Source organism: Macaca nemestrina, chromosome 7 (assembly GCF_043159975.1).
Source record: "Macaca nemestrina isolate mMacNem1 chromosome 7, mMacNem.hap1, whole genome shotgun sequence".
Classification (NCBI taxonomy): domain Eukaryota; kingdom Metazoa; phylum Chordata; class Mammalia; order Primates; family Cercopithecidae; genus Macaca; species Macaca nemestrina.
This window is the reverse complement of record NC_092131.1, coordinates 49254022-49397117: the sequence shown is the minus strand read 5'-3', so window position 1 is coordinate 49397117 and position 143096 is coordinate 49254022. Positions and strand designations below refer to the sequence as shown.

The 143096-nt window shown below is 41.1% G+C and overlaps 1 long non-coding RNA gene across 1 annotated transcript; it reads left to right on the top strand.

Annotated features, from left to right (window-relative positions):
* Positions 1-26507: 26507 nt before the first annotated feature.
* On the top strand, positions 26508-84223 carry LOC139364281 (uncharacterized). Its single transcript, XR_011625834.1, has 4 exons — positions 26508-27793; positions 28310-28449; positions 29815-29878; positions 75655-84223. It is a non-coding gene; the product is annotated as an uncharacterized lncRNA (long non-coding RNA).
* The last annotated feature ends 58873 nt before the right edge of the window (positions 84224-143096 follow it).

Here is a 143096-nt window from a genome sequence, read left to right as displayed (position 1 = left end):
CACTCCAGCCTGGGTGACAGAGCGAGACTCCGTCTCAAAAAAAAAAAAAAAGAAAAAAAAGAAACATGAACTTTATTGTGGGTGGCCATGTGCCCCAAGTAAAATCAGGAGTTCTGTTTATCTGGATGAAAGAAAGAATGTATTTTGGGAACAACTCCCGGCATCTCTTAATAATGAGCTTCAATCTTAGGAGGTGAAATTATAAACACATTAAATTTTAAGTAACCACATAAAACTGTATATTATTGAAATCAAACAAGTAGTACAGGTGATAGGAAGCACAGAGAGAGAAGATCCTTAGAAACTATTGGTTGATTAACTGCAGGAATATAGTGAAGGGCAGCATCATAGTTGAGGGGGTGAACCAGATACATGGAGAGTAGTGGGGAGAATTGGAGTCCAGTCCAAGGGCTACAGATGTTTTATATTAGATAGAGGTGGTAAAAATACCAAAAAAAAAAAAAAAAAAAAAAAATTGCACAGTGATTAAGAATAAAATTCAATCTGCTTTTGATCATCAAGAAAAGGTCATAGTAATAGTTTTAAAATCAATATATTTTATTTAAAAAGATTTTTACCACCTTTAAAGAAATCTTTAAAGCCGTGTTACTTAGGTTTCCCCCTGCAAACCTCCTGTGGTTCTGCTGTGTTTAATCGGTGGTTGACCAAGGCTGTAGTTTTCTCTATAAGGCTCTTCTATTCTCTTGCAGGGCACAGAGCATTCAAGGGACTCTTGTGGCCAATGCAGATTTCCCTTAGAGTTGGGAAACTATAGTGCCCCTGTTCTGTAACTGCTGTCTCAAAAACACGTAACATAAAAAAGGGAGGAGTGAAACTTTGGTCCATTTAGAGGCTGAATTTCTTTGTCTTAACTTACTAGTTTAAAAATTATACATAGAGTACACGTACATTAAATAATTAGAAAATAAAGGTAAACTTAAAGAAAAAATAACCTGTAATCTCCAGAGATGGCCTCTGTTAATATTTTGATGTAAGCTCTTCCAGACCTTTTAGTGCCTTTTTATAAATACATTCACTTAAACACTGATTTAAAAAATACTGTCAAATTACTGTCTTATAACCTGCATTTTAAATTTAATCATCGAGTGTGAACTTTTTTGGACCAATAAATCTAATCGTGTCATCATTTCAAATGGCTGCATAATATTTTATTGGGAGGATGTCAAGACCGATTTCTAGTAGCAGGAAAGATGTCTGCAGTACTTCTTTTATCAGGAACTTGGGAGAGCTGCTAACTCACAGGAGCCAAGTGGGAGCAGAAGGCTTGAAAGAAGGTCATCAGAAAAGGTTAGTTGCACAGTTGCCCCAGGCTGAGAGACTGAATCTAATACCTGGACAACTGGTTGTTCCCAAAGGAGGCTGTCTGGAGATGTGGCTGTCAGCATGGATGGGTATCTCTCATAGTCTGTGGCTCCCCCAGGCAGCCCAGGTGAGGGCCTCTTTAAAAGCAGGTGGCTCTGGAGAAATCACCTCAGGCCAGCAGCTGGTGTTCTGTAAACAGCCCTCATCTGCCAGATCCTTGCCTTTTCTCCATTTGGTGTTAGAGACTAAGAGCTCTGTCAAAGTGGGTGTAGTTTTTAAACTTCTTTAGCTGCTACATCATCCCCCAGTAACCTCACCCCTTCACCCCAGCATTGTTCACATTCTGCTACCGATATTTGATTTACATAGAAAGCAATTACTTCATGAGCTGGGTATGTGCAGTGCTTAAGTCTTCCCACTCAGGAGCCTTTAGAAATAAAACTCAGATTAGGTAACAGCTAGGGCAGGATCACTGAGAACATTTTTTAACAGTGACATAATGACTTTCCTCAGTTATTTTCCCATTGTTTGAAAGGAATCATTATCTCTCTGTGAAACCACATTTGACATTGAGGCTTCAGTGAATTTCTGAAAGGCTGGCCCTTCCATCTGAATGGTAAGAGCCCACCTGCCTTCTGATAATGGGCTCTGCACCATCAGGGTGCAGAATGGATGCTGGGTGCTTGCAGGCTGCCCTGATGTTATCCATTAAGGGTACATATCTTACAATGTGAGAACTATATCTGATACAGATTTTGCTCCACAAGAATAAACTTGTTCTTACTTGAGGATAAATGATCACAGGGATCATTGGCTTTTAAGTGTCATAAATTTTTACGTCATTGTGAAAAAAATGGGGGCTGCAGTAAACCACTTAGTATTATATTTCCATTTTCTGGATAATGGATTAGGTGTAATGTTCCAGCAAACATGTGTAGACCTACAGACGTGAGGCTAGAAATAGAAAAGATACAAAACATGTACAACAAAATTTCCCAAGAAAGTCAAGTTAGCTTTCCTCTGATATGACCAAGTATTAAAATATAAGGCGAATGCTTAGGAGAAGCGTTCATGATTGATGGGGCACTAAATTAAAATAAAACCTGATTAAGTTCTTAAGGGACCCTAAAATGGGAATTTGGAAAAGGCAAGGGTAGTCAGAATAGCAGAGATTAGGGCTGGGTAGTAAACAGTAACCTGGGGAAGTAAATAAAGTTAAAAACAAAAGAATTCAACAGGGGAATGCTGAGATGTGAACTTGAGAAAAAAGATAGTAAGAAAGGGACATAACTATGCATATAACCTTTATGTAGTGTGGAAATAAGATATTTTAAAATTCTGACTTGGGTTTTCAACTAGGAAACAGGAGTTTTATTAGGATTCATAAATTCTGAATAAGAAGAAGTGTCAATTTTATGATTTTTTGATAAAGGGGAAATGAAAAGCTGCCTCATGTTTCTAGTGGACAATCTTTTTGAGGTAGGTTTCCTGGAAGCTATTCCTCCTGTATGTGTAGCTCTCTTTCTTTCTTTCTTTCTCTCTCTCTCTCTCTCTCTTTTTTTTTTTTTTTAGGTGAACTAAGGTCAGAACCATTGACCATTGGCCTAGGTGTCCAAAGGTGCTGGTGTTCGAAGAAACTAAATACTCTGAGAAGCAAATGGGAAATAGAGAACCACAAAACACTTTAGGGAAGGTCACACTGGCCAATATTGGCATAGCAAATTGCTTCGTAATGGAGGTATTGCCGAAGAATTCAGTGACCCCAGGTTAAGTTGTGGATCGACTGGCAGGAGTCAAGTGAATAGCTTGTTTTAGGGTTATACATGTGATGTTGTCACTTTATATTTTTCTCAGCCTCCATTTCTCTACCTGTAAAATAATGGCTTTGGAACAGATGATCATGATTTTAGCAAAGACTGAGGAGTGGCTAGAGCTGTGCTGTTGGGGGAGTTGAGTGTTATCATCTAAGATAATAATGGACCAATCATCTAGTTAGAGATAGCTAGAAGTACAAAATCTGCAGGAGTCATGAAGCTTAAGTGGTGGTAGGTCAATGATGGAAGAGGGAACTTCTAGGACATAGTCTTGGACGTAGTCAAATGACCAATGCTTTGACATTTTGCTTTTAAGGCCTTCTTTCTGCCTGGCTTTGTACCTGAGCCTTGTCAGTCTTATAGCGGCCACGTCTGGGAGCAACTGTTAAACACAGATGTATTTGTGAGAAGTTTGCAAGTATCAAAAAAACAGTGGTGACAACTTAAGCAAAATCGGGGAACTTATTATTAGGAGACAGGAGTGGCCTGGGACCTTGGGAACCAACTAGAACCAAAGGCTGGAAGCCTGTTGGAACTTTCCATCTCTAGTCTTGGTTCCTGTCTGTGTCTCTGCCAGCTCTGTTAGGCATAACCTTATTCTAGTCAGCACTATCAGAACATTGTTGAAATGCAGTATCCAGACCTAGTCTTCACATCCTGAGGGGACACATGAAGGCTGTTTAAAGGAGAGCCGTAGGATGACTAAAGACCTAAAAAAGAAAAAAAAAATAAAATTACGTCAGAGAGGAGATGCTGGAGGGCTGGAGATAATTCATTGAGAAAAGTCTGCTATTGGTGCATAAAGTGGTCTTAATTAGATGGTGGATTATTAGTGTAAGAAAATGATGACCAACTGTTCTTTATTTTCACTAAGGATAACCAAGAGGGAAGAGGTATTTGTGCACAGCAAAAGGGAGTCAGGCTAGATGAAAGTAAAGAGGTGATGGCAGTGGTGACTGTGGCATTACGATGGCTTTCAGGAGATAGCTGAGGCCTCTCCTGCAACCACTTGACAGATAGGTGACTTGTGTCTCTCTGGAATGATGTCCACTCTGTCTTCAGGCAGGAGGATGGCCTGGAAGGGCCTGTCAAACCTTCTTAATTTTGGGGGCAGGTATTTGATTGGGTCATAGCAGCTCTTATTTTTTTCTGGTGAAGCAGTGTTTGAAGGGGCTTCTTAGGCTCTTTGGTGTTTTCTCAGGCTTATATTGTACTATATTATACCATTAAGTAACTTTCTGCCTTTCTGGCCACTCATCTCAAGTTTCAGTGTCTAGCTGGCAAAGTACATTCATGTTTTATTTGCAGGTTTGGAACATATTTGTTGCTGGTTATTTAGAAAATTATTAAATATGATGTTCATGTTGTTTTTTGCTTTCAAGATATCCAGTGGCTATTTGAGATAATTATTTTGCTTTAAATTGCATGATTTGTCTTTTCAAATAAAAATAATTAACATATACCCTCCAATTACAAAAGAAAAATAATTAATCCCTTCTCCTCCTCCTTAATTGCCTTAAACTCAACATTTACCTCATTGAGGTACATGTGACTCAAGCATTGAAAGCTGCTCAGCTCATAGTGTGAGGGGGGAGGGAAGAGTAACATTTTGTAATGAAATCCTCAAAAGCAGCTCTAAATGTTGGCTGCCTTACGTCTTAAATGACATTCTTCATATGCTAGAAAAAAGCCAATGAAAAGTTTGATCTAGTATTTAACAAGTAAAAATGACTTCAGATGTTTCCCAGCTAAATATACCATGGCAGAAAAATTATAATGAAAGAGCAGAAGAGTTGCTATGGGTGTTTATTCCCTAGAAAGCCATTAGAATAAAAGTCACCCTCACTTTTTGCTGGCCTCTCTCTGGTGCATTAATGTCACTCTCAAGTCCTTCTCTGAGATGGTGTTTCTGACCAGCCAGAAGTAGTTTTAGTGATGAACAGATTATTTTCTGGAAAAAATGAAGTTGTCACTAAAAATAAGGCCTCTGAATAAAAGAAACTATTTGTATCTGATAATGACACACACATTTTGACACCTATACACTGTTTTGCTTCCAGATAGATGTCTGTTTAAGTCACCCTATAATGCCTTCCCCCACATACTACTGACTTTCCCATTATATTTCCTAATGATGGACATTTCATATCTAAAGTTATTATGGCCCCAATTGTTATACTTGGTATGGTTTTGTTTTATTTTTATGTATTAGGTTTGGGTGAAATTATAAAGAATTTGGGTTCAGAAGTGTGCTAGCCTTCTGCAGTACCTATCACTCAGGTGAGAGGTACCTTTGGAGAGGGTGTGCTGCCTGAAGCCACATGCTGCTGAGTAAGATGACAGTGGACAGGTGAGGCTCAAGGGGCCTGGGCTGCTGGGAAGGGCTTGTGCATCCAGGAGTCAGGTGGATGTGGTGGGAATGGGAAGAGGGAGTAGAGGTGTCTCCTCTGTGAGGGCGGGCAGGCAGTGAAAAGCCAGAAAACGCCCAAAGAGCACAAGTCAGACCTTCTTTTTTGGAGGAACCACTGAGATGATTGTTGGGGACCTGACTGCATCCAGAGCTGTGTCTACCCTATGAACCTTCACTTCGATTGACCCTGAAGTCCTTTAGAAATGTTGGTACTCTCATTAGATGGGCTGTTTCATCCTGATTTCACATTCTCCCCAAGTGCTAGTCTTGAAACCATTAGGTTTCTCCTGTTTGTCTTATGATAATGTTCCTTAACTGGACAATGTTGTTTTAGCCAATAGCCCAAGGCAAAAGCTGAGTGCCAGGCTTTCTGTTTATCCAGCCCTGCAACCCTCGGGTGCAGGCAACGCTCTCCCTCTCCCTTACTATGTTAGTCTGCTTTCAGTTAGATGCCTTCCCAAATCTAAGAGTAAAGGTCTTTGGATAGCAACATCCGTTGTGTGTGAAGCAACTGGATAGGATTATGAATCCTCATGTGGCTCTTCACATTCAGTGAGAGAAAAGCATGCAGGTTCACTTGGACACTTTACAGTTTAGATGGCATTTATTCCCTGAATTGGTTAAAAGTAGGAGACTCTAAGATTAATCTACTCTGTAGAGATTTTTACACCAAATAGAAATGCACCTTTTTTTGGTCTTTCTCTTAACAGAGAAAATGAGAGAGCTGTCACCTGGCCATTGAAAAGAATAACTTTTCATTAAATTTGTCTGGTTATATACGTTGCCCAAGTTCTCCCAAGTCCTACCACTGAACCGTGTCTGCAATGTTCGTGTTCCTTGTCAGCTCTGGGGGCTTTGGGCCTTGAGGATACAGAGTAGAGTAGGAACGGGAGTGGGTGTGTGGGTGAAGATGACTGGAACTTTAATCTCTTCCTGAGGTCTGTTTTAGAATTTGCCAAAGATAGAGGACAAAACTTTAAGAGTGAGAACAGTGGTGGAGAGAAAGAGCGTCTTTTTAAACAGGTGTTGAGATGATGGGGTCAGACGGCTTCAGGAAGGCCAAGGATTTGTTGCTAAAGGTAGGGGCAGTGTCCTCAGGGCCACTTGTGGGTGGATGAGGAGTGAGCCAGCCAGCCCAGGGATAAAAGCAACATGAATTAATGAGGCTTCTGAGAATCCTCGGCAATTGGACTGACCCCTGCTGCCTGGCTCCCCAGGGTGGGTTCTGGGCACAGTGTGGCCTCACATTCTAAGTAGCTGACAGCAGGAGGTCCTGATATGGAGCAGTGGAGGAAGGGTTTGCCAGAAGAGGAACCTGGGAAAGTCTCAATCCCCAGGCTTTGGAATAAGCAGAAGAAAGCCTTGCTGCCCTAAATAGTGACAGCTGGAAATCACGAGGGAGCATTCTGTTTGGGAGTCATGACCTTTCCCGTCACGTTTCTGCATTCTGGCAGGCTGTCTGAGAGATCTGTGCGACAGCCTCACCTTTCAGCACGCCTCAGTCACACCAGGGAGACAGCAGGAGTGAGGAGGAAGGAGGGAGAAGAGAGCTTGCGCCTGCTTCCCAAACAGCTCCTTCTCTCTGGGTCAGGACCAGGTTACAGAGGTCACCAGTCATGTGGTAACATCCTGATGATAAGGTGGAAAGTCTCTCCTCTACTCCCTTGAGTGTGGCATTTGCATGGGCCATTAAAGAAGGGACGTTGATCTCGCCTGGGCCGTCGTCCACACAAGCATCTCAGCTCCCTGCCAACCTCCTCAGCAAAGGCACCCGGGCTTAGAATCTAGACATTCACAGTGGGGAACTCTTGATTTTCAGTTATGCAGGAAACCACTTTATCTTTTTAAAATGATAAATGACTTAGGAGATGCAGACACAGTCGTGTCTTTTCAGGATTGTTTAGGAGATTTGGAGGTAGAAATATGATGGATTGGATTTGAATTCACTTAGCGCTGACTAAGATAAATTGTCACTAAAATCATAAGGCTGCGTATTTTCACAGTCAAGCCCATTTCACTTTTAAAACTAGCTACTCTCTATAGGCTTCTTGTCAGCAACAGGGAAGGAATGGGATAATAATTATCAGATTAGAAGAACACCATTAAAATCACTAAGGTGGTCTGTTTGCCCGGTTGAAATATTTGGTTAGGCGGCTCAGCTTATTGCTTCCTGCAGTTGCAGCAAGAAGGGTGAGGAGATATCCCTGCGGCCACCTTTAGAATGAAACGTATCATTCCTGTCGTAGGAAGCACCATGATGTTCCACAATAAATTGAAAGCAATTGTCTGTTCACATCATTAAAAATGAAAAACATTTCTGATTCATCTTAATAATACCCAGATAAAAACAATGAACTTGCTCTGAGCAAAATTTTCCTGAAGATTATATATTCATAATTACTTATATATATGGGAGATCTTTGAAATAATACACACGAAACTGTAACTTTGAGTGTCTCTGAAGGGAATCTGGATGATTAGGAGAGTGGGCTATTATTATTTAGATTACAAGTAAAAGCTACTCATTAAAATATTACCTGTTAATATTCAAAACGTGCCTTTAAAATATCTTTTGTCTTTATTGAAAAGGGGACACCATGCTGGCTGATTTGCTTTTTCTGTTAAGTATGTGATGGACTCATAGTATACATTCACCTGCCCTGGGTTGTAATAAAGACAGATGCAAATACATAGGCACAGACATTACTGCAAAGTCGTAACAGAAAGCAAAATTCATCACAGTAATGATCCCACCACATCATTGGCTGCAGGCTGATAGTGGTTGTTAATTTAAATGTAAATTTAAGATAAACTGTCTTTTATAATTTATCTTATAAATATAGCATCTGTTTAGAGTAGAACATTTAGAAATGCTGATAAACAGAAGAAAAATCACCCATAATCTAACTACTCTGAGATCATTGTGACTAACCTTTCAAAATATATCCATATATATCTGTATAGGCCCCTTTTCTATGTCAATCTGTTCTATATTTGGCTGTGTCCATGCATGTGCATATGGTATGCTGCCAACTAATTTCCCTCCAAGAGCCAGGCCGATAACATAAACGTGTCAAATCAGCTGGATATAAGGTGAATTGGAGAATGATGAGTGTTATGCTAACCTGGAGAGTTTATACTTTGCCTAAAGATATCTCAAAGTTTCAGTAATATGTGGCCAATTACAACAATGTAGGCAGGATTTAGCTTGTGGGCCACCAGCTGATTTCACAGGAGGTAACCAAGGTTATTATTTTCTTCTGTATCCTTTCAGAGATATTCTATGTGTGAGTGTATGTGTATATTTTAGATGTGCACACTCACACAAATTCATTCTCACCTCACCTTCTGGCCCTTTTTGTTAAGCAAATGATAGCATGTCATTTGCAATTTTACCTCTGAGACTGAGACTGAGTCAAATATTTTGGCTGATAGTTTATTGTACTGTCTGCATTATCACTTGTTACCTCCCTCCTGATCATCTTCTAGGTTCTCCTTGGGTTCAATTCAGAGAATGTAGGGATTCTTTCCCACTACAGTATGTTTGCATTTCCTTTTAGTGAAAAATCTCTTCCTACTTTAAACCTTATGCAATTCCCTACCCTCTTCTCTTTAAACCATTTTCCTTTTACTTTATTTCCCCGACTTGTTAGTATTTTAATCACCTAACAGTTATGATTATCTTCAGATTCCACTAGCATTTTATTATGCGTGCTGCAAGAATCATAATAGATGTTAAGTAACATTAACCCTGAGCATGACCTGTGGGTCATCCTATTAGAGTCAACCACCTTCTCTAAATTGAATGCCATGTCATCTATCATCGTACTTTAGAAAGTCTCTTGCCAACGGTTTTAGCTGTGATGAGCTGCTTTCAATATCAGCCATCTGCTACTAACTCCTATCTAGCAATATAACACATTTAATGAAGAATCTCATTCAACTAATAAGATTATTAGGCAAGTTTCTGTTGACAGTGCACACATTGGCAGCTTTTCTTGAGTGCTTTTTAAAAAAATTGCTTTGGCTGCAGATAAACTCTACGCACTTTTCCCCAAGGTGCGTAGAGTTAACAAAGTATAGTGAAAATAGCAGAGTTTGAATCTTGACTTTACTGATGGATGATCTTGGTAGGCATCTAACTATGAAGCCTTGATTTCCTCATTATAAAACAGGGCTAATGATATCCATTCCTGTCATGTCACAGGGTTATTGGAGTAATGTTACAAAACGAACGCGAAATAACCTTATCAAATGCTATCTGAAAAGATTCTTTTCTACTCCAGGGCTACTCAACAGTCAGCTGAGAAAATAGGAGAGCAGTGGATTTATATTCATGCTATTTAAAACCACAATTCCCCTCCAAACCTCCCTACTCTTCTTCAACCTTTCCCTTAGTACTCTTTATTCAGCACCTGAATTTGATTCTGACTTCTTGGAGGCTCTGATCCAAGGTTCTCTGCTTCCAAAATCTTCACTTTTAGCCTTTCACACATGCCCTGAAGATATTAGGTTCACTTCTTCATCCTGGTGTACATCTCCACCTACGCCCTGCTTCTTTTTTTAAATCTCCTCCCTGAAGTTGCTCCATTACTCCTTGTTTTTGAGACAGGGTCTGACTTTTTCACCCAGGCTGGAGTGCAATGGCATGATCTCAGCTCAATGTAACCTCTGCCTCCCAAGTTTAAGCCATCCTCCCATCTCAGCCTCCCAAGTAGCTGGGACTACAGTGAACATTACCACACCTGGCTAATTTTTGTATTTTTTGTAAAGATGGAGGTTTCACCATGTTGCACAGGAAGGTCTTGAACTCCTGAGCTCAAGCAATTTGCCTGTCTAAGCCTCACAAAGTGCTGGGATTACAGGTTGAGCCCCAGCACCCGGCTGCTGGTCCATCTTTTTAGGGTATATTTTTTCTTCTTGGTTGGCTCCTTCTCTCCTACACGTGTGCCCATGTTTCTTTTTCTAAAATCCTTCCCTTAGTACAGCTATTTCTTGAAGGCTACCACTCATCCCATCTCTCTCCTCCACACCACCAGATATCTGCTCCTTCCATTCCCTTCTCACTCACTTTGCCCTTAGCTTCTTGCAGTCCCATCCCCTCTCCCCATACTACCCTGAAACGGGTAGGTGAATCTGATTCATTGAAGGTCACTTTCTGATAACCAAATCTACTGATGTTTACTCAGCTCTCATCTTTCTTGAATTTCTTACAACTTTTAACACGATTAGTAATACAACATAATTCTGTTTTTATTCCCACCTTCCCAGTCAAGGCTGGTTTCTCTTTTTCTTGCTCCTCCAATTCAGGTGCCTTTCAAGGTTCTGTCCCCAAATCTTGATGACCTCATCAAGTCTCACATCTTTTGTGGATAATCACCAAATACCCAGGTCATATCCCAACTGTAGTCCCAATTTTGAGGCCTGCCTTACCAATAGCTGGCAGGGTACCTCTACATGAAGGTTATAATGAAGCCATTCAAACTTAATATTTCAGTTAACTTACCATCTTCTCCTCAAAGCTGGTCTGTACACTTGATATCCCTATTTCTGTTCAGACAACTTTTCCTGTAAATTGACAATTACTTCTAAATTGTAAAATAAACTGAAACCCAGGTCTCTAGGTTGTCAAAGAACTGGGTGAAAAGCAAATCAGGAAAACTATTAGGGTAATAGCAATCAGAGTGAAATTAACATGAACCACAAGAGAAAGCCAGGTAGGGGAACAGGAAATCAACATAAACATTTTGCTTAGAAAGGAATCAGATGACCAGTACTGTTCAATATGCCAGTGTTTGTATTTCTAGTCTTCCTTCAAGGCTCCCGCCCAGCAGACACAAAGACTGGGCCCTCACTGCAGTTCATTGTTTAAGAACTACTGTATGATAACAATATCTCTTTAGACTATCTAATTCCTTATTCTCAGTTTTTAAATTTACACATTCTCCATTTTTTTTTTGTCTCACTGTGAAATCTTTTAAACATACAGAGAAGTATAGATGAGATAACGAATACTTCATTATCACCGAACACTTAACCATTTGGTCATGTTTGCTTCAGCTATTTATAAAACACTTTATCTTGACATAATTTTAGATTTTGAAAAGTTGCAAAGATAATACACAGTCGGCATATGTCCTTCACCCAGCTTTCTCAAATATTAACACCTTATGTAACCACAGCACAATGATCAAAACGAGGACATTAATGTTGATGCAATACTCTTAACTAACCTGCAGACCTTACTCATGTGTCACTAATTGTCCCACTAATGTCTTTTTTTCTGGGCCAAGATCCTACCTCGCACTTGGGACAGTTCCTCAAGTCTTCTTTTATCTTTTATGATGGAACATTTTTGAAGAGGACTGGCCTGTGATTTTGTGGAATGTCTCTCAATTTGGATTTGTCTAGTATTTTCTCATGTTTAAATTCAAGTTACGCATTTTTAGCAAGGATACCACAGAAGTGATTTTGTGCCTTTTCCAGTATATCATATCAGGAAGTACTCAATGTCAACATGCTCCATTACAAAGTGATGGTCACTTTGATCACTTGGCTAAGGTTTCTCCAACGTAAAGTTACTCTTTTCCTCTTTGTAGGTAGTAAGTATTAATAATTTCTCATTCAGAAAGACTTTGAGACTATGCAAGTATACTGTTTTGCTTTATTCTATAAGCTATAACCCATTGCTATCACTATTTTTTTATTTAAGGTGTTCCAGACTGAGCTTCTTTACAATGACTCATGTGTGCTTTCTAGATGCTCTTTTTTTTTTTTGAGACAGAATCTGTTTGTGTCACCCAGGCTGGAGTGCAGTGGCGCAATCTTGGCTCACTGCAACCTCCTCTGCCTCCCAGATTCAAGCAATTGTCCTGCCTCAGCCTCCTGAGTAGCTGGGATTACAGGTCCACGCCACCACACCTGGCTAATTTTTGTGTTTTTAGTAGAGACGGGGTTTCACCATATTGGCCAGGCTTGTCTTGAACTCCTGACCTTAAGTGATCACCCCACCTCGGCCTCCCAAAGTGCTGGGATTACAGGTGTGAGCCACCGTGCCTGACCTTTCATTTTTTTTTAGTACTTCTTTACTCCCTGCTACCACAGAAGTTCCAGGCTCATCTTGTACCTTCCCTACTCTACCCTGAAATGTTTCTTTCTTTCTGTTTTTTGTTTTGTTTTGTTTTAACAAACAAAACATCACAAAAATCCTCTGTAACCTGTGAATGCTTCTTATTCAAATTATTTTTTGTTTCCCTCAGCGGATGTTTTTACTGTCCTGATGTGGGACCTATCGACCCTATATATATTTCCATCCATGACTTCATACATTGATTACATGTCTATGTATCCATAAATAATACAGTAGGGGTTTTTGCATATTTTATGACTCTAGGTAAATGAAATATTATAAATGCATGTAACTAGACTTTTTAAACAAATTTATGTCAGTATGTGTGGCTCCAAAGCTCATTCATTTTAACTGCTGTATCACATGCCGTTGTAAGATTAAAACAAATGTATTTTTTCATCACTTGATAAACATTTTGACTGCACCCAATTTTTGCCCTTATAAACATGTTCTTGTAAGCTATCTCCTGAACTATTATGTTAGAGTTTCATTGGGTTATATACTTAGAAGTATAATTACTAGACCTTAGGGTATGTACGTATGTCTTCAGTTTCATTAGATCTTGTCTCCAAAATGGTTGTTTTAATTTGTACTCCTACCAGTGATATGTGAGAGTCCCTATGTCTACATAGCTTCATTAACCCTTGGTACTGTCAGTCATTTAAAATTTTTGCCAAAGTGGTAGGAGTGAAATTGTATTTGTTGTTTTTATCTGCATTTCCTTAATTGTTGGTGAAGCTGAGCATCTTTCATCCTTTTTGGCCATTTCTCTTCTGTAAGCTGTTCATAATCTTTTGCCCATTTTTCTGTTGGATTATTGTCCTCTTGTTGATTTGTAGTTTTTCATAAGTTCCAGCTACTGGCACTTTGTTATCTGTGATGCAGGTATTGTCTCTCAGTCAATGGCTTATCTTCTAACATTGCTTGAAATGTCTTTTCATCCTTTTAACTTCAATTCAGTCTTCCAAGTGGGTTTCCTAATAGGACATATGAATAAAGTGGCCTTTTGCATGGCACTCATAAATCAATTTCTTTTAACTAAAGTTGTTCAAGAGAGGTTTGAGACAACTTGATGAGTTTGAAATGAATTTTCTGACTCAAGGGTCAGAAATTCACTCAGCTATATTTAAAAAGAAAGAAAGAAACCAAAAAGCAACTTTGATCCTTTCACACATGAGGTGTAGCCTTCATCTGTTTTTTTTTTTTTTTTTTTGTAATATAATCTGAGGCTGAGAAGGGGCTCTTTGATATCTGTAATATCCAATTTAAAATTCACTGAATTCTAGAAATAAAGACCTAGAAGGAACCACAGGGACCACCTGGTTCAACCCTCTCATTTTACAGGAAATAGAAGCTCAGAGAGATGAAATAAAATATTTAGGGCTGAAACCTAGTTTCTTTTCCTTAAAGATTTCAATTTTTAAAAGGATGGATTTAGCTCTTCATTCCTCCAAGGGAATGGGACTTTCATAATTTGACTCGGATACACATAATCTTCTAGAAGTTTCCCTCTTCTTTTGAGGTGTTCCCCTGCCCCCCATTTACTAACACTTTCGGAGTTGTATATAAATCCTGGTTAAATGCTTTGGACACATAGCAACTTATGTTCCCCTGAACCTACTGGGTACTATAAATCAGCCTGCAAAATGGATGAGGGACTTCCATTTTCTCTTTGTTTTCTTATGTCTCTTTCTTCTTTTCTATTCTTTTCTTTTTTTATTTTTTATTTTATTAAGCTCAATTTCCCTTCTCTAGGGAGAGAATACAATAATATTCTTTCGTAGACCCTGGAAACTTGGTTTAGAAATACATCCCTCCAGATGGTTAGGGGAGAGTCCCTTGAGCCAGACTAAAAGCCCTCAATATTTTTTTTTCCCACTTATTTTTCTTATGCGGGGTCCACATCTAAATAGCCTAAAAGTTTCTTTTGATTAAATTAGTTTTCTTTTCTAAATAAAGTGCTGCACGAGGGGTTTTGTTTCTAGTTAGAGTCCTTTTTTAGCTCTAAAATGTCTGTGAATCTAGGGTAAGATTCATCAGAAGTGTGTTGAGAAAAAGCAGAGCAGGCAACTGACTGTAAAAATCCTTCGGGACTGCTGGTAATGACCGTGTATCTTAACTGCCCAGTGCTGTTAAACCACTCCTGGATTACCCGTAAGCTGCTTTCTGTAGTGCTGGTCAGATTTCTCTGGGACCTAACTTTAAAAAACAGCTCTCCACCACCACCACCACCAACTCAGTATGCTAGAAACCTGACTTAGCTTCTAGAGGACAGTGGTTGTGTCTTAGTCATTTTTGTTCACTCGTGCTGCCTAGTGATAATGATGACAGTGGTGGTGATGGTGATAAAAATAAAAATAAAATAATTATGCTTATTACATGCCTGGCACTGTTCTCAGTATTTCACACATATGAATAACTCATTTAATTCTCACGTCTAGGAGGTAAATTACTATTATTATCTCTATTTTACACGTGCAGGCATAGAGAGGCTAAGTCATTTATCCAGAGTCATACTGTTTACCATCAAGATCCAAACAGAACAGAGATGACACATAAAGTAGTTAAATTGGGAGGTTTATTGACAAAGCAGGCTGGCTACAAATGTGAGTATAGAGGAGGCATTGACGGAGCTAGGAGCAGGCAAGCTGTTACTGCCCCTAGGCCTGAATGGATGAAGGGAGGGAGCCATCAGCAGAACCCAGAAAGACAGAGAACTGTGTGAAGCCAATTGCACATTGCACAGAGCAGTGATTTCTGGGCAGGTGCACTCCCAGTCTATAGCAGTCTTGCAGAGAAGGAGTCAAGGGAATAGACACCCTAACCCCTTTCTCTGCCCTCCTTCTGCACTCCTGACAGGCCCCTTCAGTGGCATACTTTGGCAGACCTTCAAGTGTCCTGAAGACCACTGTTGCCATCCATGCCATCTAGCACCAGGGCAGAGAGAGCAGAGTTCATATGGCACACACCAGAGTAAAGTAGCAGAGCTTTGAACCTGGGCAGTCTAACTCCAGTGTCCGTATTCCTAACCACTGTGCCAAATAATGCCTTCTATATTAAGGAAGCACTACAGTGACTAGCATGTAACTAGAATATATTAGATAACTCATCAAAGAGGCATGACTTGCTCAATAAATGACTGGACAGCTTCACCTTCTGCCAATGCATGTCCTGATGGCAAACAACCACGCTGATTTCATTATTGACTTATTTGTGTGTTGCTAGCTTGATCTAGAAAGGATTAGGAATTATTGGACTTACCTTCTCCTCATTAATCATATTTCTGTTTTCATTTTTCAGATAAGGCAAAAATTGACTGATTTTTCTCCAATTATATATGCTTTTGTCAAGGTGTATTCTCTTGATGGTTATTCCGAAATAATTGGATTACAGCTGCTCTGCAGTTGAAAGTTGCTAGAGGTTAAATTGCTCCCTTTCAGTTTCCAGTTTTGGGGGAGATCACTAAATTAAGCTGAATACTTAACTGATTTTTATAAGCAATTGCCAATTACTTCAGGAATCTCCCATCACTGGTATAAAATGTTTTGATATTGTTTTCAACTAAGTTTCTCTTTCACAGAACGGAAAAATCCCAGGGCACTATGCGGTCATTCTAGAGAAGGAAAGCTAACATAAGGAATTTTTGATTCTGTATGAAACGTAATTGAGGAGGAGAGAAATGGAGGGTGACTTCCATCCTGGGAAAGTGGCCTGAAGGCAGAGTTCATATCAGAGGCTTCATCAAGGAGGTGACCCAAAGGAAATTCACAGTCTTAACCCTCTCCTTAAGGACAGAGGAAAGAAAAGAGAGTAGGAGTAGAACAAGAGTGCTGTTTTTAAAAAATACGTATGCCTTTGATTTTCTCTTTTAAATTTTGGGACATGAAAAATTGCCAACAGGAATAAGAATTCTGATTCAAATATGATCATACAAGTTGCGATTCATTTTGAAGTCCCAAACACAAAAACATAATTGAGAAAGGCAGGTATAACAATCTCTAACTTCTTCAAGTTGTGTGTACTAACAGCATCCACCCGGTAGCTCCAGAAGGAAAAAAAAAACCCAGGACCGAGGGGGCAAAGAGCTCTCTTTTAATAAAGGAACTCACTGCCTGAGAAAAGAACAGCTAAGGTGCTGTATTGGAAGATCTTTCCTCTCAATTACAGAAATACAAAGCACAGTATGGAACTGTGATTGACTCTCTTTTTTGAAATGTGAGCTACATTAAATTGCCAAAGGCTGTGAAGAACAGCTCCAGCGATATGGACCACAAAGCCATTTCAAGGATTGCTCAGGAATCTGAATCTCACTGTTCAGCAAAACGGTCATGAACAATTGAGAATTGGTGTGTTCAGTGGGTGGCACCATGCCAACATGGCCCAGTAAGGGGAATAGAAGCTCTGTGGTGTGGTGGGCTGCTCTACCAGAGGGGTTCTAGTCAGAGATTTCATTTCTTTGTTCCCACTCCTTCCCCTTCCTTTAGGAAGAGGAAGTTGCCAGCTGTTTCACATGCAGGTAAGGCCAAAAAAATTATTCTGAAGCACATTTTTCTTGTTATTTAAAACAATTGCTTTCATGGCTTCCCTTAGTTGCATGTGTGAATGAGTAGCTGTCATGGTCTGGGGAAGAGGGATGGTTGAGATCCTGAAGCCAGTTCTCAACCAGCCTTCCTGGGGTCGGCTTGCTCACTTGGAAGTGACTATACATGTGAACTGATCACTAAGAGGCAAACATCTGGGCTTCAGGTGTTTTGAGGATGGAGTCCAGTGGGAGAGGAAGGGATCACCATACCTTGAAGAGCGACCATAATGGAGTTCTCCTTGGCATTCATGGTAGCAGCTTGAACTGAGATCTTAGCTGCAAAATATTGCTTTCAACCCAACTTTTTGGATAGTTTTCCTGGTGCAGGTGATACTTCCTCTCCCTTTAGTCAGTATCTTCCTAGTTGACTACAGTCAGAATTTCTATTTTTCCACACCTGTGAGAACGATCACAGGAGTCCTCCCTGTCAGACTCATCTGGGAGGGCTTGGCTCCTGGTGGATGTAGCTGAGTAAGGAAAGAAAAAGCCTGAATGGAGAGTGTATTAGCTAGTTTGGCAGAAGGACTCTTTATTGAACTTTAATTTGGGGAGCAGACAGTCCAGCCCTGAAGAGTTGCTAACACGTTAGCCTCTATGTTTCCTATTGGAACTAGAAACATTGCCCAGCTTTTCTGCACTTGGGAAATAAAATTCATCAGAAATACCCCACCAGAACCCCTCAGCTTCAGTCTGTGTCTTGTGATGGGGCTCTGCTGTATTGGACTTATTCTTCAGACACCTGAAGGGCCTAGGCAATTCCAGGATGCAGAGTAGGAAGGATGTTAGAGTCTTGTTGGATAGATTAGAAGTTCTATTATTACTGCCACATGGGCGTTTTAGCCTCATTCTTTAGAAATTACTGGTGTGTTATTTGCACCTCAAACTCTATAGATTGTTCCTTGTTTATAGAGCATATAATTTGCACTTTCACAAAAGGCTCTCTATTTGTAAAATTGTTTGTGAAAAACATAACAATTAGACATTTTTATCCCGTGCCAAGTGATTTGAATGCCTAGGTGCAAAGCCTTGGATTAGTTAATTTTTGTTATTTTAAAAACTAAAACCTATAGGAGAGAAGTGAAGGAATAAAATCCTTTATAATACTGCTGTAATTGACATACTTATTTGAAATTTGACTTAAAAACTGCCAGGCTTTTCTTGGAAAGGTTTCTGCTGGCCTTGAAAGTTTTCAGCTAGCATTTGTGGGGAGCTGGTTGGAGTCACCTGGCGCAGATTCCTGAAACAGACATCACAATGAACATATTCCTAGTTGACCAAGTGGCTTAAGCGCTCCATGATAAGCTGGGGGTGGTGGTGATACCCAGATTGAAACAGTGCTCCACTTTATGATTTGGGGCTAAGCAGCGAAGCAGGATCAGAATAAAGTACAAGGAGAGGCTTATAAATTTTCAGCCCTAATGCTCTTTTCCATGAGATCGTTAGATCAAAGAGAAAGCTGGAGTATTAGGATTTAGGGTCAATGAGACTGGCCTGAATTATGTGATTCCATACTGTGCTGGGGAAAAAGAATCACTAGGTATGCTTTGAACAACTGAGATAAAATAATTTTTTCCATCACTCAGAGGAGAGTGGGCTTGAGCACCACAGCTCTCTCTTTAGTTTCCTTAAATCAGGAGGGCAAGTTGCGATCTCCTTTGATACTATCTCCGGACTTTTAAAGCAGGTCACTCACGCCAAATGTATGTATGTGGCATTGATCTCATGGGAGATTGTAGGAGAAAAAATGAGAAGTCGAGAGTGGCACTGCTTGCCTGTTATCCCAGCCCTTTGGGAGGCCAAGGCAGGCAGATCGCTTGAGCTCAGAAGTTCTAGACCAGCTTAAGGAACACAGTGAAACCCCATCTCTACAAAAAAAAAAAAAAAAATTAGCCAGGCGTTGTGGCGTGTGCCTGTGGTCCCAGCTATTTGGGAGGCTGAGGTGGGAGGATTGCTTGAGCCCAGGAGGTTGAGGGTGCAGTGAGCTGAGATCTCGCCACTGCGCTCCAGCCTGGGTGACAAAGTGAGATCCCGTCTCAAAAAGAAAAAAAAAAAAGAGTGGTGCTGGTGAGAGTGGAGCTGTTCATTCCGTGCACCCGGCATGCCTGACACATGCTAGGTCTCAATTCAGTGAGCATTTACTGCCTTTGCATTTATTGGTCCTTCATGTGTCAGGCAAGGTGCAGATTATTACATGCTGTCCCTGCCCTCAAGACACTTACAACTTTTTGCTTGCTCCTTATAACTTTTTTGGAGACCAGAAGGCACTGGTGTGATCTCAGTGATCTCAGGACTCAATTAAGCGATTAGTTACCTGCCTTGTGCCTAACTCCACGCTAGTACTCTTCCTTATCAGAAATTATTCTAGCCTTCAAGAAACTTGGTTTGAAACAAGAACGGATTAGAAAATAATACCTGAGCAAATATCATGGAATGCTCTAGCAATCAGGCACCCAAAGGCTGCTACTGCATGAAGATTTTGTCCACAAGGAAGGCAATATTGTGCTTTGTGGAAGAAGTCAAAGCTCTTCCATCTTCCCTTCCTCCCTTTGCTCCCCAGGTGCAGAGTTGCTTCACCAGCTTTCTTTGTGTTAGTAATTGGCTCTGAATACTTTCTGGTATTCATTAGTTCATTTATTTCATATCTTCAACGAAATCTGCGTGCCTTCCATGTGTGAGGTATTGTGCTAGGGCCGGAGAAGGAGCAGAAAGGAAGACAATGCTTACTTTCATATAGGAGAGACGGACGTTAAACACATAATTACATACTGAGTTAATTGTATTTGTGTTAAATGGATGAAAGGCAAACTACATATTATAGGACCATATCACAGAGGATTTGCCATGGTTTGGAGAATCAGGGGGAGTTTTTGGAGTGAAGGATGTTTGAGCTAAACTTTGAAGGATGAGTAGGAATTAACTAGGGGAGGAATAAGGGGAAATGCTTAGAAGGAACAGCATGTGCAGAGGCCAGGCAGGCAAGACCGTGAGGGGACTTCATGGATCTTAGTTCTTATTGCATTTACAATGAGAAGACTTCTGAGAATGTGAGGTAGCACAGTGAGATGAGCTTTTTTTTTTTTTTTTTTTTTTTTTTGAGACAGAGTCTGGCTCTGTTGCCTAGGCTGGGGTGCAGTGGTACTATCATGGCTCTCTGCAGCCTCAAACTCCTGGGCTCAAGTGATCCTCCCACCTCAGCCTCCTGATTAGCTGGTACTACAGGCATGTGCCACCATACCTGGCTAATTAAAAAATTGTTTTTATAGAAATGGAGTCTCCTTATGTTGCCCAGGCTGGCCTCAAACCCCTGGATTCAAGCGATTTTCCTGCCTCGGCCCCCCAAAGCACTGGGATTATAGATGTGAGCCACCAAGGCTGGCCCTAATTTGCATTTCGAAGCTATGGTCTGGGCACTGTGTAGAGAGTATGTTGGAGGGAGGAGAGAGTGGAGGCAAGCATGTCAGTGAGGGAGGAGATGAAGGTTTCTTAAACTCCGTGGAGGAGATCAAAAGAAGTAGACGATTCATGACATGCTTAGGAGGCAAAATAGGACTTAAAGATTGATTAGGTCCAGGGATGAGGGAAAAAAAGGAGTCAAGGAAGCCAGGTCTGTGGTGGAGAAGGACCAGGTTTGGTGAATGGTGAGAGGGGAAGAAGGGATAATGAGCTGAGAGCTGGATATGATGATTTTGAGGCACCTTTGACACAAGTGAAGATATTCAGCAGGCACATCTCCATAGGAAACACACTATTGCTTGGCTAACCAATAGTCATTCGCAACATGCTTTTTTCCTTTTCTCAAATCTCGTGGTAGAATAAACCAGAAACACTCTCATTTCCAGTCTCCCTTACAGACCTAGGTGACCACTTGGGCCAATGAAACAAAGGTGAAGCATATTGGTGGGTCTTTGGCTTTTCTGTTAAAAGGAAGATGCAAGTGAGGAATTGCTTCATCATCTCTTCCCATTTCATCCTGTCTTGAATGTGGATGTGATGCCTGGAGCTGCGGCAGCCATATGATTGATCATGAGGTGACAAACATGAGAATCAAAAGCAAATGAGTGAGAACATCAGAGTGGAAATGTAGGAAGTGCCTTGGTCTTTGATGATTTTTCTGAGTCATTGAGTGAACACTGAGACCAATTGCTTCCAGACATGTTGTGACATAAACTGTAAACATCTTTAAGGTTTAAGCCACTCTTAAGTATTCTGTTACTTGCAGTCAAAAGTATTTTTTTGTTGTTGTTTTGTTTAGATGGAGTCTTGCTTTGCTGCCCAGGCTGGAGTGTTGTGGCGTGATTTCTGCCCACTGCAACCTCTGCTTCCTGGGTTCAAGTGATTCTTCTGCCTCAGCCTCCCAAGTAGCTGGGACTACAGGCACCCACCACCACGCCTGGCTAATTTTTGTATTTTTAGTAGAGACGGGGTTTCGCCATGTTGGCCAGGCTGGTCTTGAACTCCTGACCTCAGGTGATCCGCCCGCTTCCGCCTCCCAAAGTGCTGGGACAACAGGCGTGAGCTGTTCCTAGCTGCAGCTCCAGGCATCACATCCACATTCCAGAGTTATCCTGATAACTTTTGCTGTCTATCTTTCTTATTTTACTTTTGCTGCGTCCGGCAAAAGTATTCTTTTTTTTTTTTTGAGATGGAGTCTCGCTTTGTCACCCAGACTGGAGTGCAGTGGCCAGATCTCAGCTCACTGCAAGCTCCACCTCCCGGGTTTACGGCATTCTCCTGCCTCAGCCTCCCAAGTAAAAGTATTCTTTAATAACATTTTTGGGCTGGGTACTTTGGCTCATGCCTGTAATCCTAGCATTTTGGGAGGCCAAGGCGGGTGGATCACCTGAGGTCAGGAGTTCAAGACCAGACTGGCCAACATGGAGAAACCCCATCTGTACTAAAAACACAAAAAATTAGCTGGGTGTGGTGATGGACACCTGTAATCCCAGCTACAGGGGAGCCTGAGCCAGGGGAATCACTTGAACCCAGGAGGCAGAGGTTGCAGTAAGCCGAGATCGTGCCACTGCACTTCAGACTCAGCAACAACAGGAAAACTCCGTCTCAAAAAAAAAAAAAAAAAAAAAAACTCCAAAAAAAAAAACAATTTTATTGAGATGTAATTAACATATCACAAAATTCACTCTCTTAAATTGTTAATTTGTTTTTTAGTGTAGTATTAGAACTGTGTAACCATCACTATTTAATTTCATAATGTTTCTACTACCTCAAAAGAAACCCCATATCCATTAACAATCACTTCCCCATTCTCCCTCCCCCCACCCCCTGGCAAAAAGTAATCTATTTTCTGTCTACAGATGTGTCTATTTTAGACATTTTATATAAATGATATTATATAATATATGGTCCTTTGTGACTGACTTTTTTCATTTAGCATATTTTGAAAATGCATCCATGTTGTATTATGTAATTGGCATTTTATTCTTTTTCTGGCTGAATACTATTTAATTGCATAGACATACCCTTTGTCAGTTGATGCACGTGTGGGTTGTTTTTATTTTTTGCCCATTATAAATAATGCTGCTATGAACATTCATGTACACATTTTTGGGTGAACATATGTTTTCATTTCTCTTAGGTATATGTCTAGGTGTGGAATAGCCAGGTCATACGGCACTTTTTTTTTTTTTTTTTAAAGACAGAGTCTCACTATGTTGCCCAAGCTGGTCTCAAACTCCTGTGGCCTCAAGTGATTCTTCTGCCCTATTCTTGAATAACTGGGATTACAGGCACAAGTTACAGTGTCTGACCCATATAAAAACTTGATGTTTAACATTTTAAGGAACTGCCAAAGTATTTTCCAAAGCAGTGGCACCACCAGCCGTTCCCACCAGCTATGTATAAGGCTTTCAGTTTCTCCATATCCTCAACTCTTGCTGTCTATCTTTCTTATTTTAGTCATCATAGTGGATGTGAAGTGATATTTCATTGTAGTTTTGATTTGCATTTTACTGATGGCTAATGATGTTGAGCATATTTTCATGTGCTTACTGGCTACTATGATTTGAATGTATGTGTCCCTTCAAAATTCATATATTGGAAATTAAACCCTAACATGATGGCATGAAAAGGGCCTTTAGGAGTGATTAAGTCCTGAGGGTAGAGCCCTTGTGAATGGGATTGGTGATCTTATAAAAAGGCTGGAGGAAACTAGCTAGACCCTTTTGCCCTTCTGCCTTCCACCATGTGAGAATGCAGTGTTCATCCCCTCTGGAGGGTACCCCAACAAGAGACAGAGACCAGGCCCTTGGACACTGAACCTGCCAGTGCCTTGATCTTGGACTTTCAGCCTCCACAACTGTGAGAAATAAATTTTTGTTCTTTGTAAATTACCCAATCTCAGGTAATTTGTTATAGCAGCACAAATGGACTAAGACACAGGCCACTTGTATATCTTTCTGGAAAAATATCTATTCTAGTCTTTTGTTCATTTTCAAATTATGTTGTCTTTTTATTGCAAGATTTCTTTATGCATTATGGATACAAGTTCCTTATCAGATATATAATTTGCAAATATTTTCCCATTACATATGTTGCACTTCAACTTTCTTGATGGTGTACTTTGAAGCACAAAAGTTTTTGATTTTAATAAAATCCAATTTATCTTTATTTCTTTTGTTGTTTGTGCTTTTGGTGTTACATTTAAGAAACCATTGTCTAATCCAAAGTCATAATGACTTACTCCTATGCTTTCTTCTAAAAGTTTTAGCTCTTAAATTTGGATCTATGATAAAATTTAAGTTAATTTTTGTATATGGTATGATGAATCCAAATTCTTTCTTTTGCCTGTGGATTTCCAGTTGTTTCAACATCATTTGTGGAAAAGATTATTCTTTCCCCATTTAATTGTGTTGACACCTTTGTAAAAAATCAATTGCCCCGAAATGTAAGGACTTACTTCTGGACTCTTGATTCTATTCCACTGATTTATATATCTAACCATATGCCAGCATCACACTATCTTGATTACTGTACCTTTGCAGTAAGTTTTGGAAATGGGAAGTATAAGTCCTCCGGCTTTGTTTTTCTTTTTCAAAACTATTTTGGCTCTTCTGGGTTACTTGCATTTGTATATGAATTTTGGGATGAGCTTGCCCATTTCTGCAAAACAGGCAGCTGGAATTTCAACAGGGGATATGTAATATCTATAGATATATTTGGAGAATATTGTCATGTGAACAATCTTAACAATATTAAGTCTTCTGATCCCTGTAAATATGGAATGTCTTTGTATTTACATTGATCTTTAATTTCTTTAGACAATGTTTTATAGTTTTCAGAGTATAATTGTTTACCTTTTAAAAAAATTACTATTAATATTTTATTCTTTCTGATGCTATTATAAATGGAATTGTTTTGTTAATTTCATTTTTGGATTAGTTATTGCAAGTGTATAGAAATTCAACTGGTGTTTGTATGCTGATCTTGTACTTGAAACTGTTGAACTTGTTCATTAGCTCTAATGTTTTTGGTGGATTTCTTAGGATTTTCTATATATAAGATCAGGTCATCTGTGAATAGAAACAATTTTACTACTTCCTCTCCAATCTGGAAGCCTTTTGTTTCTTTTTCTTGCCTACTTGCTCTGGCTAGTACCTCCAGTATAATGTTGAATAGAAGTGTCAAGAACGAACGTCCTTGTCTTGTTCCTGATCTTAGGGGAAAGCATGCAGTCTTTTACCACTCAGCAAGATATTAGTTGTGGATTTTTGTAGATGTCCTTTAGCTGGTTGAGGAAGTTCCCTTCTATTCTTAGTTTTCTGACTGGTTTTACCATGAAAGAATGTTGGACTTTTTGAAATGCTCTTTAAATTGTTTGCCAAATTATTCTTACCTGATACTGTCATTATAATACATAGTTATGGCCAACTCTCCAGGTAACTCTAAGCCTGAGATGACAGGGTCAACTCATTATACATCTTTGTATTTTCAGAGCCATGAATGGTGCCTGTCACTTAATAGAAGTACAATAAATGCCTAAAGAGTAAACCAACAAATAAATGCTACCTATCATAAAGGCACTGTTTGATAGGCTTAATGCCAAATAAGTGATGTGGAGTAGATAACAAAGAAGAAACTAGAAGAAGTGAGCCATTGTCCTAGCTTAAATACTCTCAAACTGGCTTGGTTTATGACATGCAGAGGTACAACACTTTCTTTTCCTCCTCTCCACATTAATTTATAAGTATTCAGGATTCAGTGTTTTTTTAGTGGGGGATTGGGTATTTCTGGATTTTGTGAGGTGGGGGCTATCTATTTGGGTTAAGTGGTTCAGAGACCAAGCATAGTCTTCTCTCTGGGTATTGGTAACATGAGGTGCTGGCAGCTGTTAAAAACCAGCAATTCTGGCCAGGCACAGTGGCTCACATGTATAATCCCAGCACTTTGGGAGGCAGAGACAGGCAGATCACTTGAGGTCAGGAGTTCAAGACCAGTCTGGCCAACATGGCGAAATCCTGTCTCTACTAAAAATACAAAAATTAGCCGGGCATGGTAGTGCACGCCTACAATCCCAGCTAAGACAAAGGAAGACAAAGGAAAGGACAGTGAGCCAATCCTCTGGTGCTTCTTGGATCACATGATGTATCATGAGCACAGCCCTGGTGGTCATTTCTCACTATGGAGCCCCAGCAGGTCCAGCTGTCTTCCTCCTGACTCCCTGCATGGGAGAGTTTTTTTTTTCTTTTTTCTTTTTTTTCTTGAGATAGGATCTCACTCTGTCACCCAGGAAAGAAGGCAATGGTGCCATCATGACTTACTGTAGCCTCAACACCCAAGGCTCAAGTAATCCTCCTACCTCAGCCTCCTGAGTAGCTGGGACTATAGGCATGTACCCCCATACCTGGCTAATTTTTCTAAGTTTTTTTTTGCAAAGACACAGTCCCAGGCTGGTCTCAAACTCCTGAGCTCACATGATCCTGCCATCTCAGCCTCCTAAAGTGCTGGAGTTATAGGCTTAAACCACCATGCGCATCCGAGAAATAGTATTTATTCTAGACTCTATGATGTTATTTTCCTTGTTCCTATTGCAGGAATTTTTGTTCTAATTTCTAATCCCTTGAACTTGATTTTCCCCTCAAAGGTACTTACTCTCATGAAGGTGTTGCCTCCATGGCAGCTGACACAATCCCTTTCCAGGGTCTAGGCCTTCTGGTGCAAATTCCCACACCCAAACCAATAGAGGCCAGAGAGGTAAGTAATCAGTGAAGCAGGTGGATGGGGATCAAGGTGAAAAGGAGACGGTTGTTACTTTTTGTTTTCTTTTTACTTGATGTATAGTTTTTTGTTATTTCTTGGAGATGGAATCACTCTGTGTTGCCCAGGCTGGTCTTGAACTCCTGGGCTCAAGCAATCCTCTTGCCTCAGCCTCCCAAAGTAGATGGGATTAGAGCCACAAGCCATCGTGCCCAGATCCAGTGTATTGTCTTTTACAGGGAGAAGTTGTTACTCAGCTTGAGCTAAGAGTTGCCCTAAGGAAAACCGGATTAGCGTTGACAGTTTTGCTTTTAAAATAAAAGGGAGGGTGGAAATGTGGAAGTTCATGTGAACTCTCCTGATTTTGGAACATTGGCAAATAATTCAGAAATTTTTACTGTGCTCTGCAGGGCCACAAAACATGACTTTGGGCTATACATATCCTGAGAATTGCTTGCTTGCAAACTCTGTTTAAGCTTTTAGATACTGAATGCAAGTGTCTGGCAGGCGATTTTGTTACAGTAGGTAGCTAGGTAGACATGAGTGGGGCAGGAGAGGCTCCCTCCTTATCCTACTCCAGAATGTCAGCTGACCATCAGGTGATGGTCAGGCATTGTTAAGCTGTCTTTCTAAAATAATTGGTTACAGCTGGCGCCAGGGACTGTCAGTCTCCCAGTAGATAGAAAAATCCTGGAGCTGGTGATCAACTTCCCGATAAGATCTCAGGAGTTGGATGAGTGGACTCAAGCATGCAGACTAAGAGGCGAAATGGTGGAGGTTAACTGATATGTGACTTTATTGGAACACTGGACTGGTAAGGAAAGAATGCCTCAAGTGAGTATGCATACAACTTCAGTAAACACACTGCGTGTGCGGCCCCTCCCAAGCGCTGACAGGCTACTGCACATGCAGACAGCTCATCCCAAGGGAAAGATCAGGGGAGAAGAGATGCAAACCTCTCGCACCACTCCCCTCACCGCACCGGGAAGCATGCCAACGTATAAAACCCTAAGTCAAAGGTCAAACAGTGCACTTGACTCTCTCAAGTTGCCCGCTTGGCCCTCTTTCAAGTGTGCTTTACATCCTTTCATTCCTGCCCTACACTTTTTAACAAACTTTCACTCCTGCTCTAAAGCTTGCCTTGGTCTCTCATTCTGTCTTATGCCCTTTTTCAAATTCTTCTGAGGAGGCAAGAATTGAGGTTGCTGTAGACCCGAATGAATTCGCTACCGCTAACAATTCCAGTCTTATTGTCTTGTGAAATCCTTCCACTGAAAAGTGAACCGATAATATATTCTGTCTTTGAAGTGGGAGTTGGGAGAGAGGTAAGAAAGGGAAAGGGGGTAAATAATGAGAGAAATAAATCAGCTAATATTTTTAAAATGTTATACTATCTCATGTACAGTGGATTATAAATGACATGCTCACTATTTTCACTGTGGAATGCCCACCACCTCCAAGATGAACAATGTGATTTCCTTCAAGGGAAATTGGAATCTTTATATTCTATGATTTTTTTTCTTCTTGAGATATATTTACAAAGCAAATAATTAAGACACTGATTCAGCCTTTCAATTAGATGGTTCTACCTGAAGCAAGGGAGCTCTCAGCTCCCCTATTATTTATTTCTCCTACGGAATGGTTGACTTGTGCAAGTAGCTATTTTTATGTGGAGAGATTGGAATCCAGGTACCAGACAGAGCCAGAGAAAATCCACAATACATTCAACATCTAAGTGTCTAAATCAGGAATGGTAAATATATGGCATGCCTGCTCCCAACACATGATTCTCCTGGCCCATGACAGACTTACTAATCGATTGCATCACTTTTTCCTACCAGACCCAGAGACAGCTTTGGAATCTTCAGACAATTGATCAGATTGGCTCCTGCGAAGAACCGTTTGTCATCCTTGGTCCAGGAAGTCAACTCAAATCCAAGAAGTCAATTTTCTTAATAACCACAAATGTATGTGACATTATGTGAGTATTTTCCATTTATAAAGTTCATTTAATGCAGAAACTTTATCTTTGGACCTTTTCTTTCTGGAGATCCTATTCTTTTTGAGATAGGGGCAGTACCTGTAAGTGGAGACCTGCTGACCTGCAGGTCAGGAGGCCTGTGTGCCTGACAGTCACCCAGTGTTTCCTGACCTCACTCTTTTTTTTTTTTTTTTGAGACAGAGTCCCTCTCTGTTGCCCAGGCTGGAGTGCAGTGGCGCAATCTTGACTCACTGCAATCTTCGCCTCCTGGGTTCACTCCATTCTCCTGCCTCAGCCTCCCGAGTAGCTGGGACTACAGGCGCCCGCCACAATGCTTGGCTAATATTTTGTATTTTTGGTAGAGATGGGGTTTCACTATGTTAGCCAGGATGGTCTCCATCTCCTGACCTCGTGATCCGCCCTCCTTGGCCTCCCAAAGTGCTGGGATTACAGGTGTGAGCCACCGCGCCCGGTCTCTTTTTCTTTTTCTTTTTTTTTTTTTTTGAGACAGAATTTTGCTCTGTCACCCAGGCTGGAGTGCAGTGGCACAATCTCAGCTCATTGCAACCTCCTCCTCCCAGGTTCAAGAGATTCTTGTGCCTCAGCCTCCCAAGTAGCTGGGACAGGTGCATGCCGCTATGCTTGGCTAATTTTGACCTCACTCTTAATCAACTTTGAAATGAGGAGTCTTCAATGGAAATGCTTAAATGTGTTTGAACAATAACATTTCAGTAAAAGTCATAATGTGTTGTCTTGTCATAATATATATGTTGGGTTGCAAACAATGATAAAACATTATTCACTGTATTCGTCTTTTTAATAATCTGGAAAACTTTGCCTCAACTTGCCTTTTTTTTTTTTTTTTTTTTCCCGGCAACAGTGTCTTGCTCTGTTTTCCAGGATGGAGTACAGTGGCATGATCACAGCTCACTACAGCCTTAACTTCTCAGGCTCAAGCCATCCTCCTACTTTAGCCTCCTGAATAACTTCAACTTGCCTATTCTTGGTCAGGTTTTTCCATTTTCATAGTCTTGTTAAGCACCACTTAAAATCTAAGCAGAATCTAAGGCACTTATTATCTCTTAATTTTTACATTAATTGGATATAGGTTTGGCAACGTGACTCTATTTGCTTATAGGTTACACCCCTTTCCCCTTCAATGCCACTCAGCATCGGTGAGCCCTGCCCTTCTGAGCTGACATGCTTTTTCAATTATACAAACTGGCCTGTTTTTCAGTTTAGCCTTTTCACCTGTCTGAAATCAGGCACTTGTTGATCTGCTCCTCTCAGGTTGTTTCAGCATGGACACTAATTTCAGGGTTCTGTGGGATAAAAAAAAAAATCATTTTGCTTCCCTTTTTTCAGGGCTCTGGCCTATTCTTCAGAAGCCGTTAAGGTGCCTTCCCTGGGGCATCAAGTGTGATTAGAGGTAAGCATCGTTTGTTTTGGGCTTTGCTTCTTTTTAGGTAGTGTTTACAGTGTATCACCACTGACCAGTTATTTAATTACAGAGTGACCAGTAAATCCTGCTGAGTTTTACATGTTTTTACAGGGTCAGGAAAGTCAAGGTCACTGACCAAAGTGAGGTGTTTGACTGTCAGTTTGGTTGTGTCTAATCAATAACCAAAGCAAACAGTTTCTACTCATACAATCAAGTATGATTTGTCAGACATTTATTGAGCATTTACCATTGGATATCATGCTTGGCCCTGGGGATATCAAGTTAATACAAAACGTGACTTTTGCCTTTGAAAGACTTATAGTCTCCCTTGAGATGCAGGACCTATGTGTAGAGTGATGAGAATGTAAGGACGAGTATCTGAATTTGTAGAAGTCTGTATTATCTACAGACTTCTGGTTCAGAGAAGGGTCTGTTTCAAAGATCCTGGGCCATAGGAAAAGGCATCTTGAAAGGAGAAGTTTGAGGGGCTTCTTAAGCCAGTAGGAGGAATAAATCGTGACCTGGTGGAGTGGGTGAAAGTCACTTAGCTGGGAGAGACATTCTGACTTTGAGAGACTGTGAGGGGATATGTTTGCCTGGAGCTCAGGGATCATGGGGTGGGTGTTACAGGAGAGGAGGTTGAAGAAATAGGTCCGGGCTAGACCTCAGATGCCTTTGAATTCTAGTCCGTGGCATTTGGAGCTTCTAATGTATGCGGAGAGTCTCTGATGATAGGTTTAGATGGCATTTAAAAAAGATTAATCTATCAATGTTGTGTAGGAAGAACTGCAGTGGTGGAGAGGTAGAGGCAGGGGAAATGTTTAGGAGACATTTAGCTACAATTTTAGTTGCAAGATTTTTTTATTTTTTTTATCATTTTTTTGAGATGGAGATTTGCTCCGTCACTCAGGCTGGAGTGCAGTGGCGCGATCTCGGCTCACTGAAACCTCTGCCTCCTGTGTTAAAGCAATTCTCCTGCCTCAGCCTCCCAAGTAGCTGGGACTACAGGCGCCTGTCACCAAGCCTGGCTAATTTTTATACATTTTTAGTAGAGACGAGGTTTCGCCATGTTGGCCAGGCTGGTCTTGAACTCCTAACCTCAGGTGATCTAGCCACTTCAGCCTCCCAAAGTGCTGGGATTACAGGGGTGAGCCACCGCACCCAGGTGTTGCAAGATTTTTTTAAGAGGAAAAGAACAAGTTGAATGGCTCTTGCTGGGATGAAGAAAAAGCCAGGCAGCCAAGAATTTCCTACTGTAAAAAGAATTTTCTTTTTGATTTATTATTTGTGAAAAATAAGGAATGATTGGATCTGGACTGTAGCAGATCTGTATATCTACAGATCATCTCTGGATTACAATAGGTTTTAGTATTAAATGAGGGGTGTTCTCATTTTCTGGAAGGTGTTCTAAGACCATTGTGCTTCAGTGACATCTGTGCTGTCTGCACCTCTGTACCCTCAGGCAGGGCAGAGTGCAGTATCTGGTGAACTACTGCTGCTTCAAAAACTACCTTGAATGATTGAAAGCCATCAAAGAGAAAAGTGGATAAACAACAGAGCTACCAGAGGAAAGATGAAGGAAGAGAGTAAGGATGCAATCCAAAGAAACAGAAAGTAGGTCACTAACCTTCTCCCAGCCTCAAGGGAGGCATGCTGGAGAATAAAGATTTAGAAAAGGTCAAAGCCATTGTGTTGCAAGGATGGAATCAGATCAGCTTACCTTAGTTGAAGAGGGTTTATGATAAAGATTCAAGGGAAAATGAAGGAAGATGGAAATCAACCTGAGTATAATCAGTCCTTGATTTTCTGGTTACCTGTTCATTTCTTCAACAACAGTTAGCAAGTTTTTATGATGAGAAAAACTAGGCAACTGAAATGCTTGTGTTGAGGGAGCAGTGTTACAAAGCCGTGAAGGTTTGAAAGAGTAGGGTGTTAGTAAGGTACTCCAAGAGTTTGGGAATTGCTAGAGCAAACAAAAGTTAGAAACTGGCTGCCTACAGATGTGTAGTATTTGGCCAGAACAGTGTTTTGTTTTGTGTTTAAATTTATATATTAGTTGTCAATGCCGTAATTGGATTTTACACAAAAATACCATTTTTGTTTATCAGTTACTATATAAGAAATCATATCAAAACTTAGTGGTTTAAAATTTAACCCTTATTTTATTCCTTATATTATTATCTCTTACAGTTCTGGGAAATGACTGGGCTCAGTTAAGAGACTCTCATTCAGGGTCTGTCATGTGGTTGCAGTGCAAGGATGGCTGGGATTGGGGCCATCTTGAAAACTTCCACCCACATGTGGGTGGTTGACGGGACTGTAGCAGGGGCTGTGAGACAGAACTACATGTAGCCTCCCCTCCTTGTCCCTGGGGCAAGTGTCACAGAGAGATAGGAAGCAAAGTTCTTAGTTTCTTAAAGCTTGGGCCTGGAAACTGTCACTGCATCGCTTCCATTGTTCAAGCAGTGGTAGGGCCTGATTTATGTCCCCCCAAAATTTATGCGTTGAAGCCCTGTATTAGTCTGTTCTCATGCTGCTAATAAAGACATACCTGAGACTGGGTAATTTATAAAGGAAAGAGATTTAATGGACTCATGGTTCTACATGGCTGGGAGGCCTTACACTCATGGTGGAAGGCAAATGAGGAGCAAAGTCATATCTTACATGGCGGCAGGCAAGAGGGTGTGTGCAGGGGAACTGCCCTTTTATAAAATCATCAGATCTCTTGAGACTTATGTGCTGTCACGAGAATGGCACAGGGAAAATTCACCCCCGTGATTCAGTTACCTTCCACCAGGTGCCTCCCGCGACATGTGGGGATTATTACAATTCAAGGTGAGATTTGGGTCAGGACACAACCAAACCATATTAAGCCCTAAGACCCAGTACCTCAGAATTTCATTGTATTTGGAAGTAGGGCCTTTAAAGAGGTAATTAAGTTAAAATGATGCTGTTAGGGTGGGCCTTAATCCAATATCACTGCGCCTTTATAAAGAGAGGAGATTAGGACATAGAGATACCAGACGTGCGCACGGGGCAAATACGTCAGGACATGGTAAGAAGGTGGCTGTCTGCAATCAAAAAGGAGACACCTCTGAAGAAACCAGATCTGCAACACTTTGATCTAGGACTTCCATCCTCCAGAACTGCAGGAATATAGATTTCTGTTGATTAACCCCCACCAGTTTGTGGTATTTTGTAATGGCAGCCCAAGCCGACTAACACACCTGAAGGGTTTTAGGTCCTGGGTAACATGACTCTCTCTCTCCACCCACCCACCATCTATCCATTTCTCTGGTGGTGGTGTGATGGCCAGAGGCAGGGAGTGTGGCCCAGCAGTTCTCTCAATAGTTAGATGGAGGACAGGTGATGAACAGGCATATTGGGAATGGGAGAAGCACAAAGCAGAGAAAAACTTCCAATGTAAAATTGGCAGTATCTGGTGATTAGATATTTGGAGTGGGGGCGGTCCTCAGAGGGAAAGGCCAGTGAATGCCAGATGGAGAATAATGAGGTCCTGTGGAAGGGGAGATTTGGTTGGCAACATTTCAATAGCATCTTTCATTGACAGAAATTTATTATTGACTGAAGTAATACAAGACACATAGGTGGGCCCTAGAAATTAGAGCCCATATTTCACCCTCTTCTAGGCAAGGTGAGCTAAGGCTCTGTTTGGGTGTGAGATTGGCAAAGGCCATTCTCTTCTTTTGCAGGAGAGGGGAACCCAAGGGGAACCCAAGCATACCTATCCCATGGGAGTAGCTCAGTGTCCAGGTGGGCTGGGCTCTGCCCCTACAGATGTGTCCAAGAACAGGGACAAAGAAAAAAATATAGAAGAAAATAGATTAAAAAAAGATTAAAAAGTAGATTAATAATATTAAAAATAATAGAAAAAATAGGTTAAAAAGAATTGACAAAACTTTAGGCGTAAGTGAGCACCTCCTCTGCCTCATTGCTGCTGCTACAAGCTCCCTGCCCCCGGGTCCTCAACATCCCCATTCTCTAGGTGTCCTGGCTGACTTTGTTCTCAGGGGAGCCTGTTAGTAAGGCACCACTGCAAAGCAGCTATGATGGCAACACCATATGTATGGGACAGTATTTGAACAGGGAAAATGGATTAATTTGGGATTTAAATTAATTCCCCATAGGAGCTAAAGTTGACATTTACTTTAGAAATACCAAGAAAAAAAATAAACCAAATGAGTAGAATAGACCAGATTTCAAGAGAATGCTTACCTCCTCAAGGGAAGGAAGTGTTTTCTAGTGCTTCAGAAGGAATCATTTGCATATAAACAATGCCTTGTGGGCTGAGGCCAGTGTGGCTCAAGCTGCCACCTTAGAGCTAATTAGAAGTCATTTTTCTTCTTTAAAGCAGTGTTTCTGCCACTGCACCTCTCCTGCTTTGATGCTGCCTGCACTTGAAGTTAAGAAAATCTAATTTCCTCATTCACAGACATCATTTCAAACTTTCTTAATTTAAGCAGATTTTCTTTCTCAAATACTAGAATACAAATTAGGGAAAAGAAAAAAATAGATTAAAAAGAATTGACAAAACTTTAGGCATAAATGAGTGTCATTTGACTTGTTCTCCCTGCTATTCTACCTCTCTTAATTTCTATTTGCTGCTGAAAAGCCTGAGCTGGGCTCAATCCCCTGGGTCTCCATGAGCGTGTTCCCAGCCAGTCAGAGAGTGATCCTCTTTCCAAAGTGGATCTCTGGCAATCTGTAAATCTTCCGTGTCTTACATGGCAACTGCATAGGGAATTTTTCTTCCCAGAAAATGCACAGAGATGTTTTCTGATTAAAAGGGGAAAAAAGCCTAGATATTTTCACTTAAGATTATAAAATCTTTCACTCATGTTGTGCACATCCACAATGCTGCCACTGTTTTCTTTTCCTGACCCTTAGACTCTCAGTTGGGCACTGCCCCTCTAAGGTTTGAACATGAAGACAATGACTGCTTGAATCACCACTCAGGGCACAAACAGCCCTCAAGCACCCTCTGAGATTTTTTTTTTCCTTCTTCTCATATCTGTTTAAACATTTCAACTCAGCTTGCAATGTGTCTGAAAATGGCTCTGATGTAATTATTTGCAATGATACCTCTCTGCCATAGCCTGTAATTCCCTCTTGATTAAGATGGCGATATTGATTTGGCTGGGATTACATGCAAATAAACCATGACATTGGGAGAAGCGTAGTTTTTCAGTCTGCCAGTGTGTCGGTGATTTCCCTTTAGTAATCGTTTCTCCTGCCCATGTGGTTTGACTACCGCAGTTATATAGATTAGTAACTGTCTACTAGGCTCAGATAGAAACTATAGTCATCAAAAGTTCTCATCTGGAGCCTTTGTTTAGGTTGCGCCTTTCAACCACAGCCATCTCTGCTCTACATTTATCAGAGTGATCGAAGAGGAATGGGCCCTCTCCGTTGGCCAAAAGGTCATGGTAGTACAGAGGGAGACAGGTGGAGGAGAGATTGAGAAAATATTTTAGGGCAATGGAGTGATTTGTTAGTTGGCCACTACATAAGAGTGCGTGACCTTCTCCAGCCATGTATTAAAGACTATAGTCTTTTAAGTAAATAGTGCCAATTCACATTTACTTGGCACAAAATTTTGCAGTTGTGGATCTTTTCAAGGGTAAGGAGAAAATAAAAATACTTTGGGAGGACATAACTATACCTACCACCCAAACAGACTTTGTGCTACCTGGAGTTCCAGTGTAAGAGGGATCAGGAAGGATGAGTGCCACTGAGGACAAATCTAGGAGCAGTGGGTTGGCAGGGATTCCTTGCAACATTAATTTGTAACGTGCGTAATTCAAATAAAACTGATGTCTGAATTAAAAGGGATGCTTTTGCGTGTGCGTGAGTAAATGTTATGAGTTATAGAAGACTAAAGAGACATGACAACTAAAGGCAATACTTAATCCTAGGCTGGATCCTGTTGTGTGGGAGAAAAAAGACATTATTAGGTCAAGCAACCGATTGGAATATGGACAATAGATTAGATTAAATTATTGCATCAGTGTTAAAATTGCTGAAGCTTACAACTGCAGCGTGGTTATGCAGGACACCCTAATTTTAGAAAACACACAGGATGTGCACCACTTACTCTTAAGTGATTCAAAAATTATATGTATGTGATATTTATCTTTATCAGAGAGAGAGAGAAAGACAACAAAAGATAGCAAAAAGTGAACTGTTAATAATAGGTGAATGTGGGTAAAGGGCATATGGGTACTTTTTTCTATTATTCTTGCAATTTTTCAGTATGTTTAAAGTTATTTCAAAATAAGAAGCTAAAAGAGAGGGTGAATGCCTTTCAAGGTCTGACCCAAAGCTTGTCTGACTCAAAACTCTTTTGCCCTGGGGTAAGTAAAAATTCTGACTTTGCTTTTTCGGTGTCAGCGAACAAGTATTCTTGTGCTGCTTCCTTCCCGTTTTCCTCTGTCTGCAGAGAGTTTACTGGGAGAAGATATCAAATATCAGTTGTTGATGAAACAGATGTTGAATTACTCTGGATGCACTGCAAGAGCAGAAGTATTTTGCTAAAATCAAGATTCTGATTGGGTGAAATGGAATATTGTAGAAGCCCTCTTGGCTATTGTCTCTTTCTTTCTTTTCTCCCCTAGACTCCTTCCTAGCAGTTAGAATTGTCTTCATCCAACACTGGTTTTCTTGTTCAGTCACTTGGAATTCCTCCTTTTTATGCTTTGTCCAGCCTTATCCCCAAACTCCTGTTGTTTCTTATACTTTATCCTCAAATAGAACTTGCCTTCATTTCTGCTAATCAGTCAAACTCAAACTTTATACACTTTAACCAACCAAAGCTCTCTGATTACTTTTATTTTCTCCTTTTATATAATGTGGCTATTTCCTGATAGCTTATGAAAATAATACATGTTTATCATGCATGGCTCACTGCAGCCTTAACCTCCCAGGCTCAAGTGATCCTCCCACCTCAGCCTCCCAAGTAGCTGGAACTACAGTCATGTGCCACCGTGCCTGGCTAATTTTTTTGATTTTTTTTTGTAGAGACAGGGTCTCACTTTGTTGCTCAAGCTGGTCTTGAACTCCTGGACTCAAGTAATCCTCCAATCTCAGCCTCCCAAAGTGTTGGGATTACAGACTTAAGCCACTGCCCCCAGCCTAAAAATTGATTTTTAACAGTTACATGATTTTCAGTTACATGGAGGGATTCTTGGCTGATATCCAGCTATATGGCAGCTATCTGTAGGGTTATTTACACCTTCAGGCTAATTGATTGGTACATCTGTTATGATTCGTTGGTCTGTCCGTTTTGATTGGTTGGTATATCCATTCTGACCGATTGGTGTGTTGGTTATAATTATAAATTGGTTGGTGTTTATGTCATATCAGTTGTTAAATACTTTGAATATTACCTGTAATTATACCGTCACAGAGTTAACCTTCAATCTACTAAAATTCTAAACAAAGCAAAAAAAGAACAAAACAAAACCAACATTAAAAACGAAGAAGCTGATAGTTCCTCTGGTTGAATTTCTAAAGCTCCAATAGCAGGTTAAAGATATCGTAATTTTAAAAGCTTTGATGCATATTGCCCTGCAGAAAGATTGGACTCATTTACAGTACACTCCTGCCAGAAGGGCACATGGGTTACACTAAAACCTACAAGCCTGAGGATTATCATTTTAAAAAGATCTTTGCCACTCTGATAGTTGAAAAATGGTTTCTTGCTTTAAGTTGTACTTATACAAATAAAATGCTTATATTTTAATGTGAGCATTTGAATATTTTTTAGAATGTACTTTGCCATTTTTCTCTGCTCACTTTTCTGCTCTACATTTTATCAATGTTTCTAGACTCTGTCTTGACTCTTTTTGTACATGTGACAGCTGTTCCATCACCGATCGCCAGGATTTGTTTGGCTACTTTCCTTGGCAAGGCTGGTGCCACTTTCTTCCTTTACAAACTCAGTTGCGAGCCTCCTAAAGCAGTTCCTTAGTTGAAAAATATTGTTTTTGTATTTGTGGAGTTATGATGTAGAGTATTTATGTTGTTTTCTGTGGGTATGTTGCTGACTTGGCTATAATCTAAGTTTTCCAAGGGCAAGGCCTTCGCCTTTCAATAAAAACAAAACAATTGTTTGGAGCTGACTTGATTATCTATTAATAATAAGCTGTTGCTGTAAATCTCTAAGTACCATCCCCAAACTTAGAGATTTACAACAACTTATTCTTATCTCTCATGTTTTTTTTCTGTGTTAGCTGGGCTGTTCTTGAGGTTTTTCACGAAGTTATAGTCACATTGTGGGAGAGACTAGAGTCATCTGAAGGCTTGACTGTGCTGGATATCCAAGATGACTTCCGGTCTCACATGTCTGAGTCCTCATGTAAGATAGCTGGCACAGCTCAAGCCTGTCTGGATCTCTCTCTCTCTCTCACATGTTCTCTTTGTATGGCTACCTGGGGCTTCCTCATAGCATACAGTCTCAGGATATTTGAACTTACTTGGTAGCTGGCTTTTCTCAGAGCAAGGACTCCAAAGAAAGCATGGTGGAAGCTGTATTCTTCTTATGATCTAGTCTTAGAAATCATGCAGCATCATGTCAGCCACACTTTATTAGTTAAAAGGAAGTCTCAGGGTCTCAAAAGTGAGAGCCCAGATTAAAGAGAGAGGAGCCCAGATTTACATAGAGGTGTAAGTGCCAGGAGGCATTTTTGGAGGGATATCTTTGGAGACAAACTACCACAGGTACCTAACATTGGTTATGTTAGGTCCATATGTAACATTCAATAAATTCTTATTTAATGAACAGCCCAGAAACAGAAGATAAATTGTTTTCTAAAAAAGCCATTTGACCTTTAATTTCCTTTGCTGGTGGCAGGGGGATGGGAGTGCGCCATGAAAAATGAGACTTTGGCATAGCTGCAATCTAATCTTGGAAGAGCAAGCAACCTTGAAGAAATTCACTTATGGGTGCAAATATATCCTACTGACAACTGGATATTTTATTCCAAGATTCTATTATTTTTTGTTATCTAACCAATATTTTTCTGTTTATGTTCATTCTCTGCCTCTGAATAGGGAGAGAGCTGCACTGATGCCAAATCTCCAATCACACATGCTATTGTTAAATGTTAGAAAGTAATTTCAATGCCATTGCATATCCTGGTCTAGCTCACAACATTTCGAAGTTTGGTGTTGGTTACCATGACAGCCCATCTTCTCAGGAGAGACCTAGATCTCAGAGTTTCTTTCTGAATATGAGATGGGGGCAGGGGCCACCATTGTGTCTCTGGCTGACTCAGTCAGGGATGTTTTTGTCAGTCTGCTTTGGGCTAATGTGTAAAATTGATCCATTCATTTCCCACACAGTAACAACTTCTGATAGCATCCAAATAGAAAACACATGTTGCTGTAAGAGTCCATTAATTCAGCTAAAAATTATTGCTCATTTCTTGTATTTAAGATTATACCACATGCTTTCCAGAAGCTTCTATGAGAGAGGAGAGATAAGACATGCATAGATACCAGACAACCTATACTGCATATAAATGATATAGATGTGAAATTCTACAGCAATTCAGAGGAGGAAGAAATTACTCAGACTAGGGTGGCATTTGTTGGCTTCTGAATAGGGTTTTGATAGTCAGATAAATTTGTCCAATTTCAGAGCTAAAAACACTCTTTTTTTTTTTTTTTTTTTTTTGACACGGAGTCTTGCTCTGTGCCCCAGGCTGGAGTGCAGTGGCGCGATCTCGGCTCACCGCAAGCTCCACTCCCCCGGGTTCACGCCATTCTCCTGCCTCAGCCTCCCGAGTAGCTGGGACTACAGGCGCCCGCCACCTCGCCCGGCTAATTTTCTTGTATTTTTAGTAGAGACGGGGTTTCACCGTGTTAGCCAGGATGGTCTCGATCTCCTGACCTCATGATCCGCCTGTCTCGGCCTCCCAAAGTGCTGGGATTACAGGCTTGAGCCACTGCGCCCGGCCAAAACACTCTTAACATAGAGTTCAACACAAGTGGGAAAGGAATGGGGCTGTGATTCTTTGGTAGCATTTTCTAAGCATGCTTAGGTGCATGGGGAGACCAAAGAGAGTTAACCTGCTCCATGCCCTCTAAACAGAAACCAGACAACCAAGGGAGGAACCTCCCTGCAGCCTATGGAAAACTGCCTGGAGTTGGGCCAATGTTTGAAACAGCGGTAGGTGTGGTGGTTTCTCTGCTATAGGTTTGCAGGTCCCCTGATGGGTCAGAAGGCCTGGCAGAGGAGCAATCCCAGCACATTTTGGGGAACAAAGTTTCAAATATTCATTGTGGGGGGTGGTCTTGAATAGCACATGTCAATTTCAGCTCTGGAGCCTGAAAAGGTTCTCAGCAGGGAAGTGGTTAATGTATCACAGCACAGTTTTCAAGTCAGAAGAATCTCACTGCCCAGTCCCCCCATCTAGGGCTGCCTTTTAACTGGGTTTAGGGGATTTGGAAGGGATTTGAGGTAGGTGTGGTTCTGCTGTCTCAGTTTCTAGGAAATAAAACAATCCTTTTTTTGACCTTTAATGTGATTCAGATCAGTGTCTCCTTGGCAGTTTGCTGTGAGGTTATGAGTATAGCAACTCGAGACCTCAGTTTTATGCTTTTTCTCTCTTTCACCAGCAGCCTGAATTCTGAGTGGGAAGCTGGGGTATTCAGAGCTCAACCTTTGACTCTTGTATTGCTCAGGAAGTTCAAATCCCAGCTCAAATCCTGACTCTTCAGATGATTGCTTCTCCTCCCTTATCTGTAAATGATGGAGGGGAATAGGCCTCCTTTAACACTTGGTGAATGACAAAATTGCAGGGGCTTAAGGAAGGACTTATAACTGGTGATTGGATGGTCAGGAGCCACACTTTGGAGCTGTCACCTGATCCCAAATGGTGCACATTGTGCTCTCCGGAGGGAAGTTAACAAACAAGAATCCAACAAATTAGGAAACAAAGGAATGTACAATAAACTCCCTCACAAACCAGGGATTTTAGGAATCCCAGCGGAGTCTTGAATCTGGTTGTGGCAAGTTCTATTTTTCATGTACTCTGTGGTGCCTGGTGCCCCTCTGTTGAAATCCTATCATATATTGAGTGCTCTCTTTTTTCCTCTGCTCTGGTGTTATAACACATTTGACTGTGCAATTTGTAGCTAAGAAAGAACACATTTTAACACAGCATGCAAAATAAAAATCTAGACTAGGTTACCAGGTAGCTTTTCAAATCTGTAAAGACTCAATGTAAGAAAGATAAATTTTTTCACTGTTAGGGAAACAGATTTTGCTTAATCAGTGGATTTAAACAGGGTTAACCACAGCATCGACAGAATGTGAGGTGGACGAACGACCCTAAGTGATAAAGACTGTTCAAACAGAACAATTAATGTTCAGAGAAACTGTAAATAACATAAAGGGCTGCAGTGGTTCTCAGATTTCAATGGACATAAGAGCCTCCATGGGGACTTGCAAAAGAGGTCAACTCCCAGAGATTCTGATTCAGCAAATCCATTTTGAGAGCAAGAAATCAGAATTTTAAATAAGCACCCCAGGTAATTCTGATGCTCTGGCATCCACACATTGATTGAAAAGAGTGGACTAGTGCAAAATAGAGATTCAGAACACAGGTATTCAGAACCATGGTCAGGCTCAATCCCTGAAATACTCCTAACTCCTCCCTGAGTTAAACAATCTATTATTTAGGGGATGTATTTGGCTGTGAGTTACCGAAATTTGAAAAATAGTAGCTTAAACTCATAAGAAGCTTTATTTATTTATTTATTTTTGGAGGTGGATGAATGGGGATTCTTGTGCTGGGCGATCCAGGTGTCATGGGTTGAAAAGTGTCATCTTCCCCCTTGACAAAAAGACATGTCCATGTCCAAATCCCTGAACACAGTGAATGTTACTTTATTTGGAAAAGGTTCTTTGCATATGTAACTAAGTATCTTGAGATCTTCCTGGATTACCTGGGTGGACCCTAAATTCAATGACAAGTGTCCTTAGAAGAGTGAAGGAGAGGAAGAGTAGATAGAATAAGAGGCGGCAATATGACTACGTGGACGGAGATTAGACTGATTTGGCCACAAGCCCAGGGGCAGCCACCAGATGCTGAAAGAGGCGAAAAACACATTCTTTCTTAGTGCACCCAGAGGGATCTCAGTCCTGCCCGATTTCAGATGTCTGGCCTCCAGGACTGTGAGTGAATACATTTCTGTTGTTTCAAGCCACCAAGTTTATAATAATTTGTTGCAGCAGCCTCAGGGAACTAACACCAGAGTTGGTATAGAGGCTCCACCAGGGACCACATTACCTTCTGTATTTCTGCTCAGCCATCCTTAGCATGGGCTCATTGCCTTGTGGTCATGAGATGGCTTTTTTATCTCCTGAATGGTATCTGCATTTCAGGTGGGAAGAAGAGGAAAGACCAAAGGGAAAGGCATGGGCTAGTTTTTTTTGTCTCTTTTTTCACTTTCCTGGAAGCCCAATCCATATTTTTTTATTAATTATCTGGCCAGAACTGGGTCAAACAGCTGCCCTACCTGCAAGAGGCTTGGCAAAGTATTTTTTTTTTTAATGTTGAATAAATTGCCACATCCAACAAAATTGGAGTTTTATTAGTAAAGGGAAGAATAGATGGATGAATATCCTGTTGGCAACCAGAAAACTCTGCCAAGGCAAGTGTGCCCAATATACCCCAGTATCCTGGTACCATGACACCTCTTTGGAACCTGGACAGTGAGAGACTGAGACTGGCTGGTCAGAGCTACCTGATAACACTAAGTGAGGATCTGAGATTCTTTTCTGACCAATCCTTGGTGATTAATCCTTTCATATTGAAGGCAATGTGACTCATTGACTTCATTTTGTACTTAAAACAATTTTTCTTTTGACTCAAAACTGACAAGTTTCTTGCCTGTGACCCACAAGTTTTGCAAACTTGGATCCCTGTGATGATTAATAAAAACAACTCCTTTTAAGAATTCATTTTACAACGCCATGATTTAAAGAATTTATTTTCTTTAAATTAGAAGATAATGGGCTGATGATGTGGTTGGAAGCAACACTGTAGTCTTTGTTCCCTAGCTGTGGGAGTTTAGAAAGGACTGAATATGGCTAAGGAACTTGTATTTTTTTTTTTTTTTAATTTCCAACTTTTAAGTTCAGGAGTACATGGGCAGGATGTGCAGGTTTGTTAACATAAATGTGTGCCATGGTGATTTGCTGCGCAGATCATCCCATTATGTTAGTATTAAGCCCAGCATCCAAATAGCTATTCTTCCTGATGCTCTCATTAAGGAGATTGTATTTTTTAAAATTAAAGTTTGACTTATCTTGACCAGCCTTTGGTTAACAAACACTCCACTTTCCAAAGGGGCCATTGCAGTGGTGGTAGGACCTCTGGCCCCATCATCGCTGGACTGTAAGCAAAACTGTCCAGCCAGTGCCTATAGGCAATGGTGCTGATGGGCTTCACTGCCTCCATTTCCTATTTGGACAGCTATATTACTTTGCTGTAGAACATACTTATGTGAAACAGGACTCCTTGAGCCAAGCTCTTGCATTTAGTAGTTCTCAATGGGGAGGCATTTGGCATCATCTGGAGACATTTTTGGTTGTCACAACTTGGGAGGCAGGTGTGAGTGGAAGGAGGTGCTACTGATGTCTAGCAGTTAGAGACCAGAAACATTCTACAATGTGCAGAACAGCCCCCTGCAACAAGGAATTACATCACTTTAGAGATCGATGTAGTTGAGCTTGAGACACTTTGGCACAAATGAACAATAACATTTAAGGGTAAACTTTTAAAAAAATCCTTCAGTTAAAAAATAAAATCTCTTTTCCTAATATCCTTCCAATTCTTCCATGAAGGCAAAAGAGGCAAGAAAGAACCAAGTTGGCTGCTTGCTATGAATGAAATTATTATTATTATTTTGTTTGATTCTACTTTTAGATAAGACAGTAATAGGTAAAGTTTTTCAAAAATAAATAGTTAATATTTTCACTGTGTTGTCTTGCTTGACTTTCGTACAGGTTTTAAGTGGAACACATTTGTTATTGCCATGAATCTCTGTGTTAGACATTCTGACAGCACTTCCAGATAGGCAGACAGCTGAGACCAGCCTGTCAGGATCTCTGACAAGTCCCACACCATCTCCTGACCATTAAGAGTAGGCGATTTGCTTCCTATGCAGTGAAAATGTTAGAAAGTATTTTAAGCCAGGCATTTACTAGTGATTATAAATACATCAGAACATACTGGTCAAAGGAGTAAGGCTGTGGTACAACATGGCCAGATATTTTTGAGAAAACTTGTGTAACATCATGAACTAATGGTGTTAGTCTATGTTGTGAAGTTATTTTCCTTTCCATTTACTGGACTGTATAGTTCATGTCCAAGTGAGGATCTGTTAAGCAGATCAACTTAAACCCAAGAGAGATAACATTACTAATCTGAAGCATTCCAAACAAGCATGGATGACTTCATCTGTTAATCTTCAGTTAATTTATTTACAAAAGTTGTTTTCTAATGAGTTGACTGTATATGAATCAAGTGCATCAAATAATGTTCCTTGAGAGTTTTTAAGTTGCTTCATCATCTTTCCACTCTAGCTTTTGTCCATAGTCCTCCGGGGTTAGCAGGCAGACTACTCATTCAGATGCTTGTTAATAGTTACACCTATTTGGACGCTCCAAGAGAAAAAGCTGGTGAAAACATCTGTGGAGAATCCAGTCCTTCACTGCCTGGAGGGATTAGCCACAGGAGAAAACTCTTAGGAATCATGTTTATTTCTCTTCCAGGCACTATTTGTATCCAAGCTTTGCATGAGCCCAAATTAAATAGATAAATTTCTTTTCCTGAGTATTGTTATTTATATAACTCTCTAGACTTTGGAGTTTAAGCCCATAAAAGCCAATATGTAAATGTCTTTAAGCTTTTCAAAAATTGTAGATGATCTTTGGCTACACTAGAGCATTTGCCTTTTGAGAAGAGAAGTCTATTAAATGTCTGCTTTTACCCGTAAAATATAACCGAGATTGGCTAGCAGCTTGATTATTAAGACCGAATTCTCTCTAGGCAGACACTCTGCTCGAGTCTCGGACTCATGGTCAAGAAATGCAAATACGTATATGTGAGCTTGTATGGAAAATCATTCCTGTGCCCATGGAGAAGTATGTGGAATTAATTTTGTTTGTTCTTGGCCTGAAAGTGGATGCATGTTTTCTATTTCTTCTCCTCCCTTTCTCCTTCCTACCTTGTTGCCCACCATTTCTGCTAATCTATTGACCTGATGTTGAGAGAATTCCTAGCTTTGAAAAACAGACTACATTGCTGCTTCTAGTTGCAGAGGGACTAATTCAGCCACGTTTTGATACTGGTTAAAAAACAGTTATGCTTTGGAGGGCTTTGATTTGATAGGAAAGTTTTCTTAAGTTCATAGTAGTTTGTATCTTTTGGTTGTCTCAGAAATTCTCACCTGGAAATTTTACAGCTGCAATTATTTGAAAGAAATGAGACAGTTTGTGCTGATTGAAGACACCTATTCTCTAATTAACCACAAAAGGCCTGCGTCTTAATCCCTAATACTTCAATCAGGAAAGATTTTCACAATTTGCACAGCTAGAGCCATGTAATTTGGGCAAATCATTTAGCCTCTATGGGTCTGTTTCCTTATCTATAATATGAGAGAAATTGCACTGTGACCTCTAATGTTTCTTCAAGGTCTAAAATTATATGCTTCTATGATTTCTTATTCCATATGCAGATTGTCCTTTGTTGAAGTAAAGTTGAAGGTCTGTGGCACATACCACAAAGAAATAAAATCCACATTACAGGTCTGGAATAATATCCCAGCTCCTCACCACTTATTTGCTATGTGAACTTGTTATATACCTCTCTGAGCTGGGTTCTTTTGTCCATAAAATGGGGATAGTATCACCTATCTCATAAGATTCTCATGAGAATTGTAAGAGATAATTTTACAAGGTGCCTGTAATAGTGCCTGGCACTTAGTAGATGCTCAATAAATGTTAATTTTCTTCTCTTTTGGAGCTTTATAATAAAACACTCTTAAATGCCCTGATTTCTTCCAAGTTTGTGAATCATTCCTCATCAAATAAGCACTGGCATGGCTGCCCCTCCTTATTAAGAGGGGGCCAAGTGGGGCAAGGTGAAATCCAACCCCAGAAGTCTGCCTTTTGCTACAGACGCAACTTCCTCATTTTTGTTAAGAGCTCTCAGCAACAGAAGCAATTGGGATTTAACAGGAAAATGATATTAGTCGGATTGACTCCTGTCCAAAGCTCTGTTTCAATAAACGTTTAGAGGAAAGGAAGCTTGATAAGTGTGGCCCCAATCCAAGAAACATGTGGCAATGACAGCTTTGAGTCTGGCATGGAGATCCTTCCAGGTTATTTTTCCATTCTGCATCAGTTTCCTTCCACTATAGAAGTACTTGAAATTGAGTAACTATGCAGTTTATAGGTAGTAACACTGTCTCTCGTTTGAACCAAGGAAAACAGTAACAAAGAAAGAGATGTGCTTCTAAAATAAGACAGATTTCCTTCTGCACTTAAGGCCAAAAATCCCTTGACTTCTTGCTGAAGATGGACCTGCCATTCTTCATGGTGATTAAACACAGCAGTGATTTATTTTGACCAAAGAAGACTTTATTTGTTCAGGCTTTTGTTATGCTGATGGAATCTTAGGATTCTGGAACTGAAAGAAAACACAGAAATGATTGTCTGAATCTTCCTTCCCCAACTTTCAAGAGAATGGTGTGGGCACAACTGGGATATTAGTCTAGCAGACCAAGACCCAAGCTAGAGAGTGGTTATTTGAGGGTAAGCCAATTTCATCATCCTTTTTGGAGAGTCAAGAGACAAAACAGCGAAGTCAATCACCAGTGCAGGCAGCAGGGGGTCTGGAGATGGCTCTAAGAGAAAGGAATCAAGTAGGAGCTGGAAGAAATGAAGGAGAGCCCTGGACCATTGCACCCAAGAGTGGGGATGTATGTGCTTACAGTGTGGGGGGGCAGGCTGCTTGAAAATCCAAGCAGACAAGAAAGGCCAACCCCTTCATTTCTAAGAGCAAACTGCTGCACAGAGCAGTTAAGGGACAATGCTGACATGGACACAGATAGTTGGTGGCAGGAAGGGCTAGCTCTGGAGTCTGCAGTGTCTTGTCTCTCTCTTCCTATAACTCAGTTTTTCTTTGGTATTGAGTTGATGGGCCCCCCCTTTATAGATGTTATATTCTGTTTATCACAGTGATTCTCTCTTTCATTTACAATTTTTGTTTAAGGTGAGTGGAGGATGTTATTCTGTTCAGGGTGGCCTATCTCTTTTTTACAAAACAAAGTTGTATTCAAACTATGTATGTTCAGTAACCTACTTGTTTGGAAATGAATTCTTCACATAGCACTGCATTCACAAAGATGGAGTAAGAGTAAATTTAGGACTAAATTGCAGAATAAGATGATCTTTTATCAATTTTTCACCAGCCTTTCCTATTTATTTATTTTTTAAGATGAAGTCTCACTGTGTCACCTAGGCTGGAGTGCAGTGGCACGATTGTGGCTCCCTGTAACCTCCATCTCCTGGGTTCAACCGTTTCTCCCACCTCAGCCTCTTAAGTAGCTGGGACTATAGGCACATGCCACCATGCCTGGCTAATTTTTGTATTTTTTGGTAGAGATGGGGTTTCACCATGTTGGCCAGGCTGGTCTCGAACTCCTGACCTCAAGTAATCCACTTGCCTCAGCCTCCCAAAGTGGTGGGATTATAGGTATGCACCACCGTGCCCAGCCTCCCTATGAATTTAAACGAGGATTTTATTTTTTTTCTGTGTAATACTTTTCTGGTATCAAAAGTAAGTTATAGAAAATTACTTAAAATGTTTTTTGACATGAGGTCTTGCACTGTCACCCAGGTTGGAGTGCAGTGGTGCATTTATGGCTCACTGCAGCTTCGTTCGACCTCCCAGTCTCAAGGGATCTTCCCAGCTCAGCCTCCTGAGTAGCTGGGGCTACAGGCCTACACCATTATGCCTGGCTAATTTTTTGCATTTATTTATTTATTTATTTATTTTGGTAGAGATGGGGTTTCACCATTTTGCCCAGGCTGGTCTCAAACTCCTGGGCTCAAGCAGTCTGCCCACCTCAGTCTCCCAAAGTGCTAAGATTATAGGGGTAAGCCACTGCACCCGGCCTAGAAAATTATAAAAAATTTTATTAGAATATTTTCCTTAAATCATTTGTGTTGTTATGTATTTTATTAATGTTGACTTAAAACTTTACATGATAATTTTATACTTATTAACACATCACTTGACAATTAGTTCAGAGAAATTAGATAAAACATGGGTGAAATGTATACATGTATTTATATTTTATTCCTTTGGAAGTATCACTACAATGAGAGGAATATTAAGAATTAAAAAAGAGCTAAACCCAAAGAACAAAGATTATGGGTGAGGCAACTTCAAAGGTGAGAGATGTCCATAACATTTGGATGACAGAAGCAGATGGATGAGTGGGAACTGATTTAACAGAGTATATAACAGAGACTCTGATATGGGTGGCAGGAGAAGCCACCAAGAAGCACCCCAAAGTATGCTGCAGAGTCCTAGAAAGCCCACAGAATTGGAATCGCCAGTTATCTCTGAAGGCAAAGGTAGGGGGTTGCACTGAAAACAGAAAACAGATTGGCTGGATCTCCACCAGCTCCAACCTTGCTACCTCTTTGTTAAGAAGAACTGCTACATTTCCTTTTTTTCCTTTTTACAGTGTTTACAAAGATTCATTTTACATTTTCCAGTTGGACCATGTCTCCACACACAAATTGAATTATGGAAAAATTGGATTTTAAGATGCTTATTTTGGAATTAGTTTAATTGAGCAGACATCTGAGTGTCTACTGTGCTGAGCTGATACAAAGATGACTAAGACAAAACCGCCTTCCCTCTGGGTCTCAGAATCTAACTGGGGAGACAGACAGCCCAGCTAACCATAAACATGACAGAATGTGCTCAAGGGCTGTGAGAGAGGCACGGACAGCGGGAGGAGCTGTGGCCAGGCCTGTGGGAGGCACGGAAGGCTTCAGAGAGAAGGTGGTAGTTGACTGGATCATGAAGTGAACTGTGACTGGGGATCGAGAGGCTTCCAGGGAGCAAAGGCCCTAGGGACTCAAAGAACATTCCTGGGCATAGTGAACTGTCAGATTGTGTCTGATGATCAATGTGTGGCCGTTGTTAGAAAAAAAAGTACACGTGCAGTTTATATTATGAAATAGATATAAAAGTTTATCACACTGGATTTGGAAACGAGTTGGGTTTTAGCTTCTCTCTCAGTCCGTCGCTCTAACACTGAATGGAAAGCTCAGATCAATGTAAGGAATTACATTTTTATTGCAAGTGGGTTGTTGTTGCTATCATCATTTAGTCAGAGGGTTTAAAGGGATATTCTAAGAGAAGCAGGATGATCGTCACAGCCCTGTGAGGGGCCCTCGCCTGGATATCCAGACCTTCACTGGAGGGTGACTCCACTGATGGAATCATCAGACATCACAAAAACCTTGAGGGAGGTATCTTGGGGTGCATGGGGATAAGGGAGCTCAGTGAGTACAGCCCACTTGGACATCAGATTGGTCATAACCTCAAAGGCTCCTTTACCTGTTGTGGTGGAGAAAAGCAATAGAAAGACAATGACTGAGGAAACTCTACCTATTATGGTGGCTCCTGGAAAGCGAAGACCATGGTGTGCTCTGCTTGCCATCCCCAGAGCCCATGGTAAACTGCCACCTAGGAATGAATGGTACTGAGTCTCCCCTTCTCACTGGTAGAAGTTAGTGCTGTTCTATCAACTTAGCTACTCTATAGCAATTAAGTAATTAATTCAAATAACTACCGAATAGCTTCCATGTACAGTTGAGTTCCTTACCTCTTGCAAACCACACCTGTCTCCATGGGTTCCATGGATTTGCAGGGATGAGCTCTTTCCTAATTTATCCCACTAAAAGGGCCCTGAGTCCTGGATAACATAGGCTCGGGTCACCATATTATGTTTGCCAGATTTTATGACCTAAAACCTTATTATTTGACTGTTAAGTTCTGAATTTTATTGGCTATTTATAATGATTTATGTTCTACTTATTTACCTAACCATTTGGAGTTATAGGAGTTGTTTTATAAGCATCATAACTTACTGTCCTGGATTAAATATCCATTTTTAAAAGTTCCTCGTATTTGCTGCAAATCCGAAACTTAACAAGCACAAGGTTTATTTTGAAATCACAGCAGTGAAATTGTATGGTTTTTAATGTCCACGAGGGAACAGCTTTCTCCCCACATTCTGAACCACAATTTATTATTGTTTAAATGAATGCATGACTCTTTGCATACCAGCCTGTACTGTGGGTCATACGAACTTAACCTCAGAACAAAATCACTTTGTTCAATAAAAAACAGGGCCCCTCTAGTCCTCTGGACCCCTTTCCATGTATACCATATGAAAAAAGGTTTATTTGACTGTGTGATAACCTCAAGCATAATTCCTCATAGAAATAAACCTGACAAAAGTCTTACCCACCCTGCCACAGAGGGAAACTTAATGTCATCTTCAGCATTAACTCCTGCAAGGCAGGTAGACAGCACTTTTAAAGACAGTAGTCTAGGAGAGTAGACCCAAATGCTTAACAAAATGCAATATAGAAATTCTCATATTTGTGAAAAGTTCTTTTACATGTATTCTCTATTTTATCCTCCCCATAGTGCCTCCTCTCTTGCAACTATTATGCTACCAAAAACATTCCCTAGAATTATGGACGTGACTTCAGTTTTAATTTCCGTAAAAACAAGGTGGTTAGAAGGCAAGCAGTGTTTTTAAAGTTTCTGGCATGTCTGTGGTTTAGCTCCCCTTTTAAGAAAGATATTGGTCCAATAGCCCCAGTATTTTGGTGTCCTCTTAGAGATGGAGGTGCTGCTCCTTCAGGGGTCACTGCATGAATCTGAGTCTACCGTGGTATAATATTTTAAAATCTTGCTTGGTTGAGGATATCTAAGACACTTAGGAAAAGTGATTTTACTTAAATATTTGAACTTTGTGACTTGGCAAGTCTAGGACTCTGTATGTCTACTGTTGTCAGGTCTAGTAACCTCTGGGGCCGGGAAGCCAAGGATAGGAATAGTGCTACGTAGAATTGCAATGAAGTCACAGCTTGCTCTCTCCGCACCCTCACCTCTGACATGGGTTATCAGTCCCCCAAGACCTTCCCTGGCCTGGTCTCTGTGGTCAGTGTCTGTTCTGTTGCTGTCCCCATTATTCAAGGTCTCTGTATAGTGGGCACTCAGCGTTTGGGTTGTTCAATATAGCCTCTTGTCTGAGACTAGCACCCCAACCCACACTACCCCACTAAATTTTTTGAGAGCTTCTCCTACCTTTACTCTTACAATGCGGTTCCGGTGAAAGCTGCCATGATCTTTTATGTACATGTACAGTGACCTCCATGGCCACAGCTGATTAGCCTAGAGTTGGCATTAAGTCTGGGGCAATCAGAGTCCTGCCTTGAAAATTTTGCGAACTAGAGTAAAGAAGAGAGTCAATCCCTTTCTGGAAGTGCCAGTGGTTGTAAAGTTCAGGGGAGCTCTTGCAGTCTTTATTTCCTGCCATGGGGAGGAAACTTATCTGCAGTGGTGCTGCTATGTTGAGAGAAGCAGGAATGAGAGATGAAACCATGATGTGTGCTTCTGGTTTCAAGTGCTCCTAAGGAAAGCTGGATGCTTGCCTTTCTTTCACTTTGATCCTTCAACCCTTCCTTGGTTTCTGTGAACTAATAAATTTCTCCTTCAATTCTGCTAGTTCAAATTGCATTTCTGTCACTTGCAACCCAATGAGCTGTGTCCAACATCCTCCCACCTCTCCCTCTAGCATTTGAATAACACCTATCTTGCACCTCATCTTTTCTATGCCCCAAATATCAACTATCTAACTTGATTAAATAACTAGTTACTCATGGTTTAGAGAAAACAGAGATCAGTTGCCACTGGGCTCTGGAAAAACATTCCTGGTTTGTTATTTTATTGATGATTGACCCTTAAGGTGGGGATTTTCAGGCTTGGCAGAGGGTTTCAGGCTTGGTGAGTCTGGCAACACTGGCTCATGCCTGTAATCCCAGCACTTTGGGAGACCAAAGCAGGAGGATCACTTGAGGCCAGGAGTTTGAGACCAGCCTGGGTAACATAATGAGACCCTGTTTCTACAAAAATAATAATAATTATTATTATATGGCACATGCCTGTAGTCCTAGCCACTAGAGAGGCTGAGGCAGGAGGATCACCTGAGTCCAGGAGTTCAAGGCTGCAGTGACCTACAGTCACACCACTGCACTCCAGCCTGGGTGACAGAGAAGACTGGCGATATGTCTCAGTTGCATGGAGGTAGCTTAATGGAGCCCTGCCATGCATTAACACCTTCTGCTGTTACAACAAGAGAGTCCTCAAAACTTTGCTGACTAAAGTGTTAAAGAAATATGAACCTGAAAGAGTGACTCTGATATTAATTGTGCTAAACTATGTAGTTTATATCAGCACAATTTTGTGACACGATCTGGGTCAGACATTAAGGAATTTTATCTGATGGCTTTCTCAGTCTTGCTTTCCTAGTGGAGGGGTATTTTCTCTATCGGAATGTTGTAACCTTTTAGGCTGACATAATTTTCTGGGAGTAAAAACATTAATGCCTCAAATGAAAGTAGGTCTTAGGAGAAGAGAATAAGTAGAGATGAGGGAAAAATGTAGAAACTGAAAGAGGCAAAAAGAATAGAGGAGTGTGATAAAGGAAATGGAAAAATGAGGGAAGGAGTGATAAATATAATGAAGCAGGAAATGGGGTAGAAAGACCAATGAAATTAAAAAGAAATTTAAATGGGAAGCTTGAATCCTTTTCATCTATTTTGGAAAAATGGAGAGCTTCTTACGCTTCCAGAGGAGAAAAATGTCAAAAGTGAAAGCAAAGTTCTAGCGCACGATTTCCTGTCCAGCTGGAATGAGTTGTTAGGTGAGGATGAACGCCAGCAGTGTTAGCCGAGCAGCATTTCCCACTTGCTTGCGGTCCAGGCTGGTTCCAGTTTCGCTCTGGACATGATGTTCTGAGCCAAAGTAAGTTCTGTCCAATTTGGGACTGGATCTGGTTTTACCGGAATCCTTTGGTTTGGGAAGATGCTGCCAGCAACAGTCTGGCATCCCAGGTGTCATTCCCTGGCCTCTCCTGGTGGGAATGACTTGAAGACAGGGATTCATGTAGCACCCTGGCAAACCTTCGCCTTGACTTAGAACTCTGGGAATGCATGTGCCCATGTCTCTGCAAACACAGCTCCTAATTTAGATTCTTGAGTGAGTGAGCTGAGTACTATCTCCTGAAGGTGATATATCTGTCATGTAGTCTCATTTTTTCCTTTGTTTTTCTTTATTTGCCATAAAGTGTTGGTTAGCTTTTCTTGCATTTTCATTAATGCCTCTAATAGCTTGTAAAACACAAAGAATCAGCTGATTCATCTGGAAAACAGCTTCGTGCTCCCTACACACTGTGGATTCAGCATAAATGCGATTTAATCCTATTACCTCCCAGACAAAGTCAGTCTTTCAGTTCTTTCTAGAAGAGAGGACAAGAACAATGTGAGTGTGTTTCAGTAGTTTCAGAATAGTTAGGAGCAAGAGTGTTACAAGTCATGGAATATACAAAACCTTTGCCGGCCAATATGTTTGATAGATGATAAATGTGTTTGTAAAATAAATCCACACTTGGGCAGGGACCCATTATCAACAGCTGCAAAGCTTAAAGAGGATATCCTGCAGGGATATCGTTCATAAACACAACACCACATAAATAGATACCAGCGTGCTTTCTGAAGGACTCTGTCATGACTAAACATTCACTTTTTAGAGGAAAAAAGTCACCTTGAGAGTTTCATTGCTTCAAGAATGACCTTAGCTATGTTATTTATGGACTAGAATGGATGATATGGCCTTTCTTTCAGTATGCAACTTTACTGAGCTGGAAATCAAAAGGAGCAAAGACGGTGGGAAGGAATTGTTTGTTTTGTGTTATGATAGAACAGCATGAGGATCCCAACTGCAAAAACAGCTGCATCATAAATAACCCACGTAGAACAGATACAACGTGGGTGTGTGTGTGGTCAGGGGAAGAGTTTCAGTGGGGGCTGCAGAATGAGTTTGTGAATGAAATGGTTAGTCACACAAGACTTATAAATACTGAAGGATAACTAAGATTGCTGGCATGTATTTTCATTAAAATTTTGAGTTGGAAAGTTAGACTCAAGACTTAATGGTGATGGAATGGCCAGGTTTTATGAATTTGGTATTTAAGTAAGCCTGCATTCCATTTTATACAGTCCTCTAATTCAGAAACCTGAGCAAGAAATCTTCTCTTTCTGTTGCGTCCTGCCCCTCTCCTCCAGTTCAGTCAGTCATCAGGCCCATCAGTTCTACTTCCTAGATATTTCTTAAGTTTAGCCTCACCTCTTAATCCCCATGGCCAGTTCCCATGGTTCAGGCTATGTAATACATTTTTGACTGAGATTCCACTCCATTCCCATAGCCCTTGTGTCTCCAATCCAACACATCTTCCATGCTGCTCAAGAGATCAAATGCTTGCTCACTATATCTCAGTATTCCTCATCTCTCTATGCAGGATAAAATTCTACATCCTTGTGTATAGCATATAAAGTCCAACACAATAAGCCTACTTGTATGTCCTCAATTATTGCAACTTCCCACAGGCACATCTACAGACAGGTTACTTGCATTTCCTTGAAAAAAAATCATGACTTTTTTTCCGTCCACTGCATTTTTGCATGGCGGTCTCTCAGCTTTGAATGGCCTGTTTACTGTCACTGCAGGATTCTTTGGCCTGTCAAACTCCTACTCATCCTTCCCAATTTCATTCTAAAATCTCTTCTACTCCTCTATGAAGCATTTCTTGATCATCCCTGCAGAGTTGGGGAAGTGTAATGAATGTTTACTAACTTTGCCATTCAGCACTTGCACAACCTTCTTGGGGACACAGTTTTACTCCAATGGTGCCCTTTTCCTATTCTCAGTCCATGCGCTTCCTGTGAGGCTGATTTCATCCCTGGGCCTGAGGGAGTGGAGCATGTAACTAGGTTAGGTTGAGCCAATCTGTGCAGTCCATTCTCTTGGTCACAGCCATTGTTCAACCATGGACCTGTGATTGAAAGTGGGCCAATGAGAGCCAAAAGAAATTCAATTTTGGCATTGTTGTTTGAGGTATTGGGAAGCAGTTTTTTGTGTGTGTTTTTTTGTGTTTGTTTGTTTTTTTTGTTGTTGTTGGACTGAGGTTTCTGAAGATATGAGCCTGAATTTTTTAGAAATACTTTTATGAAGTCATGAATTGGAGCTTATCTAGAGGAAGAACTGCTAGAAGGAGGAGCCCGGAGACATTGTGACCGATCCAAGCTCCTTCAATAGGCAAGATTGAACATGGACTTTTCAGTTTTTTCTTGTTTGTTTGTTTGTTTTTTTAGATGGAGTATCACTCTGTTGCCCAGGCTGGAGTGCAGTGGCACGATCTCGGCTCACTGCAACCTCTGCCACCCAGGTTCAAGCGATTCTCCTGCCTCAGCTTCCCGAGTAGCTGGGATTACAGGCGCCTGCCACTGTGCCTGGCTAATTTTTGTATTTTTAGTAGAGACAGGGTTTCACCATGTTGGCCAGGCTCATCTTGAACTCCTGACCTCGTGATCCACCTTTGGCCTCCCAAAATGCTGGGGTTACAGGTGTGAGCCACCGCACTCAGCCCAGACTTTTCAGTTTTATGAGCCCATAAAATACCCTTTTTCCCCCTGGTTTGCTTATATCAGGTGGGATTGAGTTGTTTTTATTACTTGAAACCCAAAGAATTCCGGCTTTAACCATTTTTTTCCCTCTACTCCAGAGCACCGTTTGTATCCTTATATTTTGTTCTTGCCCTACTGTTGACTAGTACCTGGTATTTGGGTAAGGTGGAGAATGTAGGGCTTTCTTGTCTAAGGGAGGCATGGTCATCAACTACCAGAGTCATCCCTCAGTGCTAATGATTGAGCATATTATGTATTAGGCATAGAATTTGTATGCCTGGGGGAGAAAGAGGAAAAATGGAGAAGACAAAAGTGGAAGGAAATAGGGCAAGGAGAGAGGTGGTTTCCATACTAAATGGAGAAGGATGGGATTATCTCCGGGTCTTTACCTCTATTCAGATACAAAGAAAAGAAAGGACTGAGTTGGGAAGGGAGGGAGACTGGAGGTTCTTACCCAAACCCCTCAGTGAGGATCAGGGAAGATGTTAGCTTCCTGTTTATATTTGTAAGGAATATGGAGGCAGGAGTTGGACAAACATAGACTTGACCTGCCTTAGTCATGATTTCCATAGATATTTGTCATGGGCATAGACATTTTCAGAGCTTCCACAAGGAGAGTCCTTGATCAGAATTTGAGAGTGAAACCAAGGCAATATAGTTTCCTAAGGTGGCAACCTGGATACTAGGGATTGATATAATAGGTCAGCTTGTAAGCAGCCTAGTGATCATGCTAAACAAAGCCCTAATGGCCCTCTTTCAAAGATGGATTTACTCCAGACACCTCCAGGAGCTCTGTTTGATAAAGTCTTCATATTTCTTGAACTAAGCTCAGGATTTTCTTATTTGGAAAATATCAGTTTGAATGTATCCTCAACAGATCTTGTGGTGGATGCTGGAATAGCACATTCAGAGGAAGTATGTTATTTCAAAATTCCCTTGGATTAAAGAAGAGGCCAAAGACTATTTGATTTCTGTGCTAAAATATCAATGAATGCTCCTTATTCTGGAAGGGAGAGGTACAATAGTCAATAATAAAGACTCCATAATAGCTAGTCAAGCACACACATATAATCTAGAAACACTTTTAATCCACTATTTCAAATGCCTAATCCCACTGCTATATTCTATCTCCTTCCAAGTCTTCACGGTTATGGAAATTGGAAAATCCAATTTGTCTCTGACCTCTGCCCATGCCTCTGTGGTTTTAGTGTTAAATATTATACTTGGGAAACATCATGTGATCAATCTCAAGGAAAATGAAGACTTTTGGACTCTCACCCCCTTTTTTTTTTCTTTGCCTTATAGATCTTCAGCGCTCTGCTCTTCTACTTTATTCTTCCTTTTCTCTCACCCCCTTCCTGTCTAATTTTGTGTCTAGCCTTAGGGGAGGGTTGTCTGCCATCCTATGTTTTGCTAGGGGTGGGAGTTGGAGTAAGGTAGGAGCTTTGGGTCCTAAATGCGGAGAAGGGATAGAAAACATTTTCTTTGAAGATAATCTTAGAGTAGAAGATTTAAGTAATTGGATTGCAAATATTAGTTTTCTGCTAGCACCCATTGTTGTCATATTAAAAGAGTTTCTATCTCCTTAGTTTACTTTACAGGATACCTTATCCTTGGTAGGTATCAGGCTCTAAGAACAAGTGTAGGAAAGTCATGTTGCATGAGAATAGGAACTACAGAGAGAAGAGGATGCCTGTGCCCCGGACACCCAGGGTAGGAGACACTCAGATATTCTTTTAGGCTTTTACTTGGTCACATGGCATTTGCCCTGTGCCATGGCTTTTTTGATTGGAATTCCTAAACTGAGAAATCAGACACTGAGTGGATTATATATTCTTGGCTCCCACTAGGAAAAGGAGTCATAGTCTCAGCAGGGATAGTGACATTGTCTTAATTTTCTACCATCTCAAAACAGATGGAACCCTGGCTTAACTCTTGTTTTGGCTCTGCTAAACAGTTAGTATATGGAAATTGAATATTTAAATACATTATATTTATCCAATTGTGTTTTAATTACCCACTTACTTGCTTATCTTTTCCCATTAGACTGTTGCTCCCTGAGTCTGCTTTTTCACCTTTATCTCCATCGCCTAGCACATACCCTGGCACATCATTGGTGCTCATATCTGCTGAATATGAGGGTGAAATAGCCCCATGGCAGAGAAAATCCAAAATGTTTATTTGACATGTTTAGAAGGTGGGTAGGAACATTTTCTTGCTTTTTGCATGTGTGGGACATTTTTACTGACAAACTTTGTTTTTAAGGAAGCAATAATAAAAACAAATATGAAGAGGTTGAATAAACTGAAAAAATAGTCACTGTTGACAATGTTTCTCAAAATGTGACCTGAAGACCACTAGCTTCCTCCTGACAGCATGCTTATGGTGCACATTGCAATTTTTTCTTTTTCACACTATGTCCTCTGTCCCCCAGTCTTTTACAATTTATTAAGTTTAAGTTATTCGTACTTCAAATCAAGGAAACCATGTGGGGTTTTTAGTCTCCATTTTTAGAGGAAGAAATTGAGGCCAAAGAAATGCAGTGACTTGCCCTATCATGCCCGAGGAATCCCTGGACTCAGATGTGACTCTGTTTTTCAACCCCTGTTTTAAACATCCTGTTTGTGATTGGGCTGGGTGTCCCTTCCTGACCTGTTTTGAAGCAGATGGAAGAAAGGTCAGCAAGGATGAAGTGGAGATATATGGGTTTGTTTTCTGAAGAATAAATGTAACTCAAGGATTTTTTTTGTGTGTGTATTTTACTAATATGATCTTCAAAAATACCCACCAGGATCAATGAGCATTTATATTGCAAACACAAAATGGCTCATCCTCAGAAATACCAGCTGTTCGTAAATTGTACCCAGAAAATAAAAGTATAAGTTGTATATTTCTTTATAGAAACATATAGTTTGTTTCTCTTTTCATCTTTTTAGTCTCTTGTAGATGGGCTATAGAATTATCTTGCTTGGCAAATTATGGAATAATTCTTGGCAAGCTTACAAAAAGAGAAGTTAAAGTAGAAAAGGATTAGTTTCTAGACATAAGAATTTTGCTCTAAATCACAGGGGTGTTGAGCCTGATATTTTAAGAATTCGCCATGACGAAAATGTGTTGTTGTTCCATCTGCTAATTGGTTGCTAAAAATGTGATAATATCTGGGGAAAGGTTTCCTTTATCTCTCCTCTCTCCCCTCCCTCCCCTTTCTCGCCTGTCTTCTCCTCTTCTCTTTTTAAAATTGATTTTCAAGAATGCTCCATATATTAAGAAAAAACACCTATCAGGGTATTTGGTTGGAGTAACATCTTGTCCTTTTTTTTTTTTTTTTTGAGATGGAGTCTTACTCTCTTGCCCAGGCTGGAGTGCAGTGGCGCAATCTTGGCTTACTGCAACTTCTGCCTCCCAGGTTAAAGCAATTCTCTTGCCCAAGCCTCCCGAGTAGCTGGGATTACAGGCATGCACCACCACGCCTGGCTAATTTTTGTATTTTTAGTAGAGACGGGGTTTCACCATGTTGACCAGGTTGGTCTCGAACTCCTGACCTTGGGTGATCTGCCTGCCTCGGCCTCCCAAAGTGCTGGGATTACAGGTGTGAACCACCATGCCTGACCAAACATCTTGTTCTTGATCCCACTTGGAGAACCCATTTGTGTGTGGCCCTGGGCAGTTAGGCTGCTTGATGCCTTTTAGGTTGCACTAAGCCACTGATGCTTTACATCCAGAGTTCCATATTTTATTTTATTTTTTCCTTCAAACTTTTATTTTAGGTTCGGGGGTACATGTGCAGTTTTGTTACATGGGTAAATTGCGCGTCACTAGGGTTTGGTGTACAAATTATTTTGTTGCCCAGGTAGTAAGCATACTACCTGATAGGTAGTTTGTTATCCTCGTCCTCCTCCCACCCTTCACCCTCAAACAGGCCCCAATGTCTATTGTTGCCATCTTTATGTCCATGTGTAATCAGTGTTTAGCTCCCATTTATAAGTGAGAACATGTAATATTTGGTTTTCTGTTTCTGCATTAGTTCACTTAGGATAATAGCCTTCAGCTGTATCCATGTCGTTGCAAAGGACATGATTTCATTCTTTTTTATGCCTGCATAGTAGTCCGTGGTGTATATGTACCACAATTTCTTTATCAAGTCCACCTTTGGTGGGCATCTAGGTTGATTCCATGTCTTTGCTATTGTAAATAGTGCTGTCACAAACATACATGTGCATTTGTCTTTATGAGAGAATGATTTATATTTCTTTGGGTATATATCCAGTAATGGGATTGTTGGGTCAAATGGTAGTTCTGTTTTAAGTTCGTTGAGAAATCTCCAAACTGCTTTCCACAGTGACTGAACTAATTTACATTCCCACCAGCAGTGTCTGAGTGTTCCTGTCTTCTGACCTTCAGAGTTCCATGTTTTATAAATTCAGTGTCTTGGTAGGGGTGAGGGGTGTGAAGTGTGCTTTCGCTGGAGATGGGATGGCAATGAAGGAGATAACAAATATTTCACCAATAGTAATGTCAAAATGGAGGTGACGTTTTAAATTTTCAATCAGCATTTTTTTTAAGTTGCTTGCTTAGATTTACTTTCTTGAAGAGAACTTTTAAAATTGATGCCTAATATTTTACATATTTATGGGGCACATGTGTTTGTTACATGCATGGAATGTATAATGATTGAGCCAGGGTATTTGGGGTATCCATCAACTTGAGTATTTACCATTTTTATGTGTTGGTATTGTTTCAAGTCCTCTCTTTTAGTTTCTTTGAAATATACAAAATGTTCTTACTAAGTATGGTTACTCATTAACCAACCTCTCTTCATTCCTTGGCTTCCACTCACCCTCTCTTTCCAGTCTCTGGTTATGTGTCATCCTATTCTCTATCTCATGAGATCAACTGTTTTAGTTACCACATGTGTGTGAGAACATGTAATATTTGTCTTTCTGTGCCTGGCTTATTTCACTTAACATAATGGAACCTCCAGTTCCATCCATGTTGCTGTTAATAACAGTATTTCATCCTTTTTATGACCAAATAGTATTCCATTGTGTACATATATCACATTTTCTTTATCCATTGTCTGTTGATTCAATGAGCATTTAACAAAAAAGTTTTAGTAACTCAAGAAAGTAGGACCTAAACTCCAGGATCTCATAGTTTCATTCTTTTCTGCTGGTTTTATGTTTTCCTGGACCAGAGTTGCAATAAAATGAATATACAGTTGACCTTCCTCCATGGGTATCTGGAGGAAAACAAAGGAATCACAAAAGAGTTTTTCTATTCTTGCATGAAAAGTACTATAATACTACAAAGTGCTGCTCTGTTTTATAGAGGGAACCATGAAGTAGTAGTCTTTACGATGAGGTTTCTTGGAATTTTTTTTAATGCAAGAGGATCTGAGGGTGCAGATTGGATGTAAGTTATTAAACATCAAGACCATGGCAATAAAGATGCCACTGTTCTTTTGATAATGCACAGACCTTTGTACTTTTGTGTGTGGGCTTTCCTTTCAGAAGATAAATATGTTTTTAAAACTTTGACAAATGAAGGGTGTTTTGACTGTTTGTGAGTTAAGGCAAAAAAGAATGACGACAATCAGTAATGTGCCCAGTGATTGATTCCACACTCATATAGAGAATAAACCTGTCTTACGACGTTCCTTTTAAAAAAGTTTTCCATATAATATATTCGAAGTCTTGTATGTCAGTATTTTTTATTTTACTTCTAATAAATTTTCTCTTGTAAGACATTTTTCGTTAGCTGCTGTTTCTTGGAATAATGTTTAAAAAGGGATTTGCTACATATGTATGAGATTTAAATATTTTGAAATTTTCCCATCTTTTTTTCTTCTTGAAAGTTAAAACACCTCTGAAGATCAAAGAAATCTCTTTTTCTGATTATCCAGGAGTAGAATTTGGGATTTTATCTCAGGAGAAGTGCACTTAGAAAATGTAAAAATAAAAACAACAGAAGTCCCAGCTGGAGTGAGAAAAATCAATCCCTCACAGACGTTTTTGTCTGTGGCCAATTGGTGACTTTCCAACAGGGTCTGTCTTTTGAAATCTGGTTTCCTCTCTCCCAAATTAAACCCTGGTTGTATCTTAAAAAGAAAAGTCTCCACCGTTCTGTCTACCATGATTCTTTATAAACTTTCCTTCGTGAAGGAAAGGGAGAGCATTTTGAGAGTCTTGGAACAGTCAACATGGTGATTTCACAGTTGAGTTTACGTTCTCTGCATTCTCCCCCATAATATTTCTTTTACCTAAAACAAATTCTATATTGAAACCTTAATAGCATCAGACATCTTTCTTAAAAACAAGAAGTCTCGGTGACTGTTGATTGTAACACAATATAACATTCATATAGTGTTCACAAGTGGCTTTAAAAATTTACTTTTCATTTTTTTATGATTAAAAAATTGTTTTCAGAGACAGGGTCCCACCATGTTGCCCGGGCTGGTCTTGAACTCCTGAGCTCAAGCAATCCTTCCGGCTTAGCCTTCCAAAGTGCTGGGATTACAAGCGTGAGCCACCATGCCTGGCACAAGTGTCTTTTAAGTTTCATAATATTAACCACACAGGTGCTCTGTTTGGTTCATCACACTTTGATCTAGTGAAATAGTTGAGGATATTCAGTTATGAGGAGAAGACAAACCAATACAGATGAAGAAAACAGTAAGCAGTCTATCGGTATGCATCATGTACATTTTTGGTACCTGGCAATTAGAAGGCACTATGGTGAATAAAATAGGTGACGTAGCTCCTGTGTACAGAGAACTTAGAGTCTGGAACAAGATTCAGAGGCAAATTGGTACTCCATTGTTCAGAGGCAGAGGTCTCAGCTGCAGTCACAAAAACTAACAGAAAGAGAAATGAAGGCAGAAGACATATGTAACTGTGAAATATTAGAGAGTCCTTTTTAGCATAACACTCTTTCAATGTTATTCTTCAAAAGTAATAGTCACCTCATTTTGCTTTTAAAACAATTGTGGCTTCCTTTTGGCATTGCCATGAGGTGACCCCCTTGCATTCCATATCTATCTCCCAAGGACCCAGGAGCTTAGATCATGAGTGTTTGCAAGTATCACCGTAATTATTACCTTGCTCACTGGATAGGTTTGCCTTTCTGTAGGGCAGGTGAGGGATTAGTGGAGACCACTGTTATCAGAAGTGCTTAGCTTCTTAGCCAGAGGGGAAGGCCTGACTATGTGATTTACCTATCCAGGTAGCATCAGGGGTGTGATTCTTTAGGGGTGGGGAGATTCAGCCTCTTTATCTCAGACCCAACAAGTTTGCTATCTGTGTCTTTTGGCTAAGGATTTTTCTCCTCTCAAAAATCTTTGAAAAGTCACCAGGGTTAACTTGGCTAAGAATACCTGACTGGAGGGATAAGCGTTTGCCTCCTTCATTAGGGTACTCAGCAATGTTGTCCTATAATTCCTCTGGAAGCCTCTGGTTTCCTAGTTCAACTGCTCCAACAGAGATGCTCAGGGAGCCCAGATGGCCACACAGTCATTCCTGTGAGAACAGCAGAACAAGGATAACAATGAGCAGCCCTGGAAGAGGAGAATGCCACATGTATTACATCTCTGAGGATGGAAAAAACAGAGAGGAGGATCACATAGGAACCCCAAAGTGAAAGACATCAGGGCAGACACACTAAAATACACTAGTTCACTTAGGACAAAGCTATTTCTCACATGAATATTTCTAGGTAGGATGCTCCAGGGTGGGTAGCCCAAGGTGAGTACAGATTTAATGAACACTATTCATTTTTTAAACTGATGATGTCCAGTAGAAATACAGTGTTTGCCTCATATGTAGTTTGTTTTTTGACATGGATTGTCATTCTGTTGCCCGGGCTGGAGTGCAATGGCGCGATCTCAGCTCACTGCAACCTCTGCCTCTTGGGTTCAAGCGATTCTCCCACCTCAGCCTCTTGAGTAGGTGGGACTACAGATTTGCACCACTGTGCCCAGCTAATTTTTGTATTTTTAGTAGAGATGGGGTTTCGCCATGTTGGCTAGGCTGGTCTCAAACTCCTGACCTCAGGTGATACACTGCTTTGGACTCTCAAAGTGCTGGGATTACAGGCATGAACCACTGTGCTGGGCCTACGTAATTTAAAATTGTCTAGTAGCCACACTAGGAAAGTAAAAAGAAACCAGTAAAATTAATTTTAATAATAAGTCAAGAGATTCAAAATACTATCATTTCAGCATGCAATCAATTTAAAAAATTATAAATGAGGTAGTTTACATTATTTTTTCTTCTGTACTAGGTCTTCAACACTTAATGTGAATGTTACACTTACAGCACATCTCAATTTGGCCTGGTCACATTTTAAATGCTTGACAGCCGTTGGTGGCAAGTGGCTTCCATAATGCACATTGCTGCTCTGGAGAATGGCTTAGTGGGCTAACTGGTCTCTGTATGAATAAAATCGTGTGTGTGTGTGTGTGTGTGTGTGTGTGTGTGTGTGTGTGTGTGTTTAACTGCATTGCTGAACAGCAATAGCAACGAAAACTACTCTATTGCCCCTACTGAAAAAACAACCAACCAACCAAATAAAAAGCTAGTAAGGATAGCTAGCTGGATTCTCACCAAACTTGAGAATTACTGGGGCACAGAGGTGGGCCTTGGTGAGATTGGCAATTCTTCACAGAAGGTTTAGTAAGGATTTTGTGACTAAACATACTTACCAGCTGACCTCTGTGCGGTGTACTCCAAGGTAACATGAGCAATACATTAATTTATTGCTGGTTAGAAGTTCTGGTCAGTGAGGTGGGAAAGGCCAGCTAGTGTTTTGATATGCCAACGGCCACATAGATCACTCACACTGGGACAGACCAGTGGGAGAAGAACTAAATTTGTTCTCTTTTCCAGCCTGCACTGAGATTCCACACAGATGCCTCAGTCTGTTGACCACAGTCTGTGTGCCCCAATGCCTTGGTGGGGAGAAGGCACATTGCTGGAATCACTTGAGGGATGGAAATGGCGAGGGGTTTTGGAATAAAGGATATTTGCAGCAGAATGAAAATGATTGTTGACTTGCTTTGCTAGTTTTTCTCAATACTTAAATAAGAGTATGGGTGTTTTTAACTGATTTTAAAAGGTTGGAGGAAGAGGAGCCTCACTAGGCATGCTGTTTACAGCATTAATTTCCTGGGTACCATTGTTCTTCCTCAGAAAACCCAGATGATACAAACAAAATGGCAATTTTTTTTTCACTGTTGCTGAGAAAGAATTTGATTTGTAACAAGAAGTATACCCCACTTATAGGTGACATTTTTATTTTTGTTTTTTTCTATTATACAAGTAATTTTATAGAAACCTGAAAAATTTTGAAAAGTATAAGAAAAAAATACAAAAATACTCCTCTCACCATTCAATGATGTACCAATATAATGGAAACTCATTGTTTTCTTGAGTCTTTTTTTCCTCTACAAATGTAGTATTTAAGAGTTGAAATTATAAATATTTGTGTTCTTTTTCACTTGACATAGCATAAACATTTTACTATGGTTTATACTACATTTACAAAATATAATCTGCTATAATATACCCATTCTTTCCCTTGTTGTTGGACTTTGAAATTTTATCTATTTCCTAAGTAACATGCAGAAAAATATTAATTTTACTTGATTGAAATCTTACATAATATCTTGGTTTAAAAAATCACTATTTGGCCAGGTACGGTGGCTCACGTCTGTAATCCCAGCACTTTGGGAGGCCAAGGTGGGTGGATCACCTGAGGTCAGGAGTTCGAGACTAGCCTGGCCAACATAGTGAAACCCCGTCTTCACTAAAAATACAAAAATTAGCTGGGCATGGTGGCACATGCCTGTAATCCCAACTACTCAGGAGACTGAGGCAGGAGAATCACTTGAATCTGGGAGGTGGAGGTTGCCAAGTGAGCTGACGTGGTGATATTGCACCCCAGCCTGGGGGACAAGAATGAAATTTCATCTCAAAAAAAAAAATCACTATTTGACATGTAAAATAGTCAGCTATAAGGAGGAGCTGAAATTTAACAAAAGTTATTTCATGACCCTTTGTCTTGTATTCAGAAGCTCTTCACTGAAGTAGAGTTGTATTGTGTGTCTTGAATAAAGCAACACACAATTGTGTGCAAATGACATTTTTTTTTCTCATCATGGGCTGTTTGAGTTAATAGACACAACAATGGTGGACAATGGATGTCAAGAGAAAAGCCCGCTCTTGCACTCCAAATCATGATACGTTTTCCTTCAAATTCAGGAATAGCCATTTGGTGGCATTTATTCTTATAGTGGCATTTGGTTCCTTAATGAATGAGCTTTTTCCAGAAACATATTTCAATAAGAAATGTTACCTAAAGTGCTGATGACACTGATGAAATTAGAAGAGACTTGCATTTATTTATTTTTAGATTTCTCTTGTGAAAAATTCAATTGATACAAAGTAAGTGGAATAGTATAATGACACTTATGTACCCTTCATCCAGCTTCAACCATTATCAATATCCTGCCATTCTCACTTCATCCATACTTTTACCTACTCCCCACACCTTCTACTTGATACACCTATGTAACTCATATCCCAATCATGATATAAAACATTTCCATCTCTCCAGAAAATTCCTTCATATCCCTTCCCATGTAATTCTTCTGCCCACCCCCCATCCCAAGAGGCAGCCACCATTCCCGTATATCTTACCTGAGATTTGTCTTGCCTGTGTCTTAATGTCATGTAAATGGAGTGATATAGTATATAACCTTCTGTGTCCAGCTTTTCCACTAACATATGTCTGTGAGATTCACCCGTGTGGTTGTGTGTATTGGTAGATTGTTCATTTCTATTGCCAAGTAGTAGTCTATTATAAAAATAGATCATATTATGTTTACTCACTCAACTACTAACTGGTATTTGGATTATTCCCAGTTTGGGGCCATGAGCGTTCTTGTATAAGCCTCTGTATGAAGACATGTTTTCAAATTCTCCTCTTAAATATGTAGGAGTAGTTTCTGAGTCAAAGGGTAAATATATTTTAAGTGTATAAGAAACTGCCAATGTTTTTTTCCACTTCTGCCAACCATACGTGAGAGTTCTGGTTGTTCTTCATCCTAGCTAACATTTGCTGTTGTCAGTCTTTTTAATTTCAGCTATTCTACAGGGTGTGTAGTAGGTATCTTGTTGTCATCTTGTTTTGCACTTCTGTGATGACTAACAATGTCAAGCATTTTTTAATGTGGTTATTGTCCACTTAACATTTTTTGTGAGGTGTCTGCTCAAGAGACACTTATTTTTCAGGATCTGCGGAAGTAATGTTATGTCTGAGGCACTGTTTCTTTCTTATGCTAGTGCACAGGGTAAGAAGTGCATTTCTCAGTGTAGGATGCATAGGAAAGTTCTGCAGGGTCACAGATTGCCTCTGTGCTTTGTTATAGATTTCTCCTCTATTTGTGGCCCCTCTTTCAACTCTCTGGTATGGTTCATTTCCTACTACTTGCTTTCTGGACTTTTCCCTTGACTGGGGTTGTGATTCCCTTTGCCTTTGCTCTGTCTGCTTAGGGCAAGTATTATTGGGAAGAAGCCATTACCAAGCTCCTTTTGCTTTGTAGTTTTAACTCATAATGTGTCAGCATCTCCAAAGCTCCACTGAGAACTTAGGATCCCTTTCTAACCCGGAGTCATGAGAACTAAAAATATCTCAAATAACTCTATTTGAAATATTGGAATTGAGTCAAGAAGTAATATATTTTGGGACTGCCAAGTGATACCAACATTATTCATAGGAACTTAAGAGCATTTGGAGAAAGGCTGTGATTTATATCTAAGTCACTGTGCTTATGTGATAAGCTAAATAAGGGTCCTCAAATTCTATGGTAAAAGACAAGAATGTTTTAAAATTTCCAGTAAATTATGAACCAATAGTTTTAGAAATAAAAGCGTTGCAGCAATGTTGACTTCCTAGAAAGGTTACTATGCATACACTTTCAATTTCTCCACAGAGACAGCTAATAGTTTGTAGACTGGCACCAGCCTGTGGGTCACTCTTTGAGCAAACTTGATTCAGAGCACTGAATCTGGAGCCAGACTGCTTGTGTTTGAATCCTGGCTCCATCACTGTTGGCTGGGTGGTCCTTGTTTTTTTCTTTTTTCCTCATCATTCAACTTGAAAGCTGGGTGGTCTTAAGGGAGCTTTTTGCTTCAGTATCCTCATTTGTAAAATGGAGATAATGATGATAATAACAATGCCTGCTGCACAGAATTGTGGTGAAGATTAAATGAGTTCATATATGGAAAGCGCTTATAAGAGTGCCTGGCATATAGTAAGTGCATGCTAAGCTTAGCTGCTATTATCATTGCCGTATCCTAAATCCCAGGACACTTGCAGTTATAGCTATCAGAAACCCAGTTCAAGTTACTTAAACAAAAGGAATTTGTTGGGTAGTTGTAACTAGGTGCTCATATGATGCTATCTGAGTCTGAAACTCCTTTTTCTTCTATGTTGGCTCCATTCTTACATGGGCTTTCCCCGTAGGTGTTGAGGTGGCTTGCAGTGCTCCAGCTTACATCTTACCAGTTGACAACCTGGTGGAATTAGAGTCCCATCTCTTACCTTCTCAAAGTTGTGGTTGTGTGGCTTGGCTTGGTTCTTGTCATGAGCCTACCAAAACCATAACAACTAAAAATTTAGAAGAGGTACTCTTCTGAAGAAAAGTGCAGTGCTGTTACCAGAATAAGAGAGAATGATTGTTTCTTTCAAATGCCTGGGGAAACAGGTTAGAATCTACTGGCTTTTTGGAATAAATAAATGGTTTTGATCAATGATGGAGCTCTCAGGAAAAGATGTCCCAGAAGAAGAGAATACCATTTCTTTCCTGGGAGAAACTTCTGGCCTATGTGGTAGAAGGACATGGGGGACAACCTAATAAGAATCATGATTTGGGCCTTCTAAAATGTGGTCTTCTATCAGCAGGATATGGTGCTTTGGAAACTGTCTTAGTCTGCCTTGGGTATAGCAGAATACCCAAGACTGGGTAACTTAGAAAGAACAAAAATTTATATTCTCACTATTCTGGAAGCTGGAACATCCAAGATCAAGGTGCCAGCATCTGGTGAGGGCTTTCTTGCTGTGTCCTCTGGAGAGGAGGAATGCTATATCCTCACATAGCAGAAGGAGAAGAGAGAGAGAGAGAGAGCGAGTTCTCAGCACAGAATGTCCCAACAAATGATGCAATGGAAGGAGTACCCACTCACCTTCTCGTTTGATTTGAGCAAAACATCCACGCCTTTTTTTCCCCCCACATTGCTGGTGTCCCATCTACGGCCACTGGACTCAGATTTTCCACATTTAATCTACTTAAGTTTCTTACTGGTAAGAGGTTAGGCTCTTCTTTCCCTTCATCAAGCCCTTTATAACAGCATTAATCTAAATGTGTCCCATTGGGCTTCACCTCCCAACACTGTTGCCTTGTAGATTAAGTTTCCAGTTTCTGACATGTGAATTTCTGAGGGACACATTCAAGCCTAACAGGTATATTTAAAAAAATGACTTAATAAAATTAGCCAACATGAGCCAGAAGAGCCTAACCTCTTACCAGTAAGAAACTTAAGTAGTTTAAATGTGGAAAATCTGAGTCCAGTGGCCGTAGATGGGACACCTGCAATGTGAGGGAAAAAAAGGCGTGGATGTTTTGCTCAAATCAAATGAGAAGGTGAGTGGGTGCTCCTTCCATTGCATCATTTGTTGGGACATTCTGTGCTGAGAACTCTATAGGTTCTTTCAATGATGTGATGGAGGAAATGATCGGGGTTGTGAATGTTCTTCTCATTTGTGCCCTTAATGCTTGCCAGGTTGTGAGAGGTTGGGAAGAAATTAGTTGATGTAGGATATGGAAACAGTTTATTTCTCTGCAGGCAGATGGCCAGGTCATGGAAACTTGTTGGAAAGATGGGACCTTTTGAGCTGCTTTCTTAGATCAAAGGCTTTTTGAGTTTAAGGGACTCTCAGAGACCCAATTTATTGGATCCCAGAGACTCACAGGACTGTACTTCCTTACTGATGAGTGAAGACATCTGAACACATTCGTTTTGAAACTGCAGAGAAAAAAACCCCAAGCCTAAGTGATATGGTTAAAAGAGTATAGGTATTCACATTCACACCACAGGTAACTGGATACTTCACTCATTTTTAGTGGCTGAGCTGCTCTGAGCTCCCCGGAATCACAAGATTTAAAGAATTGTTTGGGTATTTAATAGAGGCAAAGCCCCTTTTGGAGACCAATTTTGCAAATTTTGATCCATGTGAATCCTACTTTAAATTTTTGTAGCTGTCTATTGGAGCTCTATTATAACCTCAGAATTATCAAGTATCCATTTTCAAGATACCTTACTTTAAAGATGAAGTGCTTAATTGAATTCCAATTCTGTTCACTAAGATGAAAAGGATCTTCAGAGTTTTGGAGATGAGTATGTGAATTTCAAATAATCTGGAAATGGGGCCGAATTTTAGGAAATGTTTGCGTCAATCTGGCTCTGTGGTGCAAACTGGCAGTTATGAATTTGAATATTCACTGCTACAATAGCATTAGAAACATGATATTGAACCAGGCATGGTGGCTCATGCCTGTCATCCCAGCACTTTGGTAGGCTGAGGTGGGCGGATTGTATGAGCCCAGGAGTTTGAGACCAGCCTGGGCAGCATGGTAAACCCCTATCTCTACAAAAAATATAGTCACAAAAAAATTAGCTGGGGATGGTGGCATGCACCTGTAGTCCCAGCTACTTGGGAGGCTGAGGTGGGAGGATCATCTGAGCCTGGGAGTTCGAGGCTGTGATGAGCTGTGATAGCGCCAGTGCACTCCAGCCCGGGGGAAAGAGTGAGACCCCGCCTCAAGCAAAACGAAACAAAAAACTGAAAACAAAACCAAAAACAACCCTGGTATTGAAATTGAACTAGGCCCACACTGAAAATATTGAGTGATTTTTAAGCATGATTTAAGACCCTGTGCAAATCAAAGTGTGATCCAGAGAATCAGTATCATAGGCATAATTCAGCTTGTCAGAAATGTAAAATCTCAGGCTCCCCTCTCTTCCCCCAGACCTACAGATTCAGAATTTGCATTTTAACAAGAGTTCCAAGTAATTCCAGTGCACATTAAAGTTTGAGAAACGTTAGTGTATGCTTTTTTTCCCTCTCACCATCAGACACCAGAGATGATGATGAAAACTAGATTTTTCTGTCCTACCCGAGACTTTCATTCTGAGTTCTTCATAATCTCCAGGGGATTCCGCTAATGGTCTGACTTCACTATTCAAACTAGAATCTCTAGTTAGTCTCTTAAATGGGGATTCTTATTCTTTGATTAAAATCATTAATGATTAGTCCAATATCCCTGTGTGCTTTTATCTAGGTAATATTGATAGAGCTGCTTTTATCTTACCGCCAAGATTACATGGTTGCAAATAGTTAACAAGTAATATTTTACTAGTGTTAGCAACAGAAACTCACGTGACTCCCCTCTTTCCTACACACACACACACACACACACACACACACACACACACTCATAGATTTCTGACACAATAGTCACCAACGGAAAAAATCTGGGCTGTTTTGGCCACCATGAAACTTCTTTGATCATAGCTATTTAGATACATGTATTATCTTTGCTCCTAGATTCTATGGGAGAGAAACACATTTTATTAAGTTACCAATTACTATAGATAACCTGATAAACAAATTATTAAAGATCTTGTAGAGCACAAGTTCTGGAGACTCAAAGCTGGAAGGGAAGAAATTGCATTGCATAACTTTGCTGAGATTTGAGATTGGTGTGGAAAAACAGGGAACCGAGCTGGCTACCGGGAAGGACATTTCCGACAGAGGAACCGTGAGTAGAAACTCGGAAGAGGATAAGCGTGGTGCCTGTTCCTGGAATAAGAAGCACTCTAGTTTGGCATCTGCACTTATTTACTTCGTTTATATAAACTAAGTACCTGTGAGGTTTAAGGCTTAGAAAGTAAGTTAGGCTATAGTTTGGAGAGTATTAATAAGATGAGGAGAGGAGTCTGGAGTTCATTACTTGGGCAATTAGAAACTGGAAGTTTAGGGAGCAACATGACCATATCTCTGTCTTTGAAAGATTTATCTGGCAAAAGGACTTTGGCGGGATGGGAGGTGGGAATACATGGAGGAAGCAAGACATGGAGAGATTATAGAGGCAGTGGCAATGGACTGGAAAAGAGGGAACAGATGGGAGGTCCACCAAGGATTTGAACCATTATGGTGGTAGTTGGAATAAAAATAAGAGGGAGAAAGTGAAAAGTGTAAGGGAGATTCAATCTATAGAATTTGATGATCTCTTGGGTCTTTAGGGCTAAGGATTTTGAGATGATACCTCTCACCTTCCCATTCATCCAAATTACCTCTGGATGAATGAGAAAATAGTGATACCATTAAAGAAACTGTAAAATTTTGGCTGGGTACAGTGACTCACACCTGTAATCTCAGCACTTTGGGAGACAGAGGTGGGAGGATCACTTGAGTCCAGGTGTTTGAGACCAGCCTGGGCAACATAGCAAAACCCCGTCTCTATTACAACTTAAAAAAAAAAAAATTAGCCAGGTGGGGTGGTGCGTGCCTGTGGTCCCAGCTACTCAGGAGGTTGGGGTGGGAGGATTGCTTGAGCCTGGGAGTTCAAGGCTGCAGTGACCTATGATTGTACTACTATACTCCAGCCTGGGTGACAGAGTGAGACTCTGTCTCTTAAAAAAAAGAAAACATCAAATCAGGGAAATACTTTTTTAGTTTGAGGTAATATCATTACTTAGAAAATGATGGGTGGAAATGTTTAGTTGCCAGACAAAAATGTGAGTCTGGAGCCAAGAAGTTATGTACCCAGAATACAATAACTGAAGCCACAGCAGGGGAGGAAATCATCTAAGGAGGAAGTGTTAGGAAATAGAAATGGAACAATAATGAAAGTTAGGGGCCATCTACATTTAGAGGTGAATGGAGGAGAAAGAATCTCAGGGTAATCAGAGAGAGACCATAAAGGTGGGAAGAGAATTAGGCACTGCTATTTTCCGTCTTTTTTTTTTTTGAGACAGTCTCGCTGTTTCACCCAGGCTGGAGTGAAGTGTTGCAATCTTGGCTCACCGCAACCTCCCCCACCTCGGGTTCAAGTGATTATCCTGCCTCAGGCTCCTGAGTAGCTGGGACTACAGGTGTGCGCCACCACACCCAACTAATTTTGTATTTTTAGTAGAGACAGGATTTCGTTATGTTGGCCAGGCTGGTCTCGAACTCCTGACCTCAGGTGTTCCACCCACCTTGACCTCTCAAAGTGCTGAGATTACAGGTGTGAGACACCGTACCCGGCCGGCACTACTATTTTCAAAAGTCAGACAGAACCTTTCCAGATGAAGCAGGTAAGCAACGGTGTTAAACGGTCTAGCAAAACTGAGAAGAATCGAGCATGAGGAAAGGTTGTCAGAGAGAAAAGGCAGGTAAGTGGCTTCCAGTGACCATGAAGGGAAACCGTTTCAGGAGAGCAGTAGGAACTGATGCCAGAACACAAAGCTTCGTGGAGTAAGTGAGTACAGTTATGTGCCGCTTAAGGATGTTTTGGTCAATGACTGCCTATATGACAGTGGTCCCTTAAATTATAATGGAGCTGAAAAATTCCTATCCTCTAATAATGAAGCCAACATAATGTCACAGCACTATGCATTTCTCCTGTGTATGTAGTGATGCTATGTAAACAAACCTACTAGCTGCCAGTCATGTAAAATTATAGCACATACAGTTGTGTATACTACATAATACTTGATAATGAATGACTGTGTTTCTGGCGTATGTATTTACTGTAGCATACGTTTTGTCATTATTTGAGAGTGTACTCCTTCTACTTATGTGGAACAAAGAGTTTTTGCAGGACAGCCTCAGGCAGGTTCTTTAGGTGGTATTTGAGAAGAAGGCATTGTTATCGTAGGAGATGACAGCTCTGTGCATGTTACTGCCCCTGAAGACCTTCCAGCGGGACAAGATGTGGAGGTGGAAGCCAGTGATATTGATGATCCTGCCCCTGTGTCGGCCCAGGCTAATGTGTACGTGTGTGTCTTAATTTTTAACAAAAAAGTTTAAAAAGTAAACAAAGAAAAGAAAAAAATTAAAAAATAGAAAACAGCTTATAGAATAAGGACATAAAGAAAAAAATGTGTTTGTACAGCTGTACAGTGTGTTTGTGTTTTCAGTGTTATTACAAAACAGAAAGTTAAAAAAATTAAGTGTATAAAGTAAAAATGTCATAGTGAGCAAAGGTTAACTTATTATTGAAGAAGGAAAGTATTTCTCTATAAATTGAGTGTAGCTTGAGTGTGCAGTGTTTATGAAGTCTACAGTGGCGTACAGTCATGTTCTAGGCCTTCATGTTCGCTCACCACTCACACATTCACTGACTCACCCAGGGCAACTTCCCCTCCTGCACTTCCGTTCCTGGTATGTGCTCTAGACAGAGGTACCATTAAAAAAATACTTTTCTATTGTATTTTAAATGTACCTTTGCTATATTTAGATACATAATTACTTACCATTGTGTTACAGTTGCCTACAGTATTCAGTACAGTAACACGCTTTACTGGTTTGTAGCCTGGGATCAATAGACTCTACCATATAGACTTGGTGTGCAGTGAGCCATACTATCTATGTTTGTGTGGGTACATGCTATGATTTTTGCATAACGACAAAATCGCCTAGCAATGCATTTCTCAGAATGTATCCCCATCATTCAGCCATGCAAGATTGCACTTCAGTTGTGAAAGCTAGAAGCAAAGACTCCTCTTTCAAGAAACTGGCAGTTTCTTGAAAGAAAGTAGAAAGAGCAGATGGAAGAAGGAAACTGAAGGAAAGAAGAAATAAGGACCACCAAACTGATCTAAGTTATTATTATTAATTTTTAATTGGATGACTATAGTTTATTTTAAGACTGAGACAATGGACCCAAAGGTGGGAGTAAAACTGATGTAATCATTTTTTGGGGTAATTTACGGGACGTACATCCCTGGAGGCCAGGAGGAATGGGAGAGGATGTAATCAAACACAAGACTGAGCTGCTTCTCCTTCAGAGATGGACTAGTTTCAGCAACTGCCACTCTCTTCCCTCCAGATTTCCAAGCTAGTAAAAGAGGTAAGAAGTGCATCAGATAAAAGTGATGCAGAGGGTTCCACTACATACCACAGTCCCTCTATGCTGTGTTCCTGAGATTCTTTTTCTCCATTTATATCCAAAGCCATAAGTAGCATAAAAAACAGTGTCTTTCTCTTCTGAGTTGCATATGCTTTAACAAAGAAAAAAAAAAAAGGAAGAAAGAAAAGCTTCATCCAAGGCAGAAGTTCTGCTTAGACTCTAGTGGGCTTCTCCATTTCTCTTCAGTGTTTTGTCAGCTTGTATTATAATAGAAACCTGAGCTTGCAGTGGGAAGAATGGGTTGAATCTGATTTTTGCAAATTGGTAATTATCTTGGGAAAAGTTAACCAAGTTACCTGAGCCTTAGTTCTGTTCATCTGTAAAATTGAGGGTAGTAGCGACCTTGAAAGTGGTCATGAGCATTTAATGAGAAGATACATAGAGTATGTGGGACATGCACTTATGCTAGTGGGTCCTCAATAAATGCTTTTTGAGAGGAGATTCAGTAAATTTCAAGATGGCAGAGTCTGTGTCTTATCCCCTGGGTCTGTATCCTGGGGTGAGGAGCTGACATCTTCCTTAATCTGTCTGTCTTGAAGACTCACCCCTACTGCGTTAGTCTCTTACTAGATTGCTTTCACCTTCAACAACTGTTGCCTTCTGTTTCCCTTCCCTGAATAGGTGTTATTCTCTCTCTGCTTTCATTGTTCACAGGCTACACATTCTGCAACTGTCACCAACATGCTGAGATGTCCGTGGTGAACCTGTTGACCTTTCAAGGGGTACTTTCATTTTAGGAGAGAATGGTGGGAAGAACGCAGCGCTCAACACTGTGGATCAACAGTCTGGTTCCAAACACAGGCCAAACCTGCAAATGTGATCCACAGATGTGCAACCATGGCAGCTTGCAAGAAATGCAGATTCCCAGGTCCTACCCAGAACTGTTTGAATTGGAATCTGTATGCTAGCAAGATCCCTAGGTGATTTATATGCACATTAAGGTTTGAAAAGCACTGTTTTAGAGGAATAACTATTTCATAAGGTGGTTTTGAGGATTTAGTGGGAATACATGTACAGAACACCTAAAGCATGTAGATGTGTAATACAGTGCTTAATAAATACTCTTGGCAAATCCCAAGAGAGAAGAAAGAGCCCTCTGTCTCCAGGGTCAATGATGTATAAAGCAGATAAAGAGAAAGGACAAACAACGCAGGACTCTTTAGGGTACTAAAAAAGGAGGTGTGTGTATGTGTTTTGTTTTGTTTTGCCAGAGGAAAGGAAAATAATAAAGGCAGAGGAAGGAATGAAAAAACTGGCAAGTAAGAGCGAGAAAATATGGAATGGAAAAACAAAGTACTTAGGAATGAAATACCTTGAGGTGGTGAAAGAAAAAATAAACAAGAGGTAAAGAGCTCTTAAAATGTACAGTGCTGAAAATTTGGATGAGGGGAAAACTAGATTTCTCCAGATTGGAAGGGAGGTGTGAGTGTGTGATGCGTAAAGAGAGACAGCCAAACCCAAGTGATTTAGCATAAGGCTGGCTTAAAAAGTTTAATAGTCCTCATGTGTAACATGGTAAGCTTGTATTTTGAATTTTCACTCAAGGACATCTTTGTTCAGAAGAGCAGAGTGGTTTGGTTTTGTGCCTGGGTGACTGGAAGGAGTGGGAGGCAGGTGGCCAAAATGGGGACTGTGAGGTTGTGTTGAGGTGTCAGTAAACAGGCAGGAGAAGTGCTGGCCCTCAACAACAGATTCTTTTTTAGGGGTCCAGATGACTGAGTGAGTTTACTGTTAATCACATCCACACAAATGGGTGGGAACAAAATCACAGCCCCCATTCTACGTCATGTGGATGGGATGTTTGCCAGAATGTGGGCTGTGTTAGGGACATGGTGGCTTTTTCTAGGAAGTGAGGGAAGGTCTCAACATTAGAGGAGGGTGGAAGGAGGCATTCTAGCTGCCTTCTATCCCACCTCAGCCAATGGCAATGAAGCATTTCAAAGCAGGATGGAGTAAGGGGGGGAGTCTGGCAATACAGGGATGAGAGAGAGAGAGCGAGAGTGAGAGAGAGTTCAGTAAGCTTACTTAACTTTTGTGAATCTCTACTTTTCATCTGCAAAATGGGCCCTGCCTCTCTAAGATGTCATGACGTAAATTAGTGTCAGTTCTTAAGACAACATTCTAAGACAAATCTTAGCCTTTGACAAAGATGGGAACTTAGAAATCTTACAGAACCAAATCCCTTCCTTTCACAGGCAAGGAACTGAGACTGGGGCAGCCAAGAGTCTTGCAGATCTTGCTTAGGGACACAGAGTTCTTAATAATAGATCTCAAAGTGGAACCCAGGTTTCCCAATTCCCAACCTAGGGCTTAAAACATTGGCAAGCTCATTTTACCACTTTCTATGTTAAATTCAGGAGATGAAGGTACTTGCACTTTAATTTCTGGATCGTTGACTTTGTTGACCTTCACTGCTAGGGCAAAGATCTATGCTTAATGATAAGTGTTTTAACAGTTGGTGGTTCTGACTTTTTATTTTGCTGAAAGGAATAGCCTTTGCGTTTTACCCAAATTTTAACTTTTGGCATGGCTCATTTTTATTACCTTTGTAATTCCAGTGAATTCAGCATGCTTCACTGTTGTGGAATTTGTTGGTGTCTTGGAAAGATCACAGATAGGCTTTGACATCGCACAAACCTGACTCAGATCTTGCCTCTGCCACTTATTTGCACTTTAACAACTCTGGACAGATTCCTTAATTGTTTGGAGCTGGTTTTCTTTATAATAGGTTCTACCTATTATGTTATGGAGTTATATTAATTATGAAGTTGTTTGATAGTGTTAGAAATAATGTTTAAAAGTGCTTAGAATTAGAAAAGGGTCTGGAATATAATCAGAGTTCAATAGATGATAGCTATCCACATCAACAAATACTCATTGAGCGCCCAACTGAATGAAGTATGATGGTTGATTAGGAAATCAGTCTCACACAAATAAAATATTTGCCATGTGTCTTCACTGATCTGCCATAGTGTCTACATTGGAGGTAGCAAAAGTAGTAATTTAATAGTCTATTATCCGACCGCATCCCAAAACTGAAGTTGAACCCCTGACTGCAGATAACTGCTGAAATACTCAAATAATATTTCCTGCAATGCCTTAGCCACCCTTCTTTCCCACATTGTTTTTTTTTAAGCCTTTGTGAGGTTTATTTAAATGTCCGAGATGAGAACAAAGCATATATTTCTGTGTTTATTTAGTACATTTCTCACATATACAGTAGGTGCTGAATTCACACAAGTGATCCTAGAATCTTTTTTGGGTTCATCAATTTATGTAATATCAAAAGTGGCAATTCAACAGAATTTTAACCTATCAATGGACCAAACACATATATGACACTTTCAGTCGAATAACGAACCATTGTCTCTCAGTTCATCACTTCTCCTATATTTTGCTTTGTGATGCTGGGTATGAGGCTCTGAAATTTACATTTCTCCTTTACCAGCTAGCTCTGCATTAGACTCTACGATGCAAGTAGATAAAGAGAAAGGAAGGAAGACTGGAGGAAGACTGTAAGGCATGAGGAAAAACTAGGGGCTTGTTCCTGTTGCATTTCCTATTTTTGCCAGTGTCGCCACAATAATGGTCCTTTAATCCACGCACCTACAAATGGTACCAGTAGCATTTAGTTACCATTTCCAGATTTTTCCCACAATCTGAGATATTTTAGAACACATGGCAGATACCTGTACTCAGAGGTCTGATCTAAGCTCCTCAGGGTCCCTCTTCCAATCTCCCAGGGTATCAGCATAAAATGGGCAACATTACCTTCTCAGTGGTACCTTTCCCCACAAATATATGTACTACTACTACATAGGTTTAGTTTTATATAGCATGTACTATGACATAGTACGTACTATGTACTATCACCCATATAAATTGGAGAATACACTAATATAAGCATTAACGTTATTCATGGTAAAATATAATACATATTATATATTATGCTTAATTATGTCCGATATTGTCTCTATGAATATTCTTTACCAATAGCTGTTCTTCCATTTATATAGGACATTAAATCTTTAATTGTAAACAGTGCATTCTATTAATTAAATCCCTCCCAACATTCATATCAGCTATGCAAAAGTCTGGATTCCAGTTCTCTAGGGGGCCTCTTCCAAATATCTAGGTTCTAATAGTTCAAACTCTTCCCCTTTGTTCCTTCAGTAACTACTCTAATAGGCAATACCATTCAGGACATAGGCATGGGCAAAGACTTCATGATTAAAACGCCAAAAGCAATGGCAACAAAAGCCAAAATTGACAAATGGGATCTAATTAAAGAGCTTCTGCACAGCAAAAGAAACTACCATCAGAGTGAACAGGCAACCTACAGAATGGGAGAAAATTTTTGCAATCTACTCATCTGACAAAGGGCTAATGTCCAGAATCTACAAGGAACTTAAACAAATTTACAAGAAAAAACAACCCCATCAAAAAGTGGGAAAAGGATATGAACAGACACTTCTCAAAAGAAGACATTTATGCAACCAACAAACATGAAAAAAAGCTCGTCACCACTGGTCATTAGAGAAATGCAAATCAAAACCACAACGAGATACCATCTCAGGCCAGTGAGAATGGCGATCCTTAAAAAGTCAGGAAACAACAGATGCTGGAGAGGACATGGAGAAATAGGAATGCTGTTACACTGTTGGTGGGAGTGTAAATTAGTTCAACCATTGTGGAAGACAGTGTGGCAATTCCTCAAGGATCTAGAACCAGAAATACCATTTGACCCAGCAATCCCATTACTGGGTATATACCCAAAGGATTATAAATCATTCTACTATAAAGACACATGCACATGTATGTTTATTGCAGCACTATTCACAATAGCAAAGACTTGGAACCAACCCAAATGCCCATCAATGATAGACTGGATTAAGAAAATGTGGCACATATACATCATGGAATACTATGCAACCATAAAAAGGATGTGTTCATGTCCTTTGCAGGGACATGGATGAAGCTGGAAACCATCATTCTCAACAAACTAACACAGGAACAGAAAACCAAACACTGCATGTTCTCACTCATAAGTGAGGGTTGGACAATGAGAACACATGGACACAGGGAGGGGAACATCACATAGTGGGGCCTGTCTTGAGGTGGGGGTGGTAAGGGAGAGATAGCATTAGGAAAAATACCTAACGTAGATGATGGGTTGATGGGTGCAGCAAACCACCATGGCACATGTATACCTATGTAACAAACCTGCACGTTCTGCACAGGTATCCCAAAACTTAAAGTATAATAATAATAATAATAATAATTTTTTAAAAAGACATTGGCAGACTAAACAGGCACAAGAAGAACACTGGAACACCACAGGTGTGAAGGTCTGAATGTTTCTCCCCACTACTCCCCCTCCCTGCCAAAATTCATGTTGAAATCCTAACCCCTGAGGTGAGAGTATTTGGAGATGAAGACTTTGCAAGATGATTAGGTATTGAGGGCAAAGCCCTGATGAATGATGTTAGTGCCCTTATAAAAGAGACCTCAGAGAGATCCCTTGAGCCTTCTGCCATGTGAGGACACAGTGAGAAGACAGGCATCTATGCAGAAGTGGTCCGTCACCAGACACGGAATCTGCCAGTGCCTTGTCAGCCTTCATAACTGTGAGGAGTAAAAATCTGTTTTTTATAAGCCATCCACTCTATGCTATTTTGTTAGAGTAGCCCAAATAAATCCCACATTCTTTCAGATTGTCTTGGTTGCTTCGTTGCTTGCTTGCTTGCCTTGTGGCCGGCTCTCACGCCAGCCTGGGGACTGCTCTCCCATCAGGAAGTTTTCTTTCCATGGAGGTCTCTTGTTTGTCCTGATGTAGGTAGGCTGGCAGTAAGTTCTAGGAGATAGGGTAAATCTACAGAAGCAGCTGCTTTTACAAAGAAAAAGGGCAAAGGTGGTCTGCTTGCCTTTTTATTTTTTAAAGAAAGGACAATTCACTTTTACTATTTTGCACAAAATGGGTAGTTTGGACTTCATTCACATTGTAAGGAGCTATTCATGTGGGACAACTGGGAAATGACTTTTTGCGACCATGATAGGAAGAGACATGCTAATGTGATATTGAGCAGGGTCTGGATTTCCGTTTTGGCCTGTGGTTGGTCTCTCTGTCCAGGGAGAGACACAAATGCAGCTCTAGAATACTGCTGAATAGTAGCATTAATATTCAGTGGCAAACCTTGATCTGTTGATCTTGGAATACTGGTGTGAAGAGCGATGTAGAATAAATAATTAGAACGTAATCTAATATTAGCAGCTCTGACCTGGCTTCCTGTGAGCTGGGTTTAGGGATGCTTCAATTCTTAATACCATCAACAAGCAATTGAGATATACACATACATCAGAAGCCGGGTGACAGCTGGTATGCCATTGGGGTATTTTGAGGAGAGGAAATAAAGGATTTAGACAGGGCAGAAATAAATAAGCCACATTTCCCCTCGTCTGTGTTGTGCCAGACTGGGAGACTGTATATTTGTGAAAGAATCCACTTCACTGTATATTTCTTAGTGTCTTAACATGCACAGAGGAAATACTGCCCATCCTTTTAACAAGTTTTATATCATTGCCTTCACAACTTAGGATGAAATGCCCTTTGACCCTCTAAGGCTGAATAAATGCCCCACTAACACCAGGAGGTTAATGTATCAAGATAGATTCTCATCTGCTAATCTCAAGGCCAACAGACCCAATTCGGAGTTATTTTACCCATCCTCAAAAGCTTGATTTTAACAGACTGTTGAGAAATAGGTGTTTAAATGTCCGCAGCAATTCCATTTATACCCTACATGACATGTAGGGCTTAAGGGAATAGAAGGGATTGCTTACGGGAGACATCAAGCAAAAAAAACAAACAAGCAAACCAAAAAGAGATCCCGATTTTCTCCACACTCAGAACAGTGTGAGGGAGTGAATCTCAGGGTTTTGTTTGATTTGCACGACAACATCAGGCAGTCAGCACATGTGTGAAATAAGAGAATGCAGGTTGGGTTGTGACTAGCACCCAGGGTGACTGATTTATGTTTAAATGGAGCAGTAAAAACTGTGGTAATCATAAGGCAAGTCAGCAAGGATCCCCCAAAAAAGTAAGTTCTCAGATATCCTGTCTCAGAAGAAAAAAATCTGTCCTGCAGTGGTTTTCTATTCAGACAACTGTATTGATTGTACTGGTCTGCTGTATTTCAGTAAAACTTGTTGATCCATTACTCAAGCAGGTTGCTGCTAGCCTGGATTCATTTGTTCTTTTCCAGCCACATTCCACTGTCGCTTGCTTAGGGAGCTTTTGGAGAGCACACTCGGTGGGTGGTGAATCCTCAAAACTGCAAGCCATCCATCTCTTACTTTCAGAAGGTTGGAGATACCCTCAAATTATTTTCTCTTCAACCATCAGATTTTTGGGAAGATAAGCCTGAGGACAGCTCTTCCTTGTGTCATCCTGAGCTGATTTTAGCACCCTTGAGGTGTGGTGTGCGGGGGAAGTATGACAAAACAAACCCGAGTGGAGCTCACTGGGGTCTTGTTTCCCAGGTGCTGCTTTGGGATATGCCATCCAAACATAGGACTCCATTTATGGGTCTGTAGCCTAGTGATCTCTCACGTCCAAAGGACAAAGGGCTGAAGTGGTTCTTTTCCTGCAAGGGATAATGATTTATTCATTGACAGAACAAATAAAAAATGGCCCCTGATGTAATGTCTGTTGTCTCTCTGTCAAGACAACCCAAACGCCTCCCTGCCCTTTTCTCCTTTGAGTAGGGCTATTGGTTTTGGCTAAGCAAAGATGAGATTCCTGTATTGCAGGTGAGCTGGGTGTCCCATGGGGAGAAAAGGGGTTTTGCCAGGTAAGGCAAGAGTATAAGGAACCATGGATTTGGGGAAAGAATGCTAAGATGGAGAGGATAGAGCTGGTGGGCAGGCCTGCCCTCCTCATCCCATCCCCAAAGCGAGTGAAGGGATGGCCACACAGCAAAGCCTGGCTTGTCCAAAGGCACCCAAGGCTGTGTTAAGACCCTCAACCTGGCTCAACTGTGCCATTGCCTCACCTTCATGACTGGGAAATTGCAGCCTCAATGAGGCCTCACCAGTGGGCTTAGGCAAGGCCCAGGCATTGTTAAGATAGCTCACCCGGAAGTGCTCAGTCTGGCCAGTTCCTGAGGGTGCTTTTCTTTTCTAGTAAAGCCCCACGTTTGGGATCATCATCTTGTTGGAAATCTCTCTCTCTTCTTTTTGCAGTTATGTCATATGATAGTCATCTTGCACAGTTAGGGACCATCTAGCATTCCCCTCATCACCTGGAAGAGGAGCAATGGGTAATGGCCAGAGGTGCAGACTCCTGTGGGGTTTATAACAATGTATCAATCCAATATACGACTTGACCTTGGGGGCCACTGTGCCTGTGAATGGAGCCCTTAGAAGAGAATCAGAAAGTTTGAGAAGAACTTCCCATGTCTCAGGGCCGGCTGGGAGAGAACACAGTCTGATTTGCTCCATTTGACTCTAAGTGAAGCTTCCTCCAAGAAGTGGCTTGAAATATGTTTTATGCATGATAAATGACAAGGGCTTATATAGTTCCCGCAGAGGTTATTGTGTCATCTGAGTTTGCAGATGAAATTCCAGGAGGTGGTTGTCACTGCAGTATCATGGCTTTTGTCCAAGAACTCCACAGCTCCAGCAGCTTTCTATGTTCATAGCATCTTCATGAGAAGGTAGCGCATAGAAATGGCCTTATTCTGCAGACAAAAAGAAGATGGAGACAGGAGCTCTTAGGACTAGGTAGCCTGGATTCGTGCCTATTTCTTGTTAATTGCAGACTTTTGGAAAGCTCACTTTCTTGATGAGGCCTTTGTGCTCCAAAATAGTATTACTCCTGGTCACATGGATTGCTAATAATGCTCATGTTGTTCACATGAGGATTGAGAAATCTGAGGTTTCTGAACAGAAAGTGGGCTCCTAAATGGCAGAGACTAATTATATTAGTATTTCCCCCCTCATGATAGAGGGGGAATTTCTATAGAGTACAAGAATTTCTATTTGGGGCACTAAATGGTACAAGAAATAGAGTCGGTTCAGTTGGTCATCACTCACACAGCAGACAACAGACTAAACAGTCCTAAATCAGGCAACTGTTTTAGTAATGATAATTTTTGTTTTCCTTGAGTAATTTGAAAATGCTTCATAAAATGGAACTATTTCTTTCTAACCAATTCCCCCCATTCAACTGGAAGGGTGTTTGTGAGTTTACTAGTCTCTGGGATGGGGATGAGCAGTGGGGACGCCGTGGGGAGCAGTGCTGGGTGACCTGCAGGCGGGCAAGTCTTCTTCAGAGGAGGAACGGCTCACCCACCGCCGGACTCCCTTCTGGGTTAGCTCACTCCACTCTTCTGTTAGGCTTTGCCAACCAGGCCAACCACAAGGATACATCCCTAGATCTTGGGTGGCCACAGTGGTTGAGAACATAGATACAGAAGCTAATTTTATTTGCTACAACAAGCAAGAAGGCTGAGGTTTATTGAGCAATAGTTGGGTTTTGTCAAACTTGCTTAAGGATTGCCTAAGACCAGCAAAATAAACATGGTAAGGATGAAGAATGACCAGTTTTCTACTCTGCTGTGTTTGGAGGCTGACGAAACTGTCATTGACAAAATTGCCCTGATGGGACGGTTTTTTTTTTTTAAATCTGTGTGAAATATTTTCCTGAATAGTAACTTGATTTTATTGTGAGTGATGAGTTCTGAGCATACCAGGGAGAGAAACAGTGAGAAAGCCACCTACAGAGGTTTTTAACCCTGTCTCCTGCTGCTGCTACAAAGATGTCATTGTTAGATTTATACCCAACAGGAAGACTCAGGGAATATTTGTGGAATAATTGCTTATTTGTTTTATATATTATTATCATTCGTCTATGTATGACCCTTTTAAAAGTTAATTAAGTGATATCATAAGTCCCTGTGAAATCATCACCCATGCCAGAACGGGAACCGAATCAACTTACATCAAGATCCAAGCACTCCTCTTTATTCTGTCTTCTTCTGTTACCCTCAGAGGCATTCATTATTCATTTCTTGTTGACTTATGACAATGTATCATTCAGTTTTATTTATTTTAAAACTTTATATAAAGAGTATAATGCTATATGAAGTTTCTTGGAATTTGCCTTTTTCACTTAATATGATACTAAAATTTTCTGTGTTGTCAAACACAGCTGTAGTTCATTTATTTTCTCCGCTGCATAATCCTCCATTTCATTGACATATGCCATTTATTTATTTATCCTACCACTGCTAGGTATTTTGTCATTTCCAGTCTTTTAGTATTATGCCGTTCAATGCTATGAACTTTCTTCTCTTCCTCTCCAGGTATGTATATGTGTAAGTATTACTCTTGAGTATATATCTAGGAATGGAATGCTGAGCTGAAGGGTATAAACACAGTCAACTTCTTTTTTTTTTTTTTTTTTGACATGGAGTCTTACTCTGTGGCCCAGGCTGGAGTGCAGTGGCGTGATCTCAGCTCACTGTGAGCTCCGCCGCCTGGGTTCACGCCATTCTCCTGCCTCAGTCTCCCGAGTAACTGGGACTACAGACGCCCACCACCACGCCTGGCTAATTTTGTTTTTGTACTTTTAGTAGAGACGGGCTTTCACCTTGTTAGCCAGGATGGTCTCAATCTTCTGACCTCTTGATCCACCCACCTCGGCCTCCCAAAGTGCTGGGATCACAGGCGTGAGCCACCACGCCCAGCCTCAACTTCCTTTTTAGCTTATGAATTATTTATTTCCAGAATTTTCCATTTAATATTTTTGAACCACAGCAACTGAGGGTAAGTAAAACCATGGAAAGTGAAAGCATGGATAAGGTGGAACTACTGTGTGTGTGTATGTGTGTGTGTGTATAGATACATGTATCTATATACATATATGTATATACTATATAAATGTATATATCTGTGTATACTCATATGTGTTTATAGATATACATTCTGTGTAAACTAGAGGATACATTCTTTGACACTAGGAAATGAAGCACGGTCAACTTTAAAATATAATGCCAACTGGCTTCTGGGAGTTGTATTTTTGATTTAAGAACAAGTCTTGTTTAATTCTTTAACAGCATGCAACAGATCTGTCATTTCTGGAATCTTGTGTGAATTGTGTATCACTTTGAGGGTGAGTGCTCGATGGGTTGTTGTGGTGGGCACATGAGGCTATGTGGAAAACTTAGCAATGTTTTCAAAGAGGCCTTGCCACACACATGCTTTTGGAGTTTCAGTGACTCAGAAAGTTGTTTACTTTTGGCCCAAAAACAGTGTCTTCTGGAGCTAGTGAGTGCTGCTTTGGATGGATTGGGATCAGCAGAGCATCTACCACAGAAATTCTGACAAAATGAGGGTTGGACCTGTGGGCAGCGTCAGCAGCAAGGGCTTCTGGAAACTTGGTCACCACAACTATTACTCTTTCATGTAGCTGAACTTCCTGCTTTCAGTTCACAGGGCCACTCACAGACTTGCCATCTGCTCTTACCAGGACTCCAGAGGATCTCAATGCTGCTGTTCTCACAGCCTGTCAGGGATAAAATAAGAGAAACTTGCAAATTTGTCTTCATTGTTGCTTATGGTATGGTTAGAAAATGTATGAGTTAATATGGGAAATATAAAGATCTATCATAACCTCCTTTTTTGTAGGTGGGGCTACTTTTCCTTCCTTAATAGTTACCCTTCTGCTGAGGCCCCCTATGGGAAATCTTTAGGGGACTTAATTTCTTTTTTTCAAACTTCCCTGGGCCAGTGCCCAAATGGTCTCTATATTTTCTGTCAAATCAAAGAAACCAGCTTTCTGGTTTTTCTTTACGGTTTCTTCCCATACAATTGACATCTTACAGTGCAACATGGAAATTTGAAATAAAGGCACACCATTGCACATCTAAGTTGAGATCTAGAGATGGTGGTTTGGAGTGAAGTTCTAATTAATAGGAGAAATGGGATTGCTAACTTTGGCTTTTCCCAGGAATCCTGAAGGTCTGGGACAGATCGCCCATTGGTCTAGAGGGGTTAGGGTTAATTGTAGTCCTGCTTGGAGACAAAGGTACTAAAATGTGACTACTGGCTTTTTCAGTTATAAAATTTAAGAGTCTCTGCATGGTCTGTTCCAGGCATCTCCCTGAGCCAGTCCAAGGAACTGCCTTTAGGTCTCTTCCTCCCTTCCCCATCCCTTCTCTCTCTCATGCCTTCTTTTCTTCCCTGCCCTTCTTCCTGGCCTCTCTCTCACTTTCATTTCTTCTGGCAACTAGTGGAGAAGCCAGAAGAAAACAATTAAGATGGTCATCAATTTGGGCAGTATTCTGTTCACACTTATTTGAGACTTGTTCTGTAGTATATGTGAGCATACTCAGGACATAAAGGAAATAGAATAGGGAGCCAGAAAATTGTGATAAATAAAGGTGCTTCTACCCATATTTTCTTTACATTCTGGGTGGTGCATGAGATTAAAAGCTGTGTGACTTTACAAATAGAATGAGGTAGATGACTAGTTTTTGCTGTACATAAGGTCAACAATATCACCCAACAAATAGCCAGCTCCTTGCCACACTCCCTTCCTTCATTCCAGTCACCTATCTTATAAGCACAATCTAATTAGATCCTCATAAAAGTCTTACAAGGCACATATTACTGATGGTAGTGGAGGCCTGTCTGGAGCAGCTGCTGCCATGATGCTGGCTGCAGGGTGTGAGGCATGGCCAGTGCTGTGCGCTCCAAAGAACCAGCAGGAGCTGGGATAAGGTGGAAGCCCTGGCAAGGAAGGAACCTGGTGCTCCCCAGGAGCAGCTGCAGTCATCCAGCTGTGGCTGTGGACCTGGGCATCCCTGTGCTCTTGGGGGCTGGGATTGGGCAGGAGCCCTGCCCTTCTGAGTGTAGCTGCAGCTGCCTAAGCCACGGCTACAGACCTGGGCATCCCCTCTTGGGGGCCTGGGAAAAGCCCCTGGCCACCTGCAGGCTTGGAAGTGCCTGCTCCCACTACCTGGCCTCTCCCTACTCCCTGCACCCGCTCTGATCTTGGAGCAAAGTTGAGGCCGAGCCCAGAGGCTGTTGCAACCTGGCTGGGTGTGTGCACAATTGGGGCAGCACTGACACTCCAGCCCCCTGCTGCCTTGGCTGCCTCTGGACTTTGGGCACCAATAAGCATGGGAGGGAGCCTGAGTGGGGAATGAGGGTGGCTCTGCATGGGCCTGCAGGCCCCCCTCAGCACGAACAGCCTGGGTAACAGCAGGAGGCAGACAGGGTCCTGCGTGCAAAGGGGTGTGTCCCTGGTGAAGCCCTGCCTTCGAGCTGGGGAAGGCCTGAAGCCTGAGGGCCAGGCTGCCAGCCCCACAGACCAGAGTGGGAACTTACGGTACTTCTTCCAGGCCCACCCATGGCTGCCCACAGACCAATCAGCAGGTACTTCCTCCCTTCTGAAACCCATAAAAACCCCAGACTCAGACAGATTCAAGGAGATGACAGGACAACCTGCCTGCAGAGAGGAGCTGCCCACTCCAGGTTCTCCTCTCTGCTGAGAGCTGAACACTCATTGGGATGCCCTCCCTGTGGAGAGGAGCTACCCAATGCAGGTCTCCTCTGAGCTGTTCTGTCACTCAATAAAGCTCCTCTTTGCCTTGCTAACTGTCCACTTTTCCATGTACCTAATTCTTCCTGGATGCAGGACAAGAACTCAGGACTCACTGAATGGTGGGGCTGAAAGAGCTGTAACACAAACAGGGCTGAAACACACCATTGCTCACCACGCTGTGGGTGACAAGGAGAGAAGAGAGAAGGAGAGAAGAGTTGTGGCCCTTCAGGGAGCCCACACCTAGGTTCTCCCCCAGCCAGGGCTGTGACACCCTCTTTGGGGCTCCGCGGTTCCTGGTGTCTTCAAGCTTCTGAGCACCACTGGATTCCTCAGTGCCAGCTATGGAAGCTGCTGATGGTACACCTGGGCTGGCACCTGGACCTGTCTGCCCCACCTACCACCAGCATGCCTGGCTGTGCGCAGTGACCGGACCCCATGCTCACTTACTCACATACCCCTTACCACTCCAGTCACTCTTGGCAGGTATGGGATCCAGGCCAGTAGAGCGAGCTGAGTGCAGCCTGCCAGGCTAACTGGGCAGGACAAGCCCAGCGGGCCTGAGGAAAACTTGGGCAAAGGTGCCATTGGCCCTGTGGCTTTCAGCTGGAAAAGCAACACCTGAAGAATCCTGTGACATTACTATAGTGGCCATTTTACAGATGAGGAAACCATGGCTTAGAAAAGTTAAGTACGTTGCCCAAAGTTACATATTTGGATAGAGAAGGAAGTATATTAACCTTAACAGAAAGCCTGGCTTGGCTAAGGTCCCTCTGAGTGACTTGCTGTTATTAGAATTAGCAGGAACGGGGGCCTAGTACTAGCTGATGGAGAAGAGGCTCATACTAAACTGAGGATCCTTTGAGCTACAAAAAGCTGGGCACGTGAGCTACAGTCATTGCCATTGGCAGCTGGAGTCCATCCCGATCCCAAGACTAGGACTCAAGCCACAAATGACCCGCTTCAGAGTGTTTCTTAATTCAAATTAGGAATACTTTGATTCAGTCCATAAAACAAATCCATTAAATTATGAACGTGGCTGTTCCACCTAAACAATCAGAAGTAATGCCTCTTTCACACTAAAGCACCTACTGCATTTTGAGGAATGAAAAATTGGCCTCGTAGCTAAATATATGACAGAATGTGATGTTTTAATGAAAACCTTGGTACAATCATTGTGAATCCAGTCCTTATCCTGAGCTCATAGTATGACCCAAACTCTTTTGGGTTCTATTCATACTTTGAGCTAAGTGTCAGGATTCAGGGCATGCCCATGGCAAAGGCTGGGCTTAGTCACAGCAACAATAGAAAACGCAGTTCCAAGCAAAAGGCAGGAGCAGGCGTGTTGCTGGCAGACAGCAGACTTGGCAGGCGGTGGCAGGGTACCTTCGGGAACTTTGCTCAACAGTCCAAGTGACCCCGAGAGTCCTATGAGAGAAGCTCGGAAAATCAGAAGAAGGGGGTCACATTTGATCAGTCCACTGCGTCTTCTGAGGAAAGGCCATCACGTGTTTTATGGGGAGGCTGGCACCCATGTTACCAGTTCCTGTGTTTCTATTAAATGTTACTGTTTAACAGAATAACCTTCCTGGTGCTGACTTGACCAACAAAAATAAATTTAACGAGATATTAAACTGTTGAGAGTCAAGTGTAGAAGAGGACGTGGAAATTCTTACAACCGATTGTGACTATGTATCTGAAAGCAAGGGGGCCAGAAGCTTTGTATTTTAATTGCAAATTTAAAAATTCCCAATCTTGTGATTTTCTTCCAAAGCAGTTGTTACTCAGCTCCTAACACTTCTCATATGCTACACGTCTTTAATCACTCTTTTCACTTTTGCCTCAGGGAAGCAATATCCAATTTACGAACATGTTTTTTTTCTAAAAGATTATTTGTAAACTGGTTACTGGGAACTAAAAATACATTTTTCCATAGAAGTTATAATGTTGTAAATAGCAGTTAAAATCTCAACAGACTCTTCATACAGTACTCATTAATAATAATATACAACTATTGCTATAAGGAAGTGAGTTCCTCATTCTAATTCTAAATTGAGCCTCTGCCTAATCAATTAACTCCTGTGGGCTTGTCATTGTTCCAGTAAAAAATAAGAGAACAGGCCAGGCATGGCGGCTGATGCCTGTAATCTCAGTGCTTTGGGAAGCTGAGGTGAGAGGATTGCTTGAAGCCAGAAGTTCGAGACCAGCCTGAACAATACTGTGAGACCCTGTCTCTACAAACAATAAAAATTATCTGGGTGTGGTGGCACATATTTGTAGTACTAGATACTTGAGAGACTGAAGAAGGAGGACCCCTTGAGCCCAGGAGTTTAAGGCTGCAGTGAGCTATGATCATGTCACTGCACTCCAAACAGAGGAAGGTCCTGTCTCTAATAACAATAATAAAAACAGAACTATTCAAATCAAGAAATATCAAGTGTTTGTGTGGAATGCAACTTAAACTCAATATTATAATGTCACACAGAGTGGCATGAAGGCAATTAGGCCAGGGTCCACAGAAGAGGGTAACTTCAGCTAGGTTTTGAAAAATTATTCAGATTTGAATTGGTGGAGGAAAAAGGGAAAATCATTTCAGGTAAAATGAGTAAAAACATGGAAATGGGAAGAATCCTGGATGGAAAATGAGACGTGGTAATGGGGAAACGCTGGAGAAACTAAAGTTTTGTATGGAGAGCAGAACAGCCTTGGGATGGCTGAGCATTTGGACTGCCTCAAATGAGGAATTTGGAATTTAAGGAAAGAAGGTGTTTAATAAATATTTGTTGAATGAATGAAAGGATGTCTTATTTATATTACATTTTGGTTCCTAGCCTTCTTTCCCTCTGATTTATTTTATCTCACTGCCTTCTTCTGTTTCTTTCTCCTCAGGCCTCTTGAAACTTCTAGCTGTTTTTTTCCCAGCGTATATAAAACTTTCCCCATCTTCCTACACAAGTGAGCAGGAGCATTTCCATGATTCTTTTTTTTTTTTTTTTTTTTTTATTATACTTTAAGTTCTAGGGTACATGTGCATAACGTGCAGGTTTGTTACATATGTATACTTGTGCCATGTTGCTGTGCTGCACCCATCAACTCGTCAGCACCCATCAACTCATCATTTACATCAGGTATAACTCCCAATGCAATCCCTCCTCCCTCCCCCCTCCCCATGATAGGCCCCAGTGTGTGATGTTCCCCTTCCCGAGTCCAAGTGATCTCATTGTTCAGTTCCCACCTATGAGTGAGAACATGCAGTGTTTGGTTTTCTGTTCTTGTGATAGTTTGCTAAGAATGATGGTTTCCAGCTGCATCCATGTCCCTACAAAGGACACAAACTCATCCTTTTTTATGGCTGCATAGTATTCCATGGTGTATATATGCCACATTTTCTTAATCCAGTCTGTCACTGATGGACATTTGGGTTGATTCCAAGTCTTTGCTATTGTGAATAGTGCCGCAATAAACATACGTGTGCATGTGTCTTTATAGCAGCATGATTTATAATCCTTTGGGTATATACCCAGTAATGGGATGGCTGGGTCATATGGTACATCTAGTTCTAGATCCTTGAGGAATCGCCATACTGTTTTCCATAATGGTTGAACTAGTTTACAATCCCACCAACAGTGTAAAAGTGTTCCTATTTCTCCACATCCTCTCCAGCACCTGTTGTTTCCTGACTTTTTAATGATCGCCATTCTAACTGGTGTGAGATGGTATCTCATTGTGGTTTTGATTTGCATTTCTCTGATGGCCAGTGATGATGAACATTTTTTCTTGTGTCTGTTGGCTGTATGAATGTCTTCTTTTGAGAAATATCTGTTCATATCCTTTGCCCACTTTTTGATGGGGTTGTTTGTTTTTTTCTTGTAAATTTGTTTGAGTTCTTTGTAGGTTCTGGATATTAGCCCTTTGTCAGATGAGTAGATTGCAAAAATTTTCTCCCATTCTGTAGGTTGCCTGTTCACTCTGATGGTAGTTTCTTTTGCTGTGCAGAAGCTCTTTAGTTTAATGAGATCCCATTTGTCAATTTTGGCTTTTTCTGCCATTGCTTTTGGTGTTTTAGACATGAAGTCTTTGCCCATGCCTATGTCCTGAATGGTACTACCTAGGTTTTCCTCTAGGATTTTTATGGTATTAGGTCTAACATTTAAGTCTCTAATCCATCTTGAATTAATTTTCGTATAAGGAGTAAGGAAAGGATCCAGTTTCAGCTTTCTACTTATGGCTAGCCAATTTTCCCAGCACCATTTATTAAATAGGGAATCCTTTCCCCATTTCTTGTTTCTCTCAGGTTTGTCAAAGATCAGATGGCTGTAGATGTGTGGTATTATTTCTGAGGACTCTGTTCTGTTCCATTGGTCTATATCTCTGTTTCGGTACCAGTAGCATGCTGTTTTGGTTACTGTAGCCTTGTAGTATAGTTTGAAGTCAGGTAGCGTGATGCCTCCAGCTTAGTTCTTTTGACTTAGGATTGTCTTGGAGATGCGGGCTCTTTTTTGGTGCCATATGAACTTTAAAGCAGTTTTTTCCAATTCTGTGAAGAAACTCATTGGTAGCTTGATGGGGATGGCATTGAATCTATAAATACTTGGGCAGTATTTCCATGATTCTTAATTAAATTCAGTAGTTTTCGGAAATCCTGCTAATGGGGTGTTAGTTACATCTCCATTTGCTGGCTCTTCCTTCCTATTACAGGCCTGCTCCTCTCCCCACTGTGCACCTGGGAGGGAGTGCACATGCGCGTCTTCAAGGTTTCTGAGCAGGCCGCTCAGCAGTGGGCTCCTCTGGCAGATTCCCAGCAACCCAGAGCCCTGACGTTTTGCCCACATGCATGACAGATTTTATTTGATTTATTTGTTTATATATTTTTTGAGACAGAGTCTCACTCTGTGGCCCAGGCTGGAGTGCAGTGGCATGATCTGGGCTCACTGGAACCTCTGTCTCCTGGGTTCAAGCGATTCTTCCATCTCAGCCCCCCCGACTAGCTGGGACTACTGGCACGTGCCATTATGCCCGGCTAGTTTTTGTATTTTTTGTAGAGACAGGGTTTTGCCATGTTACCTAGGCTGGTCTCAAACTCCTGGGCTCAAGTAATCCACCCACTTTGGCCTCCCAAAGTGCTAGGGTTACAGGTGTGAGCCACCACACCTGGCCTTATATCTATATTTTAATCAAAACAATCTCCATGAACTTTATAGCTGGATCTGAATTCCCACTCTTACAGAGTCATTTGTTTCCTTTAGGCCAGAATCCAGCTAAAAGTAGAAACTTATGTGGGTAAAGCCTTATTGTTCATTCAATGCTGAATGTGAATGGGTTTGAGGTCCTTTGAGTCATTAGAGCTTTGAGAAACATTCTCTAAGGAGCTGCTCTCAATCTCGGGAGCTGTAAAAAACACAGATTATTGGGCTGCACTCTTCGGGATTCTGATTTGCTAGGTCTGAGGTATGTCCTGGGGATTTGCCATCCGTGGCAGATAGAAACTCTTTGCAAGATTCTGATACTAGTTAAAGCTGTGGAGCCGCTGATTATAGCACAGTGCCTTTCCCTTAGCAGAGAATTACTGTGTGGCTCGCCTAAGCCCGAATGGGCAGGCAGGCCTGGGTAAGATTCAGCTGCGGGGAGCTTGTTTTGAAATGGGGCTCTGTGTTAAAACGGGAACAGTCTGTATGGAGAGTTTTTGGCCACTTTAGGCTACTCACTTGGGAGATGATGTCTGCTGTCGTTGGGAAAAGGGGGAGATTTTTTCCCACTTCAGAGGCTTCCGCTGGGTATGCCAAATTGAGTTTGTTTAGGTTCAGTGCTGTGCAGAGCAGCTGGGGAGAGGAGGAGCTAGCAGCTAGCAGCTGGCTCTGAAGTTAGCATTCTGTGTAAACACCTAGGTACCTACAAGCCAGCAGCTTCAGTGTCTTTTGTGATACCTCCTCTCTGGGAAGTTTCTACCTGTTGGCTATTGTGCCCACTGTTTCTTCAGTGGTCCTGTCATCAGGGCCTTTTCTGAGGCTTGTGACCCTCAAATTTTTCCAGTGTAGAAATAGGTTTCCCCAGTATAGAAATATTTGGTGGGGGAAGGAAATTTTGAATAAAATTACTCTGTAATCTCCCTGGCGATGGCCTTTGACATAGCCTTTCTCTGTTTAATTCACCCACAATATTCATATAGCACAGATAAAAGCAATAATGGTCCTCTTTCTGGATCAGTATAATTTGGAAGGTTTGCCCAGGTTGGGTGTAGACGAAGGAAAGGAATGATAATTTAGAGCAGATGTGCTATTCTTATGTAACCTGAGCTTGAGGTAGTACAGGAAAACTTTGGAATTATTCAGGCCCTGAAACTGTATCTCTGGAAGTTCGTTTTCCTGACAGCCACCTTCCTTCCTCTTCCTACTCTATTCCCAGCCCATGTTCAGGAGAAAAGGCAATCACTGTAAACCAAGAGAAAATTCACCCAGGGATGGTCATCAAAGCTGGGTGTAGTTTCTGCCTTTTGCCCCAGCTGCAGGGTTGGGGGGCATTGGTATGGCCGACAAGGTGGCCCCCGAGAGATGTCATACCTTTGCCATTCTCCTTTTTCTAATCAAAGGACTAGGTCCTTCCATTTGTGCTCTTTTAAAAATGCATTCCTCTAGGGGTTAGGGGAGACATTCCAAACTATCCTGGACTCTGACATTTTTGTCACCGTATCCCAGCATATGTCCAGGGTCTTGGCACATAATGAGTGCTTTGAAATACTTGTTGAGTAGATGGTGATGACCATTCTACATTCTGGTTTTGGTCAGATTAAAGCTGCTTATTTTTCCATTTTATAGATACTGAGGTTTTTTCCTTATCTCAGCCATAACCTTCATGTCCTGCCCATATCCCTCAAAGGCCATCTTTGGGCCCTTGGAGGTGGAATAATACTTTATATTTTATTCCATCACATCCCTTATTCTCTCAAGATTATCTTTTTTACTCCCTTTTACTTTTGGTCATCTATGTAGATGTGTGTAGCTATAGCTCATTGATTTTCTCTGCTGCCAGTCTTCATGTGTGGAATCATTGGGTCATAAGTATATGTATCTTCACCTTTACAAAATTATGCCAAATGGTTTTCCAAAGTGATTGTATCCATTTCATTCTGTTCCAATTATTTAATGTGCAAATGACCCCAAGTCGAGTGGATTAAAACACCAATTTTATTTTGCTCATAAGGTTGTGGGTCTCGAGTGTGGGAGGAGCTTGGCTGAGTAACTTGTCTCTAATCCATGTAATGTAAGCTAAGGCTGTCGGCATGAAGGATCCACACCTACCATGGCTTCATCACTCATATCCACATCTTGGTGCTCTTTGGTTTCTCCACATAGCATCTCATCTTCCAGGGCCTGCCCACATGGCTTGGGGTTAAGAATGGTGACCTCAGGGTAGTCTGACTTGCTACATATAGTGGCTCAGTGTCCCAAGAACAAATGTTCCAAGTGTTTGGAAATGAATGCTGTCAGTCTCTTAAGGCCTGGACCTAGAAGTTTGCATAACATCATTTCTGCCACATTCTATTGGTAAAGGGGTCACAGGTCCTGCTGAGAATCATGGGGAGGAGGTATAGACCTCCCACATCTTATTGGGGTAAATATAATAGAGAACAATAATTTGTGGTTGTCATCTTTTATCTGCCATACATTCTCTGCAGTAAAATATCGAAGTTCTTGTTGCTACACACCCTTGTTAACAACTATGATCAAACTTAAACATTTTTGCCTATCTAGTGACATGAAAAAATAGGAAGAATATTTTTAAACACCATTTATTGAATATTTACTGTGTGCATTTACAGGCATTGGGCTAAATGCTTTTTATTCCCTGCCCTAATTTTAATCTTAACAATAATCATGTGAAGTAGATACTATTACCCTCAGATAGGTTAACTAACTTGCCAAAGGTCATCTAGCTCATAGGTGTAGATTTGAATGGAGATTACCTGACTTCCAAGCTCATGCTTTTCATGTTTCCTTTTATCCCAAGAAGTGAGCTGAGATGATGATTTGAGACAGGGGCAGGACTATAAAGGAAATGTAAAACTATTGAGCCATGATGATTCAATAAAATATAAAGTAATAGGAAAGAAAATATAATTTTAAAATGTTTATTCATTTCACTCAGGGGTGTGATGTCTCCCTTTCTCTATACCAAGCAATAAAAAATATTTGACTCCAAAAGTAAAAACAAAACAAAGCAAAACAATGCAACAATCTGCCATCCCCAACCCAAAACTTTTTAGTGCTTTATAGGAATTGGTACTAGTTTTCAAAAAGGGGCTGGAGCTGACCTCAACATACACAGAGCATGACTGAAGATGCAGATACGCTTCTTTTATCCAAGTCAAGGCAACATTGCAGCTTTCATGGTTTGACTAGCCCAGAAGGAAAGGATGAGAATATTCCCTGCACAGTAGGTTTTGGATAACACTTTCCTTACAGCCTAAATTGGCATCTCATTGATCAATTTTCTATTCTTTGCTGTCCCTTTTCTCAAAGAAGAACAACAAAGCTGCATGCATGAGCATGTCATCCACCAGCCAGATATTTACAGCGAACAAATCTGCTTTTCCATAGTGTGAGGATTTCCAGGGCAAGTGCCCAAACCTCACAATATCACATGCAGCCTTCTTGTGGTGATAGAACTTCATGACCTAACATATTTTTGTGTCCTGTTTTATTCCTGATATGGATTCCCTCATCCTTGAGGAAAATACGTCTTCTTGGTACATTTCAGAAATAACTCAGGAGTTCAAATCATAACTGATTTCCATGGCCACATTAGTTGCTTAAGGCCTGGGGTCTCAGATTCCAAATGACTTGGAATAATTTTTTAGATTATTTCTTCCCTAAACTTCAGTCCCTCTTACGGGACTGAATTAACCTTCTTCATCCTTTCCTCAACCTGTTCTTTTCCAGGTAAACTTCTTGGTTCACTTTTCCTGCTCTGAGCACCCTTTGAGGAGTCTCAGTGTGTTTTCCTTACATTGATTGAATTTTATCTTTTTTTTGTATAGATAGATTTATTATAAGGAATTGGCTCATGCAGTTATGGAGGATTGTATATTGCGTTTCATTTTAACCAGTTTCTGTTTCATTATAAATTAGTATTTCTAGTCTTTTACATTTTTCTGTTGTTTTCAGTGTTGCTCAAAGCGATTAGAGTTTTATCTATAATATTTAGCCAGGTTTAAATATCTCCCCAAAGGGATGAGATGTGGGTTATATATGGGATCATTCATCTTTGTTTTCTTGTCTTTTCTATCCTCAAGAAGTTTGGTTTAGTGGTTCAGTAGTTTGCCTTCATTTTCTGCTGCCCTGTTATTAGTTGAAAGCTGGACTCAAGAAATTATGATCACAAGGAAAATCTCTAGCTGCTAGTACCATACACACAAATTATTGACTTAATATAGCAAAATTAGAAAACCTTTAAATATTTCATGCAGAATGTTATTTAGGATCTATTAATATATTTGTGGTTTAAAAAATAACAGAACTAAAAGGAAGACAATTTGAACTTGGAGATAACATACTACCCACTTGATTGTAGGGGACACGAATTCCACATGGTGGCATTCTCGGGTCTAACAGCTCTCCTCTCCTAGATGATTAAACAACCTTCTTAGTTCTTAGCAATAGATTTTCAATTGTGGTGACCTTTTGTGGTGACCTTTAATGGTGACCATATGACACGGAGTCAGGGAGGAGTATGCAGATGTCTCTTGTGGAAGTGATGATGTCAGTGAAGTGTGAAAATGTGTCTGCTTCTTTCTTAAATCAAAGCCAGCAGTCACTTAAAAAGATGCACCAATGATCAAGAGCTCTAAACTTAACTTTATGTTAACATTAACAGGAATAGAACTTTTGGTTCTACTTAGCCTGGGTAAAATGCCTGATAAGCTTTTCTAGGAAAATATCTCTTATTGGGAACACAAGTAAAAAATGTGCAAAGGGATATCGTTCTATTTTTCTATATTGAACCAGAAGTGTGTCCTAGACAATCCATAGGAATTCCCCTTGCTCCAAAATTCTATGATCTCGGGTAGAAATGAAATCTTTAGCCTGAAACATAGAGTTAGAATCTGAAGAGCCCATTTTTTCCTCCTTTTGGCTTTTCCAGTTTACAATGATTGTCAGGTGCCTTCTTTTTAGACTTTCAGGGATGTTCAAAACAAAACATGACACAGCAAATTGTCCTTTCTCCACAGGCATCATTGGTCTCCACAGGCTATTGTGGGTGAGAGATGATTTAATTAAGAATCAGGCACCTATAACATTGGGGAAACAAGATCTTTGTGTAAAATGTATTCCCAAGGGGAGTTCCGGGAGGGATGCTGGAACCAGGACAGCTTGAGATCCCAGACACCGCACTCATCTGCCATGAGTGCTCCGGCAAACGGGCTGTTGCTTTTCAGTCTCCTCCTCCCTTCTATTCAGGCTGCCTCTGTCTTTTTTTTTTTTTCTTTCCTTTGAAAGGCTATGAATGATTTATTTGTCTTTGCTTTAAAAGTCATGCCCCATTATGTTTATAATATGATATACCACATATACCTAAATAAAAGACAAGAGCAAAATATATATTTGGCCAATTTGAAAATTCTTTATATATCTATATATTTTAGAAATATAGATGAGATAGTCAAATGTCAACAGATATTTAATTTATTAATACAGGTACTCAATTATATTTAAAAGAACATCTTAATATTAACATATTATTTTTCCACTCTGTTTCCTGAAATGATTTTATTCAAACACTACCTGTGTTTTTTTCTTGACTTCTATTTGAGTCATGTAACATGACTTTCTAGGCTCATTTGACTCACTTCCAAGTTGTTTGGGAAACAGCATTTTTGAATCCCTGTTCAATGTGGTAACAGGAACTGCTGTGCCAGGCCAGAAGGACTTACTTGGTCAACATTAGGTGGTTGGCTTTTCATTGTCATGTAGGCATATATTTGTGATCATCAAAATGTAACCACTTATTATGTTGCTTTTAAAAGTTATTTTAAAATGCTTGTTGCTCTATTTTTAACTACATTTGATAGTTGCAAATATAAATCTTAACCTTTATGAATAAACGACTGAATCCAGGTTAAATTTCTCATTTCCTTTTTTACCTATATTGACATCTATAAGAACCCCAAGCAAGCATGGATTGAGGTTGTTTTAGGCTTGTATGCTTTTCCCATGAGATACTTTAGTTCAAAATAAATTACTTCAAAAAAAAAAAAAAACTTCTTTGTGAGATTTTGTCAGGCAACTCATTTTATAAGGACAGAAAATGTTTGCCTTACATTAGGGCATTAGAAATATAATGAAGTGAGTTCCCTAACAAGAGATAGAAGGTGTATTAGTCCATTTTCACACTTCTATAGAGAAATACCCAACCGGGCATGGTGGTTCACTCCTGTAATCCCAGCACTTTGGGAGGCCGAGGTGGGTACATCACCTGAGGTCAGGAGTTTGAGACCAGCCTGGCCAACATGGTGAAACCCCGTCTCTACTAAAAAAAAAAATGCAAAAATTAGCCGGCTGTGGTGGCAGGCACCTGTAATCCCAGCTACTCGAGAGGCTGAGGCAAGAGAATCACTTGAACCCAGGAGGCAGAGGTTGCAGTGAGCTGAGATCGCGCCATCACACTTCGGCCTGGGGGACATGAGTGAGACTTCATCTCCCCCCCAAAAAAAAAAGAAAGAAAAAGAAAAAGTAATACCCGAGACTGGGTAATTTATAAAGGAAAGAGGTTTAATGGACTCACAGTTCTGCATGGCTGGGGAGGCCTCAGGAAACTTACAATCATGGTGGAAGGCAAAGGAGAAGCAAGGACCTTCACAGGGCGGCAGGAAAGAGAGAGAGAGAGCATGAAGGAGGAACTGCCAGCATATAAAACCATCAGATCTCATGAGAACTTACTATCATGAGAACAGCATGGAGGAAACCACCCAATGATCCAATCATCTCCCTTCAGGCCCCTCCCTCAACACCTGGGGATTATGGGGAGTACAATTCAAGATGAGATTTGAGTAGGGACATAGAGTCAAAACATATCAAAAGGACTACAAGAATTCTATGTTTCTATTTAATATGTCCATTTTATTTGTATAATATGTGGAAGTGTTTGTTAATCCATTTTCTTTTCCTACTTTCTACTTAAAGGTAAGGCTGATAAACCAGGGGTTGAAGCTTGGAGAAGGCCCCTCTCTTTGCTTGTTGTTCATCTCATGGGTACATCCAGAAATCCTCTTAGAAAACAGACAGGAAGGATTATGTTTGCTGATCAAACCCTTTGAATGAACCTCACACTTTGGACAGAGAAAGAAATCAGATTATGTTAAAACACTTTTAAGCATTGAAAAGATCATGAATGATGAAAGCCCAGTGGTATACCTGTCAGGGTGCATGAGATGTCAGTGGTGTACCTGCATGCTGCTTTCGAGTGACCTTGGACATTTCTTAATACAGTCCTTGCCATCATTGTCATCACTGTCATTATTGTCACTATTACTATCTTTCCCTGATTACTTGCTGTGCCAAGGACTGCACATGTTGATTTTCACAAATCGTTTCTCTTGGTTCACACAGTTAATGATCCAGCCTGGCTGTGGTTGGAAAGTTTGGAGAGGAAAATAGTTTTATGTAATAACTGTCTTGCACATCTTGGTAGCTTGTTTTCAGCCCCAGTTCAATCTTTGAAAAATTAAAATCCATAAGGTTGTGAAGGAAACTAACCCTAAGCAAAATGACAAAGTGAAACAAAGAGGTTTTTCAGTCTTTTTCATTCTTTTCATCTTCCCCTTGGCAGCATTCCCAGCTCCAGGACCATACTTTCTTTGACCTTCCCCCTTCCTCTTTTACTCTTGCTTTCTTTTGGGATTCTGCCCCCTGTTAAGGCTAATTTGAGGCAATTAAATTAGTCTAAGATTGAAATTTTGAAGGCTTTGGCTTGAAGCTTGGATTTCCCACTTAAGAACTGTGTTATCTTGAGCCAATCATTTAAGCTTTCTAAGCCTCAGTTTTCTTATCTATGTTGAAAGTGGCTGTGTGTGAATTAAAAGAGATAATGTATGTTGCTGAGGCTAAAGTGTGATTACGGTCCCACATATTATTTGCATTTTAATGTGGCCTTTAATTGAGAAGTGTCTGAATTGGAGAATTTGAGCTACAGAAGTCTGACGAGGGAAATAGGTTGTATGTTTGAGGAATAGGTTTGGATGCAGGGCTACCTGCACCCCTAGAATAATTTATGGTTGAGAGGTCATGTTTGTTGCCTATTGGCATCTGCCCCCATCTTCTTAATTCCTCAGATTAGAACAACAGACACTGTAAGCCCAGAAGAAGTTGTTTAGGCCCATATGGTGTAATGGAAAGGTGAATGGTCTTGCCCAATATTGCACAGCTCGCTAGCGTCAGAGCTGGGGTGAGAGCCATTTGTCATCACTCCCAGTAGTGGAGTTGGCAATGTTTAGTCTGAAGGAAGCTTGTTAAATTCCATTTCCTCCTAAGAGTTCCTAACGGAAGCTTTTAGATACCTAATGCTTACTTTTTTGTGCATCCTCTGTGTGGAATGATTTCACAAGGGCCTTAAAAAGGGATTCATCTGGACCTGACAGTCCCAAAGCTGGTTAGGACTGCCCCAGGTGGAGATTAGCATCTCTTGGACTCCAGAGACACTGCCTGAGGTCCCAGATATTCAAGGAATTGGGGAGAGCTCTGTGAATAAATTCAGTGGATTTCTGAAGTTGTAAACTGACTTTCACCTGAACACTCTTGTCTGAGGCTCTTAACATTTTTATGTTGAAACACTCCAAGCATGTAGTAAAGAATTAAATAAAAGTAGTGAACACTGAACTCACCACAGCTTCTTAAATCTTTCTCTTTTTTTGCCATTTAACTTCTTTTTTTTTTCTTTTTTTTTTTTTTGAGATGGACTCTTGCTCTGTCACCCAGGCTGGAGTGCAGTGGTGCAATCTTGGCTTACTGACAGACTCTTGCTCTGTCACCCAGGCTGGAGTCTGTGGTTCACTGAAACCTCTGCCTCTTGAGATCAAGCAATTCTACTACCTCAGCCTCATGAGTAGTTGGGACTACAGGTGCCTGCCACCATGCCTGGCTCATTTTTGTATTTTTAGTAGAGATGGGGTTTCACCATGTTGGCCAGGCTGGTCTCAAACTCCTGACCTCAGGTGATCCACCCACCTCGGCCTCCCAAAGTGCTGAATTACAGGCATGAGCCACTGCGCCAAGCCTCATATCACTTTTTAAAGAAATAAAATGAAACAGGTACTGAAGTTTTTTGATTTTTTAAAATCTATGATCCTTGAGTATTCTTTCCTCATAGAAGCCATTGCTCTAAATTTGGTGTTTATAATTATTTTTGCATATTTTGTACTTGACTTATGAATCTGCAGACATAAGTACTTATCCATGAGTAGTATAAGTCAGGTTTTGCATGTTTTTAAAATTTATCTAAATAGCATCAGACCATATGATTTCCATACCTTGCTTATTTTGTTTAACATTATGTTCTAGAGATTTATCCATGTTGAGACATGTAGCCTATAATATTTTAATGGCAATAATTTACCTGGTAGGGATATTCAGCTGCTTATTTGCCACTTTTTGGTTGCTCACCTGTCTCACTATCTTCATACTACATTTTAATCTCCTCTCAATTATTTCATTTTGTGACTTCTTCAGAGTTGTGCAGTGAACCACGGTTCACTATTATGACATAAAAATGCAGGTCGCCGCACAGAATCTAAAGGTGTGCGTGTCGGCTTTTGAACGGTACTAATGTGGCATTCCATTCTGAATGCTGCAAGGGCCACCTCTAAGCTTTGAGTAAGAAATCTGTTTTTGCAATGCTAGTTTTCATTTCTTCTTAAGGCATATTGAAAGCAGATCTCAGAGTGACTTTAGGGTTGTATTTTGAAGGAACATTTATTTTTTAAACAAACTATCATTCCCCACTCCCTGCCTGCCATTCTTGTGTTTCCTTCATCCAGCTTGGGACGAGGCACAGTTAAATCCTGATTGTTGCCCAGGAGTTTTGTGCTGATTTATCCTTTATTTGCCCCATATTCTTGAAAATCCATTAAAAAAGAGGGATGAAAAGGGATTGTAAAAGGTTAGTGTGGTTATTTCAGGGAGGAATGTTAGGAAAGACGATCTCCCCTCCCTATGACCCCTCAGAACCTCCCTCTTCTCCTCATCCTGCCTGGCTCCCTGGTACACCCCTCCCTGAGCAGCATGGCTCTGTCTCCACAGGTCCCCTTCTGTCCCTTCTTGTTCTCTTTTCCTGGATCCTTGAGCTCCACTGAAGCCATTCCATCTGGTCATGGGACATCTGTGATTTCAGTCTAACGACATTTTGTGAGGCTGGGATCCTGTGTCCCAGCACTCTTTGGGGAGATCTATTTCCAGGAAGGCGAGGGCCTGTGGGCAGTGAGGCAGACAGCACAGCTGCAGGGGACAGCGTGGACAAAACTAAACCCTCCCACAGTGAGTGCATGTTATCAATGTAAATATTGATCTCCTTTTTTAAATCCTCAAGGGACCCCAAGGAGAGGGCTGTATCTCTGGAAACTTAACTAGGCAAAACTTGGTATTATGGTTGGAAATGAAGCTGGCCAACGCAAGGAGCTTCGAGCTGAGAGGGTCACAGAGAGGTCAAGGGGAAGGGAGGTGGGGGAGTGAAGGGGCTCAGATGAAATATTTCAGGGATTGTAAGCTTTTAAATAAATACTCCCGCCCCTACCCTTGGCTTATCAAGCCATCCTAAGCTTTTGAAGTTCACTGATCTTGCCCCCCTTAAACTCCCTGTGTTCCAGTCGGTAGCGACTGGATCAGCTTTTGACTGTCACAGTGTCCCAGAAACAAGGCAAATGAACGCTGGGAGGCTTGTTATCAAGAGGGCAGTATCTGTGAGGGCCTGGGGCCTGCTGAGAAAGTCAAAGTAAAGGTGAGTGCCCTTCTGACCTCTGGATCGGATCATCTCTCTTGTCTTCTGTCGTAGTGCTTAATTAAGGACTGGGGTGCCCTGGGGGCCCTGGCTGGGGTCTCCTAGGTTTCTCTTTCTGGTACAAGCTAATTATTTATGATATTTCATTTAAGATGTTCATTGCTTAATTGCAAAATTATCAAAATCGAAACTGTAATAACCAGGCATGATGAGCTGGAGGTAAAGTGGTCATAGGATTGAAAATATTTGAGAATAATAGTTTTCAAGTGTTTCCTGCTGGCCACATGGATGCCACAGCCTATCTCAGGACATGGTGAATAATATCAAAGAAGAGTTAAAACTTTCTGAACACTCATCATATGTCTCATACTTTGCTAAACTTGTATATGTATTCTCATTTCATTTTTCCTTATCTCTGTTTTATAGATAAGAATGAGGCTTAGAGAGATCCAGTAATTTCATAGCTGATATATGCAAGAATCAAGATGTAAACCCAAGTCTGAAAGGATCTGAAGTGTATTATTTTTTGTTTGTTTGTTTGTTTGTTTCTGTTACACCACCACAGTGTGGGCCCCACATCTGTGTGTGGCATACAGCATACGATATTTTTCAATTTGGTGACTTGAGGATGCCAACCAATTTAGAAATTGCTTTTCTTATATTAGTGTTCTATACAAAGTCCACAGGGCTTATGATATAAAATTATTTGGGTGTTCTTTTTTTTCCTAGTCAAGCTGACCACTTAAATCATTTGTTCATTCAATATTTATTAGGTGTCTAGTCTGTGCCAGATACAGTGCTAAATGCTAGAGAAACAATGGTAAGCATCAGCAACTATGGACCTGGGCCCGTGGAGCCAGAGTCAAATGTAATCAAATAATTACAACAATGTGGAGTTTCTCTTGGGATAAGTGCTGTGAAAAGAGAGGCACAATGTGGAGTTTCTCTTGGGATAAGTGCTGTGAAAAGAGAGGGCATGAGTGTTCATGGTATGTGGATGTGACTGGTCGGAAAGGTCAGGAAGGCTTCCTGGGAAGCAGTGCAGGAGCAATGTGCACATGGAGAGACTCCGTGACTATTGGAGGTAGATGGAGCCTTCTGGCACTGCCTTTGGCTGCTCAGCCGAGGAGCACCCATTGGGCAGGTAGCGTCCTTGGATTTAGCCTGTCACTTGGGATCACCTCTTTGGCCTCGAGAAAAGATGCTCCAGATTCTGAGAAGTCCAGGCCCTTTTGGGGAGTCAACCAAGCATTTCACAATTCAAGTACAACTTAGCATAGAATGCCCAGGAAGCAGGAGGTTCCCACTCGTCCAGCCTAAAAATGGACCTGAATATCTCCTATTTGTTCGACGGTGGTTATAATAGGGACTAGCAAGGTTTATTTTATAGAAAGTCAGTCGCTAGAATAATCTGTATTTAGGCTTCATGAAGATACATACAGTGACGTTTCTTCTACACAGAACAGCACTCATGAAGTCCTAGAATCTTAATGGTGGAAGGACGTTAATGAATGTTAATGGAGAAGGATCATATTTGGGTCCAGCACCTTGTTTGGTAATGAGGAAAATAAAGCTCAGTGGCCAGATTTATGTGGCTAGGCTCACTGATGTATTCACTCTCCTGGGTGCTGTGGCCACTAGAGGTGATCAAACTAGACAAGACGCCTACCCTCATTGAGGTACATTCTAGGGGGTCTCCAGTTTCCTAGTTTCAGTCCAGTTCTCTTTTATGACATATTCACTTTCCAGACCTTACTCCTCATTGGAAATGAGTTCTCCTTGGGGCAAACAGGCATTATTTTGATTAATGGCCCTCCTAAAATTTGGAGCCCAGAGTTAAAATAACCAAGCAAATGTCTGTGAGAACTTTCTGTGGCTGAACGATGCCAACATTTTCCTTAATTAACATACGGTTGCTTTTTCAGAAAAGGGAGCATTATAGCCCCATGACAAAGCCGTGCTCTTTGTTGACTCGTAGTATTGGCTACTATGGGCTTTAGATGGGGGATCGTTAAGAAAATATTGCCGGCCGGGCGCGGTGGCTCAAGCCTGTAATCCCAGCACTTTGGGAGGCTGAGACGGGCGGATCACGAGGTCAGGAAATCGAGACCATCCTGGCTAACACGGTGAAACCCCGTCTCTACTAAAAAATACAAAAAACTAGCCGGGTGAGGTGGTGGGCGCCTGTAGTCCCAGCTACTCAGGAGGCTGAGGCAGGAGAATGGCGTGAACCCGGGAGGCGGAGCTTGCAGTGAGCTGAGATCCGGCCACAGCACTCCAGCCTGGGTGACAGAGCGAGACTCCGTCTCAAAAAAAAAAAAAAAAGAAAAAAGAAAATATTGCCACGTGTGGTGGCTCACGCCTGTAATGGCAGCACTTTGGGAGGTTGAGGTGGAAGGATTGCTTGAGCCCAAGAGTTTGAGGATGCAGTCAGCCATGATCATGCCACTGCACTATAACCTGGGCAACAGATTGGGACCCTGCCTCAAAAATAATTATTTTTTAATTTATTGCCTTTTTATTTCATCAACATATTAATTTTTAATTACTGTTTTTATTTATTATTCTTAGGATAAGGGTAATAGTCTCCAAGCTGAAGGCTGAAAAATCATCTATTTCTTCTTATCATCATTGAGGCCTAGAATCTTCTTTTCAGATAACTTTTTCATTTCATTATTTCTGTGTTAAATGGGGAATTAGATATTTTTCTCTATAAATACTTATCCCTGAAAAGTAGTATGTACCTGCTGAGTGACTGTCACCAGTTTTAAATTAATTTGCTGTTTTCAATGGATGACTTTCCTAGTGATGCCACATATATTTTAATAGCTGATGACCCTTTTGTGTCAGAACTAGATACCTGGATATCCCAAATCGATGTAATGTTAGCCTGATGATAATAATAATAATAGTTACACAGTGCTTGCTAGGAGTTAGAATCTGCTTCAACCACTTTAATATAACTCATTTTCATTCTCACAATAATTCATGGAAGGATGTATTTTTTTTTCATTGTACACATGAGGAGGCTACAATAGAGGTTAAGTATCAGTATGTTGAAACACCACCTTTAGTTTTACAATAACTATGTAATTCCTCCCTTTACTCCCAAATCTTCACTAAATATGCTGAACTCATCTCCAGGGTAGTCATTTGTTGTGCAAACTCACATTGATTTTTCAGTCTCTCAAAGTCAGAGCTGATAATGACTTTGGCCACCAACTGGTTCCACTGCCCCCCACCTCGTGACTCTCTTCACCAGACTTTTCAGGGAAATCAAAAGCTTCAGGTAAAAGCCCCAGCATACTCTTCACCCTGCTTGAGTCGCCTTTCATCTAAATCTCTCTAATGATAAGCTCTTAATGAGCTGATCTTCACAACTGAAATTCTGGCTTTGTTTTGCCATATATTGTTGTGTTGGCACTAAGGGAGGTCACTTAGCACATGAAAACACCCCTTAGCCCCTTCCAGGCTACAGACTGTGGCCTATTTTATCCAGTGAGGCTGCTGGCTTTTGACACGGAGTGATGGATGGACGGGAGGGATTCTGAGGTCAAAAGTTCTGCTTCCTTGCCACTCAAAGTGTGGTCCAGGAACCAGGCAGCATGGGTGTCATCAGGAAACATGTGGGACATGCGCACACCCAGGCTCACCCCACACTTACTGAATCAGGATCTGCATTTAACAGCATTGTCATTAACATTTGAGAAGCAGTGTTCCACTCTACAGTCCAGAGAATGAAGACTGCTGAAGTCCGTTTTAGGATTTTCCCCCTTTTCACTTGTGTTTCTCTCCTGTATTCTCATCCCCAAGTGTCCAGAACAGATCTTGGCTTTTGGTAATTTTTCTCTCATTAATATGCATTACTATAAGTCTTATGAATAAAAATAAATGTTCCCTTTTGGGTTTCACACCTGTTCTTGCTTCATGAAGTGTAATGTCTCCAGGCAGCTTACGTTTAAAAAACATTGTGAAGTGCTGTGTGTGTTTCACAGTGTGACATTATTTATTTCTCTGAAGTTTTCAAGAAATATTATTCCTGTTTTCCCATGCTTCATATTGGTTGAAAAGAACAGTTTTCTTTTCATAAGCTGACTACCATACAGCTGCTTTTGATGTGAGATTAGAACAAACATTGCCAAGCCAAATTGTTTTGCTTTGAAGTCCTGTAATTGCAGCGTGATTTTGACTAGATGTATTTCTTATCTACACAAACCGACAGTTAATACTTCATTGGGAGCATTCTACCGTCGTGAAATGTTTGGAGTAGCACTTACTTATCAAATTATTTATTTATTTTTCAAGTGGAAAGGCATATATTACATCTTCATTATGTTTTTAAGTTCCCGGGATTTAAGTGGGAGCCCTCAGGTGTTTTAAATTTAATTTTAATTTTAAAAAAGAAAATGATTATACTTATTGCATGCACCAGGCCAAAAGGCACATAGCAAATTATCATAGGCCTGAGGCTGGAAGAGTTTAGGCTTTAGAAACAACCTAGCTGTGGATAAGAATTCTGAAGAAAATCCAAGATGCCTTTTGGAATGTGGCTGTAATTTTGTAATGCAGGCATTTGTTAAGCGCCTACTGTGTATATCGTCCTGGGTTGCTCTGTCTCTGGAGAACATATACCCTAGATCTTCTGGAACAGTCTTAATTTCATTTTTTCATGGCCAGATCACATGTCTGAATTTTTGGTCCAGCACATATGGTTCACAACAGGGGAAGCAAAGAGAGCAGAAGGTGGAGGACCTGCCTCTCAGTGAGAAGTCATGAGGCCTGTGTTTCTTACTCAGACCAACCTCTTGCTCTATCTGGTAAGTGTAGGAAATGGCTGAGAAAGCACGCTGGGCTGGGAAAAGATTATGCACATGAAAGAATTTTTAGGGAACCCTACCCTCCAGCACCCCCCACCACTTCCTTCATCTCACCCCACCCCAGAAGAATTTAGTTATCTGCAAAGCTCAATTATAGGCCAAATTAAACCTCCACTGGCCTTTGGACCTGGAGATTTTTCCAAATTGTGCAGTCAGTGAATCAGCCATCAGGCAATAAAGTGCACACAATAAAATATTTTCATTGGTTTTATACGCAAGACTAACAGCTCAAACTTGCCTGATTTTATAGCTGATTTAGATTAGGCAGAACAAGAAGTTTAAGGTAGTATATTAACAGAAAATTGCAATCATTTTTTAAAACAATGTACTTTCAACTTTTTTTCACATTCATACCCTCCAAATAATCCCTATCTCTTTAAAAAACAAAACAAAACAAAACAACTTCCACCCCCAAATCCCTATAATTGGTTACATACAGCAATAATACTTGCTTTGAATTTATTTTTATCAGGTTGGTGTAACAGTAATTGTGGTTTTTGCAATTACTTTTAATGGCAAAAACAGCAGTTACTTTTCACCAACCGAATACGTTTATTTCTTCTCTGTAGTCTCTAGTGGAGGTGCTAATGAGTTGAACAATAAGGGAGATTCACTTGCTGGTTTCCTAGGCAAGAATCTGAGAGTGAGGAAGTTAACTGGGCCCTGAGTCTCTGCTTTTCCATATATTGTGTGTTGAAAGGCAGACTACATGTGCCCAGTTGGCTTGAAATGTTCAGAACAAGAAGGTCAGGAGCTTCCAGTGTAGACTGTCTTCACTCTCCTTTTGAGACGTTGTTGTTCTACTTCTTTGCAAAGTCATTTGTCATGGGTCTTTCTAGCCCAGACTTGGAGGAACACTGTAGCATCCTTCTCAGAAGGAAATGGGCTCCGTCAGCATGCCATGGAGGAAAGGGAGTGTGCTAAGGAGCCAGACATTGGTGTCCGCGTTGTGACTTTACTACTTTCTCGTTCTACAACTTTGCGTAAGTCTGTTAAACTCTATGAGCCCCAATTTCCTCATCTGTAAAATGGGCACAATAAAACAGATTTCATGGGCTCACTATATTAAATGGGAGAACATATATCAATGAAGCTAGGCAGCTGCAAAGAAAGTACTCAAAGGTTATTAATTAATTAATTATTTTTTGAGACTGGATCTCACTCTGTTGCTCAGGCTAGGGTGCAGTGGTGTGATCAAGGCTCACTGCAGCTTTTACTCCTGGGCTCAAGCGATCCTTCCACCTTACCTCCCGAGTAGCTGGGACCATAGGCACATGGCACCAAGCCTGGCTAATTTTTTAATTGTTTGTAGAGGCGAGGATTTGCCATGTTGCCCAGGCTGGTTATTTTTTCCCTTTAGAAACGCAGTTAAGCATTTTATATGCTGTGCAGCTGGTACAACCTCTCCACTCCCCACAACCCCTACTCTGCCCTCAGCTCATGCCTCTAACTGTGGTGTATTTCAGGAGGTGCTTCTTGCATGGAAAAGCCTGTAAATCATCCATTGATTCGTTTACTCATTCACTCAGCATATATACGCATCAGGCATTAGGAATACAAAACAAATTAGACAGTCTACTCCTGAGGGACTCTTCAGGGACCCCTCCCCATGTTTATCTAAATTACCCTCTTTTACAAAGGCCTCTTTTATGGTCTCGTATTTCTGGCCTGCCACCTGGAAGCCAGTGCTTGCTTTCATTTTGAGTCCATTGGCTAATTGCACTGACCAGAAAACCATTAAAAAAAAAAACCCCAAAACTCTTAGTTTCTTTTTATTTAAATTAATTTTAATTCACATTATTGCTACTTGTCATCTTTAAAGAGAATTATTGCTTGTGGGGATTAAAATGCATACAATCTAGAAAAAGACACCAGCAGACTCTCATCTGTCTAATATTTAGTGATGCCCCATAGTATTTATAGTTGGTTTCACATTGACTAATATGACCTGGCACATAGTAGGCACCTAATATTAACTTGGGTGAGTTATGGTTCTCAGAGGGCAGATAAGATGGCATTTACTATTCTGCTGCCCTGTAAATGAATATTTGGATTAAAGGCAATTCGAATGAAAGAACTCAAGAGCAGCATCATTTGTAGCCTCTGGTTGAACTGGATTTTTTTTTTTTTTTTCACGTAGGAAGCTCTAGGGTGATTGTTGGGAGAGTGTGGAACAGGGTAAAAGCACAGGCTTTGGAGTTAGACAAATGTAGTTACACTCTCAGCTGGGCCACTGATGTGAGTGAACAGATCATTAACCATTAGCTGTTAGTTTGGGCAGGTCACAAGAGCTCTCTGAGCTTCTGTTTCCCCACCTGTAACATGGGCATCATAATAGCACACAGCTCCTGACTTGTGGTGAGGAGAAAAAGAGACACTGAACGTAAAATGCCTGGTCCGTGGGAGCCGTGGGTAAGGGGGTCTGTTCTCGTTAAGTCAGGTGTGGGGACCCAGGAGGTTGGAATTTGGGGTGAATGGCTTTGCCTTTGGAGATTAGCATTCCCATTATTATCACATAAATCAAATGGACAGTCTTTGAGGGTTTATGGCCCTTCCATCATCCTAGGGGGCACTGCTTCCTCCAGATGTAGTTCTTAACCCACAGGCCACCTGGAGGGGTTCCCTAGGAGTCATCTATTAACAGGCTCAGGGATGGGGCCAGAAGGGAGGAGGTAGCCGTTCCCTGGAGGGGCGGGGGCTGCAAGTCTGGGGTTGCTCCCTGTCCCTGTACCCCACCCCCATACTTTATTTAGCTTTAGTTCAGGGAAGAGGGCACTCAGGCTTTCAGATGTGGCTGTTTCATCTTAGCTGGGTCAGAGGTTAATGGAGATAAGTAGTGTCTTCTTACCAGGAGGCCTCAGGAGAGCCCAGTGTGTTGTTGGGGTTGAGTCAGGATCTTAGAGATTTAACAGACTGATATTCTCCTACCTTGGGAAGAGAGAGTGAGGCCCTGGGAGAGAAAACTGCAGCTGGGCCAGGCTGCAAGGAGGGGAAGGCTAGAAGAACGTGTCAGTCATTGAATGGCTCAGAGTAAGGCAGGACAGATGCCCACAGGGCAGATCAGAAGTCTGGGAACTGTATATTTTGCTATACTAAGTTGGCAGCTTCTACACAGCCCCACTTTTAAATAAAGGCAGGCGGCTTCTCTCCCGTGCCATGGTGCCAGGGTAGACTTCTTCGCACAGGCTGCCACTGTGATAGCTCGTGGCCTGGCTGCTGCTGTGACCCATGGGCCTCTTCCCAGGAATCACAGCCTGATGTCTGATTCCAAGCTCCCTCTGGCCAGGATCTGTTCTGAAGCGGGCAGCATGTCTGCAAAGTGCATGGGATTTAAGACCTGGAACTTCTTTTCTGGGCTGAAGCAATTGCAATCCAGATTACTACAGAAGGCAAAGTATGTATAGGTTAGGAACGTTTTGAAACACCCAGCAAACCCCTCCTCTTCTGAAAAGTCTTCCTTGGTCACCTCACATAGACATAATAATGTCTCTGTATTGTTAGAGCACTTGGTATCATTTCCTGTCTGTGGCCTGATTGACTGCGCTGCATGCCAAATTCCCTCTCATCTCTGGCCTAATGTCCTAAAAAAACCCCAAACTGTCTCTTTCTCTCCTTCCTCTCTCATATCCTCCTTCCTTCTTTCCCTCCCTCTCTCTTTCTTCCAATGACATGTAGTAGGCAACTATATGCCAGGCACTTTCTAGGTGCTGGAAACAACTGTGGACAAAGTAGGCACAGTCCTTGCTCCTGTGGAGTTGATATTCTAATAGGCATATTTACTCACCTATTCCTTTCCCTGGACCACACTCTTTGGGAAGCAGGAGCCACCTCATTTCTCCTTGTGTCTTTTGTAACCCTTGTAGCTTGTGCCTTGCTGGGGGCTTAAAATGCTTATTGAATGAATACCTGCTCCTTGTCAGAAGCATATGTAGAGGCTGCCAATTCAGAAGATCCTGGGACAGGAAAGGAGTGAAACAGGCTGAGTGTCTGGGATACACAAGGGAATGGTAGTGACGTTGACAAATCAGAGAATATGGGCTCTGGATGACAGCCACTGCTGTCATTTCAGTTGGATGTGGCCATCTGGGAATATGAGCCCGGTTTGCCAAACGTGCTGATTTTGCAAGAGAAGCCAGAAATGAAAATTTTAATGTGAAATCTCATTTTTAAATGTTGGAATTTAATGCAAAAACCCGAGAAAATATGTCTGTGGGCCAAATGAAGAGCATGGGCTCCCAGAGAGCATTCATGTTGGTAGGTGAGGATTTGCCACTTTGGGTGTTTGTGAAGAGTTGGAATACCATGTCCCTGGCCACCACACTAGAAATCTGTGCTAACTCACAGATTCCACCTTCTCCCATCCCCTAGAGTCTGGCTTCCTCTCATTGCAGAGACAGGCTTGTCACTTGCCTGTCCCTTTAGTTCCTCCTGTATTAGTCCATTTTCATGCTGCGGATAAAGACATACCCAAGACTGGGCCATTTACAGAAGAAAGAGGTTTAACTGGATTTACAGTTCCACATGGCTGGGGAAGCCTCACAATCATGGTGGAAGGCAAGGAGGAGCAAGTCACGCCCTACATGGATGGCAGCAGAAAATGAGAGAGCTTGTGCAGGAAAACTCCTCCTTATAATACCTTCAGATCGCGTGAGACTCATTCCCTATCACAAGAACAGCACAGGAAAGACCTGCCCCCATGATTCAATTACCTTTCACTGGGTCCCTCCCACAACACTGGGAATTCAAGATGAGATTTGGCTGGGGACACAGTCAAACCATATCAGTGCCACTGAACAGTCAGATGTAGCTGTGGGGAAAGGAAATCCCTAGAAAAGTAAAGCAGGGCAGTGACAAGCCCCAGGCTTGGCGGTGTTGCACTGTGGCTACTGCATTTATTTAGAAGAGCGACAGCCCTGGGTTTGAATCTTGATACCACCAGCTAATGGATATATTACTTCTTTAACTTCTCTGGCATTGGTTTCCTTGTCTGCAAAATGATCATAATATCTGCTTTTGCAGGATGGTGATAAGAATTAAATGGTATATGTAGGTTATGAATTATATATAAAAGATTAAATATTAAGACATATGTAATTTCCTTATTGGGTATTCAAGGAGGCTCTGGAGAGCTACTTAGCCCCTGAGGATCATGACCTAGACAGAGCTGACCTTGGATTTGTTTTGGGATTTGAGGGATGGTAATGGGGTGGTGGGGATTAACAAGGAATTGAGGGGCTTGGGTGGGGGGCAAAATTGGGAGATAAATTACAACCCAAAATTTGGGCCAGTTTCACACCTAGTGATGCCCTGGAATGTTATCAGCATCTTTATTTTCAATCAGTGATCAGAACATTGCTGAAAAAGTGGAGGTATAATACAAAAATGATGTTCTTTCTTTTTTTTTTCTTTTTTTTTTTTTTGAGACGGAGTCTCGCTCTGTCACCCAGGCTGGAGTGCAGTGGCCGGATCTCAGCTCACTGCAAGCTCCACCTCTCGGGTTTACGCCATTCTCCTGCCTCAGCCTCCCGAGTAGCTGGGACTACAGGCGCCTGCCACCTCGCCCGGCTAAGTTTTTGTATTTTTAGTAGAGACGGGGTTTCACTGTGTTAGCCAGGATGGTCTCGATCTCCTGACCTCGTGATCCGCCCGTCTCGGCCTCCCAAAGTGCTGGGATTACAGGCTTGAGCCACCGCGCCTGGCCGAAATGATGTTCTTTCTATCTCTTTCAGTTGTGGCCAGCTTACTTTGTGTTTCAGATAGGCAGTACAGTTCATGCAGGATGACAAGGAGGCTGCTGGGGTTTGGGAGTGGTGTGTTCTGGGAAGTTGGAGGTCTCTTTTGTGTATTTCTGGGGTGCATATTGGAACGTGAGGAGACCACAATTTTGTGTAAGTTGTGTTGTGGAGCAAAGATTTGATGCGTGGAAGACACACTAGATGGGTGATACTTTGCCACATCTACACTTATCCTGGAGTGTGTGTGTGTGTTTGTGTGTGTGTGTGTGTGTGTGTGGTTTTCTAAAGATGCTGGTGAACTGAGATACTTCTGAGAGAGCCAATGTACTACATGGACTAAGGGAATAGGACCTTGATGTCACAAGTATTTCTCTGGAGCCTGCCACATCATTGCTGTTAGGGTTTAGGGTTTCTGGTTCTCTAAGCTCTGACAGAGAGATAAACCTAACTGAGCTTGTGATAATGAGGATTTACCCTACTGGCTTCTAATGTGGATACAAAATAGTGAAGGTGAAAAGTGGTACGTGTTTCCCAGATTGAAGGGTAGGTAATTTCTGTCTCAGCACTGAAGACTTAGAGTCAGACGCAGAAAGTTCTTCCGCTTTCTGTGAGTCTCTAGGAAGATTACTTGACCTGCTGCGCACCAGTTTTCTCATCAGTAAACTGGAGATGCCACTACCCATTCTATAGGCTCTGGCAAGCATTGCATTAAATGACAGATGGGAAAGTGCTTTCTAGCTGGTCACCGCCTAGAAAGGCGGTTGCAGATGGTCACCTGTATGTTGAGAAGACACAGGCACTTTGTATGTATTATTCAGGTGTGTATTTAAAGCCAAGGCTGATCCCAATAAGGTACAGTAATGTATAAGATTGATACTTTCACAGACTGAAGAAAACATTTCCACTTTAATCCCAAACTCCAGACCTATCCTCTCCCTTGAAAAAGCTTAGAAATGATGTCTCTAGAGCTGGGCACTAAGAAGGATGGAAGATGTGTTCAGCTAAGAGGACCTAAATCCTGATTAGCTGCAGAGAAAATGACCAGCTCTGCAGCTTCTGGGGCACATTTGAGGGGCATCTCTCCAGGAGGACATAGCACCAAGCATCACTTGATTTACTGATCTTCCCACTTCCACCCCTGCCCGGAGTTCCCATGGCTGCCATGAACTGGGAAGTGGAAATGCAGCAGTTGGGCTGTGAGAGCCTCCTGGGTCTCCTACTGGTGACTTCCTCCTATAAATCAGCCACAGACAGCTGCATCCACTCGCACCATGGGATAAAAAAATAGACCCTGTTGCTAGACAGCAACACAGGCTCCACAAACACCGTGGGGTCAGAGGGCAAGGGGTCTTAAGCCAGGCACTAGCCAAGCAGGCCCGGCAGCCCCGTGGATCCATTTGTTTATTTTCACAGTGGCATTGCCTGTCTGTGTTACACGAAGGAGGGAGACTCCCTTGCCCCTCTCTCTGCATGTGTAGGCCACTTGCTGCTCACCACCGGAAAGGCCCGCTGACCTGCTGGCTAGTTTATTTATTTTGGTTGCACATAGACTGTCTGCTAGGTCTAAGTTTCGAAGCTGATGGGGAAGTCATCAAGTCTTGTACAGAGTATTTAGCGATTGAATTTTATCTGGTCCATTGAATATCTGACTGAACAAGAAACGGACTCACAACCTCCCCTCCTTCAGCACCTCCCTCCAGGGCCTTCTGTTCAAATCAGCATCTGACCCACCGAGAGAAACAGGCTTATGATGGCTGTGAGTTTGGGCTCTCCTTCTTCCTTTGACTTGAATCAATCTCTTTGAAAATAACTTTTACAACATTTTATCATGGCAATTTCAAAACAAGTTGAAGCGGAGCGATTTTTACAGTGAACCCTGTAAACTCATCTAGATTCTACCATTAACATAACACTACACTTGCTTTATCACATATCTATCCATCAAGTCATCTTATTTTTGACACATTTCAAAGTAAATTGTAGACATATGTATGCTTCCCCTAATTACCTCATCAGGTATACCAGTAACTAGAGTTCAATATTTGTTTGTAGTTTTTTCTTTTGATATAAAACTAACATACAAAAAATGCAAATATTTTTGACATATGTTCCCTGAGTTTACAAATACATACATCTGTGTAACCCAAACCCCTATCAAGAAATAAAACATTGGCATCACCCAAAAAGTTCCCTCATGTCCCTGCCTAGTGAATATCCATCTCTACTTCTTTAGAAGTAGAGATTATTTTCCTCCATAGATCAGGTTTGCCTGTCCTAGAGTTTCACATAAATAGGATCACACATTGTGCCCTCTTTGGGTAAGGTCTCTTTCCCTCAGCCTAATGCTTTTGAGGTTCATCCCTGAAGTTTTCTGTATCAATAGTTTGTTCCTTCTGAATAGTATTCCACTGTACAGAAGTTCCACAGTGCATTCATCCATTCTTCCATTTCTGGACCTGTACTGTTTCCAGTTGTTGGCTCTTATAAAAAAAAAAAAAGTTGCTGTGAATATTCTTGTTCAAGTCATGTTACAGACATATGTTTTCATTTCTTTTGTATACATGTCTGGATTTGGAATTGCTAACTTGCAGAGTATTATAAAATTAAGTCTACACAGACATTTTTTGTTAGACTTTTTGTTACAAAGTGATTTGAACATTTTACATTTCACCAACAAATGTATGGGAGTTCTGGTTGTTCCATATCTTTATCAACATTTGGTGTAGTCAGTCTTTTTAGTTTTAGCTGTTTTGGGTTGATGTATAGTGGTATCTCCTTAGGGCTTTAATAAAGCTTTATCTTTGATAATTGTTTATATATGTTTTCTTTTGTCTTAAATAATATAACAATAACATATAATACTTCTGACTTGGCTTCAGGTCTTAATTTTCATTTTATAGCAGTAGGTTGGAGCCTATGGATACTTACCTTAAATGTTCCTGAGGCTGAGTTAAATATTTATTTTTTGAAATTATTATGATCACTGCCCATTATTACTAGGCTACTATGGGAATTTCGGTTATAACACTTTTCTGGGGGGAGTATATTTTAGGAAGTGAATGAAGGATGTGTTTTCAGGAATAGAGTTCGATAAAAATAGAGTCTTGGGGATGTAGTCTTTGAATGAATGAAGCCAGCAAGCGTATCAATTTTTAGGATTGTTGGCATAGCATGTTTTGCGGCAGCACTTGGAATACCATTGACTTAGCTCTTGGAGATTTCTTTCTATTCTGAAATAGTCATAATAGGACTTTAATCCTACTTGTGGGGCTCCTCGGCTTCCCTAGTCCGTCCTGATTTCTCTCCTTGCTTGCTGCTGAGTGGGCTGCCCCTTAAATAGGACCTTTTCTTCCTCTGTATGTACCGCCTCTGCTCAAATCCTAGTCTGTTGGCTTCAAGTCTCATATCTATGTAAATTTATCGCTGCAGCTCTGCCCTTTCTTCTGAAAGGAGAAACACCTCATCAGAGCGATCTTTTAAAGGCACAAGTCTGTTTATGATTGTTTTATAATCCCCCTCACCTATAAGAGAAAGCTCATAGTAGTTAACGACGTTTTTGGATTCCACTCTGAGCCCAGTTCTGCCTTAACCACTTTTTAAATATTGTCTCGTTTAATTTCCACAGCAATATCTATGAGGTAGGTTGTAGCTTTAGACTCGTGTTTAAATGAGGAAACTGAGCCTCAGAGAGGTTTTGCAATTTACCTACGGTCACATAGGTGGTAAATTGTGAAATTAGTATTCAAACCCAGACAGTCTGACAGCAGAATCCACACTTTTAGGTTGTATATTGTTCCTTAGTAACATACCCCCATCCTGTTTTCCCAATTTCAATCATGACACTTTCTATCTCCTGCTTACCTTACTCTGGGCTTTAGTCACAGATTTACTGTAACTTGAAACAAGTCAGGCTCTTTCCTACCTTCTGGGCTTGACAAATGCTGCCGCATCTGTCGAAACACTTGGCCTGCTCTCCACCTTTCTCATCAGTTGGACTCATCCCTCCAGAAAGAGTCCAAGCCTCACTGCTCCTGGGGAGGCACCTAGGTCAAATGCTGTTCCTTGCTCCTTCTTTGGGTTTTCTACAGCAAGTGTTGTTCTGGTGTTTTGGCCTGCAAGTTACACGAGGCGGGACTTTGTTTTACTCATTTTGTACTCTAGAAGTTAGCCAGTGCCTAGAAAATCATGGTTACTCCATCTCTTAGGTAGGGTTCCCTGGGAACCAGACATTGAGAAGTGTTTTGGGAACAGTACCTGGGCGGAAGTGAGGTTAGCAGAACTACGCAGAGGGACAAGTGGAACTGAAGTGCAGAGGGATAAGTAGAACTGAAGTATAGTAACCCGGGGAGCCTCTGTGGATCCGTGAGGAGCTCTGGAGATGGGAGGGACTGTCATTTGGACTTGTTCCTCATTGAGGCGAGGTGTCAGGCCTTTATGGTCCAGCACCTACCAGTCATTAGATGTGGGCTGCTCCAGGGAAGGGCCATAATCTTAGGTGGCACTAGAGCAATTCTGGGAGAAGAATTTAGCTTTGAGCCTGCAGCATGCAAGGCCCTTTGGACAGCTCAGGAGTGAGTGCCTTGGTTCTGAAGGGAAACTGGGTAGCACACCACAGCATGTACTACCCTCAGCAGATATGGACTGAAGGAATGAATCCAGGAAAGGAGCCTGTCTGAAGCAATTGCATTAAATATAGTGTTTAGTGTTTGCTGCATATGGTGGTCTTTAAAAATTTAGAGGAAAGGCTTGGCGTGGTGGCTCACACCTGTAATCCCAGCACTTTGGGAGGCCGAGGCGGGCGGATCACGACGTCAGAAGATCGAGACCATCCTGCCTAACATGGTGAAACCCCATCTCTACTAAACATACAAAAAAATTAGCTGGGTGCGGTGGCAGGTGCCTGTAGTCCCAGCTACTCGGGAGGCTGAGGCAGGAGAATGGCATGAACCCGGGAGGCGGAGCTTGCAGTGAGCCGAGATCACGCCACTATACTCCAGCCTGGGCGACAGAGCGAGACTCTCTCTCAAAAAAAAAAAAAAAAAATATATATATATATATATATATATATATATATATGAGAAAAATTTTTAGAGAATTCAGAAATGGATTATTAGAAGAGCACTAACTGACCACATCTGTGTTCAGAAAATAGCTATTTGTTTGATCTTACCAGAATAGAAAAGTTCCTCATACACTAAACGTTGCATATCAATACATTTGACATTCTTGGATGAGGGAGGTGTTGTCTCTAAACTAAAAAGGCTTTCGTTTTGATTTGTAGTCTGAGAAGCATGCTGTGTGATAACGAGTGTATGCTAAGCATGTTTAATAGTCATCACTAGATCCTGAGCCCATGAATGTCATGTTAGTGCCTCCCTTTTCTTTTCTAACTGAGGTCACTTAGGATTAAATGGGCCTGTTCCGGCTTTGTCTGCAGACTTCCTTTGTCAAGTAGATCCAGTGCCATAAGGCCCCAGTGTGCTAGTTAGGTTCAGCTTTATGCCATAGAGTTTGTAAGGCAGCTGTGTCCCCCTCCCTATTTCTGTTGTTTTGTTGATTTAATCCTAGGTTGTGGTTTGGTTGGTTTATAGCTTTTTAAAGGTATATTGAATTTGCCTCCTGGTTCATCTCTCCCAGAAGGAGGCAGAAGTAGCCTTTTGGGTTAAGACTCTGGCCCCGGAAGCCAAGGAACCTTTGACCCCTAGTCGCCCTGTGGAATCTGAGCTACCTCTAGAGAGGCTCACAATGACTGAGCCGGTTAATGGACTTTGTGGAGTACCTCAAATTGTGGTCATTTAGTACATTATTATGGAATTGTTTATTGGTCTGTATAAACACACACACCACTTATCACTCTAATGTAACAAGTGCTTTCCAGGCTGCCAGCTGGAGGTACCGTAGGGTCTCCAAAATAGTCACAAAACAGTCTTTTTCAGGCGTGGCTGTCTTCACAAAGAACTGCAGAAACCTCAGCCTTCTTTAAATGTTTCTTTTGGGTTCAAGGCAGGGGAAGTTTGGGAGAGCGGCGCTGGTATCTTGCAAACTGATGTCTTTCTTCACATTTTACATAGTGAGCTGACCATTGAAGATGCCACTGATAGAACACCCATCCATGATAGCACAATGGATGTTCTTATTTGTCTTTTTCATCTTGGGGGAGGGGAGTTCTTAATATTTCATACTAATGGCCTCATTCTTTTTTTGTTTAGTCAACAAACACTTAAGTTGAGTGCTTATTATGTGCTGAGTACTGTTTTATGTACCATGGGTGTAGCTATAAAAAAAACAGATCAAGTCCCTGCTCATGGTGTCTGTAAGCTAGTGAGAGGAAAGAGATGTTCTATGAACAAATCAGTACAAATTAGATGCTGGTATGTGCTACAACAGAGAGTAAAGCAAGAAAAGGGATACAGCGCAATGGTGGGGGTAGGCGCTATTTGATATAGGTAAAGTGATATTTAGGTAGCAGTCTCAAGGAGTTGAGGGAGTGAGCCAGGAGGATATTTGAAGAAAGAGCGTTGCAGGCCAGGGAAGGACTTTGGATTTTACTCTGAGACAGGAAGCACCAAAAGGGTCTGAGCAGATAAATGACATGATCTGACTTTTTACATTTTTTTCAGACAGAGTCTTGCTCTGTCACCCAGGCTGGAGTGCAGTGGTGCGATCTCAGCTCACTGTAGCTTCCACCTCCTGGGTTCAAGCAAATCTCCTACCTTAGCCTCCCGAGTAGCTGGAATTACAGATGCATGCCACCATTCCTGGCTAATTTTTGTATTTTAGTAGAGACAGGGTTTCACCATGTTGGCCAGACTGGTCTTGGACTCCTGACCTCAAGTGATCCACCCCCCTTGGCCTCCTAAAGTGCTGGGATTAGGAGCCACTGTGCTCCTAATTATAATTGAACAATGTCACTCTGCTGTGTGCATAGACTGTAGAGGGTGGGGCAAGTATAGAAAGCAGACCAGTTAGGAGGCCAGTGCAGTTGTCAAGGGGAAGGAGGATGATAGCTTGTAATAGGACGCTAATGGGGGGTGTGCTAAGAAGTGGTCAAATTCTGAACCTATTTAGAAGAAAGTTAATGGAATTTGGTGATGGGTTAAATGCGAATGTGAGAGAAAGTGAGGACGACTCCAATGATTTTGGCTTTAGCAACTGGTTAAATGGAAAAGCCATTTAGCGTCATGGGGACAAATGAAGGAGGATCAGATTTGAGTGGAAAAATAAGAGTTTTATTTTGACATATAAGGTGCTGAGTAAGTGGTTGAAAATACGAACTTGGCATTTAGATGTTGGGATTGCAGAAATAAATTTAGGAGTGTTCAGCATATAGATAATATTTCAAGCCAGATTACTAAATGCAATCACCCAGAGAGTGAGTGTAGATAGAGAAGATATGAGTTCTAAGGATGAGGTCTGAAGCTCTCCAATATTTAGAGGCCAGAAGAGACTGAGAAAGAGTGACCACTGTGGTCTTCTTGGAAATAAGAAAATGTTTTAATAAAAAAAAAAGGATCAGTTAGGTCAAATGTTTCTGATAAGTTCAGTTAGACAAAGCCTTAGGAATGAACATTTGGGAGGCCGAGATGGGCGGATCACGAGGTCAGGAGATCAAGACCATCCTGGCGAACACAGTGAAACCCCGTCTCTACTAAAAAATACAAAAAACTAGCCGGGCGAGGTGGCGGGCGCCTGTAGTCCCAGCTACTCGGGAGGCTGAGGCAGGAGAATGGCGTAAACCCGGGAGGCGGAGCTTGCAGTGAGCTGAGACCTGGCCACTGCACTCCAGCCTAGGCGATAGAGCGAGACTCCGTCTCAAAAAAAAAAAAAAAAAAAAAGAGAACTGAGCTTTGGTTTTGGCAATAGAAATTCATTGGAGACCTTGTCATGAGCAATCTAGGTGGTGTGTGGGATTGAAAGCCAAATTGGAGCGAGTTCAAGAAATAATTGAAGGGAGTAGAAATAACAAACATGTGCAAGTCTTTGTGGTAGTTTTGCTGTAAAAAGGAACTGAGAGGTGGAGCTGGAAGGGAATGTGGGGTCAAGGGAAGCTTTTAAAGAAAAAGATGTGGGGTGTAACTGAGTGTTCGTATGATAGTGGAAATGATCAGGTAGAGCAGAAATAATGGCTTAAGTAGGAGGAAGATGATATAACTGTAGAAGTTATGTCCTTTGAATAGAGGAGAGGGAGCAGGATTCTGTGCGTAAGTGGAAGCTTTGGCATTTGCCAGGACGTGGGTAGCTTAGTGCAGCAAGAGAGAAGGTAATCCGCGGGCACAGAGACAGATAAGGAGGTTCACCAAGTGGTGGGTGTGGGTGCAAGCCCTCTTTTGATTGCTTCTATTATCTTGATGAACTGAGAAACAAAGTCAGAGGCTAAGAATGAGGATGGGGAGTGTTGGAGATGTGAAAAGAGATGAAAAGGAATGAAATAGTTGTTTAGAAAAGTGGCAGAATAAATCAACAATGGAAATGGAGCATGATGCATAGCCAATGCCTCACTTGAGAACTTGTGAAGAGACCTGTCCCTGAGGTTGTGCCTGTTTCCCCAGCCGTGTGAAGTTACCTGGGTCGACAAGTAGAGTAGGGGAGACATTGTGGTTTTGTTAGGTGATGGCAGGATGAGTGGGTAACTGACTGCCTGTGGACTCTAAATGGAAAATAAATGGGAAAATATATCGCACTACTAGAAGTTCTTTGTCTACATTATGCCAGAGAGCACACCCTCTTGAAATCTCTGAAATTTGTCCAAAGTGAATGGGACAGAAATATAATTCTCATGTCACCCAAAAACAATCCCCTGTGCCACTGGATATCATACTCCTGCCATGGGCGTGTGCCCCAACCTTCGATCCCATCTGTACACAGGGGGTATGAGCCCAGAGAAGGTGTGATCGTAGGATAGTCCTTATTCCCCACTGGCTGAAGGGATGTCTTACTGTCATCCTCATGCTTCCCCTAGCATCCAGTCATTGTCTTTTCCCAGCACAGTGAAGACCTTGGTTCCTCAAGTCACAAGAGCTCTTTGATGGTGCCTACAACATTCCTTCCTCCCTATACACAGAGTCTGAATGCCAAGACTTCTGTCATCACATTGTCCCATTAATTTATTTTCTCAGTGTGTGTAGATCCTATCATTTCCAGGAAACTTGAAGAATAAATAAAGTGAATATTTATTTATATTGTTGCAATAGAGGTCCACTCTTGCATTTATTTAGCAACAGACTTAGGAATGACCAAAAAACCTCTTCTTTTCGTTTGAAAATCTTTTGAAAATGTTTGTCCCAAATGAGATTTTATGTTTAAAGCATCAATGATATCCTTGTTCTGTGAACTGAGCGTCAGGGATCCATCACTTGAAAATGATCCTTCTGTCATTCTGAGGTTTAACACACATTTTTCTCCCAAATTTACTGGAGTTTTCCATTAAACAATGATGATCTTAGAGAAATGTTCTTTCTCATTTATAATGTCTTGACACGCAGCATCCAATAGGCAGTAATGTAAAACTGAAATCACAGAAACAAGCCTTCCGTTATTGTCTGGGGGTTAAAAATCCAAAATAATGAAAAGTGCCATGCATATTTTTCCAATTGTCCTTCAATGTTTTTCTTACTGTGTGCCCCAAGCAGCTAAACTTTTGTACGCATGATTTCTTGTATGGCTTGGAATTATACATTTTCTTACCAAGTCAGATGTGTCTTGCATTTTTGCTATGCAAGCTTTCTTTTCTGAAACCCATCCCTCTTCCAAGTGTTAGAAATGGGGCCAAGCTGCCTGCAGAGTAGAGACCAGCACTGCTATATCAATCACTGCAGCTTGACTCACGTAAGCCAGACCCTGCCTTCCATCCCCTACGGCTACTCCTCCACAGAGAGCTCTCTTTAGAGTGACCATGGCTTCTGTGACTTGACTTGGTTGAGGGCTGAGATACAGACCACTGCCAGAGCCTCTGCTGACATCAGAGGAGCAATGGGAAAAGGAAGAGAGGGAGTGAAGGATGATCTTGAAATGGTCACGTCCCAGGCAGTGGGAAAAGAAGACATGCCAGAGGTGTTGCCTTTAGCTCCAGGAGCCTAGACCTCTCTGCCTTGTAGGGCGTGGCAGCTCAGCTCTTGGCCAAGCTTTGGAACTAGGGGAACAAGATTTGCAGAGGCCAGAGAAAAAGGGCTGCCCTGGAGCAAAGATGGTCTTGAATTCTTTCTTCCCACACTTATTATTCACTGCAAATTCACCTCCTGAGCGGTTGATGTTGAAGGCGAATTATGAGAAGACAATAGTCCATTTAACAAAGCAGATGTTTCCAGCTCCTGTTTTCACCTCCTTCACATCCTGTCATCACTCCTGGAAGTTCAGAGTTTTCACAGATTGGAAAGGAATTGTCTGGGAGAAAGGCCTATCCCTGCATGTATTGAGCACGAGTAGGGGGAGGCTTAGCATGCGAGCGCGGGTGAAGATGAGGAGTGCCGACAGGAAGGGCATGCAGAGGACAGTGCAGCACCTATACAAATCTCATCAATGGTTTTCCGTTGTACTTAATACACAGCCTAACCTTTCTACCATAGCTGCATTCCTAGGCTTGCTCAGCTCTTTCCTGCTTGAGGTCCTTACAAATGCTCTTTCTAGCAAGAGCCCTCCCATGATTTCCATAGCACCTGCAATACTAGCTAACATCCATCATGTGCTTACTAGGCACTAACCACTATGCTAAAAACTATATACCACTGCAGTGATTCCATTTAATTCTCACAGCTGCAAAGTAGAACTTATTACCTCCAGTTTACAGATGAAGAAACAAAGGTGCAGAAAGGTTAAGGAAATTGTCAAAGTTTCACAGTTAATGAGTGGCTGAATTAGGGTTTGATTCTGGGTCTGTCTGACTTCAGACCTAGACCTTCTGTTTTATTTTACCTTTAAAAAAACCCATTTAATCTTGTTTTATTCCACTAGATCTAAGTTCCGTGACAGCGGGTGCTATGTCTCTTTTACGTAATACTTTCCCCCTGGTAACTAGTAGAATACTGACATAGAGTGCATATTTATTAAAATAATGAATAAAAAATGAATTAAAGAGTAGGTAAAGGTCACAGATGCTTCACTGTGGACATGCTGATGTTTCATTATAGTTCTCATTCTCAGGGAGCATGATCCTCAGCCCCTGACATTCCTCCACTTTCAAGTGTTTGAGTAATAATTTGGAAGATAGATTTGGGAAAAGATCCTGAGATCTGTACCTACATATCCAACTATCAACTTGACATGACCACTTGGATGCCTAATAGGTTTTGCAGTTTTAATGTCTTACCTCTTCCTTCCTCATTCTTCACATTAGTCAATGGCTGTGCCCCTCACCCACTTGCCAAATTGCAGAACCCTGACAGCCAATTCTCGATGCCTTCCTTTCCTTTATTCTTCGTTTCCAATCCAATTGCATGTCCTAATGTTCATCCTTAGACTGTGCATGTCTCCCACCACTATCCTAGTCCAAGACAACATCATTTCTTATCTGGACCATTACAATAGCCTTCTTATCTAGAGGATCCCTGGTTTGGAGCATTGTTTCTGGATCTTTTTGGATTCTCAGTGAATCCACAAAGATCCTCATGAATTCCTATGAGAAGAAAAAGAGATATTTTGTCAGGAAAGCATTACCAGTCAGGGCCATGCACAGCACAGGAGATAGGGTTGGTTCATTTGAGCATAATATTGGGCAATGTAGGCTGGATAAAGTGGTTGGCAGGATTCGGTGATTAGAGCATCCCTCTACTTGGCAAAGGGAGGTCATGGCTGAGCTTCAGGCTCTGAGATAGCTGTGGGTGTGGCCTCTCTTCCCTTCCCACCATCTCTGTGCATCTCTTCTCTGCTGGAGTCTCTTTGGAGAATCCGGAGGCCCCCGAGCTGGCTGCAGAGTCTTTCCTACTTCTCTCCTCTCTTTCCTCCTGTTCTTATCTCAGCCCACTTGCATCTTTCCCAAGGCACACAGGTAGACAAAGCCTCAAGAAGAGCTCCTAACAGAGTTTGGAGGCACCTGGGAATATCCTCATTAGCTTTTCTCAAATACCCAGATATTATGAAGCTATACTGATTGCTCTAAAATCTCCTAGACCACCTTGAGAATTCAGAGGCTTGGGTAGATACGTAGGTTGGTGAGGAAGTCTGAACTGACTGGCTCAGGCTTGAGACTGGAGACAACTCTAGTCTCATGAAGAGTAAAGAGTTTCTGGAGGGGAGCTCAGTGGTCTATCTATTCCTTAACGAACAATTCTGCCCCTTATGCAAATACCACACCTCCCTTCCACCCCTCACCTTCCACAACACTGACACTTCTAGAACCTTGGTAAAGCCTGAACCAGAGAGGAGTAAAAATCTGTATTTTCAATACCATATAGACAGTAAGGACCAAAAAGCATGAGATGGGGGCCAAGGGAAGAAGAGTTCATAAGTAGAAAATAAGATTCAGAGGAAACGAGGATGCTTGTGGGAGAACGAGCATAAGGCAAATTTGCATGTTCAGTGATTTTTAAAAATGGTTGCACAGGAAGAGAGGATTATTTCTTTCACATTGGAGTGTAAGTTTCTTGAAGATGAGGGTCACATTTTGGTCATTTTGTGTCCTTCCCATCACCCCAGGGCCTTGTATAAGCTTATCAAAACAATAGTTGCATTTATACAGAGCCTCAAAATAATTGACACAGACTCCATGTGAAACATTCTAGGCACATCTCCATCCTAGCTCACCACCTGGGCTTCTGGGAGGATGGGAAATCATTTCTGTGTCAGAGTGGCTCCAAGATTGTTCAGAACTGGCATACAGAGGATTATCAGAGAGAGAAATTTTGCAGTCTCTTGGGGGCTTCTTTGAAGAAGGTGTTTATAACACATTTTGCTGACTGCTTCCATAAATCCCAAGAGCACTGATAATTTTTCATCAGAAAACAAGAAGTGAAAATGAAGCAATTTGGCTGTGAGAACATCCTTGAATTTCTACTGGTCGCTTCTAATTGTAATTTGGCTATAACTACCTTTTTATCCTTTGCGTTAGAGTATGAAGAAAAACACACCCTTAAGCTTTAGAACAGAACGATGTCTAAAAACATCCTCAAGTTCAGAGGGCAAGGAGAATTCTCTGAAACAATCTTGGCCAGGACTCTTGAGAACACAGGGAGGAAACTTTTCATTCCCTAAGAACCATGGCCTTTGTAGTGCAAATACTGGTTTTGTGGAGGCATTTGATCTGTCATTAATTAGAAACTAGTGGTCTTTAAGTGTGAGGCGCCAGTGTTCAGATTCGAGGGCTTGAAGTTTGGGATGAGGCCAGCTTTCAAACGTTGTATTTTTTTTCTATTCTCTAATAACTTAAAACAAAAGCAAAAACAAACTTCGAAATCATGAGACCAGTAAGAGCAAGGAATTGAAATAATCACAGCTAACATTTATTGAGTGCTTTCTAGGTGCCAAGAGCTATTTTATGTGCATTAAATCATTTAATCTTAACAACAATCCTATGCTAAGAGACGAGAAAACCTAGAACGAGAAGTGAAATAAGCCACCAAGGTCACACAGCATAGCCACATTAGTCCGATGCCAAAGTTGAGCTCCTACCCAAGTGGTACCACTTAGAGTTTGTGCTTAACTAAGTAAAAAGGTGAAATAACTAGGACCAGAGGCTTCATATATTGTGCTGAGCTCTGATACCTAGTCCCCGACAAAGAACCCAGTAAGAGAAAGTAAAAAAGACTGAAACAGAGAAGTCCATCCTGTGTTTTCTGCAAGTCCACGGCCAGGCTGATGGAGCCAGTTTTGAGGCAGCTTAAGATTTTCCCTTTCCATGGCCAGATCTGTTTTAAATTGAATCTTCCAGCTGGTCCTGATTTGCAGATTGGTGCTCAGCTTTCCAAACAAGTCTTGCACTGGCATCTCAGAATTCCATTCCAGCTAATGCATGTTCGGTTGTGCCACAATTCCGATGGTTGGGGTATATGTTCCCCCACCTCTTTTTTTTCCTTAAAAGTGGAGCATAACAGTTCATTCTTATTGTCGCATTTTGTAATATTTTCACGTGCAATTTTCTCCTTCAGTTCGTTGCTCCCTACAAAAGAAGTAATGGGTAGATTATTGTATTATATTTATAATTGAAAACAGCTGACTTCATGGATTTTTACATTTTACCTAGTTTTCTAGCTGTGTCTGACTTTGGCTTGTCATGTGAGGTGGGGGGAGATGGTTTAGTGGAGAAGGGGGTGGTGTCAAATCATTGCTTGTGTAGCCAACATCAATAGTAAACTAGTTCCAGAGAGGAAAGGGCAGGATTCTTTTAGCAAAAAACTCTATGAGCCAAGGAGGGTTTCTGGAGAGCAGCTCATAAATATAAAAAGGGGAGAGAGAAAAGGTGTGAGTGAGTGAGTGAATGTGTGGGTTATGATACCAAAGCCACCATTTTGTTGAGTGCTTATTATAAGCCAGGCACTGTGCTAAGTACTTTATATGAATTATTTCATTTAATCCTCACAATGACCCCATTTTTCAGATGAGACAACTGAAACCAGGGAGCTAGGATGTATGCATGAGACTTTCTGAGGTCAGAGCCCAGGCTGTAACCTCTCATTCTACTCTCCCTCCCTCCCACTGGGCTTTCCTGCAGGTGTGATGTTCTAGTTGGAGAGCCATTCAAAGGCCCCTTTAGAGGACACCTCAGCCTTGTTCCACCTCTGCGGTTTCCTGGAATTCCCAGCGGGAAGACAAATGCCATTTGTAATGAAGACCCCTCCTGTAGTCTGTTCAAAGCTCTTATTGTTGACTCTGTATTCTTCCTGTCCCCATCACTATTTTTTTCCTTCAATTTTGACTTTAGGTTCAGGAGGTACATGTTTACCTTGGTTTACATGGGTTAATTATGTGTCGCTGGGGTTTGGGGTGTGAATGATCCCTCTCACAGGTAGTGAGCATAGTACCTGAGAGGTAGTTTTCCAACCCTCATCCTCCCCCAAACCTCCACCCTCAGTTAGGCCCCAGTGTCTTTTGTTCCCATCTTTATGTCCATGAGTACCCAGTGTTTAGCTCCTACTTTTAAGTGAAAACATGTGGTATTTGGTTTCCTGTTCCTGCATTTATTTGCTTGGGATAATGGCCTTCAGCTGTATCCATGTTGCTGCAAAGAACATGATTTTGTTCTTTTTTTATGGCTAAGTAGTATTCCATGGTGTATATGTACCATATTTTCTTTACCTCATCCACCACTGCTCCATCATCTGTATTAGGATTTCCCCGAACTTCTTGGGAGATTAGAAAGAGCAGGGGTTCCCTTTTATAGAGTTGTTCTACCTGAGAAATATCTGCAGTAGTTTAATATGTGGGACATTGATGGCCTCATCTGTGCGTTGTTCTATTTGCTGGAAATTCTTAGTGCAGTGAGTCTCCTGGAGGCCACCTCTTGGTCCAACTGCTTGCTCGTAAGGTAAATTTCCTGTGAATTATTCAGGATTGCCACCATACAGATCTCTAACTTCATTACCCATCTTTTCTCAGATACATTCTCTACATGTCAGTGAGTAGATGAAGAAATATGTCCCAGAATTTATGTTGACTTATAAGAAAAAGGGCGCATTTTTTTCTTCTTGGTCAGTGCTTCCCAGGGCAGGCTGGCTGGCCAAATGCGTGGCCCCTCTGGCCTGCTGTTCCCGTCTGTGCCTCCACTCTGGTGGTTGTTGAGTTTGCCCTTGACAAAGAATGTTAAGGCATCTTATGTAAATTAGATGGGGAACTTAAAACTTGAGACAAAGTATGTGCAATTCTCGAATTTTTCTCTACTTTTGCTTTATGTTGTGGCAGTGAAATTGAAAATTGATGAGATTATTCTTGCCCAAAATGTACCTATAATTTTGTATAATTATTCCAAATTCTGTGTAACAAAACTGAATTTTTGAGGTAAATATGTAGGATTTAATGACTTGCAATCTGGATTTCCTATAGAAAAAAACCCTGTATGATTTTGATATTCTTTTTTTTGTTGTTGTTTTGAGACAGAGTCTCGCTCTGTCACCCAGGCTGGAGTGCAGAGGTGCGATCTCAGCTCACTGCAAGCTCCACCTTCCAGGTTCACGCCATTCTCCTGCCTCAGCCTCCCGAGTAGCTGGGACTATAGGTGCCCGCCACCTCGCCCGGCTAGTTTTTTGTATTTTTTAGTAGAGACAGCGTTTCACCAGGTTAGCCAGGATGGTCTTGATCTCCTGACCTTGTGATTCGCCCGTCTCAGCCTCCCAAAGTGCTGGGATTACAGGCGAGAACCACCGCGCCCAGTCAATTTTGATAGTCTTTTTGCTCTTTCATCATAGATTTGGTCACAGGGTTGCCATATTTTCTTTATTTAGTGAAATACTTTCAGTCCCTTCAAAAAAATGTTTATGTCTGCTTTTTTCTTTCTAGAAAGAGGAATAAAACATTTTGATTTTTTTCTTATGAACAAACTATTATCGAAAGTAAATAAACATTGACTATGATGATGTTCATCAGTGGGTTTTTCCACTGGTGTGATTTTTTTTCTCTGTCTTCAGCTTCAGGCTCCACTCCCTAAGGAAAACTATTCACTTTCTCCTGGGTAGTAAGTATATTTTGTATTTGGGTGGCTCAGTGTTGTTTAGGCTACAGGCTTGAGGTATAAAGGGCAAGTCTTTTCCCCTTAGGCAGGGATAACTTTAGTATATAAAATGTTCTCACCAACATGAAGGGAAGAATTTTATTCATCTGAAATTTTTCATGAAATTTATTTGTGAAAAGTCATCAGAGGAATTCCCAGAAGGCTACATGCTTCTTTCTCATAGGACTGAGAAAGGATGGGGTAACATGGGGTTACAGAGTGAGTTCTCCAACCAGGTGGCCAGAGCGTGGGTAAGTCCTGGTGGTCACACCTGGCTGGGAAGCGAGGAAAGGTGCTCACAGACAAGTGGAGAAATGAATAGAATTGTGGTGAGGCACCCTTCAAAATGAGAGACAGTAGGACAAATTTTAGCAATTATACTATGTGCGGAATTTCAGAACTAAGTACTGGAGCCTAAAGATAATTTCTGGGAAATTTTCTGTTTGATATCCTGTATAAAACTCCTGGATGGCCTAGTTAAAAAACCTATAGAAAATATCTACAATATGGTCCAAAGTTTATGAAGCCAGATTTATGTTTCCTTTGACTGTGACTCGCAGCTAAGACTGAGCCACATGGAGCCTTAGGGATTATTTAAGTTAGATTACATATTAACAAAATATCAACATATCCTTTAGTAAGATATCCATGCAGTAATGTCAACTAATCACAGTAGCATAGCATTTAAAGGGATTTTTGAGCAGGATTGAAAGAAATATGAATAACTAGATATAATAGGAATTTTCGTAAAGGGACGATTTACAGAGCTGTGGCAGGGTTAAAAGGACCAGCAAGGAATGTTGAAGCACTCCGAGACCAGCAACATTGAAGAGTGGAGGGGAAGGAAGAGTGTTGTTATTAAGGCCCATTAAAAATTGGGGCTGTAGAAGGGGAGCCAACTGCAACTACATCAGGAGCTACAGTCAGAGAGGGATGGTGCCACTGCCGGATTGTGAACCATGAAGCTGAGTAGGGAGTGAGTAGCAGAGAAATACCCTCATCTCTCCTGCTGTTGCCTTCCATTGGCTGAACCATCCAGGGCATCTGAGCCTAAGAACGTAGAGAATACTGCCGGGTGCTCACGCCTGTAATTCCAGCACTTTGGGAAGCCAAGGAGGGTGGATCACCTGAAGTCAGGAGTTCGAGACCAGCCTGACCAACATGGTGAAACCCCGTCTCTACTAAAAATACAAAATTAGCCAGGCATGGTGATGCATGCCTGTAATCCCAGCTACTTGAGAGGCTGAGGCAAAAGAATCTCTTGAACCTGGGAGGCGGAGATTGCAGCAAGCTGAGATCTCACCACTGCACTCCAGCCTGGGCAACAAGAGTGAAACTCCATCTCAAAAACAAACAAACAAACAAACAGAAAACTTAGATAATACTATCTGTAAGCATCAGTTCCCTGAGAACCTAGGCTGCCATGGAGGAACAGAGAATGCACGTGGGGTGGTGCACAAATGGAGAAGAATGCATACCCTGAGTCTCACTCTGGTGAATTCTGACCTTTCTTTAAGAGAAACAACCTAATTTTGGAATCTTTCTTGACATGTCCAGGCTGTCTAGAGCTCTAGGACCTTTATAACTCTCAGTCACAACAGGCTTTACATTCCCTAGAGCTTTTCTTCTGCCAAAACAGAAGAACAGAACTATGGCACATAGTTTTCAATCCATCTTCTGCCTTAGCACAGGTGAATGGAAGAAAACAGTGACATTGCACATCCGTAATGCCAGTGCACAATGGGGCACAATTCTCACTGGGCGTAGGGGACACAGTGCCTTTAGGAAGGTATAAGAGAGCCTCAGGGTGGTGTTAGTGTACATTTGAAAAAGCCCCTACAAATGATTCTCATCAACTTATGTGCTCCTCTGAGAATAACTGTGCTAAAAGCTTTAACCAGGATCTGTTGATGACAGGATCTTTCTCTTTCTAAGAGGGAGGGTAGAGTTTCTCTTTCCGAAAGGGAGGGTAGAGTTTTCATCAAAACATTCAAACTTCTACAAGTGGCAGTAGTGAAAATCCTTGGGAATTCAAATTTGTATCTCATTTTAACTGTGTAATCTTGGGCAAGACAGTTAATGTCGCTGAGCATCAGTATCTTAATCTGTAAAGTAGGCATAATTATACCTACCTCCAAGGGTTGCTAAGAATAAGTCAGCTAAAAGTGCTTTGTAGGTGGAAAAATTCTAGATGATTTTTATTTATATTATTGTTATCTTGATGTCTTTTCACATATGGAAAAAGCTGGCTTTTTATTCCATGCCGTCAGCTTAAAACTGAAAGACATAAAATCATTTATAGAATAACTCGAGTCTGAATCCTTTGCATCAATCCATTACCAATCAGAAGGTGGCATATTTTGGAGTCCTCCTGAGCTTATGTAGATATGGGTTTTGAATTAATGTATAACTCCTTTTAAAATTACAGACATTTCTAGCTTCTTTTGAGTTTTACAAACTAACAGTTCAGCCACAGACACTTTTCTCCTTTTTTATTCAAACTTCAAAATATATTTATGACAATAAACTAAAATTGTCAGGTTGCCAAGTAATGAGATTATAGGTGAATCCACACTCCCAGTTTGCCTTAATATTGTTAAATTACTTCTATAACTAACAAGGGAAATATTCATTTAAACCAAACATAGTAAGTTTTCTTTGTAATTTATTTCCTTTTGTAAAAGCTGTATAGATATATGCTTATTGTGACAAACTTAAAAAATTAATAAACATTGTACCTGTGGACTTTTTCTTCAAAAATAGCAATTAATATTTTGAGCCTTTTTTGCTCCATCTTCCCCCTTCTGATGGGTATATTTTAATAGTTGTGAACATTTTCATGTTCCATTTTCCTTCTACCTTACAACATAAATATTTCACATTGTTACTACAGGTTTTTCCTTGATAATTTTAATGGCTCTGTAACAGTTCATCAAATGGGTATATCTTAACATTAGACATTTATGTGATTTGCTTCCACTAGATATTAATATATATTAAATTAAATAATAACAAGAACAAGGAAAGTTAAAAAAAGAGGAAATTCTCCCCGTTTTTTTACAACTTCCTCATGGCTTATCTGGATCTCCTCCATGTCTCATTAAAACTTAACTAATTATTTCATAAGAGCACGTAGAAATTCTGGCAATGTGATAGACATATTCCTTTTACTCCTGACCACACAGCAAAGCTGTAGTACCACAGTGACAGAGGCCAGCAAGCCAGAGGTATGTGTTATTTTTGGAACTTCTCTAGAGAAAATATGAACTCAAAAGTCTAGGCTTAACAACTGTTCCTGTTACACACATACACAAACACACTCACATATGTTAAATATTGGGATACTAGATGGCTTGTTTTCATTATGCAAAGACATTTCTCTCTTTCCCATGATGTCTAAAATAGTACTATGAATTCCAAGAATCATGGAAAGTTAGGAAGTTTGGAGATTATCTATGTGGGATTTTTAATACATGACACGTCTGCTATGCTAAACACATGGCAGGCATTACTGATCAATTGTTTTTTCCTGAGACAATTTCAGACTCCTTCCCAGCGCAACACTAACACAGTCATGACCAATCCTTCAAAAATGGTTCAAGAGAGCAAACTTGTTCACCACTGAGAGCTCTTCAAACCTCTTACGTCATGGATAAGAAAACTGAAAGATTTTAGATTCCGGGCAGCAAAAATAATGCCTCTGCTTGGCTTGTTGAGTGTATGTAGAGGTTTACATATTAGAAGGATCCCCAGGTGATTTGAAAGCACCCTAAGCTTGAGAAGCACTGATCTAGACCACTGAATGGAGGATGTCACAGGTCCAGACAGGTCCAGAGTGAGGTTGTCCAGCAGCTGTGGGCAGGACCCCAGGGGAGTCAGTACCTTGGAGAGGGCATCCCATATGGTGAGCTGTGGTCTTCACTTCATAGTTTCAGAAACTTAATTTAGTTAATTACACAGAGATGATTAACCCACAGGAGACCAGGTTTTACTAATGAAACTTACAAGGCATTGATGTGCAAACCAGAATTCCTATTTTGGTACCAAAAAAAAAAAAAAAAGCCTATTAGAATGATTCTTTGCAGTCATACGTAGTTGCAGGGGTATTTTTTCTGGCAATTACCTTCATGCAGCTACCTAAGTTAAAGGCCCAGATATGCCTTTGTCAACATAGAATGATAGCAATGACAGTAGGTATTTCTGAGGGCTGTTTTTGTGTGTTAGAGTTATTTCTCCTTCAAGATGCTGGATAAACATGAAGAAATCCTCGCTAATACATTGCCTTTGAAAATCTTTTTCTAGACCAGGCGCGGTGGCTCACACCTGTAATCCCAGCACTTTGGGAGGCCAAGGCGGGCAGATCACGAGGTCAGGAGATCAAGACCATCCTGGCTAACATGGTGAAACCCTGTCTGTAGTAAAAATACAAAAAATTAGCTGGGTGTCTCTACAAAAAATACAAAAAATTAGCTGGGCGTGGTGGTGGGCACCTGTAGTCCCAGCTACTCTGGAGGCTGAGGCAGGAGAATGGCTTGAACCTGGGAGGCAGAGCTTGCAGTGAGCCGAGATCGCATCACTGCACTACAGCCTGGGCGACAGAACAAGACTCCGTCTTAAAAAGAAAAAAAAAGAAAAGAAAACCTTTTTCTAAAACAATCCTTGGCCAATGCCAGCTATGTTTCAGTGAGTTTTCTTTTCTGTCAGTTTCATTTCAGTCATCTTCCTGAGGATATTCACCAATTTCTCCAGTTTCAGGAACAATATCCTTGTAAGCTATTTCATGGAGTTACCTGCTTCTGTAGCTATTTAAACTCTACTGTTTATTGATTCTTCTTAACTTTATTCTCTAAATTCACCTAAATTCTAGATGCTTTTTCCTGTGGCTCCCAACAATGACTACTTCAGTCAAATCTTGGTTCCCCAGCTGATGGGAGGCAAGCTGCTTAACCTGTACATATTTGTTACTTCTTTGAAAAGTAGGGATGAGAAAGTTGAAAAAACTTACAAAAAGAGTCAATGGCTTAACTGTAAATGTATTTGGAGCAAACAGAACCAAGATGTTCTTAAATCGAAGTCATTATTCTCTGCCAGATGGGAAAAGGCACAGTCTGATGGTTATGAAGAGCTAGGTTGGGTCTGTAGGGTGCTGTAAACTCCACTTAAAGCCAGACTTCTTTGTTTGCCAAGAATAGCTACAACAGACTAAAATGCTAAAGAGCAATTAGGGATACTATCAATCCGCTTGACATGCATCAATTCCAAACATCTCATAGCCCTGGTAGAGGGGGCACGTTCTACTTCTCTAACACGCGGGAGTGGGAAGGCATGTTTCCAGAAAGTTGCACATATTACAGTACATATATTTCCATAATCAAAAGACAACCCTTACTATATTATATTATTGGACAATTTGAAAAAACCTCTAATGCTTTGCTGTTCTTTTACTCTGAATTCTTCTAGAACACAGTTACATATCTACCACTCATTTTTTTTTTTTTTTGAGACGGAGTCTCGCTCTGTCTCCCAGGCTGGAGTGCGGTGGCCGGATCTCGGCTCACTGCAAGCTCCGCCTCCCGGGTTGACGCCATTCTCCTGCCTCAGCCTCCCGAGTAGCTGGGACTACAGGCGCCCGCCACCTGCCCGGCTAGTTTTTTGTATGTTTTAGTAGAGACGGGGTTTCACCGGGTTAGCCAGGATGGTCTCGAACTCCTGACCTCGTGATCTGCCCGTCTCGGCCTCCCAAAGTGCTGGGATTACAGGCTTGAGCCACCGCGCCCGGCTCTACCACTTATTACATGAAGAAATCCATGATGTGGGAGCTCTTACTTAGCTTCCAAATAATCTCAAATCAGATCCAAAATTTAAGAAGGAAATAAGAAATTAATCAGTGATTATGTAACATTAGCCAAATGTCTTTCCCAAACTGAGGCCGACTTTACATTTCTTAGGGGCCCAATTCCATTAATGGTGCTTTCTTATTCGGCAAAGTAGAGATGTGGATTACTTAGCCAGTGTTTTAGAACTGTGAAAACTGCACTGTACACACAACTGAGGGCTGGAAGGGGATCTTGCTTCATAGTTGGTCACTGGCTGCAGCAAGGGAAACTCAAGTGAGACTATACAGCAAGGACTTTGCAAAGCTAAAAGTACTAAATACATGCAAGGGGATTTGCAGCTAAGTAAAACATTTTTATACCTCCAGCTTCCACTAAGCTGTCCAGGGACAAGTAAATTCCTTTTCTCCAGCTGCTTGAAGAAGTGTGATGTCTGAAGCATTGTTCCTGGCCACTGTATTTATAGTAGAGTTGTCTTCTCCTACTATTCTCAACACGTTTGCTTTTTCATCTTTGAGGAAGCAATTTTAGAATCTGAAGTCGGACCTGTACTTTGACTGTCCTCTTCAAATACAATGATGCTCAGCCTCCCCCTGTTACTTCATCTCGTTATGAAATTCTGACCCAATTTAAGCTTGCATGCAAGTTTCAGTTTCTCCAAAAAGTAACCACTCTGAATTCTTAATAGCATTTTAACACTTATTATCCAATCTAAGCATTTCAGCCTGATTATATGCTGTTTTATCTTGCTTTTTAATGGTTCCATGTGCATAAGGTTCTTTAACAAAACTGTACATTAATTAAAAGTAAGAGTTTCTAATGCTTCTTCAATGCTATATTGTTTCAGTTGTGATTTTATTATAGCTGTAGAAACCATATTTCTTTTTCTTTTTCTTATTTTTAGTATGGAGTTTCGCTCTTGTTGCCCAGGCTGGAGTGCAATGGTGTGATCTCAGCTCACCACAACCTCCACCTCCCGGGTTCAAGCAATTCTCCTGCCTCAGCCTCCTGAGTAGCTGGGATTACAGGCGTGAGCCACCACGCCCAGCTAATTTTGTATTTTTAGTAGAGATGGGTTTCTCCATGTTGTTCAGGCTGGTCTCGAACTCCCGACCTCAGGTGATCTGCCTGCCTTGCAATGACACGATCTTGGCTCACTGCAGCCTCCACCTCCTGGGTTCAAGCAATTCTGCCTCAGCTTCCCAAGAAGGGAAGTGCCACCATGCCCAGCTAATTTTTATATTTTTACTAGAGACAGGGTTTCGCCATGTTGGCCAGGCTGGTCTCAAACTCCTGACCTCAGCTGATCCGCCTGCCTCGGCCTCCCAAAAGTGCTGGGATTACAGGCGTGAGCCACCGTGCCCTAGAAACCACATTTCATACATAAGATAATCAGACATGAATTAAACTCAAGGTCTGTCAATGGGGCAGAATATTTGAAATCTGGGTTACTCTGAGAAATCCAGGAGGCAATGTTACTGTATTTATTGTGCCACTGTATACTCCTGTTATAGCCACACATCTATGTGCCCTGCTAGATCTTCAGCAACCTGAGGTTAATAAAAGTAGTATTTATCTTTGTAGTACCAGTGGCCACTATTGTTGTCAACAGTGTTATCCATTGTTAGCTTTCATTTAGTGCTTCTTCTGTGCCAGACACTGTACTAAGTACTTTACATGAATCATCTCATCTAATCCTCACGAACTTTATCTTCATAAGGTAATAAGGTTCAGTTACCTCCATTTTAAGACTGAATCCTCATTGGTGCATAAATAGTAGGCATATAATGAATTTTAGACTAATGAACGAATTGATGCTGAAATGGTTGATGCCTAAGACATTGCCATGGGAATATTCTTCTTGCTCCAACTAGAAAGGTAACTTAGAGACTCAGATCACTTCTTCACTTTTTAAAGGTAGATTAGGGAATATGGGTGCTCATTTTGATTCTGACTTACCCGTGTGGCGTTTTCTTTTGAAATAGTTATTGGTTTGTCCACATTCACTGATACCTCTGTTTTAGAAATTGTCAACTCTCCCGTATTAAATTGATATATTTGTGAAGGAATTATTGTTTAGGGATAAATGGGAGAGAATAGAAAGGACTAGGGAGAATCAAGTTGTGGAAACATTTATGACATTGTTATATGTATTTAAATATACCTTTTACCCATGGGGTTCTTGATTCATTTAGTGAAATATAAATTGAAATTAAAAATTTGAATTAAAAATTGAAATGTTATATAAAAGAGAAGGAAGAAAAAAGTTTAGAAAATTGATTGTTTCATGTCTTTTGTGAGCAGAAATTATGTGATAGATTCAATGAGTGTTTCAGGGGAACAGAATTTGCAAATAATTTAGTTTAATAGGTATAATTTTCAACTGATAATTTATTTTGCTGGATAAAAAAATAGATGATACATTTCAAAGTTACAGCAGCCTTAGGCCATATAATTCTTGTGAAATATCCCCTGGGATTACTCAATAGGAGAAAAAAAGTAAATTTTGAAGCAGTGCAAAATGCTATTCCATGTAGAGTGCTCAAAACTCTATATGAGCAAGGACCTGTCAAACATTTTATGACCTCATGACAGTTTATTTTATTTTTTAATTTTTTGTACTTAAAACTTTCAAGTTCAGGGATGCATATACAGGTCTGTTACATAGGTAAACTTGTGTCATGGGAGTTTGTTGTACAGATTATTTCATCACCCATGTATTAAGCCTAGTACCCATTAGTTATTTTTTCTGATCCTCTCCCTCCTCCCACCCTCCACCATCCAATAGGCCCCAGTGTGTTGTTGTCCCCCTATATATGTGCATGAGTTCTCATCATTTAGCTCTCACTTACAAGTGAGAACATGTGGTATTGGGTTTTCTTTTCCTGCATTAGTTTGCTAAGGATAATGGCCTCCAGCTCCATCCATGTCCCTAAAGGACATGATTTTGTTCTTTTTTAAGTATTCCATGGTATATATGTACCATATTTTCTTTATCTAGCCTATCATTGATAGGCATTTAGGTTGGCACTTTGCTAGTGTGAATAGTGCTGCAATGAACATACATGTGAATGTGTCTTTATAATAAAATATTTATATTTCTTTGGGTACGTACCCAGTAATGGGATTGCTGGGTGGAATGATATTTCTGTCTTTAGGACCTTGAGGTATCACCACACTGTCTTCCACAATGGTTGAACTAATTTACACTCTCACCAACAGTGTAAAAGCATTCCTTTTTCTCCACAACCTCTCCAGCATCTGTTGTTTTTTGACTTTTTTATAATAGCCATTCTGACTGGTGTGAGATAGTATCTCATTGTGGTTTTTGATTTGCATTTCTCTAATGAATAGTGATGTTGAAGTTTTTTTTTTCATATGTTTGTGGCTGCATGTATGTCTTCTGAAAAGTGTATGTTTATGTTCTTTGCCCACTTTTTAATGGGGTTATTTGTTTGTTTCTTCTTGTAAATTTAAGTTCCTTATAGATGCTTGATATTAGACCTTCATCAGATGCATGGTTTGCAAAAATTTTCTCCCATTCTGTAGGTTGTTTGTTTACTCTGTCGATAGTTTCTTTTTTTTTTTTTTTTTTTTTTTTTTTTTTGAGATGAAGTCTCGCTCTGTCACCCAGGCTGGAGTGCTGTGGCCGGATCTCAGCTCACTGCAAGCTCCGCCTCCCGGGTTCCCGCCATTCTCCTGCCTCAGCTTCCCGAGTAGCTGGGACTACAGGTGCCTGCCACCTCGCCAGGCTAGTTTTTTGTATTTTTTAGTAGAGACGGGGTTTCACCGTGTTAGCCAGGATGGTCTCGATCTCCTGACCTTGTGATCCGCCCGTCTCGGCCTCCCAAAGTGCTGGGATTACAGGCTTGAGCCACCGCGCCCGGCGATAGTTTCTTTTGCTGTACAGAAGCTCTTTAATTTACTTAGATCCCATTTGTCAACTTTTGCTTTTGTTGCAATTGCTTTTGGCATTTTCATTACGAAACCTTTGACCGTGCCTATGTCCTGGATGGCATTGCCTAGGTTGTCTTTTAGGGTTTTTATAGTTTTTGGTTTTACATTTAAGTCTTTAATTCATCTTGAGTTGAATTTTATATGTGGTGTAAGGAAGGGGTCCAGTTTCAATCTTCTGCATATGGCTAACCAGCTATTCTAGCACCATTTATTGAATATGGAATCCTTTCCCCATTGCTTGTTTTTGTCAGGTTTGTCAAAGATCAGATAGTTGTGGGTGCGTGGTCTTAGTTCTGAGTTCTTATTAGTTCATTCTCACATTGCTATAAAGACATACCTGAGATTGGGTAATTTATAAAGAAAAGAGGTTTAATTGACTCACAGTTCTGCATGGCTGGGGAGGCACCAGGAAACTTACAATCATGGCAGAAGGTGAAGGGGAAGCAAGACACATCTTACATGGCAGCAGGAGAGAGAGTGAAAGGGGAAGTGCCACACCTTTAAACCATCAGATATATAAGCACTCACTATCATGAGAACAGCAAGGGGGTATCCATCCCCATGATCCTGTCACCTCCCACCAGGCCCCTCCTCTGACACATGGGGATTACAATTTGAGATGAGATTTGGGGGGGACACAGAGCCAACCATATCAGTTTTCTATTCTGTTCCATTGGTCTATATGCCTGTTTTTGTATCAGTACCATGCTGTTTTGGTTACTATAGGCCTGTTGTATAGTTTGAAGTTGAGTAGTGTGATACCTCCAGCTTTGTTCTTTTAGCTTAGCCTTGGCTATTCAGACTATTTTTTGGTTCCATATGAATTTTAAAAGTTTTTTTTTGTTGTTGTTTTTTATTTTAGTTCTGTGAAGAATCTGAATGGTAGCTTAAAAGGAATAGCATTGAATCTATAAATTGCTTTGGGCAGTATGGCCATTTTAACAATATTGATTCTTCCTATCCATGTGCATGGAATGTTTTTCCATTTGTTTGTGTCATTTCTGATTTCCTTGAGCAGTATTTTGTAGTTCTCCTTGTGGAGATCTTTCACCGCCCTAGTTAGCTGTATACCTAGGTATTTTGTTCTTTTTGTGGCAATTGTGAATGGGAGTACATTCCCCATTTGGCTCTCGGCTTGACTGTTGTTGGTGTATAGGTGATTTTTGCACATTGATTTTGTATCCTGAGACTTTGCTGAAGTTGTTTATCAGCTTAAGGAGTTTGGGGCTGAGACTACGGGGTTTTCTAGATGTAGAATCCTGTTGCTTCTGACAGTTTATTGGATAGAAATCTCATATGTCATAGTATTATATAACCTGGAGACACATTGCCTATTGTGATTAAATTTTCTCTGGAGAAAAGAAATATGGCAAATTAGAAAATGTTATTCCTTGCTCATTGGAGAGGGACTAGTCCTCAGTTGTAGGGACACTTGTGAATACTGAAGAAAAATGAGGTTGGAGAATTACTTGTTTT